This window comes from Castor canadensis, chromosome 12 (assembly GCF_047511655.1).
Source record: "Castor canadensis chromosome 12, mCasCan1.hap1v2, whole genome shotgun sequence".
In the NCBI taxonomy this organism is placed as follows: domain Eukaryota; kingdom Metazoa; phylum Chordata; class Mammalia; order Rodentia; family Castoridae; genus Castor; species Castor canadensis.
In genome coordinates this window covers 111,153,563-111,285,665 of record NC_133397.1, presented here as the reverse complement: position 1 = coordinate 111,285,665, position 132,103 = coordinate 111,153,563, and the positions used below count along the sequence as shown (strand labels likewise).

Here is a 132,103-nt window from a genome sequence, read left to right as displayed (position 1 = left end):
CACTAGGGAGGCAGAGGCAGGAGGATCGGAGGTTCGAGGCCAGCCGGGGCTACAGAGCCAGACCCTGTCTCCTAAAACTTTTTAATTCATTAAATTAAATTTAAAAATATAAAGAAAAAGCTCTAAAAATTCTTTTAACAAATTTTTTTCCCCACTACTGGAGTTTGAAGTCAGGGCCTCGCACTTGATAGGTGGACGTTCTTCTGCCCCCAGCCCTTTATACACACACACACACACGTACATGTGTGTGTGTATATATATATATATATTTTTTTTTTTTTTTTTTAATTTAAAGAAAAAAAAGACAAGTCGGTAAGAAGAACACTGGCGGGAGGATGGAGGGTGTGCACTGCTTGAACGGAGTGCGCTGTCACCCAGGACAGCTTTGCGTGGACACAATGTTTGGGACAGGATGGACTTGCAGCTAAGGGTCCTGGGGCCACATTAAACACTACGCACTTGATCTGAATTGTTTTCTATAATCTTCAACCCAATGAGGTAGAACTACTGGGAACATTTTGCAACTAAGGGAACTGAGGTTTAAAGACCTCAAGTAACTTTCAGGAAGTCACCAAGCTAGGAAGTGTTTGCATTTGGACTCCAGAGCCTGATTTTGTCCTAAGAGCTTTTTTTTTTGTTTTTTTTTCTGTACCCGGGATCTAACCCCTGCCTTGTGCTTGCTAGGCAATCCTCTATCACTTAAGCCATGCCCTTGGTTCCTGACTAAGTCCAGATCCCAAACTATGTCTGTTGAGCAAAGGAATTAATCATCAGCAGCAGTCAGGGCTGATGAGCAAGGAAAGCAGAAGACGGCTCAGCGTTTGAATTTTAAAGTCCTGCAGGATGGAACACAGTGGGAGGTTTTAAAAGTGGTTCTCAGGAAAGTTTTCCAGAAAGGCTAAGAAAGCAGTGTGGTGCGCTCAGAAGATGGATTCAGCAGCCACACAACCCAGTTCCAAAAAAGGAAAGTACCTATTCCATACAGTTTGTTACGGGGATAAAATGAGTGTTTGTAGAGCACTTGAACCTGGCATGTAGAAGTGCTGAATAAGTATTTGTTTAAAACAAATGAGGCTAGGGTTATAGCTTGGAGGAGCAGTGCTTGCCTCACACGTGCAAGGTCCTGGGTTCAATCAAAAGTAAACCAAACCAAAACAAATCAAGCATATAGAAAATTTTAAAAAATCTCTAAACTCCCTTCACTTTAGACATTAGCTGCCAGCTCAAGACGTGAGGACAGCTTGTTTCAAACTTGGGGTTCCCGTGGCTCAGTAACTTGCTGGAAAGCTGCAAGTCATTGAAAGTTGTCATACTCAAAATCATGTTTATTAAAGGGATAGGGCACACTAAAACTGACCAAGGGAAAAGTCGGAGGGCAAAGTCCCAGAGGGATTCAAAGGCAAAGCCTCTGGTCATCTTCTCCCTGTGCAGTTCTGGACAGCATTACCTCATCCAGTCTATGATGGAGATGTTGCCAGCCAAGACACTCCCTCAAGCTCTGGTGTCCAGAGTTTTTACTGAGGCTTAAGTACATCAGCATCATTGCTTATGTGGTAAACTCCATCTCCAAGCTCCTTCCCCTCTCTGGAGGTCAGCATGTTTTCAGATGGTTCAGCCAACGCCCTCCTCCTCTGATCACACAGTTGGTCTTTCTAACGTCAGCCCCCACCCCAAGTCATTTCATTGGACTATTGAGGGTACATCATTATCTGTTTCTGTGTTATTTACTTTCTTTTTTTTTAATCACTGTGACACATGCCTGAGGGCTAATTTAAAGGAGGATTTCTTTGGGCTCATGATTTCAGAAGTTTCAGTCCATGGTCATTTGGCCCCAATGCTTCTGGGCCCATGGTGATGGGGCGGGTGAGGGTGGGGTGGGGGTTGGGGGGGTGGATGTGGAGCAAAGCAGCTCACTGCCTGACAGACAGAAAGCAGAGAGGGAGATGGGAAGCCAGGGACACAATCTACCCTTCAAAGTCAGCCTCCAGGGACCCACTTCCTCCAACCAGGACCTTTCCTAGTAACCCATTCAGCTATAAGCTCATTAACGTGTTAATCCATTTGATGATCCAGTAACCTCTCAGTAGCTCCAGCAGCGGGGGACTAAACCTTCAACACATGAGCCTATGGAGGACAGCTCATATCACAGCCATAGCAAGTTCCTTAGCATAAACTATCAAGTGTGTTCTGAGGAGCTACCGTGAGTGACAAAGGGACTCCTATCACATGAGAAATTCTAGGGGTTTAGAGGTCACCCCCTTCGAGTTGGGACAAAGATCTCCCTTTAGCTTACAAACACACAAAAAAAAGACTTAGATACTGAAAACTACAAAGCACTGTTGAAATAATACCTAAATAAATGAAAAGACAGCTGGTGGCTCCCACCTGTAATCCTAGTTACTCAGGAGGCAGAGATCAGGAAGATTGCAATTTAAAGCCAGCAAATAGTTTGAGAGACCCTATCTCGAAAAACCCTTCATATAAAAGGGCTGGTGGAGTGACTCAAGTGGTAGAGTGCCTGCCTGGCAAGCATGAGGCCCTGAGCTCAAACCCCATTACTGCTAAAATAAAATAAACGAAAAAGACAACTCATGTTCGTGAATTCAAAAGTAATGTTGGTAAGAGGATAGTACTATCTAGAGTCACCTACTGATTCGATGTAATGGCTGTTGAAGTTCCAATGTTTAGGGGTTTTCTTATCCTGAAAAGTGGACAAGTCAATCTTCAAATTCATAGGAAATTAAAGGGGGGCCCAAAGTAGTCAGAACACTATTGAAAGAGAACACTTCCTAGTTCTAAAATTTACCATAAAGCTACGGAGATCAAAACAGTGGCATAAGGATAGACATGGAGACCAATGGGATGGAATTAAGAGTCAAGGAGTAAGCCCACACCTGCAATCCTAGCTACTGGGGGGGCTGAGATCAGAAGGATCTCTGCTGGAGGCAAACCTGAGCAAAAAGTTAGTGAGACCCCACTTTAAGCAATAGCTGGGTGCAGTGGTGTGTGCCTGTCATCCCAGCTATAACAGGAAGCCTAAAATAAGGGAACTGTGGTCCAGGCTGGCCTGAACAAAAAGTGAGACTCTATCTCCAAAATAACCAAAGCAAAAAGGGCCAGAGGCATGGCTTAAGCAGTACAGACCTGCTTTGCGAGCCCAGTCCACCCTCCATACACAAATCTAGTAATAAACACATTACCCAATTGATTTTTTTTGGTAGGACTGGGGTTTGAACTCAGGTCTTCCACCTTGCCACTCAGGCACTCTACCACTTGAGACACACTTCCTGTCCATTTTGCCCTGATTATTTAGGAGATTGCTCTGGCTGGTCTTAACCTCAATCCTCTTGATCTCAGCCTCCCAAATAGCTAGGAATACAGGTGTGGGCTACTGGTGCCAGGCTGACCAATTGATTTTTGAAAAGTGTGCCAAGACTATTCAATGAGAAAAGTCTCTTCCATAATGGTAATGGAACAACTGAATATCCATACGCAAAAGATGAAGTTGAACTCCTGTCTTGAATCATATACAAAAATTAGCACAAAATGGATCAGTGACAAATGAAAGACCCACACTATAATACGCTCAGAAGAGAACACAGAAAAACACCCTTTTGACCTCAGAGCTGACATGGCTTCTAGATAACATCAAAAGAGGAGCAGCAAAAGAAGAAGGCAAATGGGACTTTGACAAGCGTAAAAGTCTTAATGCTTCAAAGTGTGCACCCAACACTGTGAAAAGGCAAACTACAGAATGGGAGAATGCACTTAAAATCATCTCCCTGATAAGGATGGGGCTGACAGAGTGGCTCAAGCGGTAAGAGTGCCTGCTTAGCAGGTGTGAGTTCAAACCCCAGTGCCACACACACATACACAAAAATAATAAGTAAAAGTACATAAAAAGACAGGAAATCATATATTTCTGAGAATTCTTAAAACACAACAGCAGAAAAGACAAACTTTAAACATGGGCAAGGAGGGGCTGAGTTGTAGCTTGGTGGTAGAACACCTGCCTAGTATGTTCCAGCATGGATTCCATCCCAGCGATGCAAAAAAAAAAAAAAAAAGGTTTGAACAGACATTTCTTCATAGAACATATACAGGTGACCAAAAGCACACGAAAAAATAAGTGCTCAGAGTCACAGAGAAACATAAAGGCACACTGAGTGCCGCTTCCTGCTTCCTAGCCACCGGGATGATGATAAAGATTTTTTTGGATGGTATTGGGGTTTGAACTCAGGGTTTTGTGTTTGCTAGGCAAGCACTCTACAGCTTGGGCCACACTTCTGCCCCAAGAATTTTTTTTAAGGAAAGAAACAAGTATTTGGTAAGAATGTGGAGAAATTTGAAGTATACATTGCTGTTGGGAATATACAGTGGTATAGCCACTGTGGGAAAAAGTTTGCTGGTTCTTCAGAAAGTTAAAGAATTAACACAGGACCCAGGAATTCTACTATGTAGACACAAAAAGAAGCAGATATTCAAACACTTGTGCAGGAAGCAGTACTATTCACAACAGCCAAAGTTGCAACAATCCAAATGTCCATTCACTGATACATGGATAAACAAACGTGGGATGGCCATGCAATGGAGTAGTATGCAGGCATGAAAAGGAATGAAGTGGTAAATGTCACAACGTGGATGAACCTTGAAAACATTATGTTGAGGGCCACCAGACATGAAAGATTCCAAGTAGCATATAAGTCAGTATAAAATAGAGATACCTGCACACCGTGCTTATAGCAGCACGATTTATAATAGCCAAGCTATGAAATCCACGTAGGTGCCCAACAACCAGTGAGTGGGTAAAGAAATGTGGTATTATGCACGACGGAGTATTATTCAGCCATGAAGAAGAATGAAATTATGTCATTAGCAGAAAAATGGATGGAACTAGAGATCATTATAAAAGCAAGATAAACCAAGCTCAGAAAGACAAATATCACATTTTCCCTCATGTGCAGGATCCAGGCAAAAAATAATAACATGACTTGGTTATAAAAGGAGACTCTTGGGGGAGAGCTGGCAGGAGGGGGTGAGGAAATGAGGTGATGTGGTGGGGTAAATATGAATAGCATAGCGAAAGCCAGGTGCCAGTGGTTCACACCCTGTAATCCTAGGTACTCAGGAGGCAGAGATCAGAAGGATTGCAGTTCGAGGCCAGGCCAGGCAAAAAGTGAGATCCTATCTCAAAATTACCCAACACAAAAAAGGACTGGAGGAATGGTTCAAGTGGCAGAGCACCTGCCTAACAAGCACAAGGCTCTGAGTTCAAAGCCAACAAAGGAAGGAAGGGAGGGAGGGAGGGAGGCAGAGAGAGGAAGAAGGGTGGGTAAGATAGGTGGAGTTAGTTTGGTCAAAACACACTATGTACAAGCATGTAATTACCATGAAACCACTTTGTACAATTAATTGATGCTATAAAACTTTTAAAAATAATGTAATAGGCTGTAGACCTCTTTTGTGATAAAATATGTAGGAAAATTTTTGAAAATATTCCAAATATGGTTTCATTTTATGAAATACCCAGAGCAGGTAAACCCATAGAGGCAGAAAGCAGAATGGTGGTGGTCCAGGGCTGGGGTGGAGAGGGAGGGAGGGCTGCTTAATGGTGTAGAGTCGTCTTTGTGGGTGATGAAAATGACCTGGAGCCTGACAGCCGTTGCACAGCACTGAGAGTGTTCCAAACACCACTGAAACCTATGCTTTACAATGGCTAATTTTGTGTGGCATGAATTTGTCTCAATAAAAAAACAAATAAATCTGGAGCAATAGATTTCTCATGAATCTAGCAATGCTCCTGAGAGGGTCTCTAACAATTTTTTCATGGAATTATATCTAATTTTGTAACTTTATATGATTTTCTTAAAGGAGGCCGTGTGATAGAATAACACCGCCCCAAGATGTCCAGGTATTAATGCTCAGAACCTGGGAATATGCTACAGCAATGACAAGGGAATTTAGGTTATAGATGGAATTAAGGTGACTAAATTAGCTGACCTTAAAATAGGGAGATCATCCTGGGTTGTCAGGGTGGACCCAATGTAATCAAATGTGTCCACATATGGTGGTGCACACCTGTAATCCCAGCACTTGGGAGCTGGAGGCAGGAGGATCACGAGTTCAAGGCCAGCCTGGGCTACATAGTGAGCTGGAGCTTGGAGTGTAGCTCAAGTGGTAAAGCACCAGCCTAGCAAAAGCAACGCCCTGAGCTCAAACCCCAGAACTACAAAAAGATAAATAAAAAAGTGAATCTGACCTTATTACTGGAAAAATAGAAGCAGGGTTCTGAGAGGGAGAAACCAGTTCGGGTAAGTTGGAGAAGGTAATTAAAACAAAGCAGGTACAGATGTTCCAGTTTCAGGTCACTGCAAAATAGAAATCTTAGGGCTGAAGGTGTGGTTCAAGTGGCAAGTGTGAAGCTCTGAGTTCAACCCCCAATACTGCCAATAAATCAATTAATTAATTAATAAAAATAAAAGGAATCTTAGAGGTGAAAGGAACTTGGAAAGGTACCCCATCCCAAATTCTGCAAATATGGAAGCCAAAACCCAAGCAGACTGAAAGACTTCCCCAAGGCTACCCAGCTAACGAATGATTTTATTTTATTTTTTGGTTGTTTGAGACAGACTCTCTCTATGTATTCCAGGCAGGCCTCAGACTCAAGATCCTCCCACCTCAGCCTCCCTAATGCTGGGATTGCAGGCATGTGCCAGCATGCCTGGCCTAATGAATGATTTGTCTAGGCAAATAAACAGCTCTCAGGCTTCACTGTATGAAGCATAATCTTTAAGATATAAAGTATTTCTTCACAGAAATCTTATTGCAAACCAGAGATGACAGTGCCCTTCAGTGACTTGGTTTTATATCGCAAATCAGTTTCACATTTCTGTTTTAAAAGTTGAGAACATCTGGAGATTGTGTAAAGTAGGAAATAGTAGGGTGATAGTCATCCAAACTCAAGAGAGAAAAATTTCGGAAGAGTTCAAATAAATTAGTGCTTTAACCAGAAATTAGGGACAAGGATGAGAAACACCTTTAGCGGTAAAGGGAACAGAGTTATAAATACAGCTGTAACTTTTGGTGATCACATTGTCCAAGTGTTTTATCAGGAAAATAAGAAAAAATTTATTTCCACTGTACTTTCCATTACAAAGTCAGCTGCCTCACTACCATTCCTTCATTTGAATTTTTTTGAGGCTGACCTCAAACTTGCAATCCTTCTGCTTCAGCTTCCTAAGTGCTAAGTGGGGAAGGGTGACAGGGAGGAGAAATGACCCAAACAATGGATGCACATGTAAATAAATGAGTAACAAAATTTTTTTTAAAAATAGGAAGATAAAAGGGAGGGAGGGAGGGAAAAAAGTAGGAAGGCACTCTTAATCCTATTTCACCAATAATGAAACAAAAATGAGTTCTTTTTTGAGTTTTATCAATGTATAATTTATTTATCATAATATTCACCATTTAAAGTGTATCCTTTAAGACTGGAGGTGTAGCTCAAGCAGTAGAGTGCCTGCTGTGCAAGTGTAAGTTCAAACCCCCAGTCCCACCAATAAATACTTACAGAAATACAGCGTACCCTTCAGTGGTTTTTAGTAACTTCCCCACGCTGCAAAACCATGACCACTAATTTCAGTACATTTCCAGCCCCACCAGCCCCGACAAACCCCATGCTCATATTTTCGTTGTGCTGAGGGTACATGGTGACATTTGCCAAAGTTCTTACCTTATATCTTGGTTAAATAAACCCCACGCTCTCAGCAGTTAGTTCTGATTTCCTCTTCACTGGTCCCGTGGCAACCAGCAATCCACTTTCTGTCCCTTGCCTGTCTGGATGTTTCATATGTAATTAGAAAACGTTTTGTACTGTAGCACGCACTATGCTGGAGAAGGACCTGCAGCGTCCCCAGCTTAGCGCCATGGGGAGTGGTGGAAGCCTTTAGGCGGCGCACACTAATAGGAGGTTTCAGGTCACTGGGGACATGACTTTGAAGGGGATCTTGGGAACTTGACCCCTCCCCTCCCTCTCTCCCTTGCTTCGCACTGCCATGAAGTGAGCAGCTTGCTCTCCTTCTCACTCCTTGCCACGATGTTCTGCCTTATCGAAGGCCTAAACAAAAAGGCCATGGATCATGGACTGAAATTGCCAAGACTTTGAGCCAGAATAAACCTTTCCTCTACCTTTTTTTTTTTTTCTTTTTTTTGGTACTGGGGCTTGAACTCAGGGCTTTCATCTTCAGCTCCTCCACCAGCCCTATTTTTGTGAAGGGTTTTTTTTCAAGATAGGGTCTCAAGGAACTATTTCAGCAGGCTGGCTTCGAACCACACTCCTCCTGATCTCTGCCTCCTGAGTAGCTAGGATTAAAGGTGTGAGCCACCAGTGCCTGGCAAGCTTTCCTCTTTTTAAATTGATTAGCTCAGATATTTTGTTACAGTAACAAAAAGCTGTCTAATGCACATGAACTCCTCATTCCTTTTCATGGTTAAATAATAGCCCATTGTATGGCTATATTATGTTTATTTTTTCATTAGCTGAGAGACATTTGAGTCTCCATTCTTTGCTTTTATGAAATTGCTTCCATGGACATTCATGTATAAATTTTTGTGTGAACATATTTTTGTTTTCATTTCTTTTGAATATATACTCAAGAAGTGGAATCACTGAGTCCCATGGTAATCTATATTGCTTTCCTACCTTTTGCCTGTTGTGAATTATGCTTCTAATAACACTAGCGTACAAACATCTGTAACATCCACTTCCAATTCTTTTGAGAATATATATACATTGTGGAACTGCTGAATTATATTGTAACCCTACTTTTATTTTTTGGAGAACTCCCATTCTACTTTCCATAGCAACATTTTACAATCCCACCAACAACAGTGCACAAGTACCAATTATTTCACATCCTCACAAATACTTAATTTATTTCCTCCCTCCCTTGCTTTCTCTCTCCCTCCCTTCCTTCCTTCTTTTCTTCTTTTACTCTTGCCATGTTGCCTAGACTGGTTTCAAACTCTTGGCCTCAAGTAATCCTCTTAGCTGATTCTCCCGAATACTGTGAGTACAGATTTGTGCCTAGTTTTGTTTTGTTTTGTTTTGTTTTGTTTTTAAATAGTAGCCATGCCAGCTGGGTGTGGTGATTCACTCCTGTAATTCCAGCACTTGGGAGGCAGAAGCAGGCAAATCACAAGTTCAAGGCCAGCCAGAACCACACAGAGAGACCAGCTCTCAAAAAAAAAAAAAAAAACCAAAAAAACAATTGGCCATCCCAAAGAGCATACCCTTTGGGATAGGCAGTTTGACATTGTCATGATGAGGTCTGGAGGCATGACTCAAGTGGTGGAGTGCTTGCCTTGCAAGCTTGAAGTCCTGTGTTCAAATCCCGGTACCATCCCCCCAAAAAGAAATTATTGTCATCTAATTTCCCTAGTGAATAATAATTTGAACACATTTTCCTGCACATCTCTGAAGAAATGGTTATATTCAATCCTTTGACCATGTTTTCATTGGTTGTCTCCTTATTGTTGAGTTATAAGAGCTCTTTATATATTCTAAACATAAATCCCTTATCAGATATATAATTTTTGAAGCTCATGCTGCGAATCCTAGCTACTCAGGAGGCAGAGATTAGGAGGATTGAGTTTGAGGCCAACATCAGCAGACCCTATCTCCATCAATGGCTGGGCTTGGTGGCACACCTGCATCCAGCTATGTTGGGGCAGTACAAATAGGAGGATCAACACCCAGGCATAAACATGAGACCCTATCAAAAAAAAACTAAAGCAAAAAGGGCTGGGGGTGCGACTCAAGTGGTAGAGCACAAGACCCTCAGTTAAAACTTCAGTACCGCCAAATAAAACAAACAAAAAACCTGGAAGGATCAATTTGCCTTTGTGGTTTGGTAGTTTTCTGTCATGATAAGGTTTATTCTTTCTTTTCTGCATTTCTGCTCTACTAGTGAGTCTTGTGCTTTCATGTGTTTTCACAATGGTAGTTATTATCCTTTTATTTCTAACGTAAGACTCCTCTTCTTGTAGGATTAGTCTGCTGGTGAGGAATTCTCTCTCTCTCTTTTGCAGTACTGGGATTTGAACTCAAGGCCTACACTTTGAGCTACTCCACCAGCCCTTTGGTGTTTTTTTAAGATAAGGTCTCTCAAACTATTTGCCTGGGCTGGCTTCAAACCATGATCCTCCTGATCTCTATCTCCTGAGTAGCTAGGATTACAGGTGTGAGCCACCAGTGCCCGGGTCTCCTTCATTTCTGAGAGATAGCTTTGCTGGGGATAGTATGCTTGGTTTGCAGGATTTTGGTTGTTTTTCTTTCAGGACCTTGACTTCTGATATGTAAGATTTATACTGAGAAATCGGCTGTCAATCTGATGGACATTTCCTTATGTGAAACTTGACACTTTTGCCGATTTTAGAATTCTTTGCCTTTGACTTTCGGCAATGTGATTGTACTATGCCTCAGAGAAAGTCATTTGGGATTGGGTCAGTTGGAGTCCTTTTGGTTTCCTGCATCTGGATGTCTGATCTTTTTTAAGATTTATGAAGTTTTTCAGCAATTATTTTATTGAACACCTTCTTCTGAGACTCTCATAGTGACAGTATTGCTCATTAATTGTGTCCATGTGACTCATAGACTTTCATCATTTTTTTTCTTTTTCTTCTGTCTCTTATCTCATTAGATTTTCAAAGCACTTATCCTCCAGTCCAGACTTTCTTCTGTTTGTCTAGTGTATTCTTGGAGCTTTCAACTTTTTTCTTTTTTTTAAAAAAGAAGTCTTTCTTTTTTAACCCAGACTGGCCTCAAATTTGTGATCTTCCTGCCTCTTCCTCTCAAGTGCTGGGTTTATAGGCATGTACCACCATACAAAGCTTCAATTGTATCTTTTAGTTCATTGATTGAAGTTTTCCATCTCCAAGATTTTGGATTGATTCTTTCTTTCTGTTTGTTGAAATCTTAGGATTCTGTTTGTTGAATTTTTCATTCATATGAAATTTCACCCTCATTTTGTTGAATTGTCTGTCTGTATTTTCTTATATCTCCCTAAGTTTTCTCATTATCATTATTTTGAATTCTTTTCCTGGCATTTCACAGATGTTCTTCACCTCAGGACCTCTTTCTAGAGAATTACTGTGTTCCTCTGGAGGAGTCAGGCTTCCTTGCTTTTTCATATTTCTTGTGTCCCTATGTTGATGTCTGCACATCTGGTGTCACAGTCATGACTTCTAGTCTTATGGAGTAGAGTTTGTAGAAAATGAATTTTTCTTTAGCTGGGATGCAAAGTGTCAGGTAGGTAGGTGCTGTGGCTATGGCTCTAAGTGAGCTTGGAAGTATGGCCTTGCACTTGTAAATCAGGCACTCTGTTGGTTCAGCCACACCTCTTGTCCACTTTGCTCTGGTTATTTTGGAGATGGGGTCTCACAGACTATTTGCACAGGCTGGCCTCAAACCGTAATCCTCCCAATCCCAGCCTCCCAAGTAGCTAGGATTACAGGTGTGAGCCACCACGGGTGCCCATTGGCAGTTTGATTTTTGAACCATGAACTTATCAAGGCTCACTTGAAGATCCTTGCCTTTCTGTGCCTACTAATCCTAAACTATTGTCACTTTGCCCTGTCCCAGTCAGCTCTAATGACTTTAAACCATTTGCTACCAAGATCAAAAACCGTGTGGGTACCCTTTCCTATCCTCAGGTCAGCGCCAGTGACTCACATCTGTAATCCTAGCTACCCAGGAGGCAGAGATCAAGAGGATCTCTGTTGGAAGTCAGCCACCTGGACAAGTGGTTTTTGAGACCCTATCTCAAAAATACCCAACACAAAAAAAGGGCCGGCAGAGGGGCTCAAGCCGTAAGAGCACCTGCCTAGCAAGTGTGAGGCCCTGAGTTCAAACCCCAGAGCCAAAAAAAAATAGAACATGTGTTCAATGACAGGGGATTAATTTCTCTGAGTAGTCAGGCCTTGCTACACCCTGATTGCTACAAAGAGCCAGAATGCGACCCACCTGGCTGGGGGCCCTCTCACGGGGGACCTATTGTTGGCTGTCAACTGATTCCCTCCTCCGTGAGTCCCAGGCTCCCACACTTGACTCACGTGGCCTTCTCCGCCCCATCCACTAGCGCTTTTCTTGTCGCCTATTGTTACACTTTGAGATGTATCCTCAAAGGCTTCGCAAATTGCTCTGGAGATTCCAAGTCCCTGGAAAGTGCGGGAGTTGTCAGACACCGGTTCCCAAATCCGGTGGACCTGGGGCTTTCTCCAAGAGCCCAAAGAAAGGCTGTCCTGCCTAGGGCTCACCTAGGCTGTACAAGTGTCCCCACTGCAAACCCAGACATAAGAGAGGTACAGCATTCGTGCGGGCTCAAACGCAACTATTTCTGCACCTTGCCTCTTCGCGCCACAAGTGCGCCCAAGGGCCCTGGGCTTCGTGCCTGAGGCTTTCCCCGGTGTCCCAGAGTCAGGCACTGGGAGGAGTCCAGCGCCAAAATCTTCGGCTGGCGGAGGTGGCGCGAGGCGGGTGGCACAGCAGGCAGGAGCCGGGATGGGATGCGCGGATCCCCGCCTGGTCCCCTCGCGGGTTCGGGCTGTAGGCGCGAGGCGCGTGCCGCCGCTAGGGGGCGCTGCGGTCCAGCGGCCAAGGCCCGGGCCACCAACAGGGACGCGTGCCTGTCACCTGCTCCCGCACCCACCCTAGCTCGCGGGCAGACAGACCCGGAGGTCGCGGAGCACAGCGCCGGCTCGGCGGCCTTGGGTCCCCAGGCGTCAGCCTGGCACCCGCGCCTGCGCCGCGCGCAGCCTCCTCGCCTCGCTGCAGGGTCCCCCCAGGGCCGGGCGGGAGGACGCGGTCCCCTGCGGGCCATCTGGAGCAGGCGGCAGTCCAGGCCCGAACAGCCTAAGGGGCGGGGGAGTTGGGGAAGGAGGAGCCCCAGGAGACAGTGGCCCTCGGGGACCCATCGAGTCCCGGGGTCGCCGCTGGAGCTCAGCAGTGCACCTGCCGCCCGCAGGAGGCGCGTCCACCCCGCGGTCCCCACGCGGGACCCGACCCGCTGCTCCGCATCGCCACGAGCCTCCCGGGCCCCGCCGCGCACTGCCGCCCACTGGGGCGCCTCCTGGGCACCGCCGCGACAGGGAGTGCGGCCTCTTGGTGACACAGCCGCCCCAGATTCCTGCGGGCCCCCCAACCCATCCGACCCGACCCGGTCCGAGGGACCTGGGTGGGTGCCATGCCACTGATCGGCGAGAAGAGGGGACGGTGGCACCGCCCGCATCTGGGTAAAGCAGAAGGAGAGGAGAGGGAGACGAACCCCGAACCCCGGGGAGTGTAGGTCCAGCCTGGGGAGGCTCACGGCCTGGGTGAGGAGGGTGAGGAGAGAAGGACAGTCCCAGCAGAACCTGTCCTGGAGGAGCTGCGGCCCGCCCGGGCTCATCCCAGCCCTCTGTTCACAGGGTGCCAACGCGCGGGTTCCCCGGCTCCCCGCTGCGCCTCCGTGGACCTCAACCCCAGCACAGCAGCACCCACCAACATCCATCCGTCCCTGTACAGCTTCTCATCTCCTAAAGGACCAATCTCTGCAATTGCATTCAATGTTTGTCTATGTGCATTTAATTAAAGGTTCATTCTGGAGAGATTGTTGATACGGGTCCATTAGCAGCTCGATGTTTTTAAAACAACCAGCAATTAAAAACAGACTTTCATTGTTGCTGGGTGTTTAGAGAGAGATAGAAACTGCCAGCACTTTGTCATTAAATTTTTACAATAAAGCCATACCCAAAGAGACATTGCAATAAAGCTTATCAGAGTTATTAGAATTCTCCAAAGAGTTTAGAATCTCCTGTTTTGAAAACCAATGTAAACATTGAAGTAGCTTTTAGCTTAAAAATAGAAATTAAATGTAAAGATATTGATTGATGGAGTGACTCAAGAAGCGGGTAGCACACCTGCCTAGCAAGCATGAGACACTGAGTTCAAATCCCAGTACAGTAAAAAAAAAAAAAATTGCCTTCTATATAGAATACCTAGACTGAACTAATTATTAAATGAGAAAGACAAGTTTAAAATTCACTTCTCCTGTAATTGAAATTATAGTGAGAGACTGCATAAACAGGTGTCTTCAATTATATATAAATCATGTAACCACTTTCAGTTGCGTGTCAGGCCTCCTCTGGTTACATGATGTCAAATGAACCACTGTATAAATTTACATTTAATTTTGTGGCAGTGGAGTTTGAACTCAGGGTCTCACCCTTCCAAGGCAGGAACTCTACCTTCTAAGCCATTCTGCTTGCCCTTTTCTTTTCTTATGTGTGTTGGGCATTTTCGAGATAGGGTCTTCCAATCTATTTGCTGGAGGCTGGCTTCTCACTGCTGATCTCTGTCTCCTGAGTAGCTAGGATTATAGATGTCAGCCACCTGCCACTGTCTTACTAAAATTAAACTCTTTCTTTTTTGCTGTACTGTGGCTTGAACTCAGGGCCTTGAGCGACTCCACCAGTCCTCTTTTTTTGTGTGTTAGGTATTTTGAACTATTTGCCCAGGCTGGCTTTGAACTGCGATCCTCTGGATCTCTGCTGCCTGAGTAGCTAGGATTACAGATGTGAGCCCCCAGCACCTGACTGAAGCTGTATGTCTTGGCTGACAGGTTACTGAACTGATGGTCAGAGATAAGGAAAAGAAGACTGCAGGTTCAATTGAAGAGTAAAGGTAATTAACCTTGAACTCTCCATCAAGAAGACAAAGAGGCAAAGGATGTCGGTTTAAGAAGCAGAGCAAACTGGCCAGCACTCAAGCTGGCTACAACCAAAAAGTTTTTCTTTTTGGTAATTCCCTGATAAGGTCAGCTAGAGAGAACCAACCAGAGGGAGACAGAAACAGGTCTTTGAAATTCCGCTGCAAAATGACTGATGGGAAGGGTTTGGGCCTCATAGCTAGAACAGACTGATTTCTTTCTTTCTTTCTGGTACTGGGATTTGAACTCAGGGCCTAACCTTGAACCACTCCACCATCCCTTTTTTTTTTGTAATGGGTTTTTGCCCAAGGTGGCTTCAAACTGTAATGTTCCTGATCTCTGCCTCCTGAGTAGGTAGGATTACAGGCATGAGCCACCTGTGTTGGTTCCAGCTAAAATTAAACTCTTAATGGTTACTTCTGCAAAGAAGGTAAACATTTGACCACTAAGCACATGAAAAGCTGCTCAATGTCACCAGTCATTAGGGAAACGCAAATCAAAACCACAATGAGAAACCACTTCACACCCAGTAGAAGATCTATTATACGGGTCGGGGATGCTCTTAGCCCAGTGGTTAGTACTTCCCTGCTGGAGGCCCTGAGTTTGATCTCCAGCACTGAAAACAAAACAAACCAACCTAACAACAACAATAAAATAGAAAAGAAGTGTTGACAAGGATGTGGGCTCTTTGATGCCCATCTGTCTATGTGGGGGGTGAGAGGGCATGGATGGAGGAAGGGGAGGAAGTGGGGAAGAATCAGACCTGCTTAAACAGTGCCATAAGATGACAGGAATTTAATGCCTCCTGACTGTCAAAATTATCTAAGACCCTATTTCTTTTTAAATTTTACTTATTTCCTTGAGTGAGTGAAAGCAGGAAAGTATACTCAACAAGGAAGAGAAGGGAGTGGGCTCTAAACAAGTTGGCTTTAGAGCAGTACCTGTTGTTCAAGAGCCTAAAACTCTATTTCTTGAGAGCGCAGAACTGTTACTTTTGTAATATCTTTTATAAAAAGGCTAAAGGAAGGAAGAGAGAGTGAGGCTGAGGGATTGGTTTAACTGTCTCCATTGTTATTTGCTGTTGGATTAAAGAAAGCCCAACCAGATAGGCCCTGAAGGAGGTTGGTTAGGGAATATCAGACACTCGACCTAGGGCTATTGGTCCTTACCATGGAGGATGTCTTCTAAACCACTTCTGTCTAGCTGGGGTGTCAGTTCTAAAGGTTCCTCATCTGAATCCAGTGCATCTGGCCAGCAAGTCGGCTGGCTCTCGACGGCACTCCAGCCCCACTGCCTCACCAGTGGTAACTTGTTCTCCACTGGTAACCAGAGGTAATTGGGAGAGGGGATTGTTCTACAGCAGAAATTCAGCTCTGGATGACTGTTCTCTGGGGTGTCTCATGTCTCTTGTTCTCTGTCTTAGGGGGTTTTCATTAATAGCAGCACTTGGTTAGAAAAATAAAAATCTAACAGTTATGTCACTAGACTCCTGGAAGGAGCAAGAAAAAGGGCACAGCTGAAAAGTATTTTTAAAAATGCCTAGCTAGGCACCAGTGGCTCACATCTATAATCCTAGCTACTTGGGAGGCTGAGATCAGGAGAATCTAGATTCAAGGCCAGCCATAGCAAATAGTTCAGTAGACACCCCCTCTCTCCCTTCAAAATAACCAGAGCAAAATGAGGTGGAGGCATAGCTCAAGCAGTAGAGTGGCTGCTTTGCAAGTCCAAAGCCCTGAGTTCAAACCCCAGTCCCACCAAAAAAAAAAAAAAGGGAATGGCTAAAAATTTCATAAATTTGGCAAGGGACAGAAGCCTACAGATTTAAGAAACTGAGTCACCTTCAAACATTACAAACCCCTAGAATCTATGCCTGTACCCCCATTCTAGGCCCATACATAGTACTATGTATGATACAGTGTTCCTTGTAAACTTCCATATATTACGGATCAAATAAAATGCACTCATGTTGCTATGTGAGCAAAGAAGTCATACATTAAGAATTCTGTTGTGACCACCAACAACAGGTGTTGGCAAGGATGCAGGGAAAAAGGAACCCTCTTACACTGTTGGTGGGAATGTAGACTAGTACAACAACTCTGGAAAAAAATTTGGAGGCTACTTAAAAAGCTGGACATCGATCTACCATTTGATCCAGCAATACCACTCTTGGGGATATACCCAAAAGACTGTTACTCCAGAGGCACCTGCACATCCATGTTTATTGCGGCACTATTCACAATAGCCAAGTTATGGAAACAGCCAAGATGCCCCACCACTGACGAATGGATTAAGAAAATGTGGTATCTATACACAATGGAATTTTATGCAGCCATGAAGAAGAACGAAATGTTATCATTTGCTGGTAAATGGATGGAATTGGAGAACATCATTCTGAGTGAGGTTAGCCTGGCTCAAAAAACCAAAAATCGTATGTTCTCCCTCATATGTGGACATTAGATCAAGGGCAAACACAACAAGGGGATTGGACTATGAGCACATGATAAAAGCGAGAGCACACAAGGGAGGGGTGAGGATAGGTAAGACACTTAAAAAACTAGCTAGCATTTGTTGCCCTTAACGCAGAGAAACTAAAGCAGATACCTTAAAGCAACTGAGGCCAATAAGAAAAGGGGAACAGGTACTAGAGAAAAGGTTAGATCAAAAAGAATTAACCTAGAAGGTAACACCCACGCACAGGAAATCAATGTGAGTCAATGCCCTGTATAGCTATCCTTATCTCAACCAGCAAAAACCCTTGTTCCTTCCTATTATTGCTTATACTCTCTCTACAACAAAATTAGAAATAAGGGCAAAATAGTTTCTGCTGGGTATTGAGGGGGGGGAGAGGGAAGGGGCGGAGTGGGTGGTAAGGGAGGGGGTGGGGGCAGGGGGGAGAAATGAACCAAGCCTTGTATGCACATATGAATAATAAAAGAAAAATGAAAAAAAAAAGAATTCTGTTGTGATTTTTTCACTTAAAAGCAAAGATAAAAGTTTCATACTCTAATTCTTTGAAAAATAGGACAATTTAGCCGGGTACTGGTGCCTCGTGTCTGTAATCCTAGCTACTCAGAAAGCAGAGATCAGGAGGATCGTGGTTCAAAACCAGCCTGGGCAGTAATTGATGAGACTGGGCAATAGTTGATGAGACTCTATCTTGAAAAAAATCCATCACAAAAAAGGGCTGGTGGAGTGGCTCGTGGTGTAGGCCCTGAGTTCAAACCCCAGTACAGAGAACAAAAAAAGAAGGAAAAAAAAAAGAAAAATATCTCTTAAATTCACATCCTAGGATTATCTCTGAATACATTTTTAATAGTTTCTTAATGTCCTTAACAGTGAATTGAGTACAGAAAGGTCAAGTTTGGGCTGACTGTTGCACTGACAGCCTCAAAGGAAGGTCACTCAATGGAGTTTGAAGAGCCATCCTACCCCTGTAGCCCTTCCAGCAATTTTGAATTTCTTGTATCAAATCCTTTCTGCTTAGACTACCAGATCACAGAACCCTGATTGCTGACTGGGGTTGACAGCAGCCCAAGGGAGCAGAGGAAGAGAGTCTCAACAGGATGGAAATAACATAGCAGCAAGACAGACCAGAGCTGCTTATTACCACGAGTTTCTCTCCCATCAACCTAAATCCCTCTAATACTGCTAAGCTGATTTACCTCTTTTAGCCATTGTTGAACCACTTCATCCGGATTCCAAGTCAGATGATGCAAGTTACAGTAGCAACAGTGTGGGGTATGTTCCAAGACCAGTGACAGCTGCAGATGCAGACAGTAACACACCCTCTATAGACTATGCTTTTACTGTACCTGTAAATTTTCATTTAGAGGCGCAGTATAAGAGATTAACAATGGCTTATAATAAAATAGAACAATTATAATAATATATTACAATAAAAGTTATGTGAATGTGCTCTCTCTAAATATTTTATTGTACTGTACTTACATTTCTTTTTTTTTTTTTTTTGGTGGGACTAGGGTTTGAATTTAGGACTGTGCACTTGCAAAGCAGGCTCTCTACTACTTGAGCCACACCTCCAGTCCATTTTGCTCTGGTTATTTTGGAGATGGGGTCCTGTGAACTATTTGCCTGGGCTAGCCTTGAACTTTGATCCTCCTGATTTCAGCCTCCTAAGTAGCTAGGATTACAGGCATAAGCCACTCTGCTCTCCCTTTCTTCTTATGAATGGTGTGACCCATGGTTAGGATTGCAATTGATTGTAGGTAGTTGAAAATTTGGAAGTAAGACCATGGATAAGAGAGGTGCTATGGTTTGGATAAGTGCCCCCCAAAAGGTCCATTTCTTAAAGTCCTGGTCTCCAGGGTGGTGACACTGAGAGGTGGTGAAACCTTTAGGAGGTGGGGGTGGCAGAAGGTCCTTAGGTCAACAGGGGAGTGCCCTTGAAGGAGATTGAGGGACCCTAACCCCTTCCTCTTCCTCTTTGGCTCACGATGTGAATGGTTTTGCTCCACTGTGATGAGCCTCCTCACCACAGGCCCAAAGCAATGGGGCCGATTGATTGTGGACTGACATTTCCAAAACCAGGAGCCAAACTAGCCTTGCCCCTTCTAAGTTCATTATCTCAAGTATTTCACTATAATGGAAAGCTGACTAACACAGGAGGACTACCATGCTGTCTCTGTTACAGAAAGCTGCCTAGGTGGGCCTGGACTGTGACATGGCCTTCCTTCCCACCTAATGGTGAGCAGAAGGCGTCCATCATGAAGTTTTGTCCAAAGCCAGAGTGAAACAACAGCACTCTGACACATTAGAGATGTTCCTCGAAGCTCATCTCCCTCTGGCTGACACTGTACAGCAGAACGTATTACTACCCGTGATGGGCAATCAGCCATTAATAAATTATGCTGGTTGTTCTGCTCTATTGTCATGAAATATTCAGAGCTATAAAGGCATTTCAGTTTAAATACGCACCAGGGCCTTAGTCCAATGTAATGCTGAACTCAGATTTCATCAAAATAATAGTTCCGGGAAAAAGCACTAAGTGGCCTGTTCTTTGCAGAGGGGGGAGCTATGCAGTACAGGAAAGTATGCTAGGAAGTGACCAGAGGCCTGTGTTGGGGTCCAGGATTCCTGGGTCCCCAACTTGAGACTTGCAGTGGCTACACTGAAGGAGTTGGGGCTCATCAGATCATGGGAAGCTAAGTTGGGTCATCATAGGGTGCCTTCCCCAGTCTTTGATTATAAACATTTAAAATGCATCCAGTCTTGGGCTGGGGGAATAGTTCAAGTGGTAGAGTACCTGTTTAGCAAGCATGAGGTGCTGGGTTCAAACTCCAGTACCACCAAAAAAATGCTTCCAGTGTCCTGAAGCTGTCTAAGGAAGCATGGGTGAGTGGAGGACTCTCTATGATTGCATAGATTGAGAATGGAACTCAGATGATCAAGCCATAGGACCTCCACAGGCAACCCTGGATGGCTGCAGGTTTGAGAAGGCTAAGCTCAGTGTCTATGTAGGAGTGCCACACCTACAAGTCTGAGAACTTGGGATCCTAGTTGGCAGGTGGTAATATGGGAAGAATCTGCAGCAAGAGCTCTGTGTAGAGGAGGGAAAAGATTTTTTTTCTCTACCCACCTAAGGTCTTTATAACAAAGAAAATCATAGAAATTTATTTAATTAACATGAGTTCTCTGTGACATAACAGCCTTCATAAGGAAATGAAGCCATCACCCCAAAGCAGTAAGGCTGATTAATGCAAAGCTTGATGAAGGGTGACAGTTGTGGCAAAAAAACCACAGGGCAAAAGGGGTTTGATCTGATGGAAATGACCTGGGGGAAACACCACAAAACAACCATTGTGCAGATTCTTCTCTGTGCCCTCCATCTTGAAGATAAGACTGTTCTTTTCCTCTGGATATAGGAAGGGTTTGATGGATTGCTTCAGAGGAAGATCAGGAAAGTCATTCCTAGCAGGGAGGAGTGGCTCATGCCTATAATCTCAGCTACTTCAGAGGCAAAGATGGGGAGGATTTGTGGCTCAAGGCCAGTGCAGGTAAAAACATGAGGCCCTATGTGAAAAATAATGCATAAAGGGCTGGCAGCATGGCTCAAGTGGTACAGTGCCTGCCTAGCCAATATGAGTTCAAATGCCAGAATGGCCAAAAAAACATCCTTCCCAGGTTTTATGACTTACTGGGGGGGGGGGGGCGGGGGAAGAGCAGGGGACGGTCACAGTGACCTTCCTGAACATGCTATTTCTTAGATTCCTTCAGCTTCAAATGGTCTCTATGCCAAAGTGGTATATGTTCCTGAACCCACGGTCTAGAACTCATGCAATGTTCCTTCTATTCCACCCCACTGTCAAAGGAAGCCCCGAGAGCAGGCCCCACTCAAAGACTGAGGAAGCAGATGCCACTTCTGAGGGGAAGAGCGGCAAGGAATTTGTGTCCTTATTTAATCACAAAAGGTGATTAGAGATCAAGTAGGTGAAGGAGCAGGGCCCTATGTCCTACTGAAGGGGACTCCAGAGTGGGCCCCCTCCCCTTGGCTCCTGCAGGAGATCTGCCAGAGCTTCGGGTGCTGGCTGCCATCTTCTCCTGGCTTCCCCTCCTTCTCCTCCTTTCTCTTTTTCTCTCTCCCATTCTCTTTCTCTCTCCTTCCCTCTCCCTACTTCTCTCTCTCCCTACTTTCTCTCTCTCCCTACTTTCTCTCTCTCCCTACTTCTCTCCTTCCTTCATCTATTCTTCAGTTACATCCAAGTCTAAGACCTTGGTTATGTCACTTTTCGCCTCTAGGCCCTCCTCACTTAAGGACCCATTCTGTCCCCACCTCAGCCCCACAGGCCCTTAACTACCCACCCCCGGGCCAGAGAAGGCAGTTCTGGGTGTAGAGGAATTAAGTGAGCCCCTTGAGGCTTCTTGAGTTTCCAACACAAGGGAAAACAGAACAGTGGGGTAAACCTGAGTGAAGGAGGTGGGGGTGGGGTATAGGCACTCACAAGAAGCCAGATGGAAGGGAACTAGACACAAAAAGTTGCCCTTGACTTTCTGGCTTTGAAAGGGCACTGGGCTGTGGAATGTTAGCAAATGGGGATGGGTATCCAGTCAGGTGAGAGCTTTCAATAGCCCCTAATTACTCATAATGACTTCCCAGGGCTCAGCCCAGGTAGGAGCCTAGGCATTCCAAGATAATGACTGTTCAGCCCTTTTGATTCCTGTGTTCACTCCCTGCTTGCCGAAGGGCCTTATTAACACAAGTGTGTTTGCTAATTAGGTTGGTTCTTAGGTACTATTTATTAAATACTTCCAGTCAGTGTAGATAAGAGTCCTGCTTCCGGCCCAGACAAAAGGAGCTGGACAATCTAGTTCTTCTCCAAAGGTGTCTGTATATCTGGAGAAGATGAGGCTCCAGAGTTGAGAATCAAGAGACCCTCGAGTGGGAGCAACTCCAGTCTGGACACTAACTAAGCCTCAACTTTCTCATCTCTTATATAGGACTTGGGATCAGGGACTGTCTGAGAGACAAGGGGTCGGAGGTCAATGCCCACACCTTTATCCCGGTAGGGAATAAATTAAGACCCAGAGTCCAGCCTGGACAGCTCATCCATCCAGATTATCCCCAGCCTGGTGTGTCCTTGACTGGGTTACGTTAGAGCTCTGTAGATACAGAAGTTAACTTGTGAAACACCTGATAGTAAGGACATCAATACCTTTCTAAAGAAATGCAGCCAGGTGTTGTGGTGCACTCCTATAATCCTAGCAACTCAGATGACCAACGCAGGAAGATCTCAAGTTCTAGGCCAAACCCAGCAAAATTTGCAAGAAGCGATCTCAAAAACAAAATTTGAACAAAAGGACTGGGGTATGGTGCAAGTGGTACAGTGCTTGCCTAGTATGCACGAGGTCCTGGGTTCCATATAACTCCCCTCCCTGAGTGTGGGTCAATTTAGTGACTCATTTCTAACAAATAGCATAAAATAGAAGTGATCCTTTGTGGCTGTCACTAGGTTATAAACCAGCTGCCCTGTCTGAGAATTCTCAGCCTGTTCGAGAGGCCCCTGTGAGAAACTGAAGTCACAGCCAACAGCCCTGTGTCGTAAATCCCATGACATGACCATGAGGTGACAGTAGCAGAAAGAGAGTTTATATAGGATTCCCTGCTGGGGAGGACTCTCAGGGCAAGAGACCCTGGAGCAGGGGAACTACTTGGGGAGAGGGGGCTGGGGAGGACCCTCAGGCAGCCAGATATGTCCCTCAGCTGCAGAAGGCGGGAAGCAGTGGTCTGAGGTCCATTACCTACAGCACTCTGTTTATCTTAACTGTCGCTAGCAGATGTGCGACGCTAGTTTGCGGGGCATGCAAAACAGGCAGGCTCTCAATGACTAACAATTGGTTTATCTGGACTGTATTTAAAGCAATTGGGTAGAAAAATATTTGAGTTTGGAGCTGGCAAGGCTTTAAGTCATGGTCCCAGGCTGCAATGTAGTACCAATATAGAACCAATACACCTTTGGCTCCTGATGTAACACAGCACATTCTTTAACCCCTGTCTTCAGATGAGTGGAGTCCCAAAAGTTAGTTTGACTGAAACTTCACCAGAGACTCTGAGGCAAACCCACACACACACCCAGCAACTCAGCTCTTAAGATTCTTTACCCTCAGACACGATGTGAGAAATTCCGAGTCTGCTTTTTTTTGTTTTTTTTTTTCTTTTTTCCGAGTCTGCTTTTTAAGCTGCTATGCTTTGGGAGTACTTGTTACACAGCAGTAGATAACTAATACAAACTGTATGAAGCTGGCTTTGTGCTCAGGTTCACCTCTGTCTCCCACATCACCACATGAGCTTCCTCCCAGGAGGCCAAGGTGTAGCTCAGTCCAGCCAGGCATGAGCCTGGGGTAACATGGACGACAGCACTCTCCATTTGCCTTCTGAATTATTTATCCCTCCCCTCCCCATTCCACCTCAGACGTTTTACAACACTAAGCCTCTGCCACCTTCTCCCCTGCTCAAAGCCAAAAGGGACTTGGAGATTTGTCTCTGTCATGACTGATTTTCTCCCTAGCTGTGCCTCCTGGTAATTGATCTGACTGGATACTAATTAGGGAAGTGGCTTTGCCATTTCTCATTCTTTTCTAGAATGGGATCAAAGGAGTTTCTTCCCAGCCTCCAACTCACCCAAGCTCACAGAGCTGTGTCATAGTTGGCACCCTGGCACCCAGACCCTTTCACTCCTGCATAGCCCACCCCCATTCCAGAAGAGACAAAGCCCACTCCACTGCTTCTTTCCATGACTACCCTCTCTCCCTCACCTGTCAGTTCTCCGCCTGCTGGCGACAGCCACCAAAACAGGAGAGGCTCCAGCTGGCCTCCATGTACTATCTACAAGTTAAGAGGGTGGCCTGAAACTTCCCTCACTCATCAGAAAGCCGAGTCCTGGGAACTGGACCCCAACACCTGACTTCTCACCAGGGCTCAGCCATGCAGACAGCTGGGTGGTCCCTCACCCACCTCCCCAAGCTCAGCACCAAGGGTAGAAGGAGGTGAGACCTTTAGCTCAGGAGCTACAGGAGGGCTCCTGCCTGTTGCCCAACTTCACAGGAGCCTTTCCCATGGGCCTCGTCATCCTGGAGAGCTCTGACCTGTCTTCAAACCTCAGTGCGGAAGCCACTTTGTCTGAGCCTCCCCTAGCCCCTCAGAGCACTCAGGAGGACTCCACTCCCCACTTCTGCTCCTACACTGTTCCTTTGGGGGCACCCCCAGGAGCGTGAATTTATAGTTAAGCTTATTCGGGCTGGGCAAGGGTTGTATCTGTGTCACAACAATCCCTGGTCGATCACTGTATCCTAAAGTCTGAGAACCACTAGACTACTTCTCCAGCAGGCTTCCAGTCTTAGGTAGCCACAGTTACCTAAGCAGGTGTTGCTGGAAGGCCATGAGATCAGGATCAGGTCAGGACAGGGCTGGGGACATCTCAGAAGATGCCTAGAAATGTAGTGTGCGCCTCCATGTGCAAGGCTGCTGACAGAGGCAGTGTCCAAGCCATCAGGTGACTGTCCTGTTATATGCTGAGGGCTCTGTACAGAACTTTGAAGGTGGGTAAGTGTGTGTCCCCAGGACAGCTGGGACTGCTGGTAGTCAGGGCCCAGTCACATCCCCACTCTGGACCTGGTCTGTCCTAAAGGCAGCCACAGTATCTGTCTAATATATCCTGTATTTCTCATGGCCTGGCCCGGCCTGGCTCCCACACACAACCTGGTAGCTGGGCTCTGCCTACAGAAGCTAAGCAGTGTGAGAAAAGCCCCCCAGCTTTTATTGAGTGAGATAAGGTCTTGTGAACTATTTGCTCCGGCTGGCCTAGAACCTCGATCCTCCTAATCTCTGCCTCCTGTGTAGCTAGGATTACAGACATGAGCCATCATACCCAGACTTCCCACAGCTTTTAACGGCTGGACAAGTAAAATCTCTGTAGTGGAGTATTAGGTGCTGGTCAGATCAAGAGTGGGTCAAAGATGATATTTCTAAAATCACAGCTCAGGACCACCTCCCTATTCTAAGGTCATTTCTGCTGACAGACCCTGAGGGGTGGCAGTCAGGGTCCTCCCAGAGACAGTCTTCCTCCCCGATGCCCTCCTCTCTGCCCTCTGATCAAAGGGAGGGAAATCCTGAGTGAGAGGATCTTGCTTTTATTATCAACAAAAAGTTCTAAGAGATCCCATGTTCACCATGCTAGGGCTTTAATTAAACTTTAAACTTTTATTTCCTCTTTCTTTTTATTGAATTGCTATGTATCAAAGGAGAAATTTTCAGCAAATCACCATGCCAGCTAAGGGGAATTTCTCTCTCTCTCTCTCTCTCTCTCCTAATATCCTTATTTTCTTTTTGGAAGGTCAGGTAACTTGCTTTTCTCTTGGTAGTGTATAGTGTGGAAATGAGAGTCGCCATTTTTTTTCCTTTGGCGGTACTGGGGTTTGAACATCGGGCCTCACAAAGTAGAGTGCAAGGCAGGCGCTCTACCACTTGAGCCACTCCCCAGGCCCAGAGACTTGCCATTTTAGTTTGGTCTGTTGGGCCCAGGGCTGGAGCTTAGTTCCAACCAAAGGCCACCTACCAATGTTATTTAACACATAAAAAGTAGTTTACTTTTCCTATCTGTGGGTAGACAGTTAAGTTCTGCAAGGGTAATGATGAATTATGATTTTCTTGGGAACTTGTTTCTTTTTATTTTCTTTCACTTCCTAAAAGAACCACTTCAGAGGGGGGAGGGAGACAAGAGAGGAAATTCATTGGAGTAAACATCAGCTAATACAGCAGGATGCCTTGTCAAGGGTCTGAAGAACTCCTTACAGCAATGTAAACAGGGCCTATTACCTTCATCTTACTGAGGAAGGCCACTGGAAGCCATGAGAGTAGAGCCTGACTTACTCCCAGTGGGGGCAGCTCAGGAGGAGGGGGTGCCCAGGTGTGCGAGGGGACCCAAGAGGAGGGGGAGCTGGATCCTGGAAGCTCTGGGCCACACGAGGGCGCCCCACACTGCCACTTCTGGGCTGGGGGTGGCCCAAGGGAGAGAAGAGAGAACAGCCCTCTGGGGATGGAGGGCAGGAAGGGACTGTCCTGTGTGCCTCCAGGCTGGCCCCTCCTCTGGTTTTCTTGAAGGAAGTCACTGTGAAGTCCCTCTGGTCTAAGGTCCTGAGGAATTCCTGCCCCTGCAGGTCAGGGTTGTCTGCGTGGGGGAAGGAAAGATGTCTGCTATTGTGTGTGTGTTGTTATGTTGGGAGTTACAATACAGAGTGTGTGTGTGTGTGGGGTGTGGATTTCTCCATAAATATAGTGTGGGAGGGGCAGTGGGCATGTTCCTGATCCCAGAGGGCTGGCACTGGTGCCAAAAAGGAGAACCTGATGTAAGAGCCAGTCCAAGTGGATGGGGTTCTCCCCATGTCCCTCCCCTGCCAAAAAAAATGGGCAAGGATGAGCCTTTGTGTTCATTTGTTGCTGCAAGTGGGGTAGAAGGACAGCATATTGGTGACAGTCCTAAAGCCTTCCAGTACTGCTCATCATAGGCCCTGGAGCCTGTCCAGTCCTGCAGCTCAGGGACCTGGTGTCACTAAGATTTGCCCACGGGCACAGCCGAGGTCTTGTGACTCAGGAAATAGCACTGGTCTTAGTTTAAGACTTCTTTTCTTTTTTTATCCTCCTGAAAGCTGTGTGGGTCAGTGGCTGGGAGCCCAGGTTGGGGGTGGCAGGGGCAGTTGGCATGGGCCTGGAGGCTTCTGCCCACTCCCACTGTAGTCACCAGACAAGTACTTCACACGAGTAAGCTCTGCAGGCTGTACCCTGGCCTGGTGTCTCAGCCGCGGATTTTAGGGCATTAGAGCTGTTAGAAATTAAACCCAGAGCAGGAGCCTCAGGTCAGTAGGCTGCGGCCCTGGACAGTGTCCCAGAGCAGGGGGAAGAGGAAGTCCTGAGGCTAGGAGGAGAATAGCAAGCCCTGGGAGTCCCAGGATGCTAAAATATGCGCACAAGAACAGAGTCTGTAATGCCCAGGAGACCCCAACTGGAGAGGGTGACAAGAAAAGTCCATGGGAGTCCACACAGTCCATGGGAGCCAGGGACTCTGACCCGGCCAGCTGATTCCTCTCTGCCTGTCCAGACTTCTCCCCAGCATGCTTTTCCCTCAGCAGCCAGGTCCCAGCCAAACACCATGACCTAAGTGTGAGAGGAAGCCATCCTTGTGGGACCCGATTCCTCCAGGGAGAAGCGGGACCTGCCGGGAGCTGGGGATACCAGGTGCAAGGCTCCAGGGCCACGTGGTCATCAAGAGGAGGGTACTGATAGCAGGCCAGGGTGGCTAGTGCACTGGGGCTGTAGCTCAGGGATAGCATGCTTGCCCACGAGGCCCTGGGTTCAATTTCCAGGACTGAAGAAAAGTAAATAATAATTTTTTTTTTCAGCTACATGATGGGCATATCATCTTGATGAGCTGAAATTACTTAATCTAAGTCAACCTCAGTGTTCTCAGCTGCAAAAAATCTACAAATATCTACCTTGTAGATGTTTGAAGATTTAAAAATGAGGACAGTAAAGCACCTGCTCAATAAATAAATACTGTTTCTATTATTATTTTCCAAACACCCAGGCCTCCTAGGCTTCTTACCTTTCTAAAACAAAAACAAAAAGCAGGCTTCTCTTCTAAGCTCCAAGAAGAATAGTCTTATAGTTTGCCTGTACTGCTGTGATAACAAGAAGTTATTATTAAGCAGGGTATGGTAACAAACGCATGTAGTTCCTGCTACTAGGAAAGTTCAGACCAGAGGATCATTTGAGCCTAGGAGTTCAAGTCCGGCAACATAACAAGACACTGACCCCCACCCCCCAAAATAAATAAAAGTTAATATTAAAAATCAGTTAGCTTAATATAACTTGGCAGGAAGTGTGGCTCAGTGGCAGAGCCCGTGCTTAGCATATGCAAGGCCCTGGGTTCAATCCCTAGCACCAAAATAATAATAATAAAAAAAAGTTAATATGTTACCACGCAGTCATGAGTTCTTGTCTCCCTGTTAACAGGAGCTGTCTGGAGGAAATACCTGGATTGCGGGGTGTGAATTTATTGGCTGGCAGGCTGTCTGTGGGTGAAGAGCCAAGTGGGTTTCCTGGATCTCACAGTAGGGGGATCACAGGACCTTCAGACTTTCTGAGCAGGAAGAGGCTGGTGGACTACCTGTTCCAGTGGGTTTGAGGTCCCAGCCTTTGTCTGGGACCTGGTGATGACCCTCCTACCGTTCCCATCATGGAGACAAGAAGTCAGAGGCCACTTCTCCTGCACCAGGGAGGAGCAAGGACTGACTGTAGGCCAAGGATCCATGGCTTTCTTTTCCATTTCATCTCTGCTCCAACTCCAGCAGGTGAGGCTGAGAAGCCAGCCAGGCGCCTGGCACAGAATGGGTACTTAGGAATTGATGGTGGAACTGAATTGCACGTAGGCCATAAAGATGATGGGAGGGCAGGGCGTTCTGTGAGCTCAGTCGGGGTCAGGGAGATGTGGGTGGGCACCACCCAAGATCAAGTGCCAGGAGTGGAGGGGGCCCCACCCTATCAGGGACGCCCTGCTGTGAAACCTGGCAGCCACTCCAGGTTCCTCCCAGCCCCCACCCCCTCACCCTGCTGCTCACTCTGCCTCCTCCTTAACTCCTTGGACACAGCTCTGCCTCCTTCCCCTCCCTCCACCACAGGTCACCTTATTTCCTGCCCAGATGGTCAAATCTTAAGTAAGACTTGTCCTCTTCCAGTCTTGCACAAACTCTATTAAAGTGGTATTGCTAAAACCAGAATGATGCTTCTCTCCCTGACTAAATGTCTCCATGGTTTCCCATTGCCCACAGACTAAAGATCAAATTTTCTAGAGTGACCCTTCCAGCCGGTGAGTCTCCCTTTCTCTGTTTTCCTCTCCAGCTTCACTTCTTACTCTTCCCCCTCATCTGTCAGACTGTACCCTGGTCACTCTGAGCCGTCTACTCCTGGCAAATGCCAGACTCCCCCCATCCTCCGGGGCTGGCATATGCACACTCCCTCAAAGTGAAAATACACATCATCAGCACACACTCCTTGCTTCTCTCTGTCTAATTTGGTTAATTTCTGTTCTTCTGCAAACTTCAAACTAAGACAACCAACCCTTCCCTTAACCTCCTGACCTCTCCTATCCAAGACAGGCCTGGGTGTCCCCCTGGCTTTCACAGTCCTGGTGCTCCCAAACTTTTTGGAGGTTTTTTTTTGTTTTGTTTTTAACATTTTCCAATTTACTTTACACTCCCCCTTTAATCTGCACACTGCTACTAGGTAGGGACCCGTCCTGTTCCCTGTGGCATCTCTTGGGGCCCAGCACGTGCTGACACGCGGCAGGCAGAAGCAGTAACAGCAGGAACGTGGACACAGCCCACATTCTCTCAGCACATGCCAGGAGCTGCTCAGGGCGCCGTCCAGGTCAGTCTGCAGGGGTCCAAGAGCAACGGATCCACTCGCCTACTTCCTGTCCTTCAGAGGCAGGAGCTAAAACCCACATTTCTCAGGCCCAGTCCTGAGTGGCTGGTGCAGAGGGATCAGTGTGTACAGCCTCACAGGGGGCTGGAAGGTGGACTGGTTCCTGTGACAAGCAGGGCCATGCAGAGGTGCATTTTTGTCCTGTAGCAGCATGCAGTGTCCACTCCCCACCCCTGAGGAGCCAGGGGACAGTTGACAGTAAGGCCATGTATATGTGTCTGCTCCCTGAACCATGTCGGTGTAGCTTGGATCTCAGCAGTGTCAGCAGCAGCCTCAGGCACCCACCTTGCTTTCCTGCTCAGACAGAATGGCAGACCCTCTGCAGGTCCAGCCCTGCCCTGCCTCTCCCAACCCTGTCTCAAATCACTTTCTGCTCAGAACACCTCCAGTGGCTCCTGTGTCTTGAATTGAATAGCTGTAATTATCTTTCATAGGTGAGGAAACTGAGGCACAGAGCCAGGCTTTGAACCCAGGTCATTCTGACCCCAGTACCCACTGTTGGAGTACTGTGGACATGTGATACTGGGTACCAGGTGAGAGAGGTCAGCCTCCAAGGGCTCTGGGGCAGGGACCTGGGCTGACCCAGACAGGGAGGCTGCCTGCGAGAGGCAGGACATCTAGTTCACGAAGAAATACCCCTTTTGCCATTCACGCCATTGTTGCATAGTTATAGAGAGACCACCTGGAGTACCAGCGATGTCTTCCAATGTGCCCCTCAGAACCTGAAAGAACACAGCACACTGGGGAGATGACTAGGATGACTATCAAGGCCATGAAACCAACAGTGTGGCTTGTGTTCCTCAGCCAGTGTCTCCAGGAGTCAAACTAACTCAAAGAAAACAAAAGAGGCCAAGACTCAAGTGGTAGAGTGCCTGCCCAGTAAGCACAAAGCCCTGAGTTCGAACCCCAGTGCCACTAAAAAAGAAAGAAAGGAAGGAGGTAGGGAGGGAAGGAAGGAAGAAAACTAAAAGGCAATGGCTACAACAAAGCATGAACTCGGTCTCTGGGAATCCTTTTAAGCCAGGCTGGTGTTTCCAGGGGATGCTTTATCGGTTCCACAGTCTACCTTAGTTCCTTTACCCTGTCTGGTCATATCTGAAAAAATAACATTCCGGTCAAAGCCTTGGTTAACATAACCAGCTTTTCCTGTTATAAAGGAAAAGGTTCTCAATCAGAACCTGTTACAAAGATTCTGATTGAGTTTACATAAATCACTATATTGTCATATTAAATAAGAATACTCTCTTAACAGTTTCCCAGTTCTGGAGGGAACAAGTAGGAAGCAAAAATAAATGTTTCCATTTTTGTTCACACAAGTATACTTTACCAAATTTCTGAGCTATAAATAGAAAAATAAATAAATAAATAAATAAATTTCTGAGATGGCTTAAGAGAAAAAAGGAAAAATGCTTCCTTAAATGTGAAAACAGACTAAAGAACAAATATTTTAAGCAAAAAGTTGTAAAAAAGTTGGGCATGTGGCTTAGCACATGGAGGCTGAAGCAGGAAGTTTACAAATCTGAGGCCAGCCTGGGCTTTTGTCTCAACAAAAGGGAAAAAAGGGCTGGCAGAATGGCTCAAATGGTAGAATACCTGCCTAGAAAGTGTGAGGCCCCAAGCTCAAACCCCAGTACCACAAAAAAAAAAAAAAAAAAAAAAAAAATCTGATGATAGTTCGCTGTAACACAATCAACAAAGAAATTTCATTATTTCTGAAACATAACATTTTAACATAATACCCAGAATTATGACTGATCTACCTTCTACAAGAGCATATCAGCTTTTTAGAAATTTCAATTTCTGAACACTCATATCAGTAACAAATGAAAGTTTTAGCATCATTTATTATTAGACAATGCTCCCCATAGAAAAGTATCCCTAACTATACCACTCTTTTGTAAGAATCGGGGACAGGGAACCCCAGTACTACCACCAAAAAGAAAAAAAAAAATTGAGGACTGGCTAGGGTGTAGGTCAAGAAAAACGACAATTTAGAATTTGGTTTTGGACAATTTGTCAGACATTTTAAAGATTTCAGACACCCGAATAAACAGGATTACAAATCATTATGAAACAATGCAAAAGTGACAAAAGACTTCAAAGACAAATACAGGAAAGTTATGTAGGTTTTTAAAAATCTTAGCTCTTTTAATATTGAGAAGAGCAAGCTCTTAAGTAATCATACAAGGCCTCATACAAGACAAGACATTCTGTTCTTAAAGAAGCACGAATGAGGGCTGGGGGTGTAGCTCAGTGGTAGTGCGCTCCTGTGAGACCCTGTCTTTGATCGCCAGTGCTGAAACACACACACACAGTACGCAGTCACCTTTTATTCCCCCTTAGGCAACTTAAAAGGCACACCCCTCTCACAGACTTTTATCAATACCCTAAGGAAACTGTTGCTTTAAAAGATAAGACCAGCTGAGCACAGTGGTGCACACCTACTTGTATTCCCAGCCATAAGGGAGGCACAGGTAACAGGGTGGTGATCTGAGGCTGGACCAGGCAAAAAGTGAGAGACCCTATCTGAAACATAACAAAAGCAAAAAGGGCGTGGCTCAAATAGGAGAGTACCTGCCTTGCAAGCACAAAGCCCTGGGTTTAAAGTCAGTACTGCCAAAAAAAAAAAAAAAAAAAGACTAGTTTTTTGTTTTGTTTTGGCAGCACTGGGGTTTGAGCTCAGGGCCTCACACTTGCTAAGAAGGCACACTCTACCACTTGAGCCACTCCACCCGTCCAGAAGACTAGTTTTGATTAAGATTTACTCACTTATTGAGGGTTATTGCTGCTTCTGAGCCTACCATGGGTCTTGCCCAGGTCACTGCTTTCCCTGGGTGTAGGAAAAGCTCACCGTTGTGAGCCACCCATTACTAGTTGCAGGGACATGCCAGGGGGTGATTTTTGAGGCTGCCCAGTGTGAGTAGGCCTGGCTATCACACAGTTACACAGGCAGAGCCTTGGGAACTGCGCCAACGAAAGAGATAGGGTCTTAGAAACTTGCCCAGACTGTCCTCAAACTTGTGGGCTCAAATGATCCTCCTTCCTCAACCCCCTGAGCAGCAGGGATTACAGGCCTGCGCCACCACACCCCATATAACCGATTTCGTAGAAAAGTCAATTATGGAGTCAGAAACCATTGCAGCTTCTTTAACCTGGCTAAAGTTTGCAGCTAATGCCAGGAAAGTCAAGGACATTCTAACATCCCGTCTTCCATCTCCAGAACTTCCCCCTCTCTCTCTCTGAGGAGAGGCTGGAAGGACTCATCAATAATTAAAATGGAAGGCCATAGAAGGAATCAGAAAAGAAGCTAACACAGTAATACAGTTAGCCCAGAGAAAGGCAGGGCTCACACAGACAAGGGCAGCCCCGGGAATGTTTCCTCATCTGGCTTACTGTGGAGACGAGGCCAGGCCTCTTGGGAAGGACTTGTGCAACAGCTGCTGTGAAAGCTGTCAAACATCTGATTCACAGACTCTGCCTTATGGCTTTTGCTTGGCAGACACACTGCACTCTCAGAAGTTTGCACTCTCCCGATACAAGCCCAAATGTCTACCTGGAATAATTTTATAAGCAGCAATTATTTTTCTTAGCTTCAGGATTAAAATGTGGAAAGGTAGGTCACATATAATTAATTGAACATGCCAGAAATGATAATGGACAGCCTAAACCCTGTTGGTCTCAGGGGATGCTTTCTTTTCCCTCCCTCTTTCCTTCCTTCCTTCCTCCCTTCCTTTCCTTTTTTCTTTTCTTTCTCCCTCTCTTTCTCTTCCTTTCTTTCCCGCCTTCACGTTTGTTAGGCAGGTCCTCTACCAATTGAACCACTCCACCAAGCCCTAAAATTTTTCATTTTTTTTTTATTTTTTGTGGCACTGGGGTTTGAACTCAGGGCCTCAGGGTTGCTAGGCAGGCATTCTACCACTTGACCCACTCTGTCTGCCAGCCTGGGGCTGCTTTTTTTTTTTAGTACTGGGGCTTGAATTCAGGGACTTCACCTTGAGCCACTTTGCCAGACTATTTTTTTTTTTTTTTTGTGATAAGTGTTTTTGAGATAGGGTCTTGCAAACTATATTTGCCCAGGCAGTCTTTGAACTGTGACCCTAGCCTCCTGAGTAGCTAGGATTACAGGCGTGAGCCACTGGTACCTGGCAGCTGCTTTGTTTTTAAAACATGTTTTCTATTATGCAGGACTGTATGCACATCTTATGTACAATTTGTTTAAACAATGTGCAAAATACACACACCAAAAAAGAGCTAGAGGATTGGCCCAAGCAGTATAGCATTGTCTAGTTAGCAAAAGGCTGAGTTCAAACTCTAGTACCACCACCAAAAGAAAGAAAGAAAGAATGAATGAATTCAAGGACCAGGGTGTGTGTGTGGGGGTGCTCAAGTGGTAGAGGCAAGCATGAGGTTGTGGGTATAATTCCCAATACCATGAAGAAAACAAATGAGTGAATTTGGCCAAGTGTGATGACACACACTTGTAATCTTAGCACTCTAGAGAAGAGGAAGGCAGCCTGGGTTGCATAGTGAGACTTGCAGGAAAGGGAGAGAGGGTGACAGAGAGAAAGGGAAAGGGAGAGGGAGGGAGGGGGACAGCGGGAGGGAGAGAAAAGAAAAGAAGGAAAGAAGAAAGAATGAGTAGAATTTGAAGAATGTAAATAGGATAAGAATTATAAATTAAACTTTTAATAATTATGTGTTAGAAAATAATGTATACTGAAAATAGTTTCCAAAAGCTTTTTTGGTGACTTGCAACCTGAAAGTTAAAATTAGCATCTCTCTCTCTCTCTTTCTTTACTTCCATGACTGACATGCATTGAGCAATTCCTTTTTTAAGATGTTTTTTCGGTACTGGGGTTTGATACTTGAGCCATGTCCCCAGCATTGAGCAATTACTTTTACAGGACATTCTGCTCATAGGTTGAATTTATGGTTTTATGGTTGTAAACATCTAGCAGAGATAATACAGATTTGTTTAACCAGCAAACCTGAGCAAAAAACTAGCAATTTCAAAAAAATTCCTTTTTTTATTTTACCAACAACTTAAAAAACTAGCTTTCTTTACCAAAGCTCATATAAAAAGGCAGGAATACTTACTTAATATGAAAAATCACTTATCTCAAAGCCAATTTAGATAGAACTTCTTTAAGGGATTTTATAAATTAGTTTAGAAGTATTTGGAGGTAAAAAGTATATATAACATATTCATAAAAACATACATACGTAAACATGCATAAGCTACAGATAGACACAAGCTAAGGTCTTATAGCTTTCATAATAAAATTTTAGTAATGAGTCAATCTATAAACTCAATGATTTCTATTTACTAATTTATTTTTTTGTAGGCCTTAATTTTTTTGGCAGTACTGTGGTACTGAGGAACTCGGGTTTTGGGCTTCCTTAACAGGCCCTCTACACTCTACCCCTTAAGCCATGCCTCTAGCTCAGGCTTTAATTTTTATTTTTATTTATTTATTTATTTATTGTGATACTGGGGCTTGCACTCAGGGCCTTCACCTTGAGCCACTCCACAAGCCCTATTTTTGTGAAGGATTTTTTGAGATAGGATCTCGAAAACTATTTGCCCAGCCTGGCTTCGAACCACAATCCTCCTGATCTCTGCCTCCTGAGTAGCTAGGATTACAGACATGAGCCACTGGTGCTGGCTTCATTTTTTTTTTTTGATATGGGGTCTTCCTATGTTGCCAGGATTGGTCTCAAACTCTTTCACTCAGGTGAGTTATTAGGACTACAGACACATACCACAGTGCCTGCTTCCACTTATTTTTTTTTTAAGTCCAATTCTGGAAGTCGATGCTGGTGGTTGATGCCTGTAATCCTAGTTACTCAGGAGGCAGAGATCAGGAGGATCGAGGTTCAAAGCCAGCCCAGGCAAACAGTTCATGAGATACTATCTCAAAACAATACATCACAAAAAGGGCTGGCGGAATGGCTCAGGGTGTACGCCCTGAGTTCAAACTCCAATACCACAAAAAAAAAAAAAAAAGCAACAAATAAAATCCAATTCTATTCCTGACAAAAGTGGACCAAGATAAGGCTAAGTGCTCACATGGCCAAAGCATTTTCTTTTTGTCATTAATATTTCAGGGAAAGAAAAAAAAAAACAAAAAACTTAAGACTTCCTATTCACCAGTTTCCAAATAACTTTCTCCTCTGCTCTTTTCTAGACAGAGAAACCAAACCTCCCAATGAAGATCCTGAGAGTCTGAGTTCACTGATTTAGAGAAGAGCTTTCCAGTTGAAGGTGGACAGAGGATTTTTTATGTGTAGAATAAGGATGGGTAGTTCTGAGTTTAAGAATGTGACTGGGGTTGTGGCTCAGTGATAAGAGTGTGTACGTGTGCAAGCTCAGGGGTTTGATTCCCAGCACTACAAAAAAAAAAAATATTTTACTAGGGCAGAAGAGTGGTTAAAGAAGCCTGGTTAATCAAATAGGCTACAACTGAGCTACAATTCCAGCCTCTAGCTTGCTTGCTTTCCATTTACCTCCCTCTGTCCTTCCCTTTTTCTTTTTGAGAGGAAAAGACCTCACTTGAGGCTGGCCTCAAGTCATCCTTCCAATCCACCTCACCCTCCCAGAGCATCACCCATACTGGCATACTTACCTAGCTTTATTTTGGGCTTTAGAGTGGGATGGTAACTAAGCAAATTCAACCTTTCTTTATCAGCCTTTAGTTGCTTAAACTTTGCATTTGCCTTTTGGAAGGAGTCTTTTAGAGAGGCAATTTTTTTTTTTTTAAATCTTGAGATCCTTTTAGAAAGTTTCTTTTTCATATCAAAGATCTACTGAGGAGGCAGAGATCCAGAAGATCAAGATTCTAAGCCAGCCTGAGCAAATAGTCCAGAAGACCCTATCTTGAGTATACCCAACACAAAACAGGTTTGGCAGAGTGGTTCAAGTGGTAGAGTGCCTGTCTAGGAACCATGAGGCCCTGAGTTCAAATCTCAGTATTGCTGCACGTCGGTGGCTCACGTCTGTAATCCTAGCTACTCAGGATGCAGAGATCAGGAGGATTGTGGTTCAAAGCCAGCCTGGGCAAATAGTTCCATGAGACCCTATCTCGAAAAACCCTTCACAAAAATAGGGCTGGTGGAGTGGCTCAAGGTGAAGGCCCTGAATTCAAGCCCCTGTGCTGAAAAGAAAAAGGAAACAAAAAAATAAAATAGGTGTCCCATTGTCTAATCTGGGAGCCCTTATTTTTAGATGTACTTTTTTTTTTTTTTAAACCAAGATAGAAGTTGCGGATCACTTGGGGACATACTACTTGCAATTGGACTCTCAAGTGGAGTCTTGTGACATCCACGCTGCCCTTAACCCATAGGATCTGGCGCTCTATCAGGTAGATAGTCAGTCTGGGTTCAATTTCAGGACAACTAGTTGCTGTCTACAGAGATTAGAGAATTGCTTGATGTGGGGAAAAATCCTCAACGAATTTGATCATTGGTTTTCACAGTCTATCTTTCCTATACAGCAGTGTACCAGCTACCAGGATCTTAGCTGGCTTCCCACCTCTCCTCCTGTGCCTCTGAGGTTTGGCCTATGGATTTGTAGGCCCTCTTCATGCTATGCCACCTACAGAAGCTTCCCAGAACCTAAAATTAAAGGGCAGCTCTGGCTTTGCATGCTGGTTCTACTCATCTCAAGCAGCTCAGACCCGTAGGCACTCGGAAAAGTGATGCGCTGCTGTCGGTGCAAGGAAAGGATGAGGAGTTGGTGCAAGAAGGAAGGCCGGGGTCCAGGAACAGGTCCACAGGTTGGAGGCCTGGAGGTGCGGAACATGCCTGCACTTAATGAAGCTCTCCAGTGGGTGAGAGCAGGTCATGGGCTGAGGACTGGGAAGGAGGACTGGGAGGTGGATGGAGCTGATTATGGAGGGACCAGTGGGTCAGGCCAAGGAGCTTGGACTTTATCCTCAAGGAGTGAAATATTAGATTTGAATTTTATTATCTTTATTGCTTTTTTTTAGTTATAATAGTTGTATAGGTCTGTCTTCCTTTTCCTTCCTTCCTTCCTCACTCCCTCCCTTCCCTCCTTCCCTTTTCTTTCTTTTTTCTTTTCTTCCCTTCCTTTCCTTCCTTTCTTTCTCTTTCAAGTAACAACACTGAGATTTAGCCCTTTTAGAAAAATCACTTTGGCAGCAGTGTTGAGGCTAGATTGAAGGGTGAGAACAGAATCAGGTAGGCTTAGAATCCAAGCTGATGACAGAAAGGAAAAGGAAGGATGGAGAGAATGAGGTTGAATCTACTCTTGGCAGCTGATAGGTTTGGGGAGGGGGGCGGGGGGGGGTTGGAAGAGAAGTGGGGAGGGATTGGTAGTGCAGAGAAAGCCCTCTCCCTGAAGTGTCTAGCTCAGAAAACCCCCTCGCTAGGTTGTTTACTGATTCTTAGCATTTGAGAAAGAAAATAGTACTTGAATTTTAAAGGAAAAGTGTTTTCTGAAGGCTCTACAACTCCTGCTCTAAAAGGCATATACAAATAGGGCTTGACCAAAGACATCAGACCCTTCTCTTTTTGGCATTAAAGGTGGTTATGAGAGTGAAAAGGAATGAGGAGGGAAAGGGAAATCATAAAGACAGTGACCATAGACTTCCTCTTAATAATTCTGCACATACAGATTGTCAGCACACCAGGTGACTTTTAATCCCAGGCCAGTTCTCCTCCTGGCCCTCTTAATGGCTTCTAGCCACTTCCTCTTGGGATCAGGCCAGTATAAGCTCAGGAAATGCAAAGTTTTAATTCTGGAATCAGTAAAGCATATTAGGAAAGGAAATCCACAAGTGAAAAATAAAAAAAATCACATTATGAATTTCAAAGCCAAGGAAAAGGATGAAAAATCAGATTGTAAATTTGCTGGCGACAGCGATTTTACTCATTATAGTTAGCCTCTTCCATTTTTGTCTATTTCCAAAGCTTCTGTCTGGCACAACCTTCACCACTAGCTGTCTTGCTTTGATCTCTTCTGACAAGGGCGATGCTCAGCCAGGATGACAGCCCAGCTAAAGGGTCAGTGCTCTCATTATACCCACCTCTCTAGAACTATGCATGGATCAGATGGCAGAATACATTTGAAAGGCCTTTGTGAACTGATGAGCTAAGACATCACCAGCTGTTCTTTATTCATTGTTGTTCTGAATGATGACTTAAATGACTTGCTCTGCAGCATTGTAGAATATTCAAGACTCTGATTTTCTTTTTGTAGTACTGGAGTTTGAACACAGGGCTTATACCTTAAACTCCACCAGCCCTTTTTTTGTGATGGGATTTTTCGAGATAGGCTCTTGCAGACTGTTTGCCCAGGCTGGCTTCGAACCTCGAATTATCCTCGTGATAATTTTGTTATGTCTATTAGAAGTCAAGAAAAGTTAGCTCCCTCGGAGCATACTTTTTGACTCCTTTATGATCTATTAAGATTGGGATAGGTTTCTCAGTGTGCTACCCTTCCGCAGTGGTTTCTATGTAGTTTCATCCAGTATATTAACAGCTATAGATGCTGGGAACTGTATCTTATTCATTGAAGTAATCTCACCCAACCCATGCCACACACACACAGCCAACAGTGAGCTGCGCACACAGATGCTCCAAAAAAATACTGGGTGGATGGATATGAAGGTTGACCATTGTTTATATTCATACCCATTGTTTTCTAGCCTGAAAACTTTCACTGTTCATTTATTTTCTCTTACTAGAATGTAAGACAAAAAAAAGAGAGAGAGAGAGAAAACTGGAGGTTCAAGTGGTAGAGCATCTCCTTTGCATGTGTGAAGCCCTGAGCTCAAACCCAAGTTCCACCAAAAAAAAAAACCCACAAAAACAAAAACAACCCTAAAAATGCCTGGTGCTGGAAACAGAGATCAGGATTGTGGTTTGAAGCCAGACTGGGGGAATAGTTTGAAAGACCCTACCTCAAAAACAACCAACACAAAACAGGGCTGGCAGAGTGACTCAAATCGTAAAGCACCTGCCTAGCAAGCATGAGGCCCTGAGTTCAAACCCCAGTACTGCCAAAAAACAAAAAGAAAGAAAATATAGACTATAAAATGCCTGTGAAGACATAGTTTTCTTCTCAAAGTAGATGCCTGGGAGGTGAATGTAGTGGTATATGCCTGTAATTCCAGCACTTGGGAGGCTGAGGCAGGAGGGTCACAAGTTTGAGGCCAGCTGGGCTATATAAACTTTTGAGACTTTGTCTCAAAGGAAAAAAGAAAAAAAGAATTTTCTTGTATGGTGCTAGGATTGAATAGTGCATGCTAGGCACGTAATCTACCCTGAGTCACATCCCAGCCTTTCCCCTTTTCATAACATTAGTTTACTGTTTTCCGATGCTGACCTCAATGACAGTCACAGCACTGTGAAGTGGGTGAGTACAGAGCCTCTGGCTTCCTGAGTTAAACATTCACTTGCAGCTCTTCATGCTCTAGAGGGGAGCCACAGGAATGCTGCCCCGAAGACACCTGGGAAAGGCAGGAGGCCCTGCAGCTGACCCAGGTGACCCATTGGCTAGCTTTGGTCCAACCTAGCAAGATGACTAGAGACCACTACGCTTTTTTTCTTTTTCTCATTAAACTTTGTTTTAATGGGTCTCAAAAAATGTGCTTTTGGAGTTTCATGTCATACTCACCTTTCTTCCACCAAAAGGGAGAAGCAGAAAAAAAATAATAAACTGACTTTAATAATTAATGGCTTCATGTTCTTTTGAGATAATTGTCTTGTTACAGGCCTCCAGATCAGATGTATTTTTTTTTTCTCTTGTAAACCTGTAATATGCTACATTCAAATTTTCTTTTAGGGCTCAGGGCACATAGCTCAGTGGGAGAGTTCTAGCCTAGGGTTCAATCACCAACACTGCAAAAAAAAAAAAGTTAGTTAAAAAAAAAAAAACAAACCAAAACCATGAAACTATCACAGTAAAAATATTAATATGGAAAAATAAAGGGTTTGGGGTGTAACTCAAGTGGTAAAATGCTTGCCTAGAAAGCATGAGGCCCTGAATTCAAATACCATACCACCATCATAGATATATCTATGTAAAAGTATGAAAGTACTTTGTTCAGCGTGTAAACCAGTGGTACAGCACGTGCTTAGCATGTATGAGGCTCTGGGTTCAATGTCTAACACACAGTCACCTCTGATTGTATCGCTCACAAAAATACAGCTAGCATATCTGTACACTCCTTTTTTCTTGAGGATTTTTATATATGCATATATTCCATGCTACTTTGTATTGCTTTTTCTTTTTTTTTTTTTTTGGCAGTACTGGGGTTTGAACTCAGAGCCTACACTTTGAGCCACTCCACCAACCCTTCTTTGTGATGCATTTTTTTGAGATAGGGTCTCATCAATTATTGCCCAGGCTGGCTTTGAACCTTGATCCTCCTGATCTCTGAGCCTCCTGAGTAGCTAGGAATACAGGATATGAGGACAGTACTAGGGTTCAAACTCAGGGCCTGGAGCTTGCTAGGCAGGTGCTCTGAAAGACTTATTAGCTAAATGAACAAATTCTCCTTTTTGATTCTTCTTTTAGTATAACATACTGGTCTTTGTTTTGAAAGTGAATGGGTGAAACCCACACTTCAACATGTGGTTGAAGTCATAAGTATCTGAAAAATCCTTAAACAGGCTGGTAAGTATTTAAGTGATGGTTATAAAGTGCAGAGGGTGATCTCTGCATACATCTCTTCCTGAAGCAGCCACTGAAACCATGTGAACTGAAATAAAACTTCTAGTGACATCAGGGGTGACAGATAGGTTCTGAAAGCCCACGGCTTCTAGGGCTGATTTACAGCACAGATGATTAGCCAATCAGAGCAGGCATGTGTTGAATTTTCACATTACCTGCTACTGAACTTGAGCTTGCTTCAGACCCTTGGGTGTATGAAGCACAGGCATAGAAAGCATGCCCAGCACCAATACCAAGACAAACCCTTAAGCCTGTCTCTTCAGTGAGGAAAAAAATCAGAGTTGAACAAAGTGTTTAAAAAAAGTTTGGTTCCAAAGCTGGGTGAGATGGTACACACCTGTAATGCCAGCACTCAAAGGTAAAGACAGAGTTTATGTTAGACAGGGGGACACAGTGAGAAAAGGTCTTAAAAAAAAAAAAAAAAAAAAAAAAGCTTACTTCCAACCTTCTGGAGTGGTGACATATTTGCATCACAAAACCCAGGATTGCCATGACTCAGCACAGCCTTATTTTTATTTTTACATTTCCAATAGTTATGGTCCCTTACCAATGGTAATTTGCATTTTATAGACAGGAAAAAGTACTACACAAGGGTTAGACTTGGTTCCATGAAGATGTCAGTGTCCAGGACAAGAGCCAATACTTCCCTACAGGCTTCTGCCCTAAATTTCCTCCTGAATCTCCTTTAACTCTCATACAAAAGGAGGCTTATAGTGTCCTTAAGGCTAACTGCTGCCAGCTGCCAGTGGCTCATGCTTGTAATCCTAGCTGCTCAGGAGGCAAAGATCAGGAGGATCGAGGTTCCAAGTCAGCCTGGGCAGATGGTTCTTGAGACCCTATCTCAAAAATATAACACAAAAGCAGGGCTGGTAGAGTGGCTAATTGGTAGTGTGCCTGCCTAGCAAGCATGAAACCCTGAGTTCAAACTCCACTTTTCTCTCCCCTCTTAAAAAAGAGGCCAACTGCCTTAGATGCTCTAGGTTCAAGAGTGCTTTCAAAACCCCCTCCTGTCTTTTTTTTTTTTTTCCCTGTACTGGGGTTCAAACTCAAGGCTTCATGTTTGCCAGGCAGGCTCTCTATCACTTGAATGATGCCTCAGCCCCTTGCTGAAGGGGAACTTCAGCCCCTTGCAAAGAGGAAAGGGGGGAACTAGCCACATAAACAAATCTCAAGGTACATAAATGGAATAATTCAGCACTAGAAACCTGATAATGAAAATGAAGACACAGCAATACTTTTCTCAAGAACACAAACATTTGGAGGAAGAAATCTTTTCTAAAAATAAAATAAATGTTTTATTTGGAAAAGTCAGCCTCTAACACAAGGTTTTGAATCTGTATTTTCATTCTGTCAATTACAGTGGTATTTTAAATGCATTGAAGATAATTCATTGGATGTTACATCTCTCATTGTTCTGCCTCAATTTAGAAGATACTAGGTTAAAAAAATATTTACAGTTTCATTCTGATCTACCCTCCCACCTTTCCTTGTACTGAGCCCATTTTCCTACATTTCAGGTAAGTGAAGCGTCACCAAGCTTAAGGTTTGTGTCCAATAATTCTAAGTGTGGCATGTTTGTTTCTAAGTCTTCTCAGAAAGAGGGGGGGAAATGGGAGGGGGGTTCCTTATTGAAAGGAAGGGCACTTCTCAATCTTCCTTCCACCTTTATCTTTATTGGTTTGCCTGTGGCCAAATTTTTCTGGCCCTTTTGAATTTGCAAACACTGAAAAAAATATATATTAAGAAAAAACCAAACAAACCCAAACACCACACACACACATATTCAGTCGGTACTGCATCTCTCACATACAGCTTTCAGCTTGAAGCAAGTATGAATGGAACCACCAAAAACCAAAGGGGAAAACTGACAGGGTAGGAGATTCTATAGGGCTGGGTGCGGCTCAGTGGCCGAGCTGATGCTCACCATGCTTAAGGTCCTGGGTTCAATCCCCAGCACCACCAAAAAACTAAAACACCAAAACCAAACACACACACTTGAGGATTCCAGTGTAATTAGGGTCTTGGAAAAACCTAAGCTGAATTCAGCTGATTATTTGAACTATCTACCTACATTAAATATATGATGTGTAGATTTTAATACTAATTTTTACAGTGAGAAAAATAATAGCAACTGGTTTGAAGAGGGGAAATGCTCTGTACCCACTCCAAATGTCTTGGAACAGGGTGCGAACGTAGTAACTTAGTGAAAACAACACTCCAGCACTCGGCTTCTAATAAGCATCTCAGGAAAGGAGCCAAAGAGGTCTTCCTGAATATAATGTGGCTGGAACAGCCAACATGTTTCAGAAGTTTTAAACTTTAAATTTTTTAAATAGCAAGCATATATACCAAGCAACTACCAATGCTAGAAAAATGTCAGTATTTTATAAAACATCCAACTTTACCCAGTATTTCATAAATGTTCCAGTAACATCTGACAACATATAACAAATAATGAAGCAAGATAAACTTTAAATTTAAGAGTTGCCTCAAACAAGTTAGTTGTTATTTTTTCTTTGAAGGTGCTACTTAAAATATATGAACTCAGCAGAATGATTTAAAAAGTTAAGGCTCTCTAGAGATTTCTACACACTAAAACTTAAGGCACATATTGTAATATTCATGACACTGTTAAAAGCTAAGAACAATAAAAAAGAAAAACAAAACAAAAAAAACCAAGAACACGAAACAAAAAACAATAACAAAAACCCTACTTCTTTCCTACATCCTTTACCAACCCTGTCCTCCCCAAAGTGTATGATACTTTAAATTCAGGCATTGGTAAGGAGTGAAACAAAATCCATCAATGAACACCTGGGATGTTTGCACAGAATGTCCACCGTCTCAGAGAGCACCACTGGTATACTACAGGCCAGTAGATCTTCGGATGTCTTGGGTAATGGCCCGCGGGGTCACACTGGACTCTCCTCCTCTTTGGGGTCTCCTTCTGTGCTGTTATGCTGTGGAGACTGTGCTGCTTTTGTAACTTCTTTTGGCTTCTCATCTGAGTTCATACCGGTCTCGTCCTCTTTCCCTTCCTTTCTCTGCTCCTCTGCCTTCTGTTCTTTTGCCACAAGTCGATAATTGACGCCCATGCCAATGAAGAGATAGACACCTGCGATGATGAGGATGACGCCACACGCCCAGTACGTGTATTTGTACTCGCCGTAAATGTCATTGAGACTACCTGGGGAGACGTAAAAACAAAGCGATGTGCATAAAAGTAAACAAGGATACCCCTTCCCAGACAGTTTATGGGTCCACTCAGAAGCTGGGCGAGGTAGTACTTGTCTATAATCCTGGCACTCTGGAGGCTGAGGCTGAGTTGGAGGTCAGCCTGGACTATGTAGTGGGACCCTGCCTCAGTAACGAAAACTCAGAAAAAGATGTCACTTCAATTTTCAAAGAGCCCACAATGACAAATTGGTATAAAAAAGAACTGCTGAAAATTATCTGATCATCTCTTTCTAATGTCTCTGATTTTATAGGCCTTACACATTTGGTTATTTTTAGCAACTTGAAAACAATTCATGCTTGACAATAATTCATGTCTGAATCAAGAAAGACCTGAACGTCAGGTACAACCACTTCTCTCAAGTTCACGATGGAGAAGCCTGTTGCTCAGAGGCTGAGGGGACTTCCAGGCCAGAGCAATCCGGTTCCCAAGGCCAAGGCCAGCGCTCCTTCTCAATCACCCTCCCTGATGGGCTCCTCGACCTGGGCTGAAAATTTACCTAACAGCAACAGTTTACCCATTCTAGGCACCTAGTCCTCCCATCACACATTCTACTGTCACCCTCACTGCACAGATACAAAAACTGAAGTAGAAACATTAAGTTATGTCTCCAAGATCACAAAGCCAGCAAGTGAAGTAACGGCTTTAAGCTGGGAAGTCCGACTCCAGGCCTGCACCTGGAACCACTGCGCTGCAGGATCCATCCACTGGCGGAAAGTCAGATGAATGTGGGAATGGCCTATCACCTCCTTTTCTCGGAAGGCTCTGTGAGGGCTGGTAGTAAGGAAGCCTATTTAAATTGGTATTTCTGAATTATTTTTTTTTTTTTGGCCATGAAACCCTTGTTATAGCACAGTTTATAAGCATCTCATCAAAACAGCATTTGTAGGAATAAACTTTGGAAACCCTACTCTCCACTTAACCGGTCCCCCTGTGATGCCACCTGGTTTCCTGACTCGGGCATCATGCACCTGCAGTGCCCACAGCTGTCATACACCAGGCACTGGCTCTGTGGATGAGGTGAGCAAAGGACACGACATCCACACTTCAGAGGAACAGAGAGACATTCATCAAACAGTGACATGACCTGTGACAGGTGCCATAGGAGGGTTCTGAACAGAAAACAGAGGATTAGGACTGCTACGTGGGGTGAGAAAGGCTTCCTCCCTTGAAGAGTTAACAGAGCTGAGAATGGCAGGAGGATAAGGTCATCTAGAAGGGGTAGGGAGAGGATACAGGCTAACAGCAGGTGCAAAGGCACTGGGGTAGGAGGAAGCACGGTGTGAGAGAGGGAAGAAGGGCCAGGTTGCTGTAGCAGAGAGAGCAAAGGGTAAAGGTAGGAAATGAGGCTAGAGAGACAGTAGGGCCAGGCCCTGCAGAGCCTTGCAAGCCACATTAGGAATTTGATTTTTACCCTAAGAGCAGTGGAATGGAGAGCTGTAACAGACTGAAGAACAGCTGGAGCTGATACAGGCAGACCAGTTAGGAAACTGTTAGAAGCAGCCTGCATTACGGACAGGAGTTTGGGTAAGAGAGGTAATTGCGACGGAGAGAAATGGATTATAAAGAGATTTCGCAGATGAAACCTAGTGGGATTTAGAGACTCTCCGGGTCAGGGAGGGGTACTAGCAATGTATAAAGAGAGCTGTGGACCTTCTTTCTCTTTTGGATACTCACCCCCTCAAGAATGAATCACATCCAAGAGGAGCAAACTATTTTTTTATATGTTTTATCTGGAGCTATCATTTTATTTTTTGTTTTTTTTTTTTACACGGGTCTCACTATAAAGGTGAGGCTGGCCTTGGACTCACTCCTCTTGCCTCAGCCTCCCAGGGTGCTAGAATGACAGGTGGGCATCAGCATGGCCAGCCTTTTGGAGCTCTGAATTTAAAAGATGAAACACTACATTAGGTACCTGTGCTCAAATTATATGCTGGCTTACAAACTGTGTAACGTTAGCACAATGACTTCACCCTTTAAAGCCTCTATTTCTTCATTTAGGAAATAGAAATAAATCAGTCATACCACACAGCCTTGTGAGATTCAACAGGATCCATACAGTGGTTCTGGCAGTCACTAGCAGTACACTGAGAACTTATGTGATAGCTCTCCACCATGCTTTTTAAAGGTGAAGGTGTTTTCTACAATAAGTATGCTAGCTTCATGATCAGAAAAAAATGTAAATATAGTCACTTGCTCCCCCATACAGCTTGAGTTTGATTGAATCCCATTTTTTTTTTTGGTCTTCTCTTTTTTGGTGCTGGGATCGAACCGAGGGCCTCGCGCATGCTAGGCAAGCTCTGTACCACCGAGCTACATCCCAGCCCCTTGAATCCCATTTTGTAAATACGTGAACAGGCACCAAGGGTACAGAAATGAGACTCACTAACCTCTGCATTCTATCACTATTCCCATCATGTTTGTCCATTTTATGGTGACAGACATAAAGGGAGAAGGGAGTAGGGAGACATACTTTACCTAAAAGTGGTGGCCCCAGGAGGACAGGGCAGCATTCCACAATGGTCACCAAGCCCACAGCGCTGGAGAACCTCTGGGGTCCAACGAGGTCCATCAGTGTTTCAAACAATACCGAGCTGAGCCACCCAAAGGCAAAGCCAAAGAATCCCGAGTAGATGCAGAAGCCAACGTAGCTGGTGGATAAAGGCGCTAACAAATGGCACACTCCATTCGCAACTACAGAAGCCGCAAAGAAGTACTGGATCCGAGGTCTGATCCACTTCGTGTTGGCCACAAGTCCCATGGAAGGTCTGGCCACCATATCAACAAAAGCCAGAATGGAAAGAAGGAAGGCTGACTTCTCACTAGAATAGTGCTGACTCTTGCCATAATTACTAAGAAAGACCAACGGTGTGAAGAGTCCAAAAAACATGACTACATTTCCAGAAAGGTAGAGCAAAAAGCCTCTGTGAGTGAAGAGGGACAAGTCAAGGAATTTATTAATCGTTTGGAAGATGGATTGTTTTTCCTGTTTGGGGTTTCCTCCAATAAGATCTGTACTTGCATCACCTGCACCTATTTTTGCACCAGATTGGCCAGGTTCCTGGAGAGATTCTTTGGACTTAACTTTTTCTACCTCAGTAGCCTTGGGCCCTATTGGCCGCATCAGGGATCCAGCTACACAGCAGTTTAGCAGGAGGCTCCCAAGAATTAGGAAGCTTCCTCTCCAGCCAAAGATACCAAAAAAAGCCTGGTTGAGGGGGGCCAGGGTAGAGAGGAATACAGGGCTGCCTGCCATGGCCAGTCCATTGGCCAGTGGTCTCTTCTTATAGAAATACTTGCCAATCATGGTCAGAGCTGGATTCAGGTTAAAGGCAAGCCCAAGACCTAGGAAAAGGGGCAAAAACAATACTGTAATAAATACTGGAAATAATTTTGAAATTACTTAACCAAAGAAACTAAAGTAATATGTGAAAATAATGGAGAGAAAACAAATAGCTTCACTATTACATGACACATTTTGCAAGTTTCAGTGTAGGTTTAAAACCAGACTGCCTGTGTCCAAAAGTCAGCATCACTGCTGACTGGTCTCAGACACATGAATCCTCACGCCTGTGCCTCAGTATCTAAACAGGTACACAGCATGCTGTGAGGAAGAGAAGATGTGAAAAGCTAGTATAGTAAGCTCAAGAAATTTTATTTTTTAGCTGGCAAAGTGGCTCAAGTGGTGGTATGCCTGCCTAGCAAGTGTGAGGTCCTGAGTTCAAACCCTGTAGTATACCAAAAAAAAAAAAGTTATTTTTATTATTGCTTTATTATTTGAAGGTAACTGTCAAATCTAACAAAAATCACCTGAAATTATTAAGACACTAATCAAATAGACATTAAAATAGATTTATAATGAAAGATGTAATATAAAATGATCCTTTCAACCAAAATTAAAACAGACCATTTATAGGGCTCAAATTGTGGAATTTTATGCAAATACCCAAAATTGTTGAGATGGCAAGTCTCTCCAGATGAACGTACTAATTTAATACAATTATAATGAAAATGTCACTGGATTTTGAGATGAGATAAAATGATTTTTAAGCACACAGAGAATGAACATGGGGGCTGCTAGAAATTTCTGGTGTTGTAGAGGGAGGAGTGGGACTAACAATAACAGATTTTTAAATGGCTTTATAAAAGCTATAATCATTACAACAGCTGGTCCTGTTTCAAAAATAGATAAGTAACAATGAAAATGGGCAGAAAGCCCGAGAGCAAAAGTGAAATACGATCCTCCTGGCCTTGCTTTGATCCCCACCATCTTTTTTTCTTTTCCAGTTTTCTCTTCTCTTTTCTTTTCACCTTGTACATGCTAGGCCAAAGCTCTCTCAACCCTTGGTTTTTTAAAGAAAGGATCTCACTATATACCTAAGGCTGACCCTGAACTCATTATGCAGTCCAGGCTGGCCCCAAACGAACAACCCTCCTGCCTCATCCTCCAGAGCGCAGGTATTAAAGGAATGCTCCATCATGACTGGCTAGCTATCATCAATCTCTAAGACATTAACATTAAACTAACAAATCACAGTAGACTGTTGCCCGAATTTCCACCTGGTATGGCTTCCTATCTACAACATTTACTCTGACCCTGCTTACACCTCTGACCGCACACCATCCCATTTTCATATGTCCTAGTAACCATGCTACTGTTCAGGGTCTATGTTTTTCTAGATCTTCATGAAACTGCTTCCTTGTGCTTAGTCAGATTCCTACGTAAAGCCATCTTTTTAGTGAGACCTTATCTGTTACTTGCCCTAACCTTCCCTTTCACAATGCTTTGTTTATCATTTATCATAACCCACTAGCTTATTTATTGACTTTCTTTTTTTTTTGCAGTACTCAGGGCCTTGCACTTGATAGGCAGACACTCAATCACTTGAGCCACTCTGCCAGCCCTTTTATTATTTATTTATATATTTGTACTTTGCATTGTCAGCTTCATCCTATTAATGCACATGACTTTGCCTAATTTGTTGCTCTGTGTCCACAGGACCTACAATGATTCCCAACATGCATAAAATTGCTATTCTATTAGTATTTCATACACCGAGTTACTAATCATGAGAGAACAAGCAGTTTTATGTATTCATATGTACACACATACTTGTTGTGGTGCTGGGGATAGAATCAAGCCTTCAGCATGCTAGGCAGGTGCTCTGCCCCTGCACAATGCTCCCAGGCACTACTTATATTTTTTTCCTCATTTGACGTCATATGTTTTCATCCATCCAGAATTTTATATGTAAAATCTATGCTTAAAGAACGTACACAGACTAGGTGTGGTGACTCACACCTTTAACCCCAACTGCTGGTGAGATGGAGACATCGGGAGAATTGCAGTTCAAGGATAACCTAGGTGAAAAGTTAATGAGACCCCATCTCAAGCAACACCAAAGGGAAAAATAAGCAAATAAACAAGCAAACAAACAAACCCAAACCAAAATACAAATAGCAGTTCCCCTTAAGGACCTTAAATAATCAATTAACTCAGAAATTAGTCAACCAAATTATGATATATCTATTCAATAAATAAAGATGAAATCTGTTGTGCATCAGAATTCTTGATAACATGAAAGATGTTCATATGTTAACTAAAAGAAAAAGATAATGACAACATGTACAAAATCTGATCTTTTACTCTGAAAAAAAGATTAGGTTTACGCACAGAAAAAGTATAGAAGGACACATCCAGAATGTTAATGGGAATGTGAAATGTAAGTAATCTTGATTCATTATATTCATCAGTTTATTACATTAACTTGATGACTAAAAGAAAAGGGAGAGCACTATTGAATGTATCCGCTACCCTTCAAAAGTGTTATATGGACATTATACAATTCCTGGTTTTTGTTTAACATGCTGTCCTATTCCAAAGAAGAACCATTCTCTTGGAAGGAAGAGGTAAGGAGAGCATAACCAGTTACTGACCTTCAGAAAGTGGCCACACAAACTATCTACCACCACTGCCTGTTCTTAAGAGAAAGGATTCAATCAATTTTTCTTTCAATTAATTCAACAATAAAATTCTATTATGACAGTAATTTCTTTAAAGTTTGCCTTTGTAGTTCTCAGTTTATCATTTGAACAACTCTTCAAATGGTAACAAAATTATTTCTATAAGAAAAGATTCTAATTTATAATACCTGAAAGCTAAAAGCAGATAAATTTCAAATAGCAAGTAATAAACGACTGCACAAAAAAGAACCAGCAGCAACTCACCTCCGATGACGCCAATGCACAAGTAAAGCTCCTGCACGGTGTTACAGAAGGAAGCCGCCATCAAGCCACAGCCGGACAAGCAGCCCCCAGCAATCATGACCGGGCGGCTGCCATACTTGTTCACCAGGACACTGCTGATAGGACCTGGGAGACAAAACATTTAATAGCATAAATGAACCTGACTCTCACATCTGTACAAGGCACGGAAATAAACAAAAGTCAATGGCAAGAATATTGTCCTCTGTAATTATTCGTGAGTCACAGGCATATGTGCTGGAAAATAAAGATCCTCCAACAGCATGCATTGTTTATGTCCTGTATCTACAAATACAGGATGGAATTTAGGCTTCTCTTTTAAAGTAGATCAAGCTGAATAAATTTCTGACATTAGAGTATTATTTACATAGTATCATAAATGTGGCTTGTGTCATTTTTATAAAAGAAAAAAAAAGACAAAAATACATAACCTTCTTTTCCATGTTTAAGTAGTATTGTAGGTAGGTAGGTCATTTCAATTTTTAAAAAGTTTCCACCTATATGTAGATGCTCCCCCATCCCCACAAGAAAATCTTAGGTATCAATCTTCTAATACAAAAATCAAGAGCTTTCTTCTTACTTACTACCAAAGGTGTAATTTGTTTTTCCAAATTTATAAATCAAGTGGTAGAGCAACTGCCTAGCAAGTGTGAGGCCCTTGAGTTCAAGCCTAAGTACTGCCAAAAAAAATAATAAAATAAAATTTATAAATCTTAATAATCATAAGCAAGTCTTATTCATAGTAAATAGTATTTTAAAAGTTATGATATAACCTTGTGTGTATGTGTGTGTTGTGCGGGAAATCCACTGAGCTACATTCCTAGCCCTATGACCCAACTCTTAGGCTAATATTGACCTTCTGGGCTCATAAGCATGGTGACTGAATTTTCATGCTAGTATGTGAAATGAGCCTCTCAAACCTTGTCACGATTTTGGCACATTACTTGTCTTATATGGGGGAAAAAAAATCCACTAATATTTGCTGGTTGCAAAATGAATCATGGTTTGAATTTCACTTGTTCATATTTATAAAAATAGTATGTTTCAAGAACTTGTGGAAATGATAACTTTGTAACTTGCCTACCTGGTTAAGGCAAGCTCACTGGAAAAGCACTGATACTGGCCTTGGCAAAGTCACAAAGCTAGTAAGAGCTAAGTCTCACATTCAACTTATTTCCCTCCATATTTTTGGTGGCACCGGGGTTTGAACTCAGGGCCTCATACTCGCTAGGCAGGTCCTCTACCACTTGAGCCACTCCACCAACCTGTAATTTTGGAACCAAATTATAAAGCAGACCAAAAAAAAAAAATCAATTTCTCTTCTATGCGCATAGTACATTCTGAACTTACTATTTCTGTACTTGGCTCCCTAGAAGATAGTAAGTCTGTCCTTAGAAACATACATTAAATGCACTTATCCAGAATACAATAATGGTCATATGTTGACATATTCTATTTCAAAGGGACAGGCCCTAGCCCCAGGGAATTTTAATTTGAATTATGGCTCTACTTCTTTCTACTCTTTGCTATTCTTTGTTATTCATCTACCTCCTATAGTTGGTTGAAAGAATAAAAAATTAGGCCAGACCCCGGTGGCTCACACCTGTAATTCTTGAATTCTTGGGAGGCTGAGATTGGGAGGATTGTGGTTTGAGGCCAGCCAGGGCAAATCATTCATGAACCCCCCCATCTCCAAAATAACCAGAACAAAATGGACTGGAGGTATGGCTCAAGTGGCAGAGTGCCTGCTTTGCAAGTATGAATCCCTGAGTTCAAACCCCAGTCCCACCAAAAAATAAAATAAAAAATGAACTCATGTATGTATATGAAATGTTTAGTAGGTCCTCAGTAAATACTGGCACCTTCTAATTCACTGCTGTGGCCTAAATGCTGAGAATAGAGCTCAGTAGTTGAGCACTTGCCTAGCATGTGTCAATGCCTTGGGTTCAATACCACAAAAATAAAACAATGACCAAAAAATGTTGTAACCTACCCCAATCAATAGTATTAAGAGGTAGGGCCTTTAGAAAATGAGGCCACTGCCACTATGAATGGGATCAGTGTCCTGAGGGGACTTCTCTTCTCTCCTGCATGGGAAGATGCAGATAGGTACCATGTATTGGGACAAACTCTCACTTGACGCCCTGATGGACTAAGACAGTCACTTCATGAAAGTACTAGGTCTCAGGTGAATTGAAAATCTGAATTCACACCTTGTGTAAGATGGAAGAACTGATTAGTGGAAGACTATCTATAAAATATTAGTCATGAGATTGTATGTAACCAGAACAAAGATCAATACTGCCATACTATTGACTCTGAGAGGTTTAAGTTAATCTACAAATTCTGCAGTTTGAAAAACCGAACTAGGAGTATCACAATGACCACTCTGGAACTGAAAATATGTTTAAAAAAAAAAAAAAAAAAAAGGAAGGGGTGGGGGGACAAACCACCATACTTACACTTCAACAGACTATAGTATGACTCTTTAACCCAAAGCACTAAACAAAATGAAATCATTCATAGCTTAAAACATACTACTCAGAATGTAGCTTAAGTGCACAAATTAAAAGATTAAAACAGTTGTAAAGTGATGAAAATTCTTAGGGAATATATTACTTAGAAACCAATTAAAAAATAACCCATTTAATAAAATCTCTTCCATAAAACTCATGATAGGCAATTATGTCCTTCAAAGTTATTTCAGGAAGGATGGCCCTAATTAGCTATCACTAAAAATAGAAAGAGTTAGTTTATAGGCTATTATAACCAAACTTAGAGAAATGGGTTAGTTATCTTAGTAACTGGGTAAGGACAAAGAAGGAACTGTCTCCCCAAAGGAAAGTGTCATGTGCAATTAGCACGACTGACATCACTTAATTTTAATGCAAAATTGAAGTGGCTTCCAAGCTCACTGGCTGCTGAGAATCACAACATGTGACCCTCTGGTTCAGTCAGTTTAAGGACATGCTGAATACCAACTTCTTCAAGTCATCAAAGTCAAAATCTCATTAGAAGTCTTGGTAGGTTGGAGTTAAAAGCCTGTAAAATTACTGCTTCTCTCAGAAGTTAGATAATGTTCAAAGTTCCTTTTGATTTCTCTGAACTTATTTAAAAATAGGTAATATAATTCAATATGCAGATTCTTTAAAAATGTATTCAATAGACAAAATGGGCGTACATTCAAAATGGAAAAGGCACAAGAAGACATGCAGTGAAAAACAGGTCTTCTAACTCCTGTTCCCACCTGCTGCTTATCTCTGTACAAGGCAACTAGTTACCTGTTTCTTCCATCCAATTTAATTATCTGATAATTAAGTTGTGATTTCAACTGTCATCCTGTTTCATGAGTTTATAAATCTCACACGAATTATAATTTCTCAAAGGAAGGAATCAGGATCAGTGTTGTCTATGGACTCACAATATGTGCCCAGAGTTGAATATACTCATAGGGCTTAATAAATATTGGTTGAACCTGCTACCACCTTAGCAGCCTAAAACTAAGTTATTTACAATTGATATGTAAAATCTTTATATTGGCTATTAAAGAGGTATAGATGGATATAATCTGAGGCAATAAATTGCAACCAAAAACAAGATTAACAGAAGTAAAGAGCATCTAATAAGGCAACAAGAGACACTGTCAATCTCAGTTAACAAAAGCATTTGGCATGAATTCCTGCTAACTAAGCAACTATATATTTTAAGTATTTTGGTAGGTTTAACTTTAACATGATTAACTGTGGTTTGATGTCAAGGTGAAACAAACAATATTTTAAATGATGCTAAGTGAGCAATTTACTCTCTACATTTCCTTCACAACATGCCAAAGAAAACAGAAGAAGAAGAAAAAAAAAAAAACTCGTTTAAAGTGCAGTTGAAATGCTTTTAAGAGCCACACCATCATGAGGATTAAGGGAAAGTTTATTCAGTTCTTTTAATTTCTAATACCATTAGACAATTTCACCAAGATGTTGAACTATGCTATTTAGGTTTGTCTGACTTATTTTCATTAGTCCAACATCAGTATTTATACGTATTCAGGTTTGCATTTCAAGGATCTATCAGAGAGCAACAAGAAGCAATTGTGTGCACATCATTTTTATGAGAGCTTTTTAAGCTCAATGAAACTTCCCTTGGGTCACTGTCATTGCATTCCAGAAAACCATAGCAGAACCAAGGGAGTAAGAGTTGCCCCTGTTATAAGCAGTGAGTGAAAACCATGCACCATACATAACACAAGAACATTTCAAAGAAGTAACATTTCAAAACATCCCACTGAATAAACTTTTTTTTTTTTAAGTTACCCAATACACTCAGGCTGCCCAGTGAAAATTAAAAGGGCAAGCTTTAATGAGTACTTACCTCCAGCATACATGACAGCCAACATGATGGAGGATATCCACGACACTTCGCTGGTGGTAGCATTGAATATACCTTCAATTTCTTTAAAGAACACAGTGATGGATTTGGGAAATGCATAAGAGAAGCCAATAGAAATGAATGCTCCAACTACCACTGCCCATCCCCAGCCTCCATCTGGGGGGGTATATCCAACTGGTCCTCCAATTGCAGGAGGCATTTTAAGTGTAGATGAATTCCAAAATGCAGCTCAAATCCAGTATCTGCAGGATTATAAAATTAAAACAGTATGTCAACACTAAAACATCCCCACAAAACCCTTTTGTATAATAAAATTGCGTTTTTGGCTTTCACCCTTGTTTCTTGACACAGAGCTCCTAAATTGCTTGTGATTTCCTGGGTGATAAGAAAATAGAAATATCTTTTGTTTTGGTTTTTGCCTTTTTGAGGCAAGGTCTCCCTCTGTTGCCCAGACTGGCCTCCAACTTGGTGATCCTCCTACCTCAGCCTCTGGTGAGGGCTGGGATTACAAGGCCTTGTACCTCCATTTAGCTCTGGTTATTTTGGAGAATCTGGTTATTTGCTGGGCTGGCCTTGAACCTTGGTCCTCCCAAGAAGCTAGGTGTGAGCCATCTGCTCATGGCCTAGTTTATCTTTTTAATAATACCATGCATATGGGTTTTGTAACAAGCTCCTAAACTCTAGGAGTTATCTAATTAATAGAAGTACCTTTTCATCTTATCTGGATTTGTTTATTTTACTTCACTTTATTTTTGCAATGTTCATACATAGAAGGTAAGTGCTCTCCCACCCAGCTAATGAGGTGACTGGGGGGGTCCTGGATGTTTTTTTTGTGGGTGTAGTTACCAGAATGATCCAGTGATTAGAGGGTGGGAGAAACCTCTAGTAAAGGGGAAAGTGGTAATGGCTGGAAATAAAGTGCTATAAAAACCCCTGAATTCCAAGCATGATGGGATACAGTTGTAATCCCAGGATTTGGTTGTGGAGGCAAGAGCATCACGAATTGGAGGCCAACTAGAGCTATGTAGCAAGACCCCATCTCAAAGAAGAAAACAAAATAATAAAACAAAACAAAACTCCTTTTGAACAAGAGATCTGAGGCAGGAGGATTGGGAACTGAGGCCACCCTGGGCTATGTAGCAAGGCTCTCAAAAACAAAGCCAGATGCAGGCTCTTGCCTGCAATCCTAGCTATATGGGAGATGGAGATCAGGGGGATCTTAGTTCCAGGTCAGTCAGGGCAAAAAGGCCAAAGACTCATCTCAACCAATAGCTGGGCATTGTGACATGTGCCTGTCATCTCAGCTATGCAGGAAGTGTAAATAGGAATATCTTGGTCCAGGCTAGCCTGGGCATCAACTTGAGACCCTATTTGAAAATACCTAAAGCAAAATGGTTTTGGAGGCATGGTTCAAATAGTACAGCATCTGCCTAGCAAATCCTGAGTTCAAACCCCTGTACCATTCCACCAGAAAAACACACAGTGGGGGAAAAAAAATACTAGTCTATCTGAACCAGAACTTCTAGAAATGAAAAGTAGTCAATAAAATTAATAACAGGTTAATTAACAGATTGGACAGAGAAGGATACAGGATAAAACCCGGGGCGGGGGGGAGGGGAGGAGAACAGGTATGAAGAAATCAGTCATATATGTTGCATATTTCAAACTAACTGGAAGAGGAGTTTGAATGTTTTCACCACAAAGACATGATAGATGTTTGAGGTGACAATTATTCAAATTTGACCATCAACATTATGCACATATATTTAAATACCACACTGTACCCTATAAATGGGTACAAAATCCAAAAATGTTTACACAAAGCTAGGAGTGCTGACACATGCATATAATCCCACTACTTGGGAGGCTAGGCGGAAGAATCATGAGTTTGAGGACAGCTTAGGTTACATAGTGAGACCCTATCTTAAAAAACAAAGGAACAAACAAAAATAAATATAAATGAAAAATAAAAGGACAATTAACTTTAAAGAAAAAGACATTAGTCCAAATTCAAGGACAGCTTAATTCAAAAGCTATGAGAGGTTTTAGAATGGAAAGAGTTGACATTTATCTAATGGACCATGGAAGAGAAAAGAATGAAGAGACCACTTCAATCATATCAGACAAAACACTAGTTTTAAAAATCTTTAATAGTAACTACTAGCAAAATACAGATTACACAACACAATCTTGCTGACAAAACAGACTTCTTGTGGATTTTGAAAAATTATCAGTTCCTGTGTCTTCAAATATTGCTTCTTTTTCTATCTCTCTTTTTGTCCTCTCACTCCAATTGGATCTTCCCATGGCATCTATTTCTGTTTCCATCTTTTTGTGTCCTACACTTCATTCTAATGATTTCTCCTGGTTCTCTACATAGCTGTGTTTGGCATTATAAAGCCTTAGCCAACTCGATTTATGGAAAATACCAACCATATAATCTAAACAGCAACTTCTCATTTTCAATCAATCAAGTAAATAGATTTCTATCAAATAAAAACACCCTTCCATTTTATTTGAAATAAATGTGCTGATACACATCATTGTGACCACCATCTCATTTTTCTAATACTAATTCAAACATAGAAAACAGAGAAGGCTGAAGTTTGCAGATTGAATAAAATAAGGCCAGTCTTTCTCATCTAACCTCTTTTTGGATTTCTCACAGGACTCTCTCCAGGATGATGTATTCCAAAGTTTTCCTTCCTCTGGGGACCCAGAGGTTTTTGTTGTATGGGGCAAAGACCCATAGTAATAAATGGGATGGGTGAGAATCATGTTTCTTTTGTGATAGGAGAAAGGACCTCTGGATAAGGCAGGTTGGGGAACAAAAATCACAAGAACTTGGTGTCCACTCTTAGAAAAGATGACCTTTAGTTATAAAGTTCCATCCGAATCTGAGGATCTGGAGGATAACCCCTGTTAAAATATAACCTAGTTTAAACATGAAAGATACTTGTCATAGGGAATTTTACTTATGATTCAGGCAGAATAGTATTTACAAGTTACAGTTTCCTCAAATTTCTACTGGACTGAATACGGTAAAAAGCAAACATCTCAGTCCTGCTAACGGAAATAGCCTGGGCTCTGAAATTATGTTTAATAGAACTGCTCCAGGCATTAAGTTCATGAGTTTTTCCTTTATCAAAGTATGAAAAAAGAAAACATTTGAACTTATTTCAAAGAACTACTAAAAAGATTAATTCACTCCAGAATACTTACATATGGAGTGACACCCACACTAACAGCACAGCTGTTTAACGCAGCCCCGGCTGTAGCAGCTAAGACGTGCTGGACGTGATGAAACGTTGAACTTAACTGCCAGCTATGATTTGTCCCAATTAAAGCAGTTCTAATTTTTAGTCACTCAGACTTGCCTCATCAAGTGAATACCTTCTTCTACAGTGTCAAGCTTAGACTTAAAGGGTTGGCAGAGTGGCTCAAGTGATAGAGCACCTAACTAGCAAGCAAGAGACCCTGAGTTCAAAAAACCAGAAATAGCTAGGCACTGTAGTTTTACCTGTAATCCAGCCACTTAGGAGACAGATCAAGAGCACTGCAGTGCAAGGCCAGCCTGAGCAAATACTTCAAAAGACCCCATCTCCTAAATAACCAGAGCAAAATGGACTTAGAGGTATGGCTCAAGTGGTAGGGTACCTGCCTTGTAAGTGGAAATCCCTGAGTTCAAATCCCAGTCCCAACAACATCAACAAAAGCCAGAAACAGATTCAACACAATTTTGTCACTATCTGACAAATGGTTATGCCTGTTAACTTAAAAAATTCTGAACAGGGTATGGTGAGGCATATCTATAATCCCCCATTGGGGAGGCTAAAGCAGGAAAATCAAGTTCCATACCAACCTGGGCTACACAGCAAGTTCCAGGGCAACCTGGAGATTCTGGCTCAAAACAAAACAAAAACTGATTATATATAACAGAAAAAAATATCAGTAATATTATCACTACGCATATATTATCTATAAACAGAAGGGCTCTTTCAAAAAGTAAGCTGCAAGAGTAGCCTCCCTTGCTCAGTGTTCAGCTCCCTGTTGAAGAAAAGGAGCGATACATTTTTTTTTGTGCTAAAAGCCAGAGGCTGAGAGGGCCTAATGTTTAAGACATTAATTCTTAGTGTGCGCAGTAGTCTTCCTATCAGTTTAGCTATTAGCTTAGTGATGGGGGGATTTAAAAAAAAGGTGATACGGTGATGAGAAAAGCTTATCAATTTGCCTCATAACAGGTCATAGAAACAGGACATGGTGGTACATGCCTGTAATTCCAGTCCTGAGAGGAGAGGTGTGTACATAGGCAGGAGGATTACGAGTTGGGAGTACAGCCTGGGCTACAAAGTCAATCCCTGCCTCAAAACAAGAGGAACAACAACAACAACAAAAAGACAATAGGAAACAGTAACCCTAAACTTTCTTGGGAATGAGTTCTAATTTCTAGATTCTCTGAAAGCTCTCCTTTTCTCCTAACACTGAGCACTTATGCTAGTAAACTAACCTGCAAAGCCAAAGTTGTGCTCATACCCCATGTCCTGCCCTGCTCCAGAAAAGAGCTCAAAAACCCTTGGAAAAAGCATTGGTTCAGTATATTCCTTGCACTTTTCCCAGTCACATGTAAGGTACAGTCACTGTCATTTCCTAAAATGACAATGGGCAGTTTGTGAATGTAAAAGAGGCAAAAATATCTTTAAAAAAAAAAATCACTAGTTTTAAGTTTCAAATTCACATGGAAGGTACTCAAATTCAGAAGCTGGTTGCATTTACTGCAGCTACTGCTGCTGAAGTAGCTGCCAATCTGCTCTTTGTTATTGGTTCTAATTCAGGTTCATGGTTTACAGAACCACCTGCCGCAAGTTAACCTCCAGGATTTAAGAACTAGGAAATTTCACCTTGTTCACTATTAAACTGAATAGTGAAAAAACTAAAACAGCAATAGCAACAATAATAATAAAGAAACAAAGAAAGAAGAGGGAAAAAAACCAAAATAGGCTGGGAGTGTGGCTCAGTAGTAGTGGGAGTGTTAGGTTCAGTCTCCAGAAGTCTCCTCCTCCCCTACACCCCAAACAACCCAACAGAAAGCACCAGCAGAAACAGAAATACAAGCAATGGACCTGACTAACCACATAGTCAGTAATCATGAAACATAGAATTCTAACCAAATCACATATAAAAAAACCACAAAAATATAAATCTGTTTCTACAAACTTCCAAGTATCTATGTACCTCCCCATCAGTTACAGAAAACCCTATCCATATCACAAGTAAAATACACTGTTCTTATTTTAAGAGAAATTAACAGCTTGCTAACAGAACACCTAAAGAAGGATTTTAATTCTTTTTCAGAACCTATGAAAATTCATTGTAGATGATTTTCATTCATTTTTACACTCCCCAAATACCAATATTTGAGTTAATAATCTCTAGGGTTTTTATTATGATAAGACCATGTAATAAAAAAAAAAGTACTTCTTTGGAGACAGCAGCTTTCCAAAGAAAAATCAGTGAGGATGTGGGAAGAGGGAATATTTAACACTGTTGATGGCAATATAAATTGTTATCTTTGCTGTGGAAAACAACAGACATTCTTCTCAATAAACAAAAACCTAGAAATATAAATGCCATTTGATCCAGCAATCACACTTGTGGGTATTTATGTCAAAGAACTGAAATCTGTTTTGCAGTTAAATGTTTTATCACTTGATGATAAAAGTGACAAAACTGAGGCCTACTGATTTATTCACATTGCATTCAACTGAATCAGAATCTATTTGGGGTAGGCTGTTTTTTGAGTGCCACAATAAGTTCTGATATCTAACAGGAATGTATTAATTATAGAAACAAGTTGATGCATATCAGTATGTATAGAAAAGGATGGCTGGAAATTGTGCAGAATAGAGTAGTCCTTTTCACTGTTAGTCACTGAAGTTCTATTTAAACTATACATATTTTACACTTTGATAAAAATATGTATATATGAATTCACTCACTTTAAATAATTCTGATGGTTGTCAAATTCAGCATTTTTAGTCAGTTAAAAAGAACATGTAATAATTTTGTGATACAACAAAATAATGTTCCTTCCCTTTGAGAGTTCTTTAACCCATTAGGTTTATTCCTTATAGTCCTCCACACATTTCCGTGAAGTTTTAAATACTATATATATTCTTGGACGGTTTTCCTTACTCTAAACCAGGAATCTATTTGTTCATAGTTTTTCCCAAGAAGAAAGCTCACTGTACATACTTGTCAGGAATCCAGAGCACTGTGAAACAGACAAAACTTAACATTTTGTAACTGACTTCATTTCTACTGTTATCTAGAAAAGGCAGACTCTGTTTGAAGTGAATATATCATGTGCTAAAGGATATGTGATGAAGTAGATGAAGTCCTAGAACTCAAGGACATTGCCTGGTGCTGGTGGTTCACGCCTGTAATCCTAGCTATTCAGGAGGCAGAGAATTGGAGGATCAGGTACTTTTCTTCTCTCTGAGTAGTGCTGTGGATCAGGCTCTGTGCCCTGAGTATGTGGGCAATGGACAGATTCTAAGCTACAGCCCTAGTTCTGTGGTGAGAAACTGCATTTCAACCCCACCACTACACAGACCTGACTGAATATTGAGAATACTTCAGTGATTAAAATCTCCAAAGACTTGGCTTCAGATCTGCAAATCCCAACGCAGAAATACAATATGAAATAAAGGCAACGTGACTCCTCCAAAAGTGAAAAATTCCCAAAAAGTGATTCTAATGATAGTAAAGTGGATGAAATCTCAAAGAATTTAAAGTAATGAATGGCTCACACCTGTAATCCTAGCTATGTAGGAGGTAGATATCAGGAGGATTGTGGTTCAAAGCTAGCCCAAAATCCATCACAAAAAAAGGGCTGGTGGAGTGGTTCAAGGTGTAAGCCCTGTGTTCAAACCCTAGCACAGCAATAAATAAATAAATAAAATGATTATAAGAATGATCAATGCAATTAAAGGATATAAATACCTGAATGAATTAAGGAAGACATTGCAGGAATGAAAGAAAAATTCAATAAAGATATACAATCCTAAAAAAAAAAAATCTAATTGAAGTCCTGGAAATGGAAAGTTCAATTAAGTTAAATAAAAAACTTAGTTGAAAACCTCACCAATACAGTGGATCAAGTTAAAGATAGAACACCAGGGCTTGAAGATAAGGTAGACAAATTAAAACATTCAGACAATGATAAGGGAAGAAAAGTACAAAAGGAATATACAAGACCTCTTGAACATCATTCAAAGACCAAATCTATCAATCATGTGCACAGAAAGATTAGAGGTACAAACTAAAGGCATAGCAAACAAACTCAATAAAATAAGAAAAATCCCCAAATCTTGAGAAACATGGTCATCCAGGTACAGAAGAGTTTTAGAACACCTAACAGACAAGACCAGAAAAGAACCTCCCCCCATCATATTATAGTTAAAACTAAATGAATATTTATAACTGCAAGAGAGATGCACCAAGTCACATATAAAAACAAATCTCTCAGAATAACAGATTACTTAACAGAAACTCTAAAAGCCAAGAGGACATGGAATGATAGATTCTAAGCCCTGAAGGAAAACAACTGTCAATCTAGATTACTGTATCCAGCAAAGCTATCTTTCATAATTGAAGGAGAAATAAAACCTTCCATGATAAATAAAACCTAAAGGAATTCATTACCACTAATCCAGCACTGCAGAAGACACCTCAAGGAACCCTACACTGAAGAGAAGGTAATCACAACAATGAAAATATAGAAAAGAATAAATCTCATTACAAGTACGTAAGCAAATGGTAACATCTGCTTATAAAATGTTATAAAAACATTAAAAAAATAAAATGACGGGAATTACTATAGACCTTCTAATAATATTTCAATATTAATGGTCTCAACTCTCAAATCAAAACATTCAGACTGGCAGACTATATGTATATTAGAAAAACCAAGACCCAACCATTTGTTGCTTACAAGAAACATACCTCACTGGCAAAGACAAGCAGAGGCTTAAAGTGAAAGGATGGAAAAAAAATTTCCAAGTAAATGGATCCATAAAGCAAGCAGAGTAGCTATCCACACACCTGAAAAAGCAGACTGCAAACCAAAGTTAGTCAATATAGACAAAGAAGGCCGCTTCATATGGATGAAGGGAATAATCCATCAAAAAGATATATAACAAAGGGCTGGTGGAGTGACTCAAGAGGTAGAGTGCCTGCCTAGCAAGCCTGAGGCTCTGAGGCCAAACCCCAGTACCAACAAAGATATAGCTACTGTAAATATAAATACACTGAAAGTTGGTGAGCCCAATTTCAGAGTAAACACTATTGAACATAAAGTACAGATAGACCTTAATTGGAGGTTGTCTTTCCTACTCCACTCTCAGCAATAGAAAAGTGATCCAGACAAAAAACCTCAACAAAGAAACTTCAGAATTAAATGACACTGCTGATCAGATGGACTTAACAGGTATCTACAGAATGTTCTACAAAACATCCATAGACAACATATTCTTCTCAGCAGCCCATGGGTCTTTCTCCAAAATAGATCATATTTTAGGACATAATGCAAGATTCAAATACAAGAAAACTGAAATAACTTATTGTATTTTATCAGACCACAATGGGATAAAACCAGACATCAACATCAATAGACTTGAACATGGGTCTGGGGGTGTAGCTCAATTTTGATTGAGTTTTTGCCTAGCATTGCACAAGACCCTGGGTTCAATCCTCAGTCCCATAAGAATCAAGTAAGTAAATAAATAAAATGAGTAAATACTCAAACACAAGGACACTAAATAATACATTGAATGAACACTAGTTCACCACAGAAATTAGAGAAATCAGAAAATTCCTGGAATCATATGAAAATAAAAACAGAACTTATACAGAACCTTTGAGGCCCAGCAAAGACAGTGCTAAAAGGAAAGTTTATAGCTGAGTGCCTACATGAAAAAAAAAAAAAAAAAAAAGAGAATGGTGGGGATGGATCTCAAGTAATTAAGCACTTTTGTACGGCGAGCATGAGACCCTGGATTCAATCTCCAGTACTGCAAACAGTAACAACAGAGAACTCAAATAAATAACCTAATGATACACTTCAAACAATCAGAAAAACAACAAGCCAAACCCAAATTAGTAAATGGAAAGAAATAATAACAATCAGGATAGAAATTAATGGAGACTCATAGAACAATATAAAGAATTAATGAGGTTCAAGTGGTAGGACATCTGACTAGCAAGCATGAGACCCTAAGTTCAGACCCCAGTACGAGAAAAACAAAAACAAAACTGTGACCCAAGAATCAATGAAACAAAGAATTTCTTTATTTAAAAAAGACATTCATTCCTGAAATCTACCAGACCCACAAAGAAGAACTATAACCAATGCTCTTCAAACTATTCCATAAAGTAAATGTCACCAAGCTCATTCTATGAAGCCATACCAAGTCAGATAGTTATTTTTCAGGTAGGGTCTGGTGCTTCTGCCCAGGTTGGCCACCATGAGATGGAAATCTTGCTAACTTTTTCCTTGGGTTGGCCTTAAACTGTGATCCTACTATCTCTGCCTCCCAAGTAGCTGCAATTACAGGTGTGAGACACCAGGCCAGTTTAAAAGTTCATTTTTATTAATGCAATTATAAGAATAGGGTATACTTTGTTAGCTAACATTTGATAGTTTAGGAAATTGTCAATTTCCTAAACTATCAAATGCATGCTTTTGCATTAGTAACTTAAAAATTCAGCTGAATAGCTCAAGCAGTAAGAGCACCTGCCCAGCAAACATGAGGCCCTGAATTCAAGCCCCAGTGCCACCAAAAACAAAATTTTTTTTCAAACTGCATATTATCAAAATGTGTAGACACACACACACACATACACACACACACTCCTGGATACAAACTTGTTTGTCATCCATCAACAAAATTTGGTGTTTGGAGTATAAGAGATAAGCAAGACAGACATGGTCCTGCCCTCATAAAATTTAGTCTCTGGAGAATAAAGAAAATAAAAAGGTAAACAAATTAACTTATGTTCAGATAAGTAACTATGTTCTGAGAAGTATACATAAAATGTTACATTGCTGGAGGTTGAAAAGGAACATAGTACCTACCCTCTTTCCATATGCCTCTGCTGGCAAACTTACTCTGCTAAGCATGTATTACTTTACAAAAAACAAAACAAAGTAGCAATGTTTTAAAAAAGATGTATGCACATGCAGAGATTACATGTGTGAATAGAAAATAAAATGTCTCATTCTACCCTACTAAGTTACTCACATTTTGATGTAAAAATTCTCTTACACCTCCTAGGACAGTCTTGCATAAGCATAAGCATAAGTAAGGGATTACAGTATATGCTGCCTTTTCTATTTAATACCAGAAATATTCTTGAATCTGTTTTACAATATTGTTTTTGACTAGAAGTGTTCTACTCTAGATATGTATTTTTAAAAATTGCCTACTGTTGCATACTTTCTCCTTTTTTTCTTCTATAAATGCTACCATAGTAAAGTAGAAATTTAAACTAAATTTTTTAATTTGGAATTGATTTGTGTTGCCAATTTACCCTTAAAATTCTATCAATTTCTGCTGGGCACCAGTGGCTCATGCCTGTAATTCTAGCTACTCAGGAGGCAAAGATCAAGATGATATTAAAAGCCAGCCCAGGCAAATAGCAAGATCTTATCTTGAAAAAAGCCATCCCAAAAAAAGGGCTGGTGGAGTGGCTCAAGGTGTAGGCCCTGAGTTCAAATCCCAGTATTCAATATATATATATATATATTGAATGTATATATATATATATATATACACACACTGAGATATATATACATATCAATTTATATTCCCCACCAGAGTATAAGGGTCTACTTTTTTACTCTTTTATAGGACTCTGTGGCAAAAATCATTTCAACAAGGAATCACACCAATATAATAAAAGCTTTAATACTGAGCTAGGCGTGGTGGCACATGCCTAATAATCATAGCAAGTGGGAGGTTAACGCAGGTGTTTGAGGGCGCCTGGATGACACAGGGAGAACTTATCTCAAAACAAACACAAAACAACAAATAAAACACCTCACCGAGTAACAGCAAATGAATAAAAAAGTAGGCAACTGCCTAATATAATAGAACTTTGGGTTATTTAGAGCTGCACAGTGAGGTTCTTGGTAGAAGTTGAACACCTGCTCAAAAGCAATGATTTTTACTTTTTACTACAATCCCTGGGCTGGCGAAATGACTCAAGTGATAGTGCACTTACCTAGCAAACATGAGTTCCTGAGTTCAAACCCCAGTACCACAAAAAAAAAAAAAAAAAAAAAAAGAAAACCAGTACAATCCCTCATTTCCAGAGCATTTTCCTACTTCTAGCACCTAGGCTACTCAGTCACACAACAGAGAAGCTAAAATACTGTATGTCTGTAATACATTATAGAAAACAACAAGCTGGGGCACCAGTGGCTCACATCTGTAATTCTAGCCACTTGGGAGGCTGAACTCAGGACGATGGAGGTTTGAGGCCAGCCAGGGAAAACAGTTCAGAAATTAGAAAGTAACTTTTTTTTTTTGCAGTGCTGGAGATCAAACTCAGGGCCTTGCACATGCCAGGTACAGCACTCTGGCTCTGAGCTACATCCCCAGCCTAGAAAGTAACTTCTATAAATATTTCAAGGTTTCAGCAGAAGTTAGAACCAATTCTTTATTACATCAGTTAAAATTAAAATGTGTGCTTGAGAGTTTCCTTTTTGAGTGTTGTACCACACAAGCGTATCTAATACTTATTAGCAAAGACTGAGGTCTTTTTTGGTCTCATAAGCCAGAGGAAAGAAAGGGAAAAAAAAGAGCCATTCTGATAAGGATAACTATAGAAGAGCTGGAAGTAGAGGAGAGTAAGGTAAGAGACTCTTGAAAAATCAAGCCTGGTGCCAATGGCTCACACCTGTAATCCTAGCTACTTAGGAGGCTGAGATCAAGAGGATCATGGTTTGAGGACATTCTGGGCAAAGTTAATGAGACCCCCATTTCCAAAATAACCACAGCAAAATAGACTGGAGGTGTGGCTCAAGCAGCAGAGTGCCTGCTTCGCAAGTATGAAGCCCTGAGTTCAAACCCCCATCTTACCCAAAGAAAAGAAAGAAAGAAAGATAGATGGATTGATTGATCAATGTGTGGTTCATAATATAATCATGTGTTAGGCGATCTAAGCTCTGAATGGGCAAAGAAAGGAAGAAAAAGTCAACCTTTTTCTCTGGGAAGAAAAGCACATCGCTAGTCAAGGACACCATTGCCTCAGGATACCTTATTCTGAAGCCCAAGTTACATAAAGGCGGAGACATAGTATAATTTTGTTCCAAATCCACAAGACAAGTATTCAGTAACTTACAAAAATGAAATGCTTTTCGTTAGCTGGTAATGTCCCTAATTTTATCTAACACTATCTTCTTATTGTTTTTCTGGATACATCTTGGCACATCTTGATCAATGTTTCTTAGGTAGCACTTTGTAAACTTAAACAAGCTGTATATCCGTATCAACTTTGTAAGCAACATTCCCCTACTTGAGGTGTGTACTTTTATATGAATTAAGGGCAAAAGCTATTTTTGTGCCTTAGAAAATTTAACACCCTCCTATAACCAAATGTTACAATTACATGAACTTCAAGGACTCTGATTTTCCCAGTTTTTGAGAAGAGAAAACTGAAACAAGAAAACATTCAGAGTGTTTTTCAGTGTAAAGGGCTTGCCTACCCCACACAAGGCCTTGGGTTCAATCCTCAGAATGGAAGAAACCAAACCAAACCAAACCAAACCCAACCCTCTACAATGATGTTTTCATTTCTGCCATCTATTGCCCCCTACAGTTAAAGAGGCAGAAAAGTTTTTGTTCTTGTTTTTTTAAATAAAAATTACTGATAATTTCTGGAATATATAACTTTTTTGATCAGTATCACTTCCTGAGTTATTACTGTACAGCAGATTTTGCTCTTTAAATTTTTTTAAATAGCAGTACTGGGTGTTGGACTCATGACACTTTACCACTTGAGCCACACCCCCTGCCCTTTTTGCTTTAATTATTTTTGAGACAGGGTCTCACTTTATGCCAGGGCTGGCATAGACCACGATCTTCTTACCTATGTCTCCTGGAGCTCAGATCATGGGTGCCCACTACCATGACCAGCTCTTTTCTTGGTGGTGGTGGTGGTACCAGATTTTGAACTCAGGGCTATCACTTGAGCCTCACTTTCAGTCCTTTTTTCCCCTGGTTATTCTGGAGATGGGGTTTCAGTTTTTCCCTAGGCTAGCCTGGACCACGATCTTCCTATTTTAGGATTCCTGCTGTCGCTGACAGGCATGTAACACCATGCCCACAGTTACTAGTTGAGATGGGGTCTAGCCTCAAACTGGGAGCCTCCCTATCTCAGTGTCCCAAGTAACTAGGACTAGGCAAGAGCCATTGGCATTTGGCTAACACTTTTTTTTGGCAGTACTGGGGTTTGAACTCAGGGTCTCGAACTTGCTAGGCAAGCACTAGCTTGATCCACACCTTCAGCCTAATGCCCATCTTTTATTGGTTTTGATGGGGGTCTCCCAAACTTTTTGCTGGGGCTGGTCTTGAACCCTGATTGTTCTGATCACTGTACCAGCCTCTGTTGAAATATTTTTATTTGGATATAAATGGTGTTTCTAAAAAAATAACAAAGATCTAGAAGTGGGTATAATTACCACAGTTTTAAAATAATGATGCGCTTAAACAATTCCAAGATAGCTACAACTGTATATGAAGTATGTGATTTCTATTGGTAACAAAGTCAAAGGTACTGCTAACACAGCTATGGTTTGGTAGCTACACTTGCAGTTGAAAATAATTCCAAAGTTTAGTTAGGTTAATAGAAAGCTGTAATTCTTTCTTACACAAATTTACATAACCCTTGAATTCTATATACCTTATGGATCAATTTGTAGACTTTGAGTTTAAAACCTCTGATTGAATAGAAAAAATATTAATAAAGTAAAAACAACTTTGGTTATCAAAACTCAATAAACAACCTATAAAGGCCAGGCATTGTGATGAAAGCCAGGAGTGGGGTAGAGGCAGAAGGATTTCAAGTTCAAGCTACATAGTGAGTTCCAGGCCAGCCTGGGCTACAACATAACAAGAGCCAGTCTCTAAAAACAAAACAAAAACAAAGCCTGATGCAGGTGGCTCACACCTATAATCCTAGCTACTTGGGAGGCTGAGATCAGGAGGAAGATTGAGGTTTGAAGCCAGCCCAGGCAAACAGTTTCAGCCCCCGTCTCTAAAATAACCAGAGCAAAATAGACTGGAGGTGTGGCTCAAGTTATAGAGAGACTGCTTTGCAAGCATTCCAGTTCAAACCCCAGTCCCACCAAAACAAAACAAAATCCCAATTTATAAAGGCCCTGTTACTCTCCTAAATACACAACAGAACAGTATCAAGATTTTATTCATTCCTTAATTTTCGGAAGATTTGGGCTGTGTAAACACTGATTTGATTCCCAGTACCATTAACAAACAAAAACCAAAAAAAACTTCAGGATTATATAGGAACAAAAATCACAAATATTTTCATCCAATGATTAAATATGCAGCTTAAAATACCAGAACATTTTGAAGAAGTTCTCCTTTATACAATGGCTGTATAATTGAATTAAATCAAATTCAACAACATTAGCTAAGCACCAGTGGCTCATGTCTGTAATCCTGGCTACTGAGGAGGCAGAGATCAGGAGGATTGCAGTTTGAAACCAGCAAAGGCAAATAGTTCAAGACCCTATCTTGAAAAAACACATCACAAAAAAAGGGCTGGTGAAGTGGCTCAAGGTGTAGGTCCAGAGTTCAAACCCCAGTAACTCAAAACAAACAAACAAAAAGCTCTACAACATTGGATTGTGATTAACAACAGGGTAGTGTGGACAACCAACAGAGCTGGATCCTGACTCAGAACAAATGGTCAGTGGCACCCAACAAAGACCCAGTACATGCAGTCAGTCTCAAGTGTTGTTTGGGATGGATGTGAACTCATTATTTCATTGCATGTACTGTGACCCCAGAAGACTAATGACCATTTCCATAAGATGGTCGTTGGCTGTTTGAATCCTTTGTCTGTATGGTACAAGGGCTTAAACATGTCACCTATACTAGTCTTTCTGTCAGATTCACTATAACATCTTCTATTATCCTCTACTTCTCCCCCTCCCCCAAAAAAAATCCCAGGGGAGAAAGCATGGAAGGAATGCCACTTTGCCAGCAATAACAGGTACTGGAGGTGGGTGGGGGGTGGATCCAAGAGATAGCCTAGGGGAGGGACTGGCAACTACCTGCACATGGTAGAGCAGTAGGCCTACTAGGGAAGTACTAAAATGACTCAGATTATATGCCTGATTTCCTGGAAGACTGGCAGACTCACAGGATAAGGGGGGGTTGAGATGAAGGGAAATTGACATACAGATAATGAGTTTCAAGTGACACATTAAACTTGAAATGCCCAGGAGGCAATGAGAAAAGCAGACCATCAGTGACCATCAACTCCTGAGTGCTTGGGGTAGAGGCCCTGGGGTTCATTCACAGTGAGGTTAAAAAAAAAAAAAAAAAAAGTAGTCAATCCCTGACTGAAGCAATTTAAGGGGATAGAGTTGTGGCTCAAATGGTTAGAATGCCTGCCTAGAATGGGTAAGGCAGAGCTCAAACAAGTCCCACTATCCTCTCCTACCCACCCCCCCAAAAAAACTGAAGTTGGGAAGTTATTACTTAGCTCAGGCCTGTAATCCTAGCTACTCAGGAGGCAGGCATCAGGAGGATCAAGGTTCGAAGCCAGACCAGGGCAAATAGTTCTTGAGACATTATTTTGTAAAAACTCATCACAAAAAAAAGGACTGGTGGAGTGGCTCAAGGTGTATGTCCTGAGTTCAAACCCTGGTACTGCAATTAAAAAAAAAATCAATTTTCAGCCTGAGATAATTTGTATCCATATTTACAATTTTAGAGAAAACTCAGAAAACTTAATCTGTCAAAAGACACACATAAACCCTGCCCGTTAACAACTTTTCAAAGCAAAATGTCAAGTTATTTAACCTCCCCAGCCTCAGTTTCCTCATCTGTAAAATAAGGGAAATTAACCAGCTGTTTTGAGCTCCTTTCCAGAGCAGTTATATGCCTTAAGAATTGAAAGTGAGGAAAAAAATGTCATAATACTGAGATCCTAATCAGTTTCATCCTTTGGTGGTATGAGGTATTTTTCTCTTTCTAATCTGTTCAGGGATGTTACAGCCTATTGTTAGGGTTACTGCTAAATCTTTCAATCTATTCAGCAATTAAAAAAAATGCTCCTTAAACTACTAACTTGCAAATTTAACAAGGATCACTAATCTGATGAGACAACAGCACCAACTTAAACCCAAAATGAATGAATAACAGAAGCATATTGTATTTTGGTTTAAATTTTTTTAAATCTTACTATAACCGGTTTTGAGGGCTAGTTGCCTGAATTCTTGATCGCATGAATGGCAATTTAAGGAAAAAGTTGTACCCCATGGTATATAAAGACCTATTTCTGTAGGAGACTGAGGAAGAAGGATCTGGAGTTCCAGGTCAGCCTGGGTGGGTTACACGGTTAGACCCTGGCCTCAAAAAAAAAAGAAGGACATGATTTTATGGGCACTATTTAACTATTAACATCTAACTAAAAAACAAGAAACACAGTCTCTGCACCTCAATGAGCTGGCTTGAGATAAAAAAAAAAAAAGTGTTTATCCATCCTGTTCCAAATTCTCACACAATTCTGAGTTCATCCTATCACGAAACCCCACACTTATTTTATCAGGAAGCTGACGTGGTGTACACATCTTATTTCGAAACCAGAATAATTTTTTTCAGTGGTGGAGATCAAACCTGGGGCTTCACGGCCTGCTAATAAGCAGGCACCCCACCTCGGCTAAGCTACAGCCCCATCCTATCCTAATAATTTTTTAAAGAAAGTATTCCAAACTTGACACGGTAAATAAAGTAACTTGTAACTGTTTAACCATTATTGGTAGACGCCCGGTTTATAATCAGCTACTAGAAACCAGGGAGAAGACTGAAGTAGTAACACGTGTTTCCTGGTTTACATCCATTACAAAGTAGTTTTCGCAACTGTTTTTTTTGCACCAAATTATGTCACGACAAAGCAAAGCAATGTCCAAAGGCACGCAGAAAAGGATGGACTTGCCCCCCCACCCCCCCAAAAAAGCGTGCTTGTGACCAAACGCATCACCATCCTTCCGATTCCGCCACAGGGCCCCTGAAGTCCCCGAACCAAGCCAAAGGACGCTCGGAAGCCACAGGTTGGACCAGTCGGGAACGCTGCGGGCCGGCGGGTTCAGTCCGCCAGGACCAATCGAACACTGCAGTGTCACCCGGGCTGTGAGCAATGCAGCTCCTCACGCCACTCTTGCAAGTCACCATGTGGGACAAGGATTGTCAGACAGGGAAGATTGGGGCGGGCATGCCACGAGTCCAGAATAACTCCCGCCCGGAGTCACTTCCCGGCTAGCATGAGTCCCCGGCGCCACGTGAAACGTCCCTTTTCCAAGATCCCAGCATCTCTCCCGGAGCCTCTTCAACGCTGGAGGGAAAGCGACTTCCCCAAGGTCACCGGGCACCATGACCCGATTCCTCGGCCAGGCCAGTGGCCAGCACCTGACCACGGGGCCCAGCGGCTGGGCTGGGAGAGACACTGTCCCCAAGCACCTCAAGGTCCCCTTCACCAGAGCCGCGCTCCGGGGCCACGCGGCTGCCACGACCACGCTGCCCTCTATCGGGCGCCTCCCGCCCTCTCTCCCTCCCCGGCAGACCAAGGTCTGCGCTCGCGCCGGGGTCTCTTCGACCACCCAGGGAGCAGCTAGGGCACCTTGGGGTGCGCGCGGGCTGCGCCCCAACTAACCGTTATGTGCGCGGCTTGCGGCGCCGAGACCGCGCGTGACGCGGCGGCGCGTGCTGAGTTCCTCAGGGCCCGGCTCGTGCCCTTCGCCCGCCGCCGGCTTGGCGCTTTCCAGCACCCACGCGGACAACTCACCCGTCACGTCGCAGCTCGCCACTTTGTCTGGCGGGGCAGGCGCGGCTGCCTTATAACCCGCGGGGGCCGGAGCATGCGCACAGGGGGCGGAGTCGCCCTTCCCGGCCGCCGCCCCCTCCCTGCCATCCACACACTGAGCGGCAACTCGCGCCTCCGCACGCTCGCGGCTGCGCGTGCCCGCTCGCTCGTGCGCGCGCCGGCGCCCCCTCCTCGCCACGTGACCGGCGGCCTGACGGGACCCGCGCGGCGCCCCTGCGCTGAGGAGAGCGTCTTCGGGCGCTGGCTCCGTCCTCGCTCCGCAGTCTCTGAAGAGAAAAGGCAAAGGCCGCCCCAGGGCCCGACCCCGAGGTGTGGGGGACGGTGGCGCGCGGAGTCGCCGTGAAGCGACCCCGGCGCGACTCGGACCCAGGAAGACGCCAGGGGCCGGGGCCAAAGAGCAGGGGCTGTGGACTCGGATGCGCCCGGTTCCAAACCGGCCTGGCACTTGAGGTCAGCGACCTGAGGTAGTCGCTCAGGACCTCCACGCCTGTGTCCTGCGCCAAACTAGCGACAGAAGTAGGACCGACCTCAGAGGCGACCTAGGGAGAGCGGGGCCTGGCGGGGGCATTTGATGAAGGCGGGGTTGAAGGAGAAATCTGAAGCAGTGCAGGTGAGCGGGTGGGACACTGTGGCTCAGGTCGTAGGCTGTGACAGTCCATGATCTCAGGCCACATTGCAAAGTTTGGGACAGGGTGGAATTGCAACTAACGCGGAGAACTTCAGCTGAATTGTTTTCTCTAATCCTCAACCTTTGAGTAGAACTACTGCGAACAATCTACAGCCAGGGGACCTGAGGCTTAAAGAGGTTAAGTAACTTTTAGGAAGTCACCGGCTAGGAAGTGACCAATAGTGATGGATTCTACAGCCTGATTTTGGCTTAAGAGCCATGGTAAATTCTCCACCCAAGTTGAGATACCAAAGTGCGTCTCTTGAAGTGATCAGATTAAATAATCGTAATGTTCCTGATGCCTAAGTCCCTGGAGCAATATTTTAAAAAAAGTATTGATTGAGGACCCTGCCTTAAAAACCTTGCAAGTTCTTCCATGAGACTGCATCAGGCCAAATAATACATTTGAGCACTTGCTGTATACTAAGCCCCTGTCTTTCCCCTTAGGTATTCCTCCATCCCACTTCTCACTCTCACCATCTTCTTCTCATTCCCTCAACCCTTTAATTTCCACTACCTTTCCAGGTAGGCCTTGCAGTTTCTGTTTTGCAAATAAAGAATCTGAGACTGAGAAGTAGGGGATTGCAGCATCAGGTCCTGGGAGGTCCCATGTACTTTCTTTCACCCACTCTGCCTCTATCTCAGGCCATGAAAAAGTTTTCAGTAAGAGTTCAACATGTTAGTATAAAACAGTCCAAGTACAGCTTGTGAGAGATAATGACTTTTTACATTCGATGCATGCAGAGAATGGGAGGACACTTCTGATCAGTGGGGTAACCTGGACTTGGCCACCAGTGTGTCAGGATTTTTAGAGTGGCAGCAGCATTCAGGTAGATGGTTTGGAAAGCTGAGTTAGGGAGACCGGGCTCTGGTTCAGGTGTGAGTCTATCAGGACCTGTGCTATGGAATGTGGTGAGAAGCACTGGTAGGTTCACAGTGTGGTCCTGGAAGCCAGGTCTCCTGTTCCACCTTTGATAGTTGGCATTTACTAGCTCTGTGCTCTTGGGCAACTCATGCTACCACTCCAAGCTTCATCTTCCTCATTGGGTTATTATGACAATAGAACTAACATTTGTGTCAGACCTTAATATATTTTTTTTTTCTGTCCTGGGAGTGGAACCAGAGCCTGTTAGACAAGTGCCTGCCTGCCTGCCTGCTTTCCTTCCCTTCCTTTTTTTTCTGTTCTTGAAAAATCTTATTTTCAGGACTGGGGGACTGGGGAACAAAAAAAGAAAGAAAGAAAAACAAAACAGATTTTAACCCTAAAGTCTCCTCACTTTAATAGGACTCTTCTTCCAAGGCTCATCCTGAGCAAGGTCTTAGCAATATATTCATACTGTCATACTCAATATATTCATAGTACGTACATATCGTAATTTTCCTTTTTTTTTTTTTTTTCTTTTTTGAGGATAGCTAGCAAAATTATAGCTACCTCAGACCCTATGAAACTGGCTCTGCCCCTGATAGGGACCTAGTGTTGTAAAGGGTATAGGCTTTTGGGTCAAAAGAACTGGTTTCACTCTTGGGGATATACCCAAAAGACTGTTACTCCAGAGGCACCTGCACATCCATGTTTATTGCGGCACTATTCACAATAGCCAAGTTATGGAAACAGCCAAGATGCCCCACCACTGACGAATGGATTAAGAAAATGTGGTATCTATACACAATGGAATTTTATGCAGCCATGAAGAAGAACGAAATGTTATCATTCGCTGGTAAATGGATGGAATTGGAGAACATCATTCTGAGTGAGGTTAGCCTGGCCCAAAAGACCAAAAATCGTATGTTCTCCCTCATATGTGGACATTAGATCAAGGGCAAACACAACAATGGGATTGGACTATGAGCACATGATAAAAGCGAGAGCACACAAGGAAGGGGTGAGGATAGGTAAGACACTTAAAAAACTAGCTAGCATTTGTTGCCCTTAACGCAGAGAAACTAAAGCAGATACCTTAAGCAACTGAGGCCAATAGGAAAAGGGGAACAGGTACTAGAGAAAAGGTTAGATCAAAAAGAATTAACCTAGAAGGTAACACCCACGCACAGGAAATCAATGTGAGTCAATGCCCTGTATAGCTATCCTTATCTCAACCAGCAAAAACCCTTGTTCCTTCCTATTATTGCTTATACTCTCTCTACAACAAAATTAGAGATAAGGGCAAAATAGTTTCTGCTGGGTATTGGGGGGGGAGAGGGAGGGGGCGGAGTGGGTGGTAAGGGAGGGGGTGGGGGCAGGGGGGAGAAATGAACCAAGCCTTGTATGCACATATGAATAATAAAAGAAAAATGAAAAAAAAAAACTGGTTTCATCACTAGGTGTGGTGGTGCACACCTGTAATCCTGGTACATAATGAGACCCTGTTTCAAAAAAAAAGATGAAAAGGACCTGGTCCCACCACTACTATCTGGGCAGTTAATTCACTGAACTCTTCTGGGCTTCAGTTTCCTCCCCAAAGTAAACTGAAGATAATACAAGTCTGAGCTGTTGTGATAATCAAATGAGATAGTATTTGCAGTAGTGATTGGTATTTCTTGGAAAGTGCTCTGCAAGTGTTTATGAATTAATATTGTTAGAATTTGTCTTTATAAAGTGCAAAAAAGAGAAAGAACTAAAGAAGCCCAAAGAGTTGGTATGTAGCTTAGTGGTAGAACACATTCCTTGCAATATACAAGGCCCTGGGTTTGATTCCCCAGCATCAGAGGGGGGCAGGAGGTAAAGGTTCTTTGCTGAAAAGCAGTAATAGGGTGGGTGAGATGAAGAGAATGCTAAAATTACAGGCGGGGTGGACCTGGGAGCCAGATTTATGCCAACTTTTATAGTTGGTACTAAGTTCGAGCCCTTAGGCAAGTCATTTTACAACTCTAAGCCTCATTCTCCACTTTACAAAAGGATAATACCTACCTCATAGGGTTATTATAACAATAAAATTAGTACTTATTTCAGACCTCATTTTTTTTTTTCTTTCATTCCTAGAGATGAAACCAGAGCCTGCTGGTACAGGTAAAATTCTTGTCCTTCTGCCAGGTATTCTTGAGTTAAGCTATGAGATGGAAAGAATAAACTAAGAAGCATAGGATGAGAATTTCAAGCTGAGAAGGGCAGATCATTTAGCATACCCCACATTTTACACAAATGGAAATAGAGGCCTGGAGAAGCCACCCATCTAATGAATGGCACAATCTGAAGAACTAGATACACAAGCTCCAGGTTTGTAGCAAGTACAGTCTTCAAGACAAAAGCATTTTGCTGGAGGCATGGCTCAAGTGGTAGAGTGCATGCCTAGCAAGCACTAAACCTTGTTTTGCCCCACCAAAAAAGAAAAAAAGATAAAAGCATTTTGTCATGGGGTCTTTGAAAATCAGAGAAGGCATGGTGCTCCCTAGTGGTTTTTAGCTTTATGGTCAAAATTCCCAGGATTCACATTGTCTTTCTTAAAGGTTGACAGCCTGGATGATGCTATGCTGATCTGCCTCAGGGAAATGCTGTACTGAACTGTTGTTTGCAAAGTTGTTAAGTGAGCAAAACTCTGAATATTTCTAGGTAAGAGTTTTAACTTTAGATATTAGTGATGAGATGAGAAATGCAAATGCAAAGCTGTGTGTAGTGGTGCACCTTTATAAGCCCAGCATTGGGTAGGCTGAGGCAGAAGAATCCCGAGTTTGAAGGCAGTGTCTGCTACATAGCAAGACCCCTATCTATGTAGCAATAGCTGGACATGGTGGCTCATATCTGTAAACCCAGCTACTTGAGGGGCAAAAATCAGGAGTTTCGAGGTTGAAGCCAGCCCAGGCAGAGTTAGTGAGATCCTACCTCAAAAACAAAATAAAACTGAGGCATAGCTCAAGTGATAGAGCATTTGCCTAGCAAGCATAAGCTACTGAGTTCAGTCATCTGTACCACAAAGAAAAGGGGAAAACAAGCAAACAGAAACAAATGCAAATGCAAAATTTGAAAATTCTAACAATGTAGATATTCTTCAAGTTAAGTAAGTTGTCTCATTGATTTTTCTGGAAAGGAGAAAAATAAAATGACTGTGTTTTGCTGGAAAACTGAAACTACTTAACTCACATTTCCTCAATGATTCCATCATTTTTGTGATGTACGAAATAGGAAGTTGCTATTATCCCCATCTCACTAACCATAAATAATACAAGGAAGCATTCTTTTGAACATAATCCACTAAGAACCTTCCCCACCCTCATAATTTACAATTAGCAGGGAAAACAAAGTTTGTTTTTGAGCCATTAAGAGTAACGGAAATAATGCCATTCCTAAAAACATTCTGCCATGTGTGGGACACGTATGTAATCCCCTTGAGAGACAGAGGTGGAGGATGTGAGTTCAAGACCAGCTTGGGCTACATAGAGAGTCCCCGTCTCAAATAAATTTAAAAAAAGAAACAAACCTTCTTTAAAGTTGAGAACCTGCAGTTCAAGGCATCTTCATTAATTTCTTATTAAATTTTAACTATAGGCCTGCTGCTACTCAAAACCTAAGTGTGATTTATGCAAAGAACTTGGAGGCTTTTAATAACTTAGTGTAACTGAGATGTACTTCAGGGAACTTTCTGACTTCTCCCTGTTTCTCCTTAGCTCTTTTTTTTTTTTTCTGGTGGTACTAGGTTTGAATTCAGGGCTTTGCACTTGTTAGGCAGGCACACTGTGGCTTGAGCCATACCTCCAGCCCAAGGAGCTAGTAACTTTTTACTTCAGCTGATAAACAGCAGCCCTCCTCAGCTCTTCTTGCTCTGAATTGACCCTTCTTTAATCTCCAGCCTACACCAGTTCAGCTTCCTAATCAGTTACTTCTCTGGCTCCCTGCTAGCATGAGATAATTTGCTCAAAACCATTTGATAGAAAACAAATTGATTGCAATAAAAATTTCTTCAACATGGCAAGTTACTTAAAAATGGCCATTTCTAACCACTGGTTTTTTGTGTGAGTTTGGTAATTTTGGTGGCCAAGAATTTGTTTTCCTGTTTCTTTGAATCTTTGAGAGGGTTTTTTTGTGCATATACATATAAACATATTTTTCAAGGAATTGTATATACTAGTCTACATTTTTAAGTATTTGTGGTAGCTTGATAGTATACAAAATTTCTGTTGTTTTTTAATAATTATCCAAAAATTAATATAGCTTTAAAAACAAACTTTTAAGCTTAAAACTTATGAAAAACTGACTGTAATACTTGAGACTTTAAAGGTGGTAGGGTTGGGCTATAGCTCGGTGGTAGAGTTACTTGCCTAGCATGGACAAGGCCCTGGGTTCAATCCCCAGCACTACTAAATAAATAAAAAAGACTTCAGAATGGCAACATTATCATCTGGGAAACAAGTAGCTGAGAGTATTCCTATTTATCCTCTAATTCAGTTTAAGTTTTGCCCAGTTCACCTGAGCCTCTCTTTATGGCTATTCAGTTCATGTGTCCTCACTCCATCTTGTGGTCTGATAAGGCTTGTCTCCTATACCCTGACTCAGCCAGCACAGGGCGGTTTTGGTCCACACTGTTTGTAACCTGCATCATTGTTTAGGATCTCCCCTAGGAAGCATCCTTTCTATATGTGGTCCTACCTATTTGCCAGAACTGGTTGTTCCTGGACCTTGGCTTCTTCAGTCCTAACCTGAGCATCTTTCTTCCTTCCTCCCTTCCTCTTTCCCCCTCCTTTCTGTCTTTAGTATTTTAGGCAGACAAGACAGGGAGGAGGTTAATAGGAGTTACAAATTGATGACAGCTAACATATGTGGGATACTTATTCCATGCCAGGCATTGCACTAATACTTCATATGTATTAACACATGAACTCCTCACAAAACTGCTATAAGCCAGGCACTGCTATAATCACCATTTTACAGATAGATACAAATACAGAGGTTTAGTAACTGCCCAGGGTCACATAACCAGTACTGTCTGGAGTCATAAGAAAGTAGTCATCATTTAGTTTACAGCAAAAATTCATGAGTAGAAATTGTCATTTGTAAGTAATACCTTTGGAGATAAATGCATAGAATTTGAGGCCATCTTGATGCAGACAGCTCTGATAGACCAAGGTGTCAGTGGCCTTTAATCCTAGCTACTCAGGAGGTAAGGATTGGAGGATCACGGTTCAAAGCCATCCCTGGCATATAGTTTTTGAGACCCTATCTCAAAAATACCCTTTGCAAAAAAGGTCTGATGGAGTGACTCAAGGTGTAGGCCCTGAGTTCAAACCCCAGAAAGAAAAAAAAAAAGCTGCAGTACAGCCAGTCATGAAAGGCTATGAAAATAGAAAGTACCCTGTAGAAAACTACCCCCGTTTATCTGAATTTTGTGTGGGGTGTGTGTAAGTCTCTAGGCATCTAAGTTGGGAACTGACCTGTGTGACATGTTTTTTCAACAACTTAATTTTAAATCACGAGGCACCCTCTCTTGGGGACCCCCCACCCCAGTCTCTGGGCGCTCTACTCGCTCACTTTACACTTTCCAATAAACACTCCCACTTAAAAAATTTTTAATCACCTATTGGACTGTGGGGAGGCGGGGAGCACTTAGTTTAGTGGTACAGCACTTGCCTAGTATGCATGAGACCCTGGATTCCACCCCCAGCACTGCAAAAAGTAAAGCACAGAATTCAGTTTGTGGTGACTTCTGAGAGCCCCAAATCTGCCATCAAGTCCTGTACTGTACATGATCTGTAATACTTGTACCCAGGTGAGATTCAGGCCCTACTTCTGAGCTGGGTATTAATACAGCAAAGCCTTCCCTGCCACACCTTACCTTTTGTAAAAATCATGGGGTCAGATGTTATGCCAGTGAATGTACTCTGGTGGATTACCTTTTTGTGGTCATATAGTAAAGCCATTCTCTGGTGGGTAGAGTGTAAAGGTTTCCTATTAAATAAGGGAGATGTCCTCATCACCAATCATCACACAGAATAACTTGGCACCTAGACAGTTGGAAGGTGACGCTTCTGGATATGACTTTTTTTTTTTTTTTGGAGGTACTGGGGTTTGAACTTGGGGCCTTTTTAGGGTGTGGACTTGAAGAAGTTAAGAACTGTTGAGGGCCCTCTTCACCAATAAGGGGACATGGCCTCTGCCCAATGCTGCCTATTCCTAGAGAACCAAAATAAGAGTAAACATTCATGTTTTGTAAGTCTGTAAGGGCTGGGCATGCTGGCTTACAACTAAAATCCCAGCTCAGGAGGCAGAGACCAGGAGGATCAAGGTTCAAGAACACCCTCAGCAAAAATCTAGACTCCATCTCAACAAATAAGACAGGTGTGATGGTATAAAGTTTTTAATTATAAAGGGGACACCACACAGGAATCTGAATGGAGGTTAGAAAGTGGAGAGGGGTTGGGCCGATGAGAGGGGCAAGCAAAACACTGCAGCTGGCTTGTCCCTCAGCATGGTCTCTGCTGCACAATTTCACATGTAGGGGAAAGGGTGAGTCTTGCCCGAGTCCTCCGGGTACCTATGGTGGTTTATGAAAGACCTCCCAGGGAAACATAGTCACAGAACAAGGATCTTAGTAACAAGAGTTGGGAGTCCCCTCCCTGATAGGGATCCTTCCATTGCCAGCTTTGCAGATCTGGACTCATATTTCCCGATAATGCCTTACAGCTCCATCCACAGTTTTCCCCTATCCCAGACCCATGGTTCCATTTTGGCCACCATGGCCACAGTGACTGAAAGGGCCACTGCATCTTGTGCAAGACAGCCTTCATTTCAGCCCCAACACCACAGCCAAATGGGCAAGGTCTTTTCTCTCCAGTATCTTAGACTCCTGGCGTGAGACTGAGGGAGGGCTTTGAACTCCTGTCTACCACCTCTAATGTACCAGTGAGAAAGAAATGGGGCATCTTGTAGTAGTGGAGAACCCTTGGTTCTGTGCCATCTACTCCCAGGACACCTGGTCTACTCTTACCCCAGAGCCTAAAGTGTAGTCTCCAAACCATGGCAGGAAGTAGAATCTGGAGAAATTACATGCCATACAAGAGGTTAATGAGAGGCACGAAGCCATAAATTGCTGACAAGCACCACATCAGTGTGGATATCCAAGTAGAGGCTGGGTCTGCCTCCATCTCTTGTTCCATTAGGCCCAGACTTGCTAAATAATGGGTTTTCACTTTTATTTCCAATTTAAAGATTAGTCAATTCAGGAGCCTTCTAACACTTCTGTTTCATTAGTCACTCATTTGATCAGCCCAGACAAGACCACATGGTGCATGAAAAAGCCCAAATGTGCTTTAACTGTAACAGGAGTACATAATTCAGGCTTTGATGGCTACTGACACTGCTTATAGAATCCAGTGGAATGAGTGAGGCGTTGATGTCAGGATTTACTGGGGGAACTCCCAGCCCCTGCAACCTAATCCCAAACAAAGATCTTCTACCAAGAACCCAGAGCAATCCTATTCCATCCCCTAAGTTTACAGGTGTGTCACTAAGTTACGCTTAGTCATAAACTGAATAATGTTTACCATATGAATACTATAAAACTGACATATAACCTAGGTCTACTAGGTTGCGCTAGGCTTTCTTTTTTTTTGTCCTCCATATGTAGTTCAGTCTGGCCTGGAACTCACTTTGTGACCTGAAGTAACCTTAAACTCTATTTTCCCACCTCTGCTGCCTGGGTGCAGGGATTACAGACATGTACCACCATCCCCAGCCACTAGGCTACTTGTATTCATTTATTTTGTTCAAAGTCCTGAGGTCCTAGGAAAGGATAGGGATTATAAGAATGATAAACAGGGAAATGTGGGGCTGTTTCCTGTTCACAATCCTGAGTCCCCAGCCTTTGTACACACTGCTGCTTCTTTGTAGAAATCACTTTTTCCTAGGCTGGGGATGTAACTCAGTGATGGAGCACTTGCCTAGTATGTGCAAGGCCCTGGGTTTAGTTCACAGAAAAGAGGATAAGGAGTTGCTTCTTCCTCCTACCTGGCAAGCTGTGTATATAACAGCATGGAAGAGAGGCAAGTACACTAATAAGGGAGTGCTTATAGCAATTCTGCTACATAATTTGAACCTCCTTTCAATTTAGCTTTCTTACTAATTAATGTGAGTTAATAAGGCTGTATAGTTTTTGTATTTCCCAGATTTTTTTCTTCATAATTATTTTTTCCCTCTAATAAATTGCTTTGGAAGGCCACCTCCAAATCCAAATTATTTATAATATATTTCATTTCCTATTTCCTTCCCAGGGTGCATGATTACTTTTGGAAAGATGTTGGTTTGAAAATTCAGCTCCTTATCCTGCCCTACCTCTTTTGGAAGATGCATCTCCTTTTTGTTACTGTCTGTTGTTTGTCTTTGAGATAGGATCTTGTGTGTATATAAGGCTGGCCTCAAACTTATGATCCTCTTGCCTCAGCCTCCCTCATATATGCCTCCATACCTCACTCTCCCTTTGTTTTTAAAAAACATTGAAGGGTGTGGGGGTGTGGCTCAGTGATAGAGTCCTTGGTTAGCATGTGTAAGATCCTGGATTTGTCACCAGTGCTTCAAAACAAAAATAAAACATAAATATAATAAATAAAAATGGTTGTCACTATGAATGCCCCCTGTATAACGAATATATCCTAATAAAAATTTTATAATATAAGTAAATAATAATTGTAAAAGGCGTCGAGGGACTGGAGATGTGGCTGAGGCAGTAGAACACCTGCTTTGCAAGTTTGAAGCCTTGAGTTCAAACCCCAGTCCTACCAAAAAAAGAAAAAAAGGCACTGAGAAGTAGAAACACTCATACGTGAAAGTTAAGGACATTCTCAGGAAACTGGGACTCTAGGCAGTTGGAAGGTTTTTTGGTTAGTTTTGGGTTGTTGAGACAGGGTCTCACTATGTAGCCCAGGCTGGCCTCAGACGTGACTTAGAGATCCTCCTGCCTCTACTTGCCTGGTCCCGGGATTACAATTGACCTGCAGCTGGTTTCTCAGTCATTTTCCTGGCCTGCCTCTTGGCATTCTGCCCTCATGAGGGGTTGGGAGAAATTACAAAGGTGGTTATAATACGTTAGAGGTCCTTACTCAAGTGTCTAACTTCCCTGGATAGTTTGATTCTTGCATCTAAACTATATGTGGCTTTGGTTCAATTAAATTTTATGACACCAGAATTGTTGAAAAGCAATAAATAGTTATTGTGTAATTTGTTTCTGTTTGCTATCTCAAATATTAGTGATTTGTGTTTTTAACTTGTTTGGAAACAATGGGCTATGAACTTTCCTAAACCTTTGATTCAGTGCTCCATTTGAACCACAAAGGACATTGTCACAAAGAAACTGAATATTACTTTCTTTAATGATGTCACTTCCTATCTTCTCTCCCTTAAAGTGTAGCACTATAAATTTCTTCACACAGGCCTACTTCATCTTTGAAGTCATTCAAATTGACTTCTGTTGATGTAGGTGTATGGCTAATAAATACTTGTTGTTTCAAAGCATTGGGTGTCCATATAATAATGACAATATATGGCAGCTAGCACTTCATCGTGTGTCCTGTGTGTCAGGCACTGTTACAAACATTTTTCAAGGAGTTGCTCAATGTAAAACTGCTTTTATCTGGTTGTCTTTATTTTTCTGGCAAACTCTTAAGAATCTATGCAGCAATAAATTCCACAATGCAATCTTCACTTCCCCAACAAAAATGACTAGGATTCCAGTGTTTTCCCTTGCTTCTATTGACTCCAAAAAGCTGTCAACTTTCTAAATTCATGCTAGTTCCTAAGGCTTGATGTGAATACACAACAGATAACTGCTTTGCTTATCTTCCAACATAAGGCAGTAGGGCTGGGGGTATGGCACAGGTGGTAGAATGCCCACCTAGCAAGTATGAGGCCCTGACTTCAAACCCTAATACAGACCCAAAAACATTTAGGGTTGCTTGTATAGCTCTGTGGTATAGGGTGTAGTGCTTTCCTATACAGAGCATGCCCAAAGCCCTGGGTTCTCCAGCACTGGGGAAAAAAAAATTTAATTTCATACAATTATGAATTCTAACTATTTAGTAGAAACAAAGTTGGCAAAACAGTCATTATCCAAATGAGGGGCATGACTTATTAATCGTTCATAAGAGTTAGCTGGACATTGTGGCCCCAGCCTTAGTCCCAGCTACCTGGGAGGCTGCGGCAGGAGAATCACTGAGCACACAAGAAAGAGGCCAGCCTGGGCAGCAGAGTGACACTCTGTCTCACACAAAGTTTGAGTTGATTCATTCTTCTAGACCGAGGAGGGGGTTTGCCAATGAGTAGCAATTCTTCCACAGGTTTATGGATAGAGGATAATCTGGCTTTGTTTACTGAGGAATTTTTTAAGTATTAGCCTCAAACTAATTTTGTAAAAATGCTCTTCTATCAACCAAAGCTCTTGCTTAGCTACACTGCATTTCTACTCTCTCTGAAGTACTTACAGATAGTGGCCGCTTATACCCTTAAAGTTTGGTACGGTTTTGAGAAATTCATTTTTTTAACTTGTTCCAGTACTGGGGATTGAACCCAGAGCCTCATGCACACAGTCTACTACTTTAGCCATGCCCCCAGCCCTATTTGCTTGTATGTTGTTTTTGAAATACAGTCTCACTACCTTTGCCCAGGTTGGCTTCAAACTCTGGATGTTCCTGCCTGGGCCTCCTTAGTAGCTGGGACTATATGTGTGCATGACCATGCTAGGGCTGGTACATTCATTGTAACACGACTCCTATACAGTATGGATTCCACAGGACTTTAATAATTGCTGTTTTAGTTTAAGACACTTATTTAATCACTTTATTTCATTCAAGTATGTATTCATTCATGCCATGTTCATCAAATGTGCAATGTAGGTATTCAAATATCAGCTAGCACCAGACTACCAACTAGGAAGATTTGTATAATGAAATTCTAGTTTTAAGTAATTCCTATGTGTGGAATAAAATTCAAAAAGTGCAAAGGAACATACAATAAAGAGGAAATTCCCCGTGCACCCCTGGTGCCCAGCCATTACCCTCATGTCTCCAGAATCAACCAGTGTTGCCATTAACATTTTTTGGTCCTTTTATATTATTCTACAGATATTCTCTCTATATATAAAAAAATATACACAGGTATAATCTTGCATGTGTGTGTGAGAGAGAGAGAGAGAGAAAGAAAGAGATAGAGACTGGGATTTGAATTCAAGGCTTCATGCTTGCTACAGCTTGAGCCACACCTCCAGTCCATTTTTTCTGGTTATTTTTGGAAATGGGGTCTTGAGAATTATTTGCCCGGTCTGGCCTTGAATTGCTATCCTCCCGATCTTAGCCTCCAAGTAGCTAATATTACAGGTGTGAGCCTGGCAGATATATTCTTTTTGGTATATATTGACAGCATACCACATACACTATTCTTTTTTCACATAACAGGTTTTTTATTTGTTTGGCTCGCTTTTGGGGTTTGGGTTTAGGGTTTTTTTTGGCAATCCTGTAATTTGAACTCAGGGCCTTGTGCTTGCTAGACAGGCATTCTACCACTGCAGCCAGGCCCCCATCTCTCACATATCAGTTTAATGGTTAAGATTTATTGCTGTTGGGCTGGAGGTGTGGCTTAAGTGGCCTTGACAGCATGAAGCCCTGAATTCAAACCCCAGTACCACCAAAAACCAAAAAAGATTGATTGCTCTTTGGCTTCATTAGGTTAATGTCAATAGCATGGCAACATATTTAAATATTAAAATGTTAGTAAAAAAATAGATTCCCTAGAAAATACCTTGAAAAAATTTCTGTAAAATCAGTAAGGACAATGCTTATTTCAGAATCAAAAGATTATCAGAAATTCTTACCTTGTTGGACATGGTGACACAAGCTTGTAATTCCAGCACTAAGGCAGGAAGACTGAGAGTTTAAGGCCAGAGTGGGATACATAGCAAGATGCTGTCTCTAAAGACATAAATACATACTTTTTAAAATTATAAAAATAGTGATATGCAATTAGTGTAAGAGAAAAACCTAAAGAAAAATTAAAAGTGTAATAATAGAGCTAGTGGCAGAGCTCAAGTGCTAGAGCTCATGGCCCTGAGTTCAATCCTCAGTAGTAAAAAAGAAGAAAAGAGAGAGAGAGATTATTACTCTTGGGGAAAGAATAAAGACTCAGAAACAGCTAAAGGAAGAAGAAGTTGCATGAAAATGAGCACTGGTGTCTATACATGGTCAGCATATTGTGAGGTTTTTTGTTTTGTTTTTCTTTCTTTTTCTACAGTACCTGGGATCAAACCCAGGGCCTTACACATGCTAGGCAAGCATTCTACTACTAAGCTACATCCCCAGCCCTCTACTGGTGTGTTTTAGATTTGAAAAGCAAAATAAAATAAAATGATTCATGGATAAGCCAGAGAACAATTGAAAGAGAAAAGACATTATGCCAGGTGTAGTTGTGCACATCTGTAATCTGCCCACTCAGGAGGCTGAGGTAGGATTGTGAGTTCCAGGCCAGCCTGGGCCACACAGCAAGGCCCTGTATCAAACACCAAGGGCTGGGAGATGTAACTCAGTGGTAGAGTGCTTGCCTAGCATGCACAGCCCTGTATTTGATTTCCAGCACCCCAAAATACAAACACAAATCAAACAAAACAGGAAAAATGGGCAAAAGAAAAGATTAGGTGTTTAAAAAATGCAAATGTCCAACACAGAAATATGTTTAATAACAATTCAACTGGGTGAACACCTGTGATCCCAGCTCTGGGGAGGCTGAAAAAGGAGGATCTTCAGTTCAAGGCCAGCCTGTGCTACAGAGCAAGACCCTATCTCAAAGTAATAATAATTAAACATGCATACTGACAAGGAAGTCTCTAAATTATGAAGCCCAGTACCTCAAGGGGTTTTCATATGGCATAAAAATGCAGCATATTAGCAACTTTAAAAAATTTTTTTTCTGTGAGCCCTTGCTCACACTAGGCAAGTGCTGTTCACTCAGTTGCTTCTCCAGCCCATTTTGTTCTGGGTCTCGCCATGTAGCCCAAGGCTGGCCTGGTACTCTTGATCCTCCTGCCTCAGCTTCCTAGTGCTGGATTACAGGTGTGCACATCCAAGTGCAAGTGTAGCAATGAATTCTTTAAATTAAATAATCTAGTGCCTCAAGTATATCTGGAAACTACCACTCATACATTACTAGTAGGCATCATTGCTAGTAACCTTAGGAAATAATCATATTCTCTTGTACAAGTTTGTCCATTGCACTGTTATTCATAATAAAGACACAAATAATTTACGTTCAAAACAATAGCAGATGAGTTAGTATGTGGTATTTCCAAATAATAGTTTACAAATACAGCCTTGAAAAGCAACCATACTTTAAGAGAATATGGGAAACGGGGCCAGGGATATAGGTCAGTGGTAGAACACTTGAGTGCTTGCCTACCATTTGCAAGGCCTTCAGTTTGATCCCCAGCACCACAAGGAAAAAAAAAAAAAAAAAAGGCAAGCTAGGTGCTGGTGGCTCACACCTGTAATCCTAGCTACTCAGGAGGCAGAGATCAGGAGAATTGAGGTTCAAAGCCAGTTTGGGCACATAGTTCTTGAGACCCTGTCTCCAAAAAACCCTTAATGAAAAAGAGCTGATGAAGTGGCTCAAGATGTAGGCCCTGAGTCCACACCCCAGCACCACAAAGGAAAAAAAGAAAGGATAATATGGGAAAATGTTTACAATATTACAAATAAAGAATTCAGGTTTCAAAATACTAATAAATATTAAGTGATCACAACTGACTCTTAAAATAACCTACACAGTACTGTGGTAGTGGCTCAAGTGGTAGAACTGCCTAGCAAGTATGAGACCCTGAGTTCAAATTGCAGTACAACAACAACAACAAAAAAAGTAATATTAGATTATAACTCAAAATATTAAGGGTGTTTATCCCTCAGTCATGGGGCTATTGGGAAATAAGCAGACACTTTACAGAGAGCTATTTTAAAGCATCTAATTGTTTTAAAAACTGGAAATGATTAAGCATTCCACACAACAAAGATGAAAAAGAGGAGAGTTTTTCAGATGAAATCATAAAATATTGGCTAGAAAAACTCGAACCAACTCCTTTATTTTACAGAAGAAAAATTCAGATTTATCCAAGGCCACACAGGTAGAGTTTGAGCCCAAACAATTGGATTTTCTAATTTCCAGGATCTTTAGCTCATCTTCTTCCTTTTTATTTATGTAAAATGCAGTAGCTGACAAGTGTGTTCTAACTCTGCAAAGATAGATGGGAAAACTTTAGGATAAAATGAAAAGCAATACTTTAAATGACATGCCAACATGTCCCTTCTTCCTGTTTTTGAATTGACATTTGCCAAGAAATTATCCATACCCTTTTGTAATTATCTTCAGAAATAAAACTGCTAAATAAAAACTCTAACTCAATTTCATGATGCTGATTTAAATATTCCTCTCTTTCTAGCATCCTCCTTTCTTTCTCAGCCGTGGAAAAAGCCATGAAAGCCATGGACTGATACAAGAAGTAAAAATTGGAATGAACTTTCCACAGACCTGGCTACAATCTCAGGGGTTTTGTTTGGATGGTTTTTGGTTTGGTTTGGCTTCTTTGCAGTACTAGGATTTGAACTCAGGGCCTCATGCTTGCTAGGTAGGCACTCTAACACTTACGTTACTATGACAGATCTTATCTGTGTTGGGTATTTTTGAAATAACTATTTGCTGAGGCTGACTTCGAACCTCTATCTTCCTTATCTCTGCTGCCTGTAGCGAGGATTACAGGTGTGAGTCACTGGTCCCTGGCTTCGTTTTTTGAGACAGATTCTTCCTATGTAGCCCAAGCTGCCCTTCAACTTACCATATAGCCTAGCTGGTCTTAACCTTGAGATCTTCCTGCCTCAGACTCCCAAGTACTGGAATTAAGGTTGTATGCTACCATGCCTGGCTCTAGAATATGAATTTTTTGATGGCTAATGTTAGAAAGGATTGATGTGATTTCAACAAACCTAGTGTGATTGTCAAAAAATGTGATACCCCCTTGTATTAGAAACATAACATCATGGGCTGAAGGCATAGCTCAAGTGGTAGAGTGCTTGTCTAGCAAGCATGAGGCCCTGGGTTCAATCCCCAGTACTGCAAAAATACATACATACATAAAATTAATACTGGGGGGAAATTCTCAGCTCTAACATCATGTTTATTTTCGTTTATGAATTTAGTCACTCAACCAATATTTATTGAGCTCCTGCCATGAAACTTATTCTGTGTTATCCATGGATATAAAACAGTAACTGAAACAGATCGAAACTGTGACCTTGGAGCTTAGTCTAATATGTAAGTCTCTGCTAATGTATATTGTAAGGCAGCAATGGTGTCTTATTTATCAGTACAATGAATGTGGCAGGTTTTCTCAGCGTATTTATAGGCTAAATGAATGAGTTTTGCTGGGGGTTACTTTGCCATGAATTAGGAAGTAGTTATTACCTCTGACATATGTTTATGGGGATTGAGAAATGATATGGGTTAGCAACAAGCCCTGACGTGACCTTCCTCTTACCTTTAGTGTGCTCCTTCCAAAAGCATCCCATCCTTCAACTCATCCAAAATTGGTGATGAAAAGACTTCTGACACAAAATTAATTTAAGCATGGCCACCCAGTGATAAAGCAAGCAGCCTTGGTGCTCAGACACCTCTGTCATTTAAATTAGAACAGATCGTTGTCATCACAAATGCAGTTTTGCTCTTTAGGAAGAAAACCCTTTGATGTTTATTTTGGGACAGTTTTCGTAGTCCTATGACATAATTTGGGGGAATAATCTGAGAGATTATATGACCTAGCATTTTTGGAAGCAAGTACCAGATTCCAACAGCAGAGCTAACAAATCTCTAAAGTAATATGTGTTTTTATGACTAGAAAGTTAGGAACATTTACAGTTTTTGAGACAAACTGGTATGCAACTATGCCTTTTCATTTACTGACATCTTAGTCAAATCAGGGTCTGTGCTTTTGAGTCAAAGAAGAAAAAGCTTACAAGGGCTTTCTTCTTTCATCTCTCTTGTAAATAATAGATTTTCTAGTTTTAAAAAGCAAACACCTGGCCTCCCTACCTCTTATCCACTTAACAGATAAAATTGTGCTTACCTGGGATATCCAGAGTTAGCTTCTACTGTGTCTTCCAAAGGAAAGGGAATGTTGTCTTCTGGACTGGTAGAAATGGAGGAAGACAGTAGCTCTCTGTGACCTTGTTTTTTGACATGATTCTGGCATCTGTGCAGAATCTTTTTGGTAGCTTGTACTTAGTGACTTTCTATCAGATACAGAGACTAGGCACCTGGGATCTGAGACTGAACCAAGCCACAAGTTTCTAGATTTCTTTGAGGGTAGGAGAGAGGGGGTCTTAATGTTGTTGTCACTCTCACTCAGATGGGCTTCAGAGCCCAGTTAATGAGTGGGCACCGTGCCACTGGAAGAGAGCTATGAGCTGGGATCTCAAAGGGTATGCACTCTGAAAATAAAATCGTAAACCAGAACATCTGATGTGTGTCTCATACACAATGAAGCAGGGAGGGCTGCTGACGGAAATGTCACACAGCTGCTTTTAGCACTTGGCTCTCACTGGTGAAGCTTCCCCTTCTGTGGCTACGCCCCACCTTCTTCCTGCCTGAGAGCCATTTAGGGTGCTTTAGTTCTCATCCTGCAGGCCTTGTAACAGGCTGTAAATTGATAGCGGTTACATCAGTGTGGTTCATGGTTTGTTGATGGGCCTGGTGGCCATCAACTGGCTCAGCCACTCTTTGAGTCAGGAAAGAGTACCTACCTTAAAAGAGAGTTGTGTGCCCTGTCCTGAAATGTTGGGAATATGGCCCAGCTCCCAATTCAGCTCTTGTCTCTTTTTCTTTTCTTTTCTTTTTTTTTTTTTGTGTGGTACTGGGGTCTGAACTCAAGGCCTGGTGCTTGCTAGGCAGGTGCTCTACCGCCTGAGCCACACTCCCAGCCTGAGCTCTTTGTTAAAAATGTCCCTTGAACAAGCTTCTTTCTTCTACAACTTCTCCAGTTATACAATTAAACACTGTAATCCTATATGAATTTGTAGTGGGATTGTGAGAACATCTTATTCCCTCCATCTGGAATTCTCTTCCCTTTAACTTTTCCATTGCCAAATCCTTATCCTTTGGATTTCAGTTGGAAATATCAGTATTTTGAGGAGATCTTTCCAAATACTGCATTTTTCCCTTGATTGCCTCCCTGCAGTTAAGTTAGGAACACGAGATTACAGCTGGCTCTTCAGGCTGAGGAAGGTACAGGTTAGTGTCTTCCCCAACCCTTTCTTTCCCTGTCACAACAACCACAGAGATTACATGTTCCACAACAGCTATAAGGTACAATGTGAGTCATCTTGGTTACTGAGTCTCTTAGTCTGCTAAAGCAAAATGCCTGAGGCTAGATAATTTACAATGAATATAAATTTATTTCTCAAAGCTCAGGAAGCTGACAATTGCAAGATCAAGGTGAAGCAGTTCAGCATCTGGAAAGGGATACTCTCTGTTTTCAAAATAGCATTTCCTTATAGCATCTTGGGAGGAGGGGGTGGAACTGTGTCCTTAAATGGAAGAAGGGACCAAAGGAACAACTTGCTCCCTCAAGCCTTTTTGTTAGGCACTGATCCATTCATGATTTGTGACTCATGGCCTAATTGCCCCTGAAAGGCCCCACCTCTTAATATCTTTGCACTGGGAACTAAGTTTCAACATGAATTTTGAAGGAGATGCACACATTCAAGCCATAGCATTCCATCCCTGGCCTCTAAAATCAATGCCCTTCTCACGAATGAAATACATCCATTCCATCCCAACAGCCTCCAAAGTCTTAACTTCTTCCAGTATCAACTTTAAATCCAAAAGTGTCATCCAAATACCATCTAAATCAGATGATACTCAAAGTATGATTCATCCTAATGCAAATAGCTCTCCATCCATAAGCCTGAGCACTCAAGTAAGACATGTACTTCCAAAGCATAGGCAGAGTATAGACATTCCCATTCCAAAAAGTAACAGCAAGCAGGTTCCAGGTAAGTCCAAAACCCAGGAATGCAAACATTGTATCTCGAGGCTGAAGAATGCTCTTTGACTCTATGTTCCCCTTTCCAGACACACTGGGACAGAGGTTGGTTCTCCGAGGTCCTGGACAGCCCCATCTCCACGGTTTCGCTGGGTACAGCCCATGCTGCAGCTCTGGGGAGTGGAGAAGGAGGTGGAGTTGGATACCTGTTCCTTTCTCAGGCTGGTCCTGAACCCAAATGGCTTTACAGTTTTGGAATTTCAGGAGTGGCTCTGCCCCTATTACATGTCTAGGCATTGTCCTTATGTGGCTCTCTGCAGTGGCCTTGACCTCAGTGTTCTGCTGTGCATTGCCACAGGGACTCTGTGGCTGCCCTGCCCCTGTGGAAGCTCTGTTCTCGGGCCCCAAAGCTTTCCGAGATGGCTTTTGAAATGGAGGTAGAGGCAGCAATGTCTACAGCTCCCACATCCTACATGCCTACAGAGTCAGCCCCACAAGGACACTGCCACGTTTGCCACTTGTGCTTTCTGGAGGGGCTACCCGAGCCTCACCTGGGCCCACTTGAGGCGCCCTGGCTGGGGTGGCTGAGGAGTGCTGCATTAGAACGTGAGGAGTAGAGATAAGACAGTACTGGGCAGTGAGCCTTGAGGCCTCACAAGTCCCATGAGCACCCCTTCTAAGCCATTCTGCCATAGAGGCTCTAGCACTCTGGGCCTCTGATAGAACTGGCAGCCTCAAAGATCTCTGAAATGCCTCAGAGTCATTCTTCCATCATCTGTTGAACAGTAAGTGGTCTCCTTCTAGCATCCTGATCTCCTTATCAAATGCTTGCTCAGACCACACCCTTGGTATTCTCTTCCAAGCAGGCTTTTACAACCTGGCACAGGCTGAGAATTCTCCAACTCTTTAAGTTCTGCTTCCTTTTTAATTATAAATACCATCTTTAATTTGTTTTCTCACATTTTACTAAAGCAGTCAAAAGGAGCCACCCCCACCCCCACCCCAGCACACAGCTTAGGTATTTCTTCCATCAGATACCCTAGGTCCTTGCTGTAAGCTCTGCCTTCCACAAAGCATTAGGACATGGACACAGTTCAGCCAGGTTCTTTGGCAGAATGCCCTTCCCTGCAGTTTCTTGTTCATTTCCATCTGAGACCTCATCAAAATGGCCTTTCCTGTCCACATTTCTACCAGCATTGTGATCACAGCCACTTATGTGACCTATAAGAAGATTTAAGTTCTCTCTAAGGCTCTCTCCTGAGCCCTTACCAGAACTGCCCTTAACATTGCCCTCACCAAACTGTAGGTGATTTTTAGCATACACCTCCACTCTTCCAGTCTCCACCAGTTACGCACTTCCATGACTGCCTCCACATTTGCAGGTGTTTGTTAGAAAAATCTTGATCTCATTGGCAACTTCTTAGTCTGTTTGTGTGGCTGTTAAAAGAGAGAGGGAGGCTGATGGAATGGCTCAAGTGGAATAGCTCACCTAGCAAGCATGAGGTCCTGAATTCAAACCCCAGTACCACCAAAAATAATAATAATAATAATAATAATAAAAAGGTTGTCTAAAAGAGAGAGTAAGAAACTTATCAATAATACAAATTTATTATTTATTTATTACAGTCTGGAGGCTGACAAGTCCAAGAACAAGGTGCCAGCAAGCTGTGTGTCTGCTGAGGATCAGGCTGTGCTTCCAAGATGGCAAAAGGGTACAGGGGGAAATGCTGGGTGAAGCCTCTTTTATAAGGTACTAATTCCATTCACAAGAACTCACCCCCATGGCTGAAACTCCTCCTAAAGGCCCTACTCTTAACACTGGCACTGCAGACCAAGTTCCAACATAAATTTTGGAGGGGGCACAGGCATTCAAACCATCACTCTCAGCGAAGGCGAGGAGCAGAGTAACACACTGCCTTTACTGCCTCCCAACCTGTGCTAGGTACAGGACATGGTGACAGGTACATTTTCATTGTTTAAGCCACTGAGAGTTCAGGATTTGACTTCTGGGATAGCCACCATTAATTGTCCTCAGTAATAAAACTCCTGTTGTTTATTTAATGCCTTTTATGCATGAGGCACTGTACTAGGCTGTTTGTAACAGTGATGTATTATCGTTAAAATCCTGAAAATTCACTTTCCTTGCCAAAAGGGAAGTAGGTTCAATATTCATTCTGAACTGTTCCTTTAAAAAATTTTTTTGTAAGATTGATGCAAACCTTAAAACTTCAGAAAGGAAAAAGGATTTTAGGACTGAATTCAGATGAGTCCTTAGATCCTGATTCTGTGGTGTCTGAGTAGATTACTTAATCTGCCTTATTTTTCTATTGGGGAATCATATTTTGCTACTAATATCACAGGTTATTGTGATGACCAAAGTGAGCTAATCATATAAACTGTGGAGCATTTATAAATATAAGATGAGCATTCTCACTGAATCTAAGACATGTAAGGCACACCACTGTATACTACTAAAACAGAAAAAAAAGCTGCAAATTAATCTGTGGCTCAGTACTTTGTTATTACTCAATTTTATTGAAAGGACTTATTTCGACTTACTTATATTCATTGGCTTTTTTCTTTCTTTCTTTTTTTTTTTTTGGGGTGCTGGAGATCAAATCCAGGGCCTTGAGAACATACTCTATCCCTGAGCTATATCCCTCTCCTATAGAAATGGACTTTTATTATATATAACATTTGTACATTGATAAAAGTAAAATATAGGGGAAGTAACTCAGTTGAAGTAGTTCAGAATGCCTTCATATTCAGTTTGTTTTCTGAATCACTTTGACTCAGAGTCACTGATTTCTGTATTTTTCAGCAGTGTTACCAGTGCTATCGAGAGCACTGATGATTCAGCCTTCCTTAGGTATTTACACTGTTTTTTTCTTAAATTTTTTTTTTTAATTTTGGTGGTACTGGGGTTTGAACTCAAGGCCTCATGCTTGCTAAGCAGGTACTCTACCACTTGAGCCACTCCACCAGCCCTTCCTGAGGTTTTCTTCCAAGCCCCTGCCACCTGTTCTTCAAGTTTCATTTTGATGCTGCTCCCTCCCTCCTTACCACACACACACACCAAAAACAAGGGGGAGGGAAAGAGAGAGGTATGATAGCAAGTTTTTACTTACATAAAAAGTCTAAAATACATCCAAGATTCAGGCATTAGATAACTTACACAGATTCAGATGCACAAAAAGGTGGCATCCAAAAAACAAAACAAACAAACAAAAAAAACTGGCCATAGAAATTAGAGACCCAAGTGACAAGGAGATAGTTTTGGGTAACTCTACTAATGGGAGAAATTACTGGAAAGAAATCTATATTAGGAAATAGAAGTATAAGGCAGAACCTCCCACCCCCAACACATACTCAAACCTTGATTACCTTTGAGGCTGGCTGACCCCAGACCCCAACTAAGGACTAGTCTCCTCATATCCTTCTCACAAGAAGTGTTGAAGTCCTTGGAATAGAATGAAGCTTAACCTGCAAATTAGGGTCATAGACCCAGACTCAGAGGCTAGAGGGATAGGGGACCCACTAGTATACCAGGCAAATGAAATGCTACCTTAAATTATTAATAGGTGGGGATAAGGTGGAGTGAGTGGTTAAAAGAATAAACTTTATTATGTTTCAGAAATCCACCAGATAGAAGAACAAAGCTCCACAAAATCTGGAGACCCCTAAGGCCTATGTCAAGTCTACCTTCTCCTTTTTTTATTTTCGTTTTTGTTTTTTTGTGGTGCTGGGGCTTGAATGCAGGGCCTACACCTTGAGCCACTTCTCCAGCCCTTTTTTGTGGTAGGCTTTTTTGAGAGAGTTTTGTGTACTATTTGCTCAGGCTGGTTTCAAACCTCAATCCTCCTGACCTCTGCCTCCTGAGTAGCTAGGATTACAGGCAGGAGCCACTGGCACCTGGCCTACTTTTACCTTTTGTTTATTTATTTTTCTGTGGAACTCAGGGCCTCTCACTTGCTAGGCAAACACTCAACCACTTGAGACACACCTCCAACCCTCAGGGCTACCATCTTTAGGACACTGTGTTAAGACTTTTTGTCACTGTAAAAATACCTGAGAAAAACAGCTTACGGGCAAAAGATTTATTTAGCTGGCAGTTTCAGTCCATGCCTGGATAGCCCCATTGCTTTTAGGCCCGTAGCAAGGCAGAAACATCATGGCAGAAGGGCAAGACAGAAGAGTGATGCTCTCCCGATCGCAGCCAGAAAGCAGAGAGACAGAAAGAGGTCAGGGAGAAGGTATGTCTTTATAGGGCACATCCCTAGTGACCTACTTCCTCCAAATAGGTCCTACCTCCTAATATTTCCACCAACAACAATGCCATCAAATTAAGAATCCAGGGCTGATGGAGTGACTGAAGTAGTAGAGTGCCTGCCTAGCAACCATGAGGTCCTGAGTACAAACCCCAGTACTAAAAAAAAAAAAGTAAATGCCAACAAATTATGAATCCATAAGCAGATTAACTTGTTGATTAGGTCAGAGTGCTCATGAACCAGTCACCTCTCTGATAACATTCACCAGCTGTGGATCAAACATTCAGCACATGAACCTTTTGAGGCAGGGGAACCTTCGTATCCAAACCATGACAGACGCTTTCCTCAACAGCAGTGTTGTAATGTCTAATTTGTAAATCAAGGTAAAATTCACATCATTCTCTGATTATTTTGTGGGTAGGCACATTGATTCCCCATTGAGATTTTAAGCTTGTGGACAGTAATGGCATCTTTTAAAACTATTTTGCATATTCAATACCTAGCATAATGCCATGTAATACTCAGAAAATTTACTAAGGTCTCTTCCTATTTCAGTATGGAAGAGATTGTACCTTGCATGATGTCTATAAGGTAAGGCAGGCCCAGGTTACTTTTTACCATTCAGCACATATTTTTCAAAGAACCTAGCCACTCCAGAAAATCTATCTTATTTGCAGAACTATTGCATAATCTGACACTCCTCTTCACTTCACTGGAATGCCCTTGTCATTGCCAAATGCTGCCTTGCCTCGTGGAAATTCTTGGCCAGACCTATGGATTGCCAGGCCTTGCAGCTGTTGACCCTTGACGTCCAATTCTCCTATAACATCAAATCAAACAACATTTCTTTTTTTTGGAAGTACTGGAACTTGAACTCAGGACTTCATGCTTGCCAAGCAGGCACTCTACAACTTGAGCCACTCTGCCAGCCTCTAACATTTCTTAATGACTTAATAAGATCAAGCACTGAGCTAGTTGTCATTGAAGGTATGAAGAATGATTGCTTCTCTCAAGTGGCATAGAGTTTAAATATTTAGTACCACAACAGTAACAGAACTTTGCTGTTTTCAGAGGTTTTAATTTTTTTCTTAGTTTTGTTTTTTATGGAGTCTGCTGGATGTCTCTATAATTTTGTTCAGATGACTGAAGAACATGGAAAAGCTACCATTGATGCATAACATACTGCTATTTTGAGTCTTTTATGTAAAATACATACATAAATATAATTGCAAATTTTTAAAACTTTAGCTATGCTGTCAATTTTGGAAAAAGGTATCTTAGTTTACCAGGTTCAGTTGGCATTGTACAGAAATTAATAGCCATATTGGACTAGGAAAGTCAAACTTAATTTTTCCCATTTGCACAGGGGTAATGCCTTGTGTTATCTATGTAAGGGCTTATCTATGTGGGTTCCACTATAGAAACTAATAAAGTATTCTCTAAATAGTTAAAAAAAACAACTTGAATAGTTAAATAGCAAGAACATACCTAAATGGCAATTATGAGCAGTAGAAGAGATTGCAAAAAAAAAAAAAAAAATGCTTGTAAGACCTCACTGGAGCTGAACCCCAGTGGCTCAGACCTGTAATCCTAGCTACTTGGGAGCCAGTCAGGAGGGTTGCAGTTCAAGATCAGCCCAGGAAATAGTTCATGAGACCTCATCTCCAAAATAACCAGAGTTAGCATGCCTCAAGCAGTAGAGTAGCTGCTTTGCAAGCATGAAGTCCTGAGTTCAAGCCCTAGTCCCACCAAAAAAAAAAACTCTCAATGGAGAAAGAAATCGATTTTACTCCTATCTAAAGTCAAAAAACCTTCATAGGAACTTACTATGTCCTGTTTTCCTTTGTGTCACCATTTTGAAATGCATTTACAGAAATATAAGTGTCCCTTAAAAACCTTTTTACCTGGATCACTTCTCCTCCCTTTTAAGTCCTCATTTGACCTGATGTTACTCAATGGCACCATCGAGATTTCTGCCTTGGGAAAGGTCCACCTCCTCTCTTTTCTGTTAATTCTCAGTATTAGAACTGGTTCTCTTGTCATGTTTGTTTTTATATTTTCTAGACCTGGGAACCAAGGACTGTTACCACGTCTCAAGTCTCAAAGGCACTGCTGTGTTATCATAACTTATGATCTTTTCCTAAGATGTTAGGAATCTGTCTGATTTCTACACAACCTCATCTTCTGCCTGGTATATGATCATAAGAACCACCTTTCTTCTGAAATGAAGAGGCTTTGTCAAAAACAGTGCAATTGCAGCAAGAGGTATGACTCAAATGGAAGAGCACCTGCCTGGCAAGCACAAGGCCCTGAGCTCAAACCCCAGTACTGCCCTACTCCACAACAATACAATAGCCATTGCCTGCTACTTCTTCACCTTGTGTTCCCTGCTCCCTCCCTACCTCTCTTTGGCCTTCATCTGCTTCCTTATGAGAATGAATGCCATCCCATTCCAAGTCTTCAATCAGTGTGTTCTAAAAGGAGAGAAAGCCTGAGAGTATGAGTCAACTTTATTCCTGGTGCTGAACCCTGTTTGTGCTTGTATCAGTTGCCCTGAGGAACAGGGAAGAGAAATGCAGCTTCTGCTTGTCTTGCTATTAAAGGGAAGCGATTGGCATCAACCCATTTGACTAACTTAAAAGAAAGGAATTACACACTGAGCTCCTGTTGTATGCACACAGGGCATTACTAAGTATTTACTTTATGGTTCTTGTCATGTTATAATCGCCTTTATTAGCCTTGGTGCTGGCTTCTTAGACAAAAAAAAAAAAAAAAAAAAATCAGACTACCCCAGGAGATCCACAAGCATCTGCCTGGTGGCCTGGCAAGTGAAAATGCACTCCTTCAAGCTTACCAGGTGTAGTGGCTATAAATGTGACCTGCTTTTCTCCTGTCCTCACTTTATATCACAGGGATTTGTGTGTGCCCCTATGTCCCTGTTAGAATGTAGCTTTCTAGGATGGGGATGTAGCTCAGGGGTAGAGCAGTTGCCTAGCATATGCAAGGCCCTGAGTTCAATCCCTAGCATCAAAACAAACAAACAAATGTATAAACAGAAAAAAAAGGGCGGAGGGAAGGGGGGAGAAATTATCCAAACATTTTATGCACATATTAAAAAAAAGAAAAAAAAAACTTCCAAAAATTAATTAATTAATTAAGACACCTTTTGAAGGAGAGAATGGAGAACCTAGTTTCTTTTTTTATCTTCATTCCCCTTCACATTATCAAGTGGTACATTGTGCATACCAATGTTCAGTAGATGTTTTTTTAATCAATCAGTCAATCAATGAAACCTTGCTGCAGTGATGGCCTGTCATTTTTGCCTGGCTTTGCTTAAGCCTTTCGACTCTGTATGTTAGCTCTCTTCAGTGTTAAAAACAACAACAGCAGTTACCCATAGCAACCATGAGAGCCAATGACAACCAGAGACAGGGCAAGGAATCTTGCTGAGGGGAAAGTCATGAGACCCTAACTCAAACTGACCCATGGAAGGTTCTGAAGAATGACATTTGAAAGGGAGCCTATGGAGACACCCACATTTGGCAATAGTATGTGTACTCAGCATACAGCCTGCGAGAGACCTTGCTCTGTGTCTCACCCTGCTTTGACACAGAGAATGAGGAAGGGGAGGCTCTGCCTGGCCCCAGCCTGTAATCCAGAGTGGTTCCCTGACATGAGGATTGCTGAGACTGAGCAGATACAATAGGAATGCCTGTGTTCCTCCCTGACTGCCTATTTTGGCCATCTCCCTGCTTTCAGACTCTGCAGTGGAGGGGTCAGAGGCTTGAGCCAAGCCAAAGATATAGGGGAAAGATCTGGAATCTACCTCAATGGGTAGGGCCAAGTAAGAGGAAAGGGGAGTGCACCGTGCAGAATGTTCTGAAAACAAACTTATTGCAAGAACCTGGAGTCATAAAGGGGCCAACTCTTCCTACTCAGTTAGCCCCTGAATACTGGTAGGAGTGTCACGTTAATGGAGATGTGGGCTTTGGTAATGTCACCATATATTAAGTGAGTGGAATGGCCCTCTAGATCCCTGGTTGGCCTTTAATGAAGAGTCAGTAGCTTAGCTGCCTGCCCTGATCAGCAATCTTCCTCTCTCCCAGCAAAATCTCCTGATGTCTTCAAGGAGAGGCTGTGGGTAATCAGTGTATTCCGTGTTCTCTGCCCTGCAGTAGGAGCTCTGGGGCTACTTGAGATTCTTTCCCTCTTGTAGAAAGGAGCTGGGAATAGTGGGCCTCAAAAGGCAAAACTTGAGCTGGGTACACATCTGTAATCCCAGCACTGGGAGGCTGAGGCAGGGGGATCTCAAGTTCAAGGCCAACCTAGGCTACATGGCAAGTTTGAGGCCAGCCTGAGCTGTACATAGTGAGACCCTGCCTCAAAAAGGAAAAGAAAAAGACAAAAAAGAAAGGAAAGAAATGAAAAAGAAAGGAAAAGAAACAAAAGAAAAAATAAGAACAAATAGCAAAGGCAGCAGCTTCAGTTCTCATTGTGCTACCGCAGTAGTGCTGGCAAAATTCTGCTCCCCAGGACCCTCCTCCTCTTCTTCCCTGTACCCTAAAAGTGCAGAAGGAGAGGTGAGAAATCTGTCTGCACTATTCTTTCCCTGTGATGTGCTGTGTGTGCGTGGCATTATGCAGCATACACGGGCAATGGGTCATTCCTTCCTTGACTTCAAGCTCTGTAGTGGCCCTGGGTTCAAGGACTGTGGAGCAGCTATCTTACATTAAGTCTTGGCTGCTCTTGCTGGTAGGACTTCTCACCTCTTTCACTGTTGTTGCCAGCAGGAGACCCCAGGCAAGTGGGAGACTGCATTGGAGCAGAGATACTGTTACTGCTCTGCAATCACATGGATCTGCAGCAAAGAGCCAAGAAACAGAGTTGCTTCATGCTGTGTGCACCAACTTCCCCAGAGCTGGCACAGCCAGGGAGTCTGCCGAGCCATGCAGATTTTTCTCCAAGCAGTCTGTCTCTTCGGTAGCCACAGAAACACTGTTTATTATCCTTTGGTTTTCAGTAGACAGGCGAAAATCTGATGGCGACAGTCTCTGTTTTTGAAGCTGGAGAGTCTCTCAGCAAAACCTTCAGAAGTGAGAAGCAGCCTCCCCCCGGAGGGGTCCTGCCTCTTACTGCTGCTGTCAGTACTTTGGGGCCTTTATGTGAGGACCCTGCCAAGAACTTGGAACTAAAAGTGCCCTTTCAGGTCAAAACCTTGAAATCAATGCATAATAGATCAAAGTTACTTAAAGTTTGGTAAAGAGAAAGAATAGCTCCACGGCCAGCAAGATTTTACTGTAACCTGAAAAAAAAATGAACCTGAATTCAAGGAGCATGCAGAAGAAGAGCTGGCCTGAAAGCATAGGAAGAGAGAGTCTTGGAGCAAAGGCTGGTGGTGGTTAGCCAAGGGTTTTCTTTTGTTTTTGTTTTTGCAGTACTGGGGTTTGAACTTGGGGCTTCATGCTTGCTGGGCAGACACTCTACCATTTAAGCCACACCTCTAGCCCTAGCCAAAGTTTGTAGGTGAGAGGTTGCAGCAGCCTATTCAGTTCTGGAGGAAATACATTGCTGCTTTGGAGTTGGATGGCTCTGATTCTATCATGACTTGTAAATATTCATAACATAAAACAGACTTCCAACAAACAGAAAGGAAAACAGATGCCCTTGTTTCTTATTCTATACTCTGTAAGAAACCTACTTTGACCATCTGACTTCCCAAGTGCTGGTCACAGGACATGACTGTTTGGCCCTTGGCACTTGTATTTCTTTCTACTTCTATTCAACATTTTATGAATAAAATGGTATTCTGATTTTGAAGATCAGCCTACGGGAGCTTGAGTAGCTTTGGGAAACAAATCCACAATCTATGTGTTAGCAGATTGGATTTCTAAGACTATATATATAGGTAGAGACCAGAACCTCACCATGGTGATCATGCCATGGGGAACATTTTGGGGACCAGAAACTCCTTGACTGGCTGATGGTCAGGATGCCTCCTAGTCAGACTTCCAAAGCTAGTAGGCATGGGGAGGGTGCTGTCTATATTCAGGGTCTAGAAAGATCTAATTGTGCTTGGGATCCTCATCTGAGTTAGATAAATGTACATCATTTCCTCTATTTTCTCCTTATTGCCTAGTTTTTCTGTGTCTCAGTGCTCTCATTTGTGAATTATGGATAACAGAAGTGTCATCATAGAATTGTTAGGGAAAATGGGACAGAATGTGAGGCATTCTGTTTCTTCTTTTTTATTTTATTTTTTATGATGCAGGATCTCACTGTGTTGCCCAGGTTGGCCCTGAACTCCTCAGCTGCTGAGCTCTAATGATCCTCCTGCTTCAGCCTCCTGAGTAGCTGGAACTACACGTAGCACCACCATACCCAGCTAGTTTCACCTTTTTCTATAGCTCTCCTGAGATGCTAGACACTGTGCTAAGCACTGGTAGACTTGTCCCAAGTAAAACACTTGGCAAGAGCAGAACCAGAACTGAGAGTTTAACCAGGCCAAAGCTTATATATTTGACTAGTGAGTTAAACTGTCGCTGATGGTTTCATAAACACAACAAAATGTGTGTTGTCACCATTAAAGGAATAGATGTGGAAGACTGTCTACTTACTCCTAAACCTATTTAGATCTCTTCTTTTGGATTTACCTAAGAAATCTGTGATATATGTTTGAACAGCCTTAATTAGAGCAAATCTTTGTTCCTTTTTTTTTATTGTTGTACTGGGTGGGGTACATTGTGGCATTTACAAAAGTTCTTAAAATATATCAAATATGTTATACTCGAATTCACCTCCTCCATCATTCTCCCTTATTTCCCCCTCCCCCCAAAATCTTTGTTCCTTGAGAATTATTTTCACTGGGTGTGGTGGTGCACATCTGCAAGCCCAGCATTTGGGAGGCTAAGGCAGGAGAATGATGAGTTCAAGGCCAGCTTGGGCTACATAGCAAGATACTACTAAAGAAGAAGGAGGAGGAGGAGGAAGAGGAGGAGAAAGAAGAAGAAGAAGAAGAAAAGAAGAGAAGAAGAAGAAGAAGAAGAAGGAGGAGGAGGAGGAGGAGGAGGAGGAGGAGGAGGAAGAGGAAGAGGAAGAAGAGGAAGGAAGAGGAAGGAAGAGGAAGGAAGAGGAAGGAAGAGGAAGAAGAGGAAGAAGAGGAAGAAATGGAAGAAGAGGAAGAAGAAGAAGAAGAAGAAGAAGAAGAAGAAGAAGAAGAAGAAGAAGAAGAAGAAGAAGAAGAAGAAGAAGAGGAAGAAGAAGAAGAAGAAGAAGAAGAAGAGGAAGAGGAAGAAGAAGAAGAAGAAGAAGAAGAAGAAGAAAAGTGGTCATGCCTGTAATCCCAGCTACTCAGGAGATAGAGATCAGGAGGATTCTGTTTTGAGACTAGCCATCATAAGCACTCAATTAGTAAGTAAGAAGCTTCCAGGCCTTTAGCCTGGAACTGGAGCTGTGTCATTGGTCCCCTTGTTCCAGCTTCTAGCTTCTTGGACTGAGCAGCTATTGGGTTCTCTGGCTCTCCACCTACAGACAGCCATTGTCAGACTATCTAGCCAATTAGGTAAGCCAATCTAATAAATCCCCTTTTATAATTAAATATTGACTCTGCTCCTCTACAGAACTCTGCCAAATATAGTAGGTATTTTATCATTGTCACTAATAGCCTTATCTAGATTCTTGTCTAGTCTGAATAGCTCCAGCTTGCTGCACTGGCTCTTCTTCTGAGCCATATTCCGGGTCATCTGAACAGGCTTTTGTTCATTGTCATTTCTTGTGCCTACTTGTATGAGTATCTATGGTTTATATCCTTGACCTCTTTATAATTGAATGACCAGGTGAGCTGGGTGCGGTGGCTTGTGCCTGTAATCCCAGCTATTTGAGAAGCAGAGATCAAGAGAATGGAAGTTTAAGGTCAACCTGAGCAAAAAGTTAGCAATAACTCATCTCAACCAGCAAGCTCAGCATGGTGGAACACCCCTGTCGTGGATCCTTCCTATGTAGGAGGATCATAGTCCAAGTCAGTCTGGGCAAAAACTCAAGATCCTACCTGAAAAATAACAAGCAACAAGGGCTTGGGGGTGTGGCTCAAGTAGTAGCACACCTGCCTAGCCAGCATGAGGTCCTGCATTCAAACTCCAGTACCACCCAAAACAAAAAATGACCAGGTGAGGACACTTAATCCCCCTAGAGAACAAAAGTACATGTACCTTTTGTTAACTATTCACTTATTTACACCTAGGCCTTAGACTGGGTTCCAAGTATTTGGGAGTTCTGGAAACATTACCTAAGTGTGGTATCATGAAAACCAGTTATTCTGTCCATTTCATCAGCAGTTTGAGTTAAGATAATAATTTTCTATCATAATTTTACAAAGGCTCTTCTCTTTGCCTTTATCACCTGTTTTCAAAAACACAAAACAACAAAAACCTCTTTATTCTTTTTTCTGTGGTTCCTCAAATAGTAAAGGACTACATGATTAAATGGGCACCTGCACTGTTTTCTCAGGGAACCCTAGGAAAGGACAAGAAGGAAACTCTAAGACAGTAGCTGCTTTCCCTATAACTTTGCCCTTGATCTCATAGCACGCACAGGCAGAGGAAGACACACTTCCATGGCTGTCCTCTGTTCCCTATGCTCTCTCTTCCTCCCTGCTCCAACCCACGTCTGTGGGCTACCACACCAACAGTTGCACTGCTCACATCAGGATTGGTCAAGGTTTCCCAGTATTTGCTTTATTTCCAGAAGGTGTTCCCTGGGAGAGAGGAAAGACTTCAGAAGAGCTGATAAACTTGAGCATGCTGGCCTCATTCGCATGCCTATATGAAAGTTGTAGGGTTTATCTCTTCAGTCCAAAGTTAACCTATTTGAATTGAGAGTTGGCCTCCTGTCTAAAGGTTTAGTTGTAAGTAAACAATCTAAAAAAAAATTTTTTTTAAAGACCTTGTTTTTTATCGGACTGTTCAAAGTAAAGATCTTAGTGGGTGAAAGTTCATTAGGCTGAAACAATAGAAATATTTGGAAGTGGAATATGGCCTTCACATTTTTTTTTTCTTGATAGGGTCTCAGTATGTACCCTAGGTTGTTCACAAATTCTCCATACCCCTGCCTCAGCCTCATAAGTGCTGGGATTACAGGAGTGCACCACCATGCTAGCCTATACTCTGATTTAAACCTTACTTTTCAACTTTTGCTCTAAGAGATAGATAGAAAGATGAACGTAATCCTACATTAATGATCCTCTCAATTAGGAAAGGCCCAAATTAGTTACTATTTCAAGAGTGTGAAAGTAATTACATGCCTGTGCACTTGATTATGAGACTCTATTGGGATAATCATTTGTCCTAAATGATCTGGGAAGGCTCAGATTCCACATGGTTTATCTCATGGGTCCTTTACTCCTCAGATCATGAAGTTCAGAACTTCCTCAGTTTGGAAAATATGATTATTTTATCTAAAGCCTCAGGAGTTCTGTTAACAGTAATGATATGCAAAACTATCTTCGGTCGAAAAAGAAATAATTAACTGTCACCCCTGTCACCTTGTATGACACCTTCCCAACTTAGTAATCAGGCATAGCCCCTAACTGATTTTAATGCACACCACAATAGGACTTGTCACAATTCCTACTAGAATTTTCCAGACCCTCTCCTTACTATGTGGGGGAGGAAAAAAGGAGAGGGATGTTGGTCTATGTCCCTCTGAGTTATCTTCCTACTAGTTGGAAACTTGTTCTTCCCAGGTGACCACTGCATCATATGCTTTCTGCCATGATATGCATCAGCTCTGTCTTGGGTCCCCAGGCACAGTTCTCCTGCAGGATATTGTTCCCTGAAGTGGGGGTAGCAAAAGAGTAAATGTGAGGCAGGCACACTCCTTTCCAGTTTTATCCACTTATTCTCTACACCTTCACCACACAAGGCAGGCTTAGTGAATGGCTGGAGTAACAAGAAACTCAGAATGAATAGAAAAGGAAAAAGGAAAAAAAATAAAATAAAAGAAACTCAGAAAGTAGGGAGAGGAAAAAATTAAACTGAATTTAATTGCACAACTTACAATTTTGCATTTGATTGATTGGTAGCAACTCTAAGTTGCCTTCCTATAAGTCTTCCAATTAATATATTCATTAGAAACAGACTTATGGCTGCACAAACACTGCATCAAGAGTAAAATTCAGAAGCCTGTCATGGTAGTGCATGTCTGTAATCCCAGCATTTAGGGAACTGAGGCAGGAGGATCCTAAGTTCAAAGCCAACTGTGCCGCATAGCGAATTCTAGGCCAGTCAAGGCTACATAGCAAAACCTAAAAAGTTAAAAAAAAAAAAAAAAAAGCAAAGTGCATATTCCACTTTTGAATTTCTCCTGTTACCATGGTTTCAGCCTAGTGAACTTTCATCCAAAAAGCCTATACAAAGGGAGGCCAGTAAATGAGCTCCCAGCCACCCTACCACCATGAAGGGAAGTCAGGGGTACAGCACAAAATGAGATTAGTGAGACTAATTGATCAAAATATACCTTTTTTTTTTTTTTTTTTTTTTGATGGGAGGGTTGAGGATTCCTGAGGATCAAACCTAGGGCCTCTTGCATGCCAGGCAAGTGCTCTACTGCTGAGCTATTGTCTCAGCTCAAGTTACATCTTTTCTTGTACATTCATGTTTTATTGTGCAAGTGGAAGTCCTGCTACATGACCTCTCTGATCATCCCAGGAAACCTTCCAAGTCATAACACCCTTTCTAGGACATTGCTCTGTAGATACCCCAATTTGTAATCTTTCTATTCTACTCTCAGTTCTATCAGCCCTGCTGTTTCCTAATCTCTGTTGTGTAGCTGCCCACTTACCTCGGTGGATCTCCAATCATTACCCATAGTTTATTTCTTCCTAGAACTGTCTTTTCCTCTCTCAGGAAATTCAGTCAAAAAAGACCCCACCTCTACATGCTTCACAATGTGATCCCTGTTTAAGTCTGCTCACATTGTGAGTGGTACATATGCCTGTTTTTTTGCTGTGTGGTCCAGGCCAGCCTTCCACTCACCATCCTCCTGTGCTTGGAATACAGGTGAGTGCCACCTCGTTCAGCTTTCTTTATTCTTAAATATTCCAGGTGGCTGGGCATGGTGACACACACCTGTCTGTAATTCCAGTACTTGGCAGGCTAAAGGCAGGAGGAGGATGTTGCTTTGTGGTTGAGCACTTGCCTAGCAGTGTCCTGGAGATTCAATCCAGTACCTCAAATAAACAGATAAGTAAATAGTTTAGCCAGTAACTGTTGGAACACTTACACACACACACACACACACACACACACACACACCCCTTTTGAGGACAAATGTTAATTCACAGAAATAACATAAAATCTAAACTAAAGCTCTCAAGTCACATATGAAGGGAATTCCATCCAAAGACATGTTTGGTCAGCACAATACTTTGTTGTTCCTGCTGTTGCTGTTTTTAAATTATTTTTGGATGGCATTCCTGGGGTTTGAACTCAGGGCCTCACACTTGCTAGGCAGGCGCTCTACCACTTGAGCCATTCCACCGGCCCCAAATTATTTTTTTCTTATGGCATTTAATGTCTTTCACAGTTGCATCAATTCCTGTCTCCCCTCAGTCTCTACTCTCCTGATTGCATTATACCCACTGCTCCACAGAGTACCTTTTCTTTTTATTTTATTCCACTGAGTTATGCTGCTGGCTCGTCCTCGGAAAGCTTTTGAGTTTGAGATCCCTTCAACTGTACCCTTAAGGAGATAGAGGTGTATTTTCCTAATTGCTCTGCAACACATGAAAGTATCTTCCTTTTTTCTTCTGCTTTTAAAGGACGCCACTTTGATCTTCAAATCTAAGGCTACTCCCTTCTCTACTCCCAAACCACATGAGATTGTTACATATTTATTTAGGTATGTAGATCAGTTCTTAGAAAGACTCTTCCCTAGGCTTTGAACTACAGAAGATGGAGGGGAGGTTTCATTCTGTAGGCTACATATTTTTTTGTGGGGAAGGTGAGGTTTGTACTCAGGGCCTAAACCTTGAGCCACTTCTCCAGACTTTGTGTGTGTGGGTGTGATGGGGTTTTTTCAAGATAGGGGCTCATGAACTATTTGCCTGGGGCCAGCTTCAAACCGTGATCTTTCTGATCTCTGCCTCCTGAGTATCTAGGATTACAAGTGTGATTCACTGGCGCCCAGCTAGGCTACATTTCCAGGTTCTTTCTTAACGTTCAATATTCCCTACTACTGTTTGACAATAGTTCCTTTTTTTTTTTTCCGGGGTTTGAGTTCAATTGAGCCACTCTGCCAGCCCTTTTTTGTGAAGGGTTTTTTGAGGTAGGGTTTCTCGAACGATCTGCCCCAGCTGGCTCGGAACCACAATCCTCCTGATCTCTGTCTCCTGAGTAGCTAGGATTACAGGCATGAACCACTGACAACCGACAATAATTATTTCCTCCTATTATGCCATGAAACATTTTTGTCTGTTTAACAAGTATTAATTCATTGGTTGATTGATTGATTGATTGGGTATTTATTTATTTGGAGGTACTGGAGTTTGAACTCAGGGCCTCACACTTGCTAGACAGGTGCTGTACTGCATGAGCAACACCCCCAAGCTTATAAGAAGTATTTATTGAGGACCTACTATGTGTTAGGCCTATATTCTGCTGAGAATAGAGCAGGGAACAAAACAAGCCTCCCTCCCTCATAAAACTTAATTTTAGTTTAGTAAAGGAAAAATTGCAGTAGCCATAATAGACCATCTATTGTTAATATCTGTAATGCTGATTATTTCATATACTCTGGCTTTAATTCAGAATTATCGGTCTTGCATTTACATCTTTAATGTAATCAGAAGATGCTTAATTCAAGTGATAGCATATTCTTAAATATCCACCTACTAATAGTGTCCGAATGTAACTGGCCTTTGAGTAGTTAACTTTAAAGCTAGGGAAGGGTGTTAATGACAGCAAGGTTATCAACTCTTAGCATCACTGTCATTATTATTTTATTATGGTCCTGGGGATTGAATCAGAGCCTTGTGCTTGGCAAGCACTCCATCAACTCCATCACGTGAGCCATGCCCCCAGTCCCTCTTAGCCTTATTCCCCACCAGTTAGTTGATGCTCTTTAGACTCACAACCATCAGCTAATTCTGTCACCCTGGCCAGTTCTCCTGGAGATGCACTCACTCAGAAAGGAGAAATGAGGACATGATTTATTAGGCGTGGATTAGCACATTGTAAAAGTATTTAACGTCTACATCTTGCATTTTTAAGCCAATATGAACAATAGTATCATTGTGATCAAATGTGGCTCAGGGTGGTCTTCAAACTGAAAGCTCTCCAGCCTCCCTGCTCTCCCGTCAGTCAGGAGAACCCTAAAGGAGTTCATTTCTTGGATCAAATTCTTGGGATCATGATGTTCTTTTCCTTGGATCAATTTCCAGGGATGGAATTGCAGGCTCTTTTGTGCTACTGCCACCATGGTATAGCCCTGTGTCTTCAGGAGGGCTTCCAAATTAATAAAACCAGAGTTTTGGACCCAGGGCCCAAACTCCTGAGATTCCGTATGCTAGATCTGGCCACCCACCAAGTAAACACCAAGTAAAGAGGTATGGTGAAGGCAGAGAAAGGCGATTTATTACATGACTCGGGATATACTGTGAGAACAGGCAGAGTAAGCACTCAGTTCATCCTCAGCCATCTTTAGAGTACAGATATGAGCTATAGGCTTAAGTAGACGAAATAACTGAGGACAGGGGACAAAGGTATGCATAGTTAAACAGTCCCAGTTATAGGTGTGTTCTGGTTGACCATTATATCAGTCCAAGTGTTCTGGAAGAGATTCTGGAGTTATTATCTGGATTTATTGTCAACTGGCAGGTGGGCCATCCTGAGGAAAGTTTACTGTTGAGGGTAGTTTCTGCCCCTTGCCATGAAGATGTTGTCATCTGTCTTTCCTGTTCTTCCTTGATTCTAAGGTGGCTGTAAAGTGACTGCAGAGAGAAAGGCTTAGAGCAAAGACAGATACAGAATGGAGGAGAGATGCCAAGTGTCTCCTGTTTTCAGTTAATTTGTGGGCCTGAATATGGACTCAGTGCTTTTCAGCAAAAGCAGTTTAAGCACCTCTTACATTAATGCAGATACTTTGAGAGAGTAACAGACATGATGGCTGTGTTTTGAGAATTTAAGTCAACACACTCTGGCATTGATGTGTGGAGGACCTGCCTGCCAAGGTTCCATGTGTGGGGAGTTTATCTTGGGGAAGAAGTCATCCTAATGGAGAGCAGATCACAGGACAGGACTGGAAAAGAGAAGAAAATCTGGCACAGACCAGATTCATGCTTCTAAAATTAAAAAGGACAGGTAAAACCCTAAAGAGTGGTTTCTGTACAACCTGTGAGACATCAGAGCTTTAAAGTGGCTCTTTCAGATTGGCCACATCTATGTGTAGACCAAAGTTGGGGTGAAGAGTACTTTTGCCAACTGTAATGTCTATAGAAGACCTTATGGGCCAAAGCAGCTAGCTCTATGGCCCCAAAGGAAGCAGAGCAGCATTGGACCTGAGGGAGCACTGGCTGTATATTGCAGACATTGATGACATCAGGTGCTTTGAGCCTACCATCAGTGTGTGGACATGTTCAGTGGTTGTACTGAACTGAACTACATAGGAAGGAAGGTGCTAGAAGGGTGCAGGGGCTGTTGAGTGTACTAGGTAAGACAGTAGTTATACAGATTTCTCACAGGCAATGATGGGAGTTACAATATCTTGTGTCATAAAATTAGGAAGCTCAAAGAGTTTGGGGGGCTTGTAAAATGGACAGCTTGAAGAGACACCCACTTCCCAAATCAGTGACAATGTGAGCATCATAATAAATACTGTCAACAATAGATTAAATCCATTGAATACTATAGGAGTCTATGAGTTCATAGTGGGATAAATAGTCAAGCATTTAAGGAACAAAACAAGATTTTTTTGTTTCTTTATTTCTATTTTTTCTTTCTGGAACCAGGATTTGAACTTTGTGCTTGCAAAGCAGGTGCTCTACTGCTTGAGCCACACCTCCAATCCATTTTGCTCTGGTTATTTTGGAGATGGGGGTCTTGCTAGGCTGGCCTTATTCATGATCCTCCCGATCTCAGCCTCCCAAGTAGCTAGGGTTACAACAGATATGAATCATTGGTGCTTGGCTCAAAGCTTCTTTCTTTCTTTTTATTTTTCCCCCCTAGTAGTTCTGGGGGATTGAAAACTGGCCTCATACTTGCTAGGCAGTCTTTTTTTTAATTATTAAAAAAATGAATTGTTCTGAGATGGAGTCTATATTTCCCAGGCTGATTTTGAACTCCTGAGTTCAAATGATCCTCCTACCCCAGCCTCCCAAATGCTGGGGCTACAGGCACACATTGCCAAGCCTAGTGAGAAAATATTTCTTACTAGAATGCCATGTAAAAATTATAGAAAAAAATGATGGGATTATAAAATTTCCATTTGGCAACCATCAAGGTTAATTAATTTGGTCAAGACTCATCATTGGATGTAAAACTAGTGTGTAGGTCTGGGGTTTGGTGTAAGTGGTAGAATGAGCACCTGCCTAAGAAGAGCAAGGCCATGAGTTCAAACCCTAGTACTGTCAACACATTTAAAACTTAAAGTAAAATAAATAAAACTAGTGGATAAAAGTGTGGGGAGGGAGTAGGGGAGTGGCTCAAGTAGTACAGCTCCTGTCTAGCAAGTGTGAGGCCCAGAGTTCAAACCCCAGCACTGCAAAAAAAAAAAAAAAAAAAAAGGTTAATAAGGAGAAAGGTCTTTCCATAGTTTCAAAGTATCTCCCAACAAGACACTTGCTAACTATGAAACAAAAACTACAAGTTTTGAAGTGGAGAAAGTTGGCAGAAATGGCCTTAACCAAGGCAGGGAAATGACCATTAGCTGTCATGGGACAAATCAAGGGCCTCCTACAAGTAAGTACAGATCACAGCGTCACTTCTGGATTCTGAGAACACTTCACCTTAGTGCGATCACGAGGATGCTTCAGAACACCCACCCTACAAACACTCTACAAAATTACTTGTCTGTCAAAGTCACGAAAGAGAAAATGCAGAAAACCTGATCTAGATTAAAATCTAAAGAACAATGAGGAGCACAACCCAGCATGCCTGAGGCCTTAGGTTCAACCCCACTACCACAAAAAGAAGAAGGAAGGAAGGAAGGAAGGAAGGGGGGAAGAAAGGAAGAAAAAATTCTCAACAACTGAATGCAATGCATGATCTGGAATTTCTTTTACTATAATTGACATTATTGAGACACTTTAACAAAATTTGAATGAAGTCCATAGGTTAGAAAATATTACTGAGCTGGGTGTGGTGGCTCATGTCAGTAATCCCAGCTACTTGGAAGGCAGAGAAAGGAGGATCTGGAGTTCAAGGCCAGCCCCAGCAACATTAGTAAAACCCTCTCTCAAAAACAAAATGCAAAACAAAAAGGGCTGAGGGGCATGGCTAGGTTAAAAACCCAGTACTGCAGGAAAAAAGAAAATGTATTGAATCAGTATTGATTTCTTAATTTTCATAATTGTACTATGATTATAAAGCAAATGCCCTTATTTTTAGGGTATATACAATGAAGTTCTTAGGCAAAAGGGGCATCATGTCTACAGCTTATTCTTAAACAGAAAAAAGTTCAGAAATAATAAACCCAGATTGCTGAGGGCATGTGTGAAGTACTGAGTTCAAACACCAGTACCGCCAAAATATAGATGCATAGATGATGATAGATAGATATAGATATATTTGTCCAGATACACACATACATGGGGAGAGAGTACAAGTCTGCTAGGTATAAGCTTACATTGGCTAGGAGAAAGGATTGGAATTAGCAAGCACTTAATTCATGGCCCCCTCAGTAATTCTGAGGATATGCCCATCAAGACCTCTCTATGGGATGCCAGTGCCAGTCTGGGTTGTAAGATAAGATTGCAGCCCACATGGCAGAAAGCTTGAGTACCCATGAGTGACTCTCTGCTTGACATACTTATTGAATGCTCTTTTACCACAAAGTCAATTCAATTCATTTCAACTTCAATTCCATAAACTCTCTAGTCAAAAAAAGAAAAATTAACTTTTATCTCCAAGTTGGATAACTGCAGTCACAAATTCCACACCACCCTCCCTCTTGAACAATAGAAAATCCATTTTCTGATAGGTTGAATCCAAATAAATCCCAAACACTTGTATAATGTCTAAATGAAACATTTTGACATTATACTAAAAAAAAAGAAGCTTAATAAGCTCAAAGCTAATTAAGATGCAGCTGGGGCCACACATTGACCCTCTTCCAACCTCTCTTGACTCTCTTGTTCCTATATCACTTGCTGAGGAAGCAGCCATGTTGCCATCCAAATTTTCCTTGTTTCTTTTAATAAAAGAAAAACAAATAGATGGTTTATTCCAAGAATGTACAGGAACTTTTATTTTAAACGTCCCTAAATACATATTCTAGGAATTCTTATCACCTGAGAACCCTACTACAAATTCTCTTTAATCTTTTTAAACATCCTGTTACATAAAGTGCAGTTACGTCTATAGCAGGAAGAATAATAAGATAATAATTGCTCAGACATCAAAAGCTCCTGGGTGGGTCTTCCACAGATCTTTAGACTTCTCTCCCATCAACACCAGGTTCTTAGGTTTTTTTCCCCAACCTCATTAGTATATTTTTTGTTTGTTACTGCTTTGTCATTTCTCCTGAGTAATTATTATGAATTTTTGCCAGGTCAGGAATTTTTTCTCAGGAAGAAACCCCAAATAATAAGAAAGCAGACAAACAGTGCCTGAAGATAAGATGTGAACTCTGCCCTTAGGCAGAGATCAGGAGCATGGTGGTTCGAAGCTACCTGGGGGAAATGGTTTGAGAGACTTTAGATTTCCATAACAGTACATGAAAAAACTCTTTACCCCACATCCTTGCAGCAATAGGTATTAAAGCCCATTCAGCAGCCATTCTAATTAAAAAAAAAAAAAAATCCCTGTGAACCAAGAGATCAAAGGAAGTCATGGAAATACAATCAAGATTACTTACGCTAAATCGCAGCAAGTATAATCTTAACTGGCAAAATATTAAAATATTTTAATATTTAATATTTTGAATGAAAAATTCTTTCATTCAAATTCAGAAACCATGTGTAAGCTTTTATTAAATCTCCTGGGCTCTGTTACTCTTAACTTTAAAACTGATGTGTAATATACCTGCATAACATGCACAGCTCAGAAGTGCAAGTGCAAGTTCATTATTGATCCATGGAACAACCACCAGGTCAAGGCATAGGTGTTATCAGAATCTCCAAGGTCTTCTTCATGCCCCTCCCAAACCCTGCCCCATCCTCCTTCCTAAAGACAACTTCAGTCAGGAATTGAACAGCACAGAAGAGTTTTGTCTGCTTTGAAAATACATATAAGTAGAATCTTGCAGTCTTGTATCTCTCTCTCTCTTTCTCTCTGAGGTTTGAACTCAGAGCTTTGTCCTGGTAAAGCATGTTCTCTACCACTTGAGCTGTACCTTCAGTCAATTTTGCCGTTTGTTTTTGGAAATGGGGTCTCTTGAAAACTATTTACCCAGGCTAGCATCAAACCACAATCCTCTGGATCTCAGCCTCCTAAGTAGCTAGTATTACAGGCATGAGCCACCAGCTCCTGGATTAAATATATATATATATATATATTTTTTTTTTTTTTTGATGGGTCTGGGGTCTGAACTCAGGGCTTAGAGTTTTGCAAAACAGGCATTCTACTGCTTGAGCCACCTCTCCAGTACCAGTCTAGTCTCTTTTTTGTGTGTCTCTTTTATTTCCTTAACATTATCTTTGTGAACTACCTGCTGTTGATTCACACCTGTATGGTAGCTACTCAGAAGGTAGAGATCAGGATGATCGAGGTTTGAATTCAACACTGGCAGATAGTTCATGAGAACGTATCTCAAAAAAATTCCATCACCAAAAAGGGCTGGTAGAGTGTCTCAAGGTGTAGGCACTGAGTTCAAACCACAGTACCAAATAAATAAATGAAAAAGAAATTTGGATGATTACAACATTTCTGTGTATACAAATTATTGACTTTTGGGGGATTTGTTGTTTTGTTTTTGACTTTTTTTTTTTTTTCTGTACTGGGGTTTGAACTCAGTGCTTTGCACTTGTCCCAGCCCTTTTTGCTTTAGTGATTTTTCAGGTAAGGTCTTACTTTTTTGCCCAGGGTGGGCCTCCTACCTAAGCCTTTTTTGAAACTGGGATCACAGATGTATACTACCACACCTGGCTTATTGATTGAGATGGGGAACTGGATAACTTTTTGCCTGGACTGTCCTCAAACTGTGATCCTCCTGATCTCAGTCTCCCAAGTGCTGGGATTACAGGCTTGCACCATGTCCTGCTGAGAGCCCTACTTCCTAAGGACATCTGCTTCTGATGGCAGTCAGCATCTACAGTGTGAGTGAGCAGGGGTGTGAACAAAGCCCCAGTCCTTCTGATCAGATGTGCTGATCAATTCTGATGGACATGCTTGTTTCTGGGCTCCCGCATGGACTGGCCAAGGCTTTGTTGGGCCTATATCACTCATTTCTTCCTCTACCCAATTTTAGTCCCTCCCCTTTCTTTCAAAAATACTAAACCTTCATAAATATCTCTAATCTCACACTTGACCTCTGCCTCTGTAGAGGACCCAACCTGTGACAAATGAAAAGCCAACGAAGGATTTTTTTAAAAATTAAGTGTATATTAATTGTGCAAAGTTGTCTCAATATGATATTTCCATACGTGTATGTAATGTACTTTGATCAAATTTGCCTCCCTGTTAGTCTCTCATTGCCCTAATCCCACCTCCCCCACCTCCCCTTGATGAAAAGGATGTTTTTTGGCAGTATGAGGTTTGAACTCAGAGCCTCTCACTTGCGAGGCAAGTGCTTTTACCTTTTCAACCTCCAACTCTTTTTTGCTTTAGTAATTTTTCAGATAGGGTCTTGAGCTTTTGGCCCTGAGCGGGCCTCAGAGGGACATCCCCCTACATGCTCTCCTGTAGCTGAGGCTTATTGTTTATTTGTTTTGGTGATACTGGGGTTTGAACTCAGAGCTTCACATTTGCTAGCAGGGACTCTACAACTTGGGTCATGCTTCCCGCACCCTGCCCCTGCCCCCAGTTTGTTGAGATAGGGACTGGATAACTTTTTGCTGGGGCTGGCCTTGAACTGAGATCCCACAGATCTTTGTCTCCTGAGTAGCTAGGATTATAGGTGTGCATCACCACTTCCTGCCTCCATTGAAGGATTGTAAGCAAAGAATCCTAATGGTGTGGTTTAGATTTTAGATCTCCCTAACTGCTGTATAGGGAATGGATTGTGGGAAGTAAAAAATGACAAGATGAGTGGCAGAGCCCAGAAGAGAGATGGTGGTGGCTTAATTTAAGAAGATAGGGAGAAGTGAATGAATTTTGGACAAGACTTGGCTGTAGAATAGAAAATTGATTCTTCCCAAGCATTTTGATCAGTCATCTTGTCATTCTCTAATCTCCCTGTCCAGTAATCACTTTGAAGAAGGAAATAGCTATGGTTCAGTATGGCGCCTGCTTAACTGGATGGCTTCATTCTTGCCCTTCCCCTCCTGTTTACTGTTCCAGCCACTTCAGCCTCTCCTCCATTCCTCCAGCACTGGCCTTTGTTGCTGCCTGTCTTTTCTCCAGACTTTGCCCATCAAGTCTCCTTTTCCTCAGGACTCACATTAAATGGGGCTTTCTCTGGAGGACTGTGCTAGTTCTGCCTCTGCTCCCAGCCAGGTTCCTAAAACTAAGTATGTGTTCACATAAACTAGTACTTTGTTTCACAGGTTGCAATTATGTTGGTTTTTGTTATCTGTCTTCCTCAGCTGAGCTCCACAAGGGGCAGGAATGTGCCTGGCTTGTTTTCTGCTTCATCTCTGTGCCCTGCACAGTCACTGGAACCCAGAAAGTACACAACAAATATTTGTAGAATGGATGAACTTGCCCTTAGTGAATCCACGTTGGCAGCTAGGGTCAATTCCTTAAAGTGATCAAAAAAACGTATTTTAATGCCCCATGCCAAAACCTTTTCGAGATCATTGAAGATTTTCAAAGTCTCATTTTTTTTTTCCCTACATGAAAAACATTTTTGGGGGGAGGGGGATAAATTTCAATTATCATATGATGTAGTTTTAAAGTGGTACCAAATATTGGACTGTGGGGCTGGTAGAATGGCTCAAGTAGTAGAGTGTCTTTCTGGCAAGCTTGAGGCCCGAAGTTCAAACCCCAGTGCCACCAAAAAAACAAAACAAAACAAATATTGGACATGGGATATAGCTCAGTGGTAGAGTGCTAGTCTAGCAAGCATGAGACCCTGTTTCAAGCCCCAGCACCACAAAATAAATTAAATACAAACATATATCTATACATAAACAAATAAAGTATACCAAATATTTATAACAATACCTTGAAAACTCTGTCTTATTCTGCCATTTTTTTTTTTAAGCCCAGGGACTTGTGCACACTAGGCAAGCACTCTATCACTTGAGCTATGCCCTCAGACTTCTATTTCTTAATCTTATCCTGTAGCTTTAACAACTACTTTAGGCAGGTTTGGGTAATCCTCTGTCTTTAAAAAGAAGTTCTGCTAGGTGCCGGTGGCTCGTGCCTGTAATCCTAGCTACTCAAGAGGCAGAGATCAGGAGGGTCTTGTGTTTGAAGCCAGCCCCAGGCAAATAGACCCTACCTCGAAAAAAACCATCACAAAAAAGGACTGGTGAAGTGGTTCAAGTGGTAAGAGTATCTAGCAAGTGTGAGACTCTGAGTCCAGTGGGAAGTCCTTTATCACATTTGGAAATCAAGACATTTTACCACTCTCAATAGTTTTAATAAAGGCCAGGCCTGGTAGTGCATGCCTGTAATATCCCAGCAATCCAGGAGGCTGGAGAAGGAGGATTAGAAAGTCAAGGCCAGCCTGCACTGCATGGCAAATCTGAATACAGCCTGGGTTATTTAGCCAGACCCTGTCTGAAAATTGGTCTGGGAATGTAGCTCTATAGGACAGTGTTTGCTTAGCATATGCCAGGATGTGTGAGACCCCAGTTTCAATCCCCACCATGCAAAATAATAATAAATTCATTAAATACATAAATAGAAATGTAAAAACAAAAAGTAAAATTTGGGCCTGGCATGGTGGCATATACTTGTAGTCCTAGTACTCAGGAGACTGAGGCAGGCCTTGAGTTTGAGAGCAGTTGGGCTACAAAATGACTTCCAGAGCATCTTGGGCTACCAAGTGACAGACACCCTGTCTCAAAAATAAACAAATCAGACTTAAGACTAAGATAAAATTCTGAAATCCAATTCGCCTCAGTAAAGTTCCCACAGGCTGTTGCCAAGTGGGAAGGAGAATAAAATGGGTCAAAAAGATGTGAGAAAATACTGATTAGGTTGATGAACTGAAAACCTTTAGGCAAAATTACCAATTTTGACAATTATGCTTTTCCTGTGTAGTTCTGGAATCGCTGTTCCCACCTTTGTTTGTCAACAAGGATTAACTGTCCCACCCCAGGAATTAGTGAGACAAGAAGATGGCAACAAGCTGGTGGAGATATATTTTGGACCAAGTGGTCTTTCCCCACTTCTCAGATCCCACCATGTAAAGAAGAAATCTCTTCTGTACCTAGAACCTTCTTTATTAAGGCTGAATGGAAGTCTCTGAATATTCTATGGTAGCCAGGCTGGCTGGGGAGTCAACAAAACCAAGCTTTTCATGTTATATCTTTTGCACATTTTAATTTTGTATTATGATAATGCATCATTTATTTTAAAAATTAAGTTGTTTTTATAAAGTCTTTATAAAGTTGTTTTTATTAAGTCTTGATTAAAGAAATGTAAGATTGAGTTCCTTGGCTAGCATATCCTTCTGGATTTACTTGGTTTTTTTTTTATATACCTAATGTGTTCACTGGATTTGGATTTGTGAAGTTTTATTTGAGAGACCTCTCCCTGCAAACCACACACCCCCAACCAGTTATCTAATCTAAACAAATCAATTTATGCATGACATCTCATTCCTTCCACTCCATTCATCAGTTTCCCACCAGCAAACAAAAGCATCTTGTTAAAACAGAGACTGTCCACCTGGAGCTGGAGATCAGAATTCCAGTCACGTGCCAGTCCTGCTATTTACTAGCTACGTGACCGTCTGCAAGGCAGTCAATGCCCGAGGATTCTGATTCCTCCGGTCCGGCTTAGATCCCAGGTCAAAGGAAGTGCTTCAACTTCTGGCTCTCCCACTGCGTGTCTGCTCAGCCTGTGACCTTCAGTTTCTATAGAATGGGGATGAGGCTTTTGTCCAGGGTCCCTCTGAGAGTGGGAAAAGGGAGAAAGATGGCTAGTATCTAGGACATATGGGCAGGATCCTCTCTTTCCTCTTCATTCCCCTCCCCCACCTCAGGTTGATTTTAGTTGATTGTTTTTAACTTTGTCACATGGGAAGTTTTGAATTTCATAAAACCTCCCTATTAATGAGACTCCCTGCCTCCTCATGCTTTAAAAACCAAAAGCAGGATGTGTGGCTATTCCTGCACCAGGCTGTGAGTTTCTCTGAGCACTCTAAGCTCTGCTGGAATTCCAGAGGAGAGCCCTGTTTTTCTAGTTGGGAATTAGGCAAGCTTTTCCTGCAGTTTGCCCCAGGCAGCAGGGGGAAGGCTGAGAGCTGAGGGCTGAAGGCTTCCTTCTGAAGGGGAACCAGGGCCAGATCTTGTTCATCAAACACCTAGCTGCTGACTTGTTCCCTCAGGAGGAGAGAAGCAGCTCAGGCCCTCTGAACATTCTTGAAAACTCACACTGGGCCCATTGCTGCATGCTAGTGGTCCCAAAATTTGGCAGGTGGAGGCAAGAGGATTGAGGCCAGACTGGGTTATATAACACGGTTGAAGACACACTGGGCTACATAGTGAGACCCTGTCTCAATAAAGAAAAGAAGAAAGGGAGAGAGGAATGAAAGGAGGAAGGAAGGTAGGAAGAAAGGGAAGGAGGAAGGAAGGAAGAAATGAGGATAGTGATACTAATAATAATGATAAAAGCCTAGTTTAGTAGTGCACACCTGTAGTCCCAGCTATTCAGGAGGCTGAGGTAGGAGGATCACTTGAATTCAGGAGTTTGGAATCAGCCTGGGAAAGAAGCACCTCAAAATACAAATAAGTAAATCATTAATAATAATGAAAAATGATAATAATGACCCACACCTGCTGTTCATATGCAGAGAGGTCAGTGCAATGTCCTCAGCCTAGTACAATGATGTGTGTTTCTTTTAAAGGCTTTTACTGCACTTTTTAATCACTTCTGAAGTTTTAAACATTATATATCAATATATTTTTTACACACATACATGTGGTATAAAAATTTTACATCAGGGAACAAAATTTTTAAAAGCATTGAATTTGCCAGGTGCTGGGGGCTCATGCCTGTAATCCTATCTACTCAGAGGCAGAATTCTGGAGGATGGTGGTTCAAAGCCAGCCCCAGACAAATAGTTCCTGAAGACCCTATCTTGAAAAAACCTATCACAAGGGCTGGCAGAGTGACTCAGGTGGTAAGAGCACCTGCCTAGTGAGTGTGAGGCCCTGAGTTCAAACTCTAGTGCTGCAAATAAATAAATAAATAAATAACATATAATTGTAAAAGATCAAGGACATAGAGGCTTAGGGGCCTTTTCCACTCTGCCCTCTTCCTAGTCCCTGACCTCACTTCTCCCCTCTAGTCCCTCTTACTAGAGATAACCATAATTACCACTTTAATGTGTATCCCAGGCCATTTTCAAATTAAAGTTCCATTATTGCTATGCTTAAGTCTCTTAAAAAAAAGAGAGAGAGAGAGAGAGAGAGAGAGAGACTGGAAAGAGCTAGGAGAAAGTAGGACCGGGGATGTGCAAATCATTTTAGGCAGGATACTCTTCAAAATGCAAGGACAGAAGTGGAAGTGGAACAGTGCATTAGCTTCCAGGGTAGGGCATCTGATCACCCTCACTTTGGTGAACACTGCTGATTGACTGGCTCTGACTCTGACTCTGACCCTGGCCCTGGCTCTGGCTCTGTCATGCCTGCCAGAAACATCCAAACAGAAGAACTGACGTGTCTAGCATCATTTTCTTCTTCATTTTATTCTTTGTACTTGTGTGACATCCTGTGCCCTGACAATGGCAGGGAATAGAAGTTTCTGTTACACACACCAGCAGGGACACGCTTTCTCTCCTCTTTCCTTTCTAAAGGTTAATGTCAAAGTCATGTTGAGGCCAGTTCAGAGAATGTTACATCAGAGATACTGCTGCTATATTTACCCCCACTTGCCTTTCAGGCAAAGCAATTTACAACGATGAAAAACAGCAGAGACAGACTGTTCTGGATAGCTTTTGGAGAAGATAAATGTTGAATTTTAAAGCTGTGTATGATTTTTTACGTGGCAGTAAATATCTCTAAGGGCTAAATTTTTTTTTCCTCTTTCTTTTCACTTTTTAAAGATTCTGTCTGAGAGCTCAAATGGTAGAGCACCTGCCCAACAAGCTCAAGGCCCTAATTCAAATCCCAGTACTGCCAATAAATAGAATAAATAAATAAATTCTCTCTGAGAGGGCTGAGGATGTAGTTTTATGGTAGAGTACTTGCCTAGCTTGTACGAGGCCCTGGCCCAGGGACCTGCAGTGGCTGCTTACTCCATTCCAGGCTGTCACTGTGATCTCTAGAAGACGTGGCTGGAATGGCTTTGGTCTGTAGTTTCCACATAGGCCTCTGTACCTCCATCCACCCATCTCATATGGACCAATCATTTTTATTCTCCAAGCCTTGTTTTCTGTTCCTGTATAAAAGGGAAAGAAAGGATCAGTTCTCTTCACCAGGTGGGGTATGCTGTACTGCTAGAATGAATGTGGAAAGAGAATAAGGTCTCTGTGGGTGGTGCATAATTCAGTTCTGATTCACTTTGAAAGTGACTCTCTTTCTCTGTCTGTCTTCTCTCTGTGTCTCCTTAAAATGAGGCCTCACTGTGTTGCCCAGGCTAGCCTCTACCTCTTATGCTCAAATGATCTGGTTCTCCCATCTCAGATTCTCCAGCACTGGGATTACAGGCATTAATCACTATGACAAAATCAACTACTTTTTTTGCTTTGTTGTTTTGAGACAGTCTCCCTTTGTAGCCTGGGCTGATTTTTTGTTTTGTTTTTTAGATCCTCTTGCCTCAGCCTCCAGATTGCTGGGATCACAGGCATGCAACACACTGGGCTGTGTGGACCAACCACTTTTTTTTTTTTTTTCAGTGCTAGGAATAGAACCCAGGGCCTTGCGCATGCTAGGCAAACGCTTTACCACGGAGCAACACTCCCTTGCCCCTGCCCTACCAAAAACTTCTTGAGTGCAGCAGAAGGTATCACCCAGAGTGAGACTTTGTACCTGCTCTTAAGGGGGTTATAGTCTGACAGTTCTGGTAAAAGATAAATTTACAAAGAACATGACTCCAAGCAACTAATGATAAGAGGCGAGTTTCATAGAAGGGAACGAATACTAAGGGAATTAGGAGATCAGGGAAAACTTGCAAGGGAGGAGTGGCATTTGAGATGGGAAGGGGCCGGAGGATAGAGTAAAGAAAGGTGTGGAGGGCTGGGGGCATGGTTAAGGTGGTAAAGTGATAGAACACCTGCCTAGCAAGCTGGAAAACCTGAGTTCAAACTCCAGTACTCTCAAAGAAGAAGGAAAAGGAGGGGGAGGAGGAGAAGAAACATGCCCAACATTCAGAGGTTGAGGCAGGAGGATTACCAGTTCCAGGCCAACTGGAGCTACAGAACCAGTTCAAGGCCAAACCTGGTTAACATAGCAAGCCTGTCCAAAAAATAATTTTAAATTATGAAAAATGGAAAAAAATTGAATTACAGTCCTTTAAAAATTGTTTAATGATATTTGTCAAGCAGGTATCATACATCTATTTTGCTAGGAATCCAACCTTGGGCCTACCATATGGCTTTACCACTGCACACATCTTGCACTTTATTTTTATGTATTTGCAGCCCTGAGGTTTGAAATCAGGGCCTCACGCTGGCTAGGCAGGCCCTCTACCACTTGAGCCACTCCCTAGCTCTTTTTTTTGTGATGGGTTTTTTGAGATGGGGTCTCTGGAACTATTTGCCTGGGGCTGGCTTCAAACTGCCATGCTCCTGATCTCTGCAGCTAGGATGACAGGTGTGAACCAGTGGCTCACAGCATGTGGTTGGCATCCATCTAAAGAATGTACTATTAATTTGGTCAATTGCACATAGCAAACAATAGAGCTAGGTTTGAATTGTCTGTCTCTGCTATCAAAGTTCCATTTATTTTTAATTTTATTTTTTCTTTTCTTCCCTTGCCCCGCCCCAGCCACATTTTCATGGTGAATAAAGTCTATTACAGAGTTGGGGGTGTAGCTCAGTGGTAAAGAGCTTGCCTAGCATGTGTGAGCCCCGGACTCAATCCTCAGTGTCTTAAAGAAAATGTCTATTATTATAACCTAGGTAGATTACTAGTTCTACATTAGAGACCTAGGTACCAAGGTCAACATATCTTAACTCCTTTGTTCCAACTTTTCTCCTGCAAACTATTCCATTGTTGCCAGAATTCCTGCCCCCAGGCAAGCCAGGAACTAAGCTGCATCTCAGTCTCCTGAATGTTTGCTGGAGGAGTTTGGTCCTTTGTTTTAAGACTTTGTTCACAGAGATTAAGTTGCAAATCCCTAGCCTTTTCACTTTAAATAGCTTTCAAGCAAGGACCTCCAGGCTTCAAAAGATTTTAGCTTGTTAGGCAAATATTAATTGGTTAATTAGTTACTTTGCTCTTAAGATAACCAGACCTACCATGTGAATAGATGGGACTTTAGATAAAAACAAATGAATTTTGGTAAGCCTAAAAAGAATGACAATTTCTATTTGCAGGTGGAGTGGCTCAAGTGCTAAGAGCGCCAGCCTAGCAACTGTGAGGCCCTGAGTTCAAACCCCAGTGCCACCAAAAAAAAAAAGAGAGAAAGAGAGAATTTCTGTTAGGCTCTTTTTAAAGAGAACAACCTCCACACTTTCATTAACACCTCCATAGAGCCTCCAGGTTAGTGGCCCAGGAGCTTGGTAAAGGTTCAAGACCCTCCCTTGAAATCCCAGTTCCCACCCCAATAGAATGCTTGAATATCTGGCTTTGTTTGTTTGTTTGTTCTGAAAGCTCCATTTGATGAGGGAGGAAAGGATGGTGAGAGGAAGAGGGGAACAAAGGAAGAGGAAGGGAGCCGCTGCAAGTATTCATTAGCTTTGAAGATGATGTTTGTCGTTTTCAATCAATTAACTAAATTGCAGTTTGCTTTGGTTCTGTTGAAAGGCATTGTTTTAGGATGGAAAGATTACTGATTCTGGAGAGAGGCACCTTTGAGCTTCAATTTCTGCTTCTCACAATCTCTATAACTTCTGAATCTCATAGATTAAAATAATTATTCCTATTACACATGAGATACAATTTTTTTTTCACATCACTTGGGTAATGGTGGGAGGCACATGCCATGCAAAGGCATGAACACCCAATCATCATGCTTAAGAAACAAAGAAAAGGATGGTGATAGATAGGTATTTTTTCTTTTTTTTTAAATCCTGGGCTAGGAATACAGCTTGCTTGAGGTCCTAGATTCAACCCCCAGTACTAAAACAAAACAAAAACAAAAAACAAAAGCAAAATAAAACCCTGGTATTAATAGACACTAACTAAAAGTTGGGAGCTACCGTTTTTGAGGTTTTTTTGTTTGTTTTTTGGTGGTACTGGGGTTTAAACTCAGGGCTTCACACTTGCTAGGCAGGCACTCTATCACTTAAGGTACCCTGCCAGCCTTATTTTGTGGTGTTGAGTATTTTTGAGATAGGGTCTCACAAACTCTTTGCCCGGAGTGGCCTCAAACCTTTATCCTCTTGATCTCTGCCTCCAGAGTAGCTACAGAGTAGTACAGGTATGAGCCATGCCTGTTTTTGAGACAGGATCTGACTGTGTAGTCTACTAGCTAGTCTGAAGCTGGTGATCTTTTTTAACCTCCAGCCTCCCAAGTTCTGGGATTAAAGAAGTGAAACACTATGCCCAGCTTGAGAGCTACCATTTTGTGTTCATTTTGAGACCTCTGAATCACATGACTTGCACAGTTCACATTTTCTTACAAAATGGAAATCTGGTTGATATAAACTCTATAGAAAGATCTCAGACAGCATGAGCCAAACAAAAGAGTGTGACATTCATGAATTTGCTGATCCTTGGGAAAGACAGACTCTTGACAAAGTCACCAAACTGTGTCAGAAGTTTTCATTTGGCTTTTTAAACATCATCTTTATCCATTTTAGCTGGGAAGTAATTGTTCCCAATGTGAAGATCACCAAGAATGTATTAAGTGGTTTCATTTCAACTTAGATCTTGGACATAATTTTGGTTTATTTTTATTTTAGAGTCTTCATTCCAAGATCTTCTGGGTTGGAGGCTTGACACGGCAGTTCGCGCTTTCAACTTCTCCAGGCTTTCCAGCACTCTTTCTTTAATGCTTTGTTGACTGGGGCCTCATGATGAGCCTTAGCACCAGGACACCATCTACACCAAGCCTCTATCTCTTAATCTCTCCAGTGGTGTGGAGGATGGGACAGGAAGGTGAGGTCCCTAAGATGTACTCTTAGGGCCTCCTTAGACAAAGCTATCTCTCTCTCTCTCTTTTTTTTTGTTCTCTTGTTTGTCTTTTTAAAGCCTCTCCAGGAGTGGCAACGTTAGCATATTTAATTGACATTCTTGATGGGCTTCGGAGTCCCTTAATTTCAAACAGTAAAATGAAACAACCTGCTTTCATGGCAATGAATTTAAAAATTCAAAGAATGAACAAGGTAGGTGCATGCTTTCTTTCTTCTTTGCCCCATGCTTCAGGGCTGTCCCCCAGGAAACTGGTTGGGTCAGGTGTGGGTGGACAGATAGGTTTCTCCAATTTAAACATATTCCAGAGGCAGGAGTTGAAAAAAAAAATTAGTGATTATTTGGCAGATTGCTCTAAAATCAGTCAGGAGCTCTTTACACTCACCCAATGAAACGGTAAGACCATCCGTTGGGACACTCTTCCCACTGCTGTCAACTTGGGTGCAGCTTCCTGAGTGACTCTTTTCAAGGGGACTGCCATGCAGAACATAGGTTTCAAGACATTCTTCTTGTATCTCATCCATAGAAACCTGCAAGATCTGATGTATAACAAGCACTTAACACCAGTTTGCTAATGGAAGGAAGACAGGAGAGAGAGAGAGAGAGAGAGAGAGAGAGAGAGAGGGAGGGAGGGAGGAGGAGGAAATGCCATTTGTCCCTTCCCTTCAACCACCTCCATCCTCCTTACTTCCCCTCCCCCTTAGTGAGAGGACGGTCTACCTCCTGTTACCAGGCAGGGGACTTCTGTGGAGAGAAGTTTCTACATTTTGAGAAAAAGCAAATGCATGTTGACTTTTCAGTCCCTCAAGAATGGCAGAGTCCACATGAAAACAGGCAAGGTGTTTATACCCGAAGAGTATATTTTTTAATATATCCCGTTCCGATCAAAACCTTTGTTCTGCCCAGATGGTGGCAAGGCCTGTAATCCCAGCACTCAGAGGCCAAGGCAAGAGGATGCAGAATTCAAGGTCAGCCTGAGTGAGACCCTGGTTCTGAGTCTGGTGTAGCCCTGGGAGGGAAAAGGTAAGAGTCCCAGGTCTGTGACTCTGGTCATGACTCAGGGCTTTTCCTTTGCTTTAGTTTGTTCCTCCATAAAATGAGTCTGTGTTTAAAAATGTGAGTTTATGATCTGCTAGTAGGTTGTGTCATCAATTTGGCAGGTTGCAACTGGTGTTTTTAAGAAATCTGAGTGTATAACTTGTGGTAATGTTAAGGGTTGTTTCATCAAACTTATGAAACTTGGTTTTTGCATGTATGGGACGATGCTGTAAAAATAAAAAGGGTTTCTTTGGCGGTACTGGGCCAAACTCAGGGCCACATGCTTGCTATGCAGGCTGTCTACCACTTGAGCCACTCCGCCAGCCCATGTAAAATGTATTTTTTACTGTGTCAGGGTCAAAAATTTTAAAGACAAAACACAAATAGATAAAAAAGTAACAACAACAACAAAAGATAAAAAAATTAAAAAGACATTGGAAGCTGGGTGCTGGTAGCTCATACCTTTACTTGGAAGACTGAGATTGTGAGAATCAGGGGTTAAGGCCAGCCCAGACAAATAGTTTGAGAGACCCCATCTCCAAAATAACCAGAGCAAAATGAACTGGAGGTGTGGCTTAAGCAATAGAGTGCCTGCTTTGCAAGAGTTCAAACTCCAGTCCCACGAATAATTAAATAAACAAACAAACAAATAGACATTGGACTAAATGATAAAAAAGGCCCCTCACATCTTAATCCATATGAATTTGGCAGGACTGTAATGTAACCACCTAACATAGAAGGGCAAAACAGACTGGCAAGAATCAGAGAGAGGAGCCAGGCACCTGTGACTCACATCTGTAATCCTACTCAGGAGGCAGAGATCAGGAAGATTGGGGTTTGAAGCTAACCCTGGGCAAATAGTTCTCAAGACCTTATCTCCGAGAAAACCCATCACAAAAAAAAAAAAAAAAAAAAAAAAAAAAAGGGCTGGCAGAGTGGCTCAAGCACTAAGAACACCTGCCTAGCAAGTATGACGCCCTGAGTTCAAACCTTAGTGCCACAAAAAAAAAAAAAGAGATAAATTAAAATAGTTGAAAACAGGTTGCAAAGTATAGAATTGAAGGACCTGAGAAAGAGCACCATAAAGGTGAAAAGCAGAAATTCTCTTAAGAGAGTTGCTGTTTGGCCCTGTCCTATCTCCCTTGCCTTAAATCTCTGTCCTGTTTGTTGCCTTTGTTTCTGATTTGGAAAGAACACTGGGCTTTCCTGGAGTTGTTTGCATCAGCCCTACCCTTCCCTTCTCCATCCCTGGTTATATGTAGTCTTTATACTCATCTGCCCCTTCCAACCTCCCCACCCCCCATGGGGGCACCCATGTGGGTGTCCAGATGCTAGCCTAATTATCACTGGCTGTGTGGCTCACACCTCTTTCATTCATCCCTGGGGGTCTGCAGCATGTCCTGCACATATTCTTGGAGTCGAGAAGTGTGTCTGGAATATGGGGTGGGGACAGGTGTGATTAAAAAAAAAAGATGGACAGAGCATAGATAACGTTTATAGTGGAGGGGCAAAGGGAAATTTTCCTTCCACCTTCTGAAGGTTTGAGACAAAGACAGAGTAAACAGGAGAAATACACAGGGAAACTCACAGGAGTGTGGTTACCCACTAGCTACTAGAAGCTTATATACTACCCCTTGTCTGTAGGGAGGGAGGAGTGAGGAATGTCAGGGTAATTGTAGATGAATTTTAGGGGCGGCAGGTAGGCTTGGAGAACGTACAGTGGTCTGGGGCGAAGCCAGCTGGACTTGCAGACCCGCAGTAGATTGTAAATTATTCTGTAGGAGACAAAATAGAAGACAATGCTGCATGATAAAAGTCTGTCTAGGTGTTGGTAGACTTGTTTTTCTTCCTACAATATCAGTTCAGTCTTCTCTGGTTAATGAATTTCAGCAAGAAGACTGAAGACAATCATATTCCTTTTTTGGGAGTCCAGCCAGGTGGATAAGGGACTTTGCAGAATGCCTCCCTTTCCCTGGGCCTTGCTTGTTAGCAAGTCAAACAGCAGTCTTTGGCATAACATTTTCTGAGCCCCAACATTAGCAAGGATTCCCTGCAGGAGCCCAAGTTTTCCCATGGATGCAAATCAGTGTAAACTGAAATTAAGTGACCTACTCCCAGTCATGGTTCAAAGCTTGAGAGTTACTGTCAGTACAGTCAGAAATGCCTCCTGTTACCCACCCCCCTTTACCCCAGGCAGACTGTTTCAGGGTGACAAGGCCAGCTAGAGAGAACCAACCAGAGGGAGACAGAAACAGGTCTGAAATTCTGCTGCACAATGACTGAATTGGGTTTGGGCCTCACAGCTAGGACAGACTGGTTTCTTTCCTTCCTTCGTTCTTTCTTTATTTATTTAGCAGTACTGGGGTTTGAACTCAGGGCCTACACTTTGAGCCACTCCAGTGTACCTTTTTTTTGTGATTTTTTTTTTTTTCTGACATAGGGGCTCAAACTATTTGCCCAGCCTGGCTTCAAAACACGATCCTCCTGATCTCTGCCTCCTGAGTAGCTAGGATTACAGGTGTGAGCCACTGGTGCCCAGCTCAGTCTGATTTCTAAAATTTCTTATTATCAGATTCTTGAAACTAAGATGTTGCAGAATTTAATGAAAAAATGGAAGTGATAGATTTTCACAGGGTATGGAAGGAGCCTAGCATAGAGCAAGGAGACAAGAGACCTTAGTGTATAAGCCTAGGCCGCCTACTCTGGCTATGGATGTGAAGGACGGACTGCAGGAGGTCCCAAAATGTGATAAGTGGTCAAGGAGACACGTCTCCTTCCCAGGAAACCTCTGTCTGCACCTGAAGATGTTTCTGCCCTCAGGCAATGGAAAAAGACTATAAAACCCAATCCCTAAGGAACCTAAGGAACCACCGGTTTCCGGGTCCCCTTGCATTCCCCACTATGAAGTCTTTCTCTTCTCTTCTCTACAAATAAAATCTTTTTGACCTCTGTTGTTGGAGTCCACCTGTGCTTTCATTCTCAGAGCGGGCTCAAGAACCCTGAGCATCTGAAATTCCTGTGCGTGTTATCTATGCATCATATGTTTCTGGACAGTGCTTAGTAGAAGCCTAGGACAGATTATTCTCAAGACCTGTGGAGGAAAAGATGTTAAAAGTCAGATTCTTTGGAAGTCTGACTCCTTGCCCAGAAATTCAAGGTGAAAGGGCTAAATGTCAGGACTTCTGGTTCTAGTGTATTACAATTGACCAATCAAATGACCTCTGACATCTGACTTTTCTTCTGGCTTTTTTTTTGTTTTGTTTTGATAAAGGATATTCATGAAAACAATAATAACTTCCATTGCCAGGCACTTTTTAAGGTAATTTACATAAATTTAAAAATAGCAATAGAAAAGAAGCAGAATATGTTATTCCATTTTATAAAATAGAAAACTGACCCTGGTGCTGTTGGCTCATGTCTGTAATCCTAGCTACTCAGGAGGTACAGATCAGGAGGATCAAAGGTTGAAGCCAGCCCCAGGAAAATAGTTTTCAAGACCCTATCTCAAAAAAACCCATCACAAAAAAAAAGGGCTGGTAGAGTGGCTCAAGGTGTAGGCCCTACCTGCGCAAATAGTTCAAGAGACCCTATCTCGGAAAATACCCAACACACAAAAAAAGTGTTGGTGCAGTGGCTCAGGTGGTAAAGCACTTGCCTAGCAAACATGAGACCCTGAGTTCAAACCCCAGAACAACAACAAAAAAAGAAAGAAAGAAAGAAAGAAAAAGAAAACTAATGCACAGAGAGGTTTAATACTTTGCTTAAGGGTGCCCAGGTGTTGGTGCATGACTGAGTCAAGCTTGGCCTTACCTGAGGCTGTGTGACTTCTAGGTGAGTAACCTGTTGTGGTAGCTGGGAATGAGGTGGAAGAGCTCAGGAAGCTGAAGACCATTCCAGCCCAGCTCTGGAGCAGTTACAGATTGGTGCTGCAGAGCTTTACTAGAAAAGGGAAGTCCTGGCCATTCTGGGTTTCCCTCTTC

At 42.3% G+C, this 132,103-nt stretch overlaps 1 protein-coding gene, 1 long non-coding RNA gene, 1 other non-coding gene and 1 pseudogene across 5 annotated transcripts; 2 read left to right on the top strand and 2 right to left on the bottom strand.

Annotated features, from left to right (window-relative positions):
* Positions 1–26,277: 26,277 nt before the first annotated feature.
* LOC141414930 (uncharacterized) lies at positions 26,278–37,269 on the top strand. The gene is made up of 4 exons (XR_012439938.1): positions 26,278–26,411; positions 28,264–28,601; positions 29,533–29,676; positions 35,922–37,269. It is a non-coding gene; the product is annotated as an uncharacterized lncRNA (long non-coding RNA).
* Positions 37,270–42,700: 5,431 nt separating this feature from the next.
* On the bottom strand, positions 42,701–91,534 carry Slc16a1 (solute carrier family 16 member 1). 3 transcript variants are annotated; one of them, XM_020156568.2, is made up of 5 exons: positions 91,182–91,534; positions 55,296–55,555; positions 50,895–51,038; positions 47,145–48,011; positions 42,701–44,618 (listed from the first exon to the last, which is right to left on the bottom strand). In XM_020156568.2, exons 2-5 carry the CDS (start codon positions 55,510–55,512, stop codon positions 44,344–44,346), a joined length of 1,503 nt encoding a protein of 500 aa, XP_020012157.1. In that variant the 5' UTR covers positions 55,513–55,555; positions 91,182–91,534; the 3' UTR covers positions 42,701–44,343. The 3 variants fall into 3 exon arrangements, with proteins under 3 accessions (XP_020012157.1, XP_020012158.1, XP_020012156.1); XM_020156569.2 differs by lacking the exon at positions 91,182–91,534 and adding an exon at positions 73,410–73,565; XM_020156567.2 differs by lacking the exon at positions 91,182–91,534 and adding an exon at positions 73,278–73,511.
* Positions 51,785–51,884, top strand: LOC141415344 (small nucleolar RNA U13). Its single transcript, XR_012440317.1, has one exon. It is a non-coding gene; the product is annotated as a small nucleolar RNA U13 (small nucleolar RNA).
* A 34,368-nt stretch (positions 91,535–125,902) lies between the features above and the next one.
* Positions 125,903–125,986, bottom strand: LOC141415348 (small nucleolar RNA U13; annotated as a pseudogene).
* Positions 125,987–132,103: the final 6,117 nt, after the last annotated feature.

What these genes read in the sequence shown, in the direction of transcription:
- Slc16a1 (XM_020156568.2), bottom strand. Translation starts at nt 55,512, where the DNA reads ATGCCTCCTGCAATTGGAGGACCAGTTGGATATACCCCCCCAGATGGA. An exon ending in GGCTGTCATGTATGCTGGAG is followed by an intron (nt 51,039 to 55,295) that starts GTAAGTACTCAT and finishes TTTGTCTCCCAG; the next exon opens with GTCCTATCAGCAGTGTCCTG. An exon ending in GTGCATTGGCGTCATCGGAG is followed by an intron (nt 48,012 to 50,894) that starts GTGAGTTGCTGC and finishes CCCTTTTCCTAG; the next exon opens with GTCTTGGGCTTGCCTTTAAC.